General features: G+C 38.5%; 1 protein-coding gene across 2 annotated transcripts; it reads left to right on the forward strand.

The window, feature by feature from the left end:
* Positions 1-35,347: 35,347 nt before the first annotated feature.
* On the forward strand, positions 35,348-108,840 carry efnb1 (ephrin-B1). 2 transcript variants are annotated; one of them, XM_010895406.4, is made up of 5 exons: positions 35,348-36,502; positions 75,859-76,136; positions 93,025-93,117; positions 96,454-96,591; positions 104,928-108,840. In XM_010895406.4, the coding sequence occupies exons 1-5, from the start codon at positions 36,384-36,386 to the stop codon at positions 105,305-105,307; spliced, it is 1,008 nt and encodes a 335-aa protein (XP_010893708.1). In that variant the 5' UTR covers positions 35,348-36,383; the 3' UTR covers positions 105,308-108,840. The 2 variants fall into 2 exon arrangements, with proteins under 2 accessions (XP_010893708.1, XP_034149450.1); XM_034293559.1 differs by lacking the exon at positions 35,348-36,502 and adding an exon at positions 56,625-56,645.
* The last annotated feature ends 35,339 nt before the right edge of the window (positions 108,841-144,179 follow it).

Below are 144,179 nucleotides of genomic sequence, written 5' to 3' on the forward strand. Positions count from 1 at the left end.
TTCATTTACAGTAAAGGTAACATGGCAGTTGTATTTAAACCCAATCAGCCTGATTAACATATGTTCCTGGCCTTCGCATAATGTTACTGAAATTAGATACGCTTTAGGTTGCCTGCCTCCCAGGTTGGTCTATAGGCAGGCAAAGATATTCTTTACTCCTTTTCTAAATACCAGAAATCGTTGTATTCCCAGTGTTCCAGACTAAGTGGTTACTTCTAATTAGTCAAGCCATTAGTGAATGAAAATAATAATTATTCAGATATGTTGGTCAAATAAGATGACATGAAACCACACAGACAGATGCAGTCACATGGCTGAGCTGAAATGTCTTGGGGCCGGAAAACTAAAGTATCTTGATCCATCCGAACGTTCCTGCCATTATATTACCACTGTCAAGTCTTTGGCAGCCATGTAAAACCAGCCATTGTTGATCATTGCTTAAATGATTCTCTCATACAGTGCAATGACACTATGCCATACAGGGATGATTATATTACAGAGTATTTTACTGTGCAAAACACGATTAGCAAGCATTAATTTGATAGTTTGTGGGGAATACATTGTAATTTTATAGAAGGCTGTACTACTGTACATAAAAATAATTTACCTTTAAAATGTTTTACCTACACCCACACTGACTAAGCGCATATACACGCATGCCCTAAACCCACACAAAGAATGGATGCTTATATAATGTAGATGGCTATTAGGAAGTATAATCATTACAACTTTCAAAAAGGTATTTTACACACATCATATGTCTCCAAAATACAGTATGCAATATTGTGCATAAATGTATTAAAGGAATTAAAAGGGGCAGTAAACTAATTACTTTTATAAGTATGATAACTGCTACAAAAGTTTTTTTCACAGATGTGTATTGCTATTTTGATAAATTTATTCAAAGCATTTTGACCATTTTCAATTTCTGGGATTTTCTAGGCTGAATCAAAAACATTTACTATCTGCAATACTGTTCAAAGTTTTGGGGTGACTTCAAAATGTCCTGTTTCCATTTGACCATTAAAACAACATCAAATAATCTACTTAAGTGTACAGAGGCCCATTGTCTGAAACCACCCAATGACATGTGGTGTTTTCTAATCCAAGTTTATCATTTTAAAATGAGAAAACCCTTTTGCAATTATGTAAGCACAGCTGAAAACTGTTGTGCTGATTAAAGAAGCAATAAAACTGGCCTTCTTTAGACTAGTTGAGTATCTGAAACATCAGCAATTGTGGGTTCAATTACAGGCACAAAATTTGCCAGAAACAAATAACTTTCTTCTGAAACAGTCTATTCTTGTTCTGAGAAATGAAGGCTATTTCATGTGAGAAATTGCAAAACAAAATGAAGATCTTGTAAACTGGAGTATTCTGTCTCTAACCAGAATAGAATGAGGAGTGGGAGGCCCTGATGCACAACTGAGTAAGAGGACACATACAGAACATTAATGTCTATTTTGTGAAGCAGACGCCTCCAAGGTCCTCAACTGGCAGCTTAAACAGTACCCACAAAACACCAGTCTCAACGCCAACAGTGAAGGGGCGACTCCAGGATACAGGCCTTCTAGGCAGAGTGGCAAAGGAAAAGCCATATCTCAGACTGGCCAATAAAAAGAAAAGATGGGCAAAAGATCACAGACAGTGGACAGAGAAAGAGTGGAAAAAAAGGCTAGAGAAAATCCCAGTATTTAACATGGAATTCCTACTGTTGATAACATCTGTGGCAACATGTTTTTCACATTGGCCATCTGCAGTAGTCTGTGTGACATTGATGTATAATTTATATTAATGAGGATAAAGTGCATACCTGTGACATCAGCTTAAATGTCTGAAAAGGAAAAAAATATATATCAGAATTTTCCTATAGTTATTGGCTGTATTTGGTTTGTAACAAGGTAGGTAAGATGATACTTAACTACAATATCATGTGAACATAATTAAGACTGGATGTCAATTCTACAGGAACTTTGAAACTTGAATGAAAAAAAAATTGTCTCACTGCTTTCAAACTTCACTTCACAATGCTCAAAATAACTCTGGTTTTCATATTCAGATCATAAAATAATTTTAGTTTGCCCTAGCCTATAACAAGGGGATGACGCATCAACCCGAATGGATCCATTCATGGAACTATCCACATGCAAAGTTTCAGCCCCAGCCATTAACATAGGGCTCCATACTTTGCAGCAACATTTGTTGCTGGCTAAACTATTCTTTCCCGTACAGCAAATGATGGGTGCAATGAAATGCATTGAAACCCTTAATAGCAGCATATAAATATATTGTAATTCTGTACTGTTGTAAAAATAGCTCTTGCTGTAATAGACATTATGAATATATTCAGAACATATCCATCAAAAGACTGCATTTAAGGTAAAGAAAAATATATAACAATGAAACATTAAAAGATGGCAAACCCCCTGGAATTCCCCTGTAACTTTGAATAGTACTGCTTTAGAGTAAGCACAGTGTCCTATGATATAAGGCATTTAGAGTACTTTAGAGTAAGTTCATAATTCTGTAAGGCATTCATGTAGTCTTGAATGACCGAAAGGTCTGACTTTAAAGTGCCGTATCATGTGATACAGAGTCTGTTGTAAACTACAGAATTAGTCTCACTTATACTACTGGACAATGCTGACCATGTCAAATGCATTACCAATATTATGCTCGTTCATGATAGTTCACGATCAACTGGTTCATTTATTAGCATTCTTAATTCAAGGTTAATTCTTTTTACCTTTCACTTACTAAAGTAAAAATGCAGTGTGTTCAAAGATGTACATTTTCTTTTAGATTTAGTCACCTACATTTCCCAAAATAGATATTTTATAAAAAAATATGTATGAACAACTTTTGTTGTTCAGAACTACCCACAATGCACTATTGTCAATGTCATGAAGAGAACCCGTCAAGTAGAGAAACAAATATCTTGAGCAATTTAACATTATCCAATAGCCATGAACAACATTGCACGTTGTCAAAATGTTTTGTGTTATGATTGGCATCCTTTGAAATTCTTAGAAACCAAATATAATAGATTTACATTTCTTCCCACTGATATGATAAAAAATAAATAAATATCCTTTGGAGTCCTTTGGAACGCTTAAATAGGCCTCCATGACTGCCAGTTTTACTTTGGTTCAACTATGGGGTGACACAAATACCGAACTCTCAATCAGCTAGCACATACCTGAAAATACCCATCTCCACTATTAGAGCAATAATAAATATTTTGAACTTCATCTGGAGCTGTAATGAACCTGCATGGAAGGGGACCCAAGCATATTTTCCCCAACACACCATGAGTAGTATGGTTGGAACTCTGATCTCCATGGATCTCCATGGATCTCCATTTTAGAACTTCATAAACTCTTGGGGTCACCAAGTCTCTGAAACTACAATAATGGTTGATGTCACCTCTATGGAGTTTGGCTATGTTTTTGAGGTGATAAAATAGTCAAACCCCATCCCTCTTTTACTCAGTCGAATGCAGAGAAACTCGTCCATGCCTTTATCTCCTCAAGGCTGGTCTACTGCAATTCACTTTTCATTGCAATCCCTGGCAGAAGTTTCCAGAAATTCCAATATATCCAAAACAGCACTGCCTGGATCCAAAGAGTACAGAAACATAACCACATCACCCCCATCCTGGCATCTCTGCACTGGTTTCCCATCTCATTCCAGATAGGATTCAAAACCCTCCTACTGACCCACCAGTGTATCCACGGCAGTGCCCCTTTACAATTCAAGGAACTACTGTCCCTACATAACCCCACCCGCACCCTCAGGTCAAGTGATAGCCTGCTCCTCCCCGTCCCCAAGACTCTGCTCCTTGGGGGATTGGGCTTTTAGCTCGACCACTCCTAGCCTCTGGATTGCCCTCCTAAACCACTTGAAGTCAGCACAGACTCTGGGCTCATTTAAAACAGGCCTAAAGACATTTTTTATAGAAAGGCTTTTTTGTTGATAACCCTGCTTTTCTTGTCCTTATATGGTTCTTTTTTATTTTTATTTATTTAATGCACTTCGTGATTATTCTAAATAATGAATGGTGCTCTAAAATAATAACAAATAAATAAATAAATACATTCATTAATTATTCAGGCTGCTTTACTTTCTTCAATTTGATGTAATACAGACTTAATTCATAATTGATTATTATTATTCTTTTTGCCATCAATCTACACAATGCCCCATGATGACAAAGCAAAAACACTTTAAAAAACATGAAAACAAATGAATGCTTCCTACTGTAGACGTGCCTTTGGCAGCGATAACAGCAGTCCCAAATTGTACCCCATGATTTTTCCTCCACCACCACATTAAACTCTAGTTCCCAATTCCTTTAACATCCATTGTATTCAGATACAATATCTTGTAGCCTTATGCCTGGTACTGATTTGATTTAATTTTATTACCATTCAATACATTTACAAATTATTGCTCCACACTGACTGGTGTTCTTTTCTTGTCCTGACACTCTTTAAGTGTTGTTTATTAATTAATGTAATTAATTAGACTATTTGCAGGTGTCTAAACATGAAAGATCTGATACATTTCTTAACCGTCTAGTTGAGCCACTTTCCTTTACTGAATGCAGAAAGTTAAGACTGTATGTAATTCAAGGCATAGTCTGCATGTTTTAATGTTGATTTGCTGTGCATAGCTTTTACAGTATTGTTGCTACAAGTGGAAGCGTTAAATACATACAAGATTTCCAAATGTATAGCTGTTATGGCTACCGAAGTTGCTTCTACCAAGCATTACCTTGGGCATGTGAAGCAATCAACAGCCTTGTTTGTTGTATTTGGTATTAATTTAAACAAATTTCACTTGAATAATGCTGAGCACATTGTGTAGGTCTGTAGAAAACATTGTAATACAACAGCATTGTATTTATAGTGTTTATATTACCTTTGATACTTAACTGAAATAAATGTGTTTTTATAGTATGCGTAGAAATCATAGCTAGGATTGTCTGGAAAAATGAACCATACAATATTCAAGGTATATATTTTGAGCATTGTGAAACAGACTTTTTGTCTGTTTTTCATATACTGGATGGATTTTGCCAGCAATGTTTTATGTCAGCCTGGATCTGTGTTGTATATAATGTCATCATTCAAACCCCAAAAATGATATAATTCTTCTTCCTGAAAGGTAATTCAGCTTTGAGCCAGTGCTCAATATTTTGTTCAGTCCATTACATACACAATGTATATATCAACACTGTGCCTGTTCTGCTTTCATCAAAGTAAACTATAGAATAGAAGGATGCATCCTTCAAATGTGTAGTGGGATCAGATTATTGCAGATCTTTCAGCCTGAGTGCATTTTACCCCTCTCTAAAAGATGATAGCCCTTTTAAAAAGTGTCCTGTTACTCAGTGCAACATCTTTAAAAACTGTTGTTGTTTGCAGGTCAACATATGAATGATTGAGTCTGAGAGACAGGAAGGCTTTGCGTGCCTTGTGGCACAAACAAAGCATGCTGTAATGTAAACTTGTACTATTGGATTACACAGACTTTGCCTGTGGGGCTGTTTTTACCCTTGGCACGCTTGCCTTGGTTGAGCAGTGGTACATCAAGAGCACAGGCTAATAATACACTTAGCCTTTTCTGTGCAGGACCCACTGCACATATTTAGCTCCAACATGGCGAACATTCATGATAGGATACTGCAGCTGTATTCGGAGTTAGATCATAGGAACATTTTCCCTAGGTTTCTCACTTTTTTAAAGAGGATGGCTGTTTGATGTGACAGCTCAGATAACACTACTTTCCAAAAATACTATTATTTGGTCAGGTAATGAGCATAGGTGGAAATATTAGTTTCCTAATAGATTACTTCAGAGCAATCAGATTCCAACATCTGATGATTTTTATCTGCAGTACAGGAGCTGTTTTCATAACCAGAATGTGGGAGAAATAATGTGGCAATGGAAATATGTTCATTAGAAATGTAAACATCTGCAAGTTAGAGGACATTTAGAGTTCATATATTTGGTGTAAATTTGTATATTGTTTTATTATAATTATGTATAATAAATACTTTTTGGGTTCGTTTTTTATTAAATGTTTCCTGGCCCAATAAATATATAAAATGATAGAGTGAAAAATGTGTTATATAACTAAAAAGTAAACCAATTTAGATATAGGTATAAGTATTTTTTTATAATTAAATGCTATTAAAATATTAAGAAAGTGTATATTAAATAAATACATTCAAAGCATTATAAATGTTTACCTTTTTTGTTTATTTACATTATTTGTGTGTGTATATATTGATTTACATATATCACTTAATGTCACACTGAATGGTTTCAGATCTTCTTACAAAAAGTAATAAGACTAACAGAAGCTGTGTAAACAGAATTAAGTGTAAAATAAATTGAGGGAAAAAACGTATTCAACACCTGTGTGAAAAAGTAATTGCTCCCTTAGTTACTCAGTCCATCCATTAACCAAATTCAGTTGATCACTGGATTAAGTTACAGTAGACACACTAAGGCTTGAATACTGCCAGCCTTGTACCTTCTAAATTTGAGTTATACAGAACCTCACCATCACTATGAAGTAGGCTACAAGGTCTCAACAAGCAGCACACCATGTCTTGATCGGGGAAAAAAATGGGAAAAGGGTTACAAAGCCTGTTCTAAGACTCTGGGACATAAGCTAACCACAGTGAGTGCCATTATCTTTAAATAGAGAAAACTTGTGGTGAATCTTCCCACGAATGGCCAGCCTACCAAAATTGCTCTATGGGTGCTGTTTCAACTCATCATAGAAGTCACAAAAACACACAGGACAACATCTAAGGAACCTTTTGGAAGGCACCCATTCCATTATGTCAGGTTTAAAGAATTTCACAACATGAACATTTTCCCGAAAGTAAAACATGGAGGTGGTAGTGTGATGGTGTGGGGATGCTTTGCTGCCTCAGGGGCTGGAAGACTTGCAATCATTGAAGGAACCATGAATTCTGCTCTCTACCAGAAAATTCTGTTTGGAGAAAGTCTGGTAATCAGCCCATGATCTGAAGCTGTAGCATAAATTGTTTACACAGCAGGACAATTATCCTCAACACAATATTAATGTACCAATGTTGTTTTCTGGCCCAACCGCCAAACACAGTCCATTGTTATGAATAAGCTGTGCAAACTGCCCTTTTTCCTGGAATGCTGTGGATGCATGTACTGGCTTGCTCTCTGAACTGTGACGCAACTGTGTATTTTAAACTCACTAGCTTCAATTTTTCTTAAGGCGGTTTACTTAAGTCCAATAGGCTGCAGTTCTAAGAAAAATAACAAACAATATCCTAATCTGTATTATTTTCATACAGTATGCAGTGTCTTTTATACTGTGCATTTTAGGTGCACTAAAATACACTGTGAAGGAAGAATTTATATCGCTAGACACTCATAAAGTTGCTGCTGTTATGAAAAATGTAATAAGTACATGACTGCACGGCCTCTCCATTGGATATGAGACTTCTCAAATACCCTATAAAATACACATTCTCTACCCAATCTAGACTACTGTGTCATATAAAACAAACAGACCACAGGAGTTATGGTCCTGAGACCATTTATAAAGTAAGTAGGTATGTGCATGTAGTGACACGTTTTTCTATTTGGGAGAGCTTTGATTGACTAAATAAGCATTTCTAGAAAATACATTGATATTTTGATTTTAAAGCTGTGGCTGATCGATTTCAATTAGGTTTTTTGTTTAGAGGTACGTGTTTCTTTTTAGGTTCCATAGGAACCACTGTCAATAGAGGATTCTCAATTAAAATGGAAAAGTTTGTACCTGGAATTCAAAAGATTTATTGTATGAGTTCTGTAACACATACAGCCAAATAACCATTTTAGTTTCTAAGAGCCTAAATAAGTATGTTCCTAATAATATTTTGTTATCACATTAATGTTTCGACTCCAGAGCATCCTGTCATGGCATTATCAATGTGTTTTTTGGGATGCCAAATGGTGAATGTTAAGTGATTAATAGTTAAACACATCAGAGAAGCAATAGCAGGAATTGTACCTTCTTTTAGTCATACACAATCACTTTTGTTGACAAATATACACCACAGCAAGGAAGTAGGGATGCTTCTGCTCTATGCTCATCTTGAAGTTCTGATAGGTAGGCTGAATACACTTTCAAACAATATAGGAATGCTCATTACGAGGCCAAATAATCTACAGTTAGGTCCAGAAATATTTGGACACCAAATCTCTGTATGCCACCACAATGGATTTGAAATGAAACAACCGAGATGCAAGTGAAGTGCAGCCTTTCAGCTTTACTTCAAGAGGTTGAACAAATATATCCTATGAAACGGAAATGCAACCATTTTCATACCCAGTCCCCTTATTTTAGGGGCTCAAATGTAATTGGACAAATTAACCAAATCATAAATAAAATGTTCATTTTTAATACTTTGTCAAGAATCCTATGCAGGCAATGACTGCTTGAAGTCTGAAACGCATGCACATCAGCAAACCCTGGGTTTCCTCATTTGTGATGCTTTGCCAGGCCATTAATGCAGCTGTCTTCAGTTGTTTGTTCATGGGTCTTTCTGCCTAGGTTTTGCCTTCACCAAGTGAAATACATGCTCAATCAGGTTGAGATCAGGTGATTGACTTGACTATTGCTGCATTTTCCAGTTATTTGCCTGAAAAAACTCCTGGGTTGCTTTCGTAGTATGTTTCGTGTCATTGTCCATCTGTAAAGTGAAGCACCGTCCAATCAACTTAGCTGAATTTGGTTGAATCTGAGCCGACAATATATCCCTATACACTTAAGTATTCATCTTGCTGTTTCTGTCTTCTGTCACTTCATCAATAATCACTAATGACCAAGTGCCATTGGAAGCCATCCATGCCAATGCCATCACCCTGCCTCCAACGTGTTTTACAGATGTGGGAAGATGTGGTATGCTTGGGATCATGAGCCATTCCAAGCATTCTCCATCGTTTTTCTTTCCATCATTCTGGCACTGGTTGATCTTAGTTTCATCTGTCCAAAGAATGTTGTTCCAGAACTGGGCTGGCTTTTTTAGATGTTTTTTGTTTAGTCTAATCTAGCCTTTCTATTCTTGAGACTTTTGAATGGTTTGCACCTTGTGGTGAACCCTTTGTGTTCTCGTGAAGTCTTCTCTTTATAGTAGACTTGGATCAGGATATGCCTACATTGCAAACAATGTTTCCAATTGAACAAGACAATTTAACTATTTTTGAGGAGATATTTCCTTGAAATAAGTGAAATAATCTGCCAAAGGAAAAAGGCAAATTACACAATATTCAAGGCATATTTTCTAAAAACAAGCGGTATATTCAAGCTTGTTAAGAACAATGTACCTCATTTTAAGGATGGTTAGATTTATTACCTGAAAACACATTAAATATACTTGATAAGACAGATATCTTTGGCAGTGTACATCCTGGAGAGTATTCTTCACTTGGCTGGATGTTGTCAAACATTTTTTCTTTACCATGGGTTAACCCTAACCCTTCACTTGGCTGGATGTTGTGAAGGGGGTTTTCTTTACCATGGAAAGGATCCTACGATCATCCACCACTGTTGTCTTCCGTGGACATTACTTTTGGTCCCTTGAAAAAGAGGAGGCTACATATTAAAGAGTTGTAATTCCTAAACCCTTCCTCCAATTTGGATGTGAATACCCTCAAATTAAAGCTGAAAGACTGCACTTTTAAGCCCAAATTCAATGTGTCAATGTCCAATTATTTCCAGACCTAACTATTTAAAACAAATGACTCCTGAAGCTGTGATGTTGATTACTCATCACTCAAAGCTACACACATATAGTGTAAAACGTCCAAGTAATGCAGCCTTTTAATCAGAGCGGGAAGGTGAGAAATTAACAAAATATGAGCCCAGAGTCAATGTCTTTTGGTAAAGGAATAATACAAGTCGACATACGGAGGAACAAAAGAGGGAACAGGGAATTAACAACACAACCGGCCAACCGGCACTTTAACGGGAAAAAGTAAACTAACAAACTTCATCCCATCCTTATGCATTGGCAGGCACCACATCCTATAAAGTATGCACTCTAAACACCTCCTTGTTGTGTGTCTGGTCAGTAGAACCTCCACTATCTGTGTATTCTGCTGCCTCTCCCCCGGGATTGCCGACACCTGCTTTATAATGGAGAGGGAGAACGACCATTAACTCCCCAGGTGTTCCCAGTTGTGTCTGATTCCCCTGTACTCACACACTGGACAGGGCTGCTGCTGGGTCCCAAGTTTCGCCTTGAGGCAGAACTGTCACAACAAACCAAGTTTATGTCATTTTGCAAAATGTAGATGACAACAGGAAGCATTCATTCTATCGATTTATAACAATATTCAGATGATAAAGGAAATATTTATACCTCCAGAACTGCCACAGTGAAGCAGCCCAGAATGAAACAGCCTCTCCTTCCTAAGCAGTTCAGCAGTTAAAACATTGCCGAACGGGTAATCATATAATGGCAACAAGCGTGTGAACTTCAAATTTCTGGTTTTATTAAAAACTTAATAAAATAAGTATTTTCAAATCTTTCGAAGTAGTTTTAGGATTATTGCGTTTTTGTGTGAATTTATAGGCAATACAGTCACAGAGCCACTCACGGTTTTTGTATGACATTTCTGTGTTGAAATGAAATGTATGATACAATTTGAGTGTTGATCAAATTCCTTAACATTACTCCAACAAGTGATCTCAGCTTTCAATAGCAAAGCTCAGTCTGCCTCCACCACTCCTTCCCATCAAAGCCTCTGTGAACACTTTCCTGCCCTCCACTATGACATAAATCTCTGCTTATCTTAGCCCCTAAGACAGATTGATCTAAATATCTGCTGTATATTAAGTCACAGCCTCTAAAAGGAGAACAAAGACTGGTTGAGCATATAAATAAGGCCAAGGGTGAAGCCTTGAGCAGATTTACACTGCTAGACTGGGGAAAGGGATTACTGCTGCCACTACACAGCCAGGCCACAGCCAAGAACTGACTGAATCTCTCTGTCCAGTTAGATGGATATCCTAAGGCCATTTAGAGCCTGGCCTGGGTCTGGAATGCTTGAGTTCATAGGGTCATCACAGAAACTTCAACCCAAATAATTAGGGTCCTAGGATTAACATCTAAATTTCCCCTTTACCAATTTACAATGCCTAAAACTTAAAATATTTTAAACATATATTCTGTCTGTTCTCTATTAGGAAATGCAGTGATCCATTAGTTTATTGCACTATTTATTGCAGCAAAGGTATACGTTGATGAATGGGATTTATGATCGATAAACAATGATCAATAAACAATTTATGATCAATAAACAACAAATAAACCTAAATGTGAAATATAATGAATGTCCATGGTTTTCTGTTCAGTTGATACTGAACATGAAATTCCAAATGAAGCAATAATTTAATAATCAACATTTTGAATATTGAGATTACTTTTGCAGACATTTGTAATTACATGTTTGAAATGTTTATCCACATTCAAACAGCAAAAATAATTCAGTAACACTGGAGGTTTGGGGAGTTTGTGATTCAATTTGTGATTAAAGCCCAACTTCATGGCATCAACTCTCAGTGACTCTGGACAGTCCATGTCAAGATGTGAGTCGTCCAATGCACTACAATTGCCATTCATGTCCAACCCTTGTTGAGCAATGACACAGCAAAAATTCTATACAATTTTGGCCGGTTATACTGCATCGTACAGAACTCCAAAATTTCTGTTTGATTCCCTGAGCAATTGCAATATTCTAGAAAATATTAACAATAGTATTGGTGAAGAGATTAATAATTAACTTAATTTGTTGTATAAATGTACTCAATATGAAGGCTTTGGAATTGTCTTTAAAAAAGTACTGCAAGGTGTATTTGTATGTCAGCATTATCAATAATTGCTTTAACACACTAGATTCATATAATAATACTAGATCAATTATTGATTTATATTTTTATTTAAAAAAAAATAACTGTTTCCGTCATGTGTTTCCAAATAATTGTCACTTCAGTTCTAAAGTTTTAGTCAAGCCTCTGAGAGGACATTGTGAGATTGATAAAAAAAAGAAATCCCAACACTGCACTTGGCTGAAACCACAAAAAGAATGCTAGATCTAGACTTCAACTTAAGTAACAATATCCACCCCATTTCAACCTGCCAGCGGCGCCTCTAGGGTTGTCTAGAGCCCCAGCCGTTCCAGACCCTTTGCCCACGGAGACCCTGCTGCGCTTGTGAAAGATGGCCAACAGCCATCACAACTGAGTGTCCAATGCCAGCCCGAGTATGCTCTCTTTGAGGCGTGGTCAGACGCACCCTCTCCCATATCAATGTTGAGCTAATGCCCCTGTGAGAACAATCTGACCCAGAGCTGCAAAAAGAGGCTCTTGAAAGCAGCTGAGCTGCCACTCCCTGACGTGGAACACCTGCCTCCAATTAAGCATCGTCTGGGAAAAGATGAAAGGGCCAATGAAAAATAGAACTGGTCAGATAAAAGAGAAGGTTCAACTTTGAACCTCACTGCCCTTGTCACTGTGTCACAGGTATCCCAAAAGGCAACAGAAAAATTGTTGAGAGAAGAAGAGTCGCCAAAGTTTATCCTGCACCCATACCTCCCAGAATGAAGTAGCCACTCCTTCCTAAGTGGTTCGGCAGTTAAAACAGAGATCATAATTTACTGTCTTGCCGTATAACTCTGCTGTTACAACCATGTGTTAAAAAACCGAGGTAAAATATGTTCTTCTGTTCCTCACTCAAAACCTTCCTTTTTTGACTTCTTTGGAAAGGAAAGAAAAGGGTGCAGCGGTCTCTTAATCTTTTCCGGATATGCCCACAACTGTTGATAATGGAGAAGGTGAAATCGCCAGTAATAGTGAGGTATGTTAAAGTTAAAGTAATTAAAATTAACTGTAAATGGCAAACAATAAACAGGACTGAAAAGAATGTGATTACCTCAAAATATATATATATATATATATTTATATATATTTATTATAAATCCAACAAAAGGACAACCAGAGGTGTAGGCTTTTTCATAGTCGATGGGCAGGCAGAAGGTCGGTGCACAAGAGTCGGAATGAGCTGAGCAAGTTCCAAATGGATAATCCAAAAGACGATGGTCAAAAAAGGCAGGCGCAGCTCAGGACACAAGGAGGGTTCTCAGACTTTCTAGGAAAAGGAAAATACAGACGCACACAAGACAAACAATGATATTGGAAGCTGGTGTTTTGCTATAAAAATCAGTTGGAGCAAGTTTGCAACTTTCAAGTTTGTTTATAAGTCCTGTTAATGTTTATAAAAAAATTACTATTATTATTACCTGTTATATTTCTTTTCAGCAACCAGAAAGAGGTTGTTGTCAGCATCATGATATTTACAAATAATCTTGATTTAAAGACACAGTTTTGTTAAAGTAGGCCTACAGTGGGCATACATGATAAATACTTCTAAACAAAAGACCTGACACAAAAACGGAATGTTCTATCACTTCAAAAAAATGTAAACCTTTAATGGTCAGGTGTATTTCAATGTGGTTTCTCAAGTTAAACCTTGTATGCTTGAACATGCTTGACTATTCTGGTGAATGCATTTGGCAGGACAAAAAAACACACCATCATTGAGCAGTTGGGAAGGTATGCTTATAGAAAATTGCACAAAACCATTTCTGAACACAAGGTAAAAAAACACTTCACTTTGTTCAGTGGCTATTGGTTGGACTTTAATATCTCTACCACCATTGCCTGAAATTAGCACTTTAGTGCATATTTTAAATACAGTTTAAAATATGTGGGGGGTTGTCTGTGGGGGGTTGTCTGTAGTTTTTGCTGGATTTTAAATATAAAGATTGTTGCCATCCCTTCTACTTCAGTGTAATCAAGCTGATATAAAACATGTAAATTATGAATCCTCAAATCAAGGGTTGGAAAATATCTTGGTGATGGCTTTAACAAGTTTAATTTACTTGAGTATGTGCTTGACAGTTTCGCTAGCTTAACACAGAGCCCCCCAGGAAGAATATATGCTGCTTCTAAAAAAATTAATGGGGATAAAAGTAGACACCAGCCAAAAAGAACACCCTAAAAGTGTAACGCGTTCCCAGACATTCAAGTTGAAAGAAAGTACAACTTTAAAACAAATTGGTAACATCATCACCTGAACACAGATGACAGGTTAAGTTATTTAGAATTATGACTCCTAATTAGGGACACAACTACTGAGCCAGGTCTTCCTGGGCTGGTCGCAGTTAAATGGGGCTAACTGGAGGGCTGGCTGTGCTCCTTCTCTTCTCATTGAAAGGAATGCTCTCAGTTGCCATTGAAGGTCTTTCCATTCATGGCTCCCCTACTCTCGTGGCTACGCCCCCCTTTAAGAGTGTGAAGACATTCTCTTGCTCCTCACCCCGGTGATATGGTGCTCTTTGCACACAAAGGGCTGCTGCTCTTATGCACCGCTCTAGTTAGCATTCACACAAAGAGCAGCATGGTCATCAAGAGAGGATGTATTTGCATGGATGCTGTCAATCAGTCAGTAAACAAATGAACCTGTAATTAAACAGGATTAAGGACTGAATTTTTGTTCGGTTTTAATCCCACCCTTTCAGATGTGCCTTGTCCTGGCCTGAAAGAGAAGAGACATCCAGGTTGTAGTGAAAGAGTAGTGGCTAACTGCAAGTTTGACAGACAAGCTGACCGCATGTACTCATGCAAAACACAAGTTGTGTGGTCCATCATCCTGTCTACAAGTGGGGAGTCAGGTGATGGAAACTGATGAGAGACTAGTTACACACGCTGTGAATGGGTTAACGTGAATTTCACCGCAGAATACAGGCAGTCTGTGCCACACAGGTTGCATCTGAGCTCAATTTGGATTTTCCTGTCTAAGGGTCTAAATACTTATGTAAATTCTTTGTGTACATACGTATTTATGTGCATTTATTTTATGAACTGGCACAATTTTCAAAACATTTGTTTTCACTCATTTATTGTGGGGTATTCTGTTTAAATTAAAATCAATTAACATAAAATCAATTATAAATTAGGTTTATGACACAAAAATATTTGGATACATTCGAGGGTCTGAATACTTTCTGAAGGTGCTGTATGTGGCTTATGGTGTTACAGGCCAAATCAAATATGTAAGCCTTGTCAAACAAGCTTTTCAAAGTCTCATTAAATCTGGCTTTTATTGAACACCACTAACTGTAAGTAAAATATAGGCCATTGTAAGCTACTTTATAGAAAGCAAAAGCTAATGTCAATATGAAAATGGTATGCTATTTGCTTCACTGATTTTTTTGATAGAACACTACTAAGCCTAAGTTTTGCCCAGATAGCCATGATATCATATTCACTACTTGCTAAATATATAGAGTGCATTTTGGAATATATTTAGACCACTTATTATTATTCTAAAATTGATTACATTTATTTTTTAATCATTAATCTACACACAATACACCACAATGACTAAGCAATAACACTTTTTTTTAAATATATTTTCAGACTCCTTTACTTAGTACTTTGTTGAAGCACCTTTGGAAGCAATTACGGCCTTGAGTCTTATGTATGATGCATTGACTTGGCTGTGTGCTTAGGGTCGTTGTCCTGGTGGAAGGTGGCCTGAGATCCTGAGCACTGTGGAGCAGCTTTTCTTTAAGGATCTTTCTGTACTTTGCTATGTTCATCTTTCTCTCAATCCTGACTAGTCTCCAGGCACCACGGTTTTATGGTGCCACCACCATACTTCCCCGCAGGCTTGGTATTGGCCAGGTGATGATGATGACTGGCTTCATTAGGACTTAACGCCTGGTATTCAGTCAATTGTAGGTCAATATCTAACCTCCATTTCCTCTCAAAAATCTTTAAAAAATTTGTTTCCCAACAACTGAATGCCTTCCTGAAGACAAATAACATTTATGAAATGCTCCACTCCGGTTTCAGACCACATCATAGTACAGAGACTGCATTTTTGAAGGTAACAAATTACCTTCTAATGGCCTCAGACAAAGGCTCCGCATCCGTCCTGTTGCTTCTTAATATTAGTGCTGCTTTTGACACTATTGATCACTCCCTTCTCTTAGAGATTGGAAACCCATATTGGGCTACATGGACATGTTCTAGCCTGGTTTTAAGTCTTATTTATCTGAAAGATATCAGTTCGTATGTGTGAATGGCATATCCTCTGAGAAATCAAAGGTATGTTTTGGTGTTCCTCAAGGCTTGGTTCTGGGCCCATTATTGTTCTCACTATATATGTTGCCTCTGGGTGATGTAATCAGGAATCACAATGTCAATTTTCACTGATGACACAGTTATATATTTTAATGAAGCCCCAAAATTAGCTACTTTGGAAGCATGCGTTTCAGATATTAGGAAGTTGATGACAGAGAACGTCTTGCTTTTAAACTCAAGAAAACCAGAAATGCTTGTTTTAGGACCCAATAAACAAAAAGCTTTGTTAGCAGATCTCACTGTGAATGTCGACGGCTACATGGTCGTATCCCAAAAAACTGTAAGAAACCTCGGCGTTACCCTTCATCCTGACCTCTCCTTTGATGAACATATAAAATGTATCTCAAGAGTTGCTTATTTTCATCTTTGAAACATTGCAAGAATCTGAAACTTTCTATCAAAAACTGATGCAGAAAAACTAATCCATGCTTTTGTTATTTCTAGATTAGATTACTGCAATGCTCTTCTTTCCGTTTACCCTGATAAATCAATAAATAAACTTCAATTAGTGCTGCACATGGCTGCTAGAATCCAACTAGAACAAAACAATTTGAACACATTCTTGTCTCTCTGTTGTGCACTTGTGCAATTGGGCTGTACTCTGCTGGCAATACTCTGCCCTCATTCAGGGTGGTTGCGGTTGGTGGGTGTCCCTTTGGTTGATGCTTGGCAATGTGGGTGGATTGATTTCCTACCTGTTGGGCCCTGTCCGGGGCCTCCCCCGGATAGGGCCACAGTGTCACTGGACCCCCTATCTCAGCCCCAAGGTCTTACGCTGCTATATTATTTTGCTGGGTGAGTAGGGTCAGTTCTCCTTCTCCACAATAAATCCTTGTAGATCTTAGCAATGCATTTTCAAAATGTTCCTAGTCTACTGCCGTTTTAAACTTAGGAGGACATGAGGTCTTGGCCCACACCTGAGGAGTACCAGGCTTGAAAGACTTGTTGCTGTCCCTGTCCAAAGTCCTCCTGGTTGTGCTGCAGATCAAGGTGATACCTGATGATTTCAGCTGCCACTCTGCTGACCCATTGTTGCTTGCTCCTTGAGGTTTAAGGCCGGGTGTGATTGATTGATGGTTGTCCTTCTGGAAGGTTCTCCTATCATAATACAGTTACACTGGAGCTTTGTTAGAGTGCCCATTGGGTTCTTTGGTACATGCCTGACCAGGGCCCTTCTCCCCTGATAACTCAATTTGGCCAGACGGCCAGCTATGGAAAACCCCTTATGGCTTTTCTATCTACCTATCTATCTATCTAAAGTAAGGGCGGAGGGTCTACATTATGGTTAACTCTCGTTGGGGAATGGATGTTGCAGTGCACTCAACACACTGCTCACAAGACCTGGAGCTACTGAGTGTAAAGGTTCAGCCCTTCTACCTTCACTGCAGTCTATATAACCCCGCTGGCGGATAAAATGCACACACTGGAAGTCCTATTATTTACCCCTTTGCCTATTTTGTATCCAAAAGATGGAATTTATTAATTGTTTGCAAAACATTGTCATCATCTTCTTCTTCTTCTTCCGCTTCATCCGGGGCCGGGTCGCGGGGGCAGCAGTCTAAGCAGGGATGCCCAGACTTCCCTCTCCCCAGACACTTCCTCCAGCTCTTCCGGGGGGACACCGAGGCGTTCCCAGGCCAGCCGGGAGACATAGTCCCTCCAGCGTGTCCTAGGTCTTCCCCGGGGTCTCCTCCCGGTGGGACGGGACCGGAACACCTTCCCTGGAAGGCGTTCCGGAGGCATCCGAAACAGATGCCCAAGCCACCTCAGCTGACCCCTCTCGATGTGGAGGAGCAGCGGCTCTACTCTGAGCTCCTCCCGGGTGACCGAGCTTCTCACCCTATCTCTAAGGGAACGCCCAGCCACCCTGCGGAGAAAGCTCATTTCGGCCGCCTGTATCCGGGATCTTGTCCTTTCGGTCATGACCCAAAGCTCATGACCATAGGTGAGAGTAGGAACGTAGATTGACCGGTAAATCGAGAGCTTCGCCTTGCGGCTCAGCTCTTTCTTCACCACGACAGACCGATACATCGACCGCATTACTGCAGAAGCTGCACCGATCCGTCTGTCAATCTCCCGTTCCATCCTTCCCTCACTCGTGAACAAGACCCCTAGATACTTAAACTCCTCCACTTGAGGCAGGCACTCTCCACCAACCTGTAGTGAGCAAGCCACCCTTTTCCGACTGAGGACCATGGCCTCAGATTTGGAGGTACTGATTCTCATCCCCACCGCTTCACACTCGGCTGCAAACCGTCCCAGCGCATGCTGAAGGTCCTGGTTTGAAGAGGCCAACACGACAACATCATCCGCAAAGAGCAGAGACGAAATCGTGTGGTCCCCAAACCTGACACCCTCCGGCCCCTGGCTGCGCCTAGAAATTCTGTCCATAAAAATTATGAACAGAACCGGTGACAAAGGGCAGCCCTGCCGGAGTCCAACATGCACTGGAAACAAGTCTGACTTACTGCCGGCAATGCGGACCAAGCTCCTGCTTCGGTCGTACAGGGACCTGACAGCCCTTAGCAAAGGACCCAGGACCCCATATTCCCGAAGCACTCTCCACAGGATGCCGCGAGGGACACAGTCGAATGCCTTCTCCAAATCCACAAAACACATGTGGATTGGTTGGGCAAACTCCCATGAACCCTCCAACACCCCGTAGAGGGTATAGAGCTGGTCCAGTGTTCCACGGCCCGGACGAAAACCACACTGTTCCTCCTGAATCCGAGGTTCTACTATGCTGAACCTCGGATTCAAAACATTGTCCATTTTCCCAAAGTGTATTATTGGTCCTAGACCAAAACCCAAACCACATTATAAAGAATTGTTATAAAGAATCTACTGAATATAGAAAATCATTTGATAATTTTTTAGCTTCAACTGATCATTTATAAGGAATGTATTTGTAAGTGCACCTGATGATGGTGATTTTGTACTGACTCCTTAGCTTTGCTTTTGGTTGCTAACATTCATGAGTTTTAGCTGCAACCATTTGGTCATGGCGATTGTCCATGTGACAAGACAGTCGCCTCTGATGGATTCAGCTATATGTAAGGCTTGATTGTTGAATACCACATGTTTATGTCACAAACCATTCGATATTTACAGATGTCTTAGTGACATCTGTCTCCTTAGGGCACCCCACCTCCAGTTTTCTGGTAATCCAGTTACCATAATGGCTTATATCGTATGGTTTGCAAGATTCTGCTGAACACACTAAACAAAAAATTGAGCTAGCAAAAACTTTATGGAATCAACCAACACATGATGACATGACCAAAATCAATCATACCTGCGGGAAAATAGACTCGGATGGGTTAAACTGCCAGTGGAAGAAATTGATATTCTTTCACTATTGATATTTGCAAAATTGTATCATAAAGTTAGTCATGAGAAATAACAAACAAGGGGGAAAATCTGGTGATTGAATGTTATGGGAAAAATAGATGGTAGGTCACAAACTGTTCTTTGCATGAAATTACTGAATTTCTACAGAGAAGCCATTAACCTCTGCAATATTTTCTGCAACTCCACCCTACCTTACTTAGTCATCCCCTCTCTGCATAATTTCCCCCCCAAAATAATCCTGCCAACTGTGTGCATTACAATGTCCATGACCCAAAGATACAATGTCTCTGTTTCAAAATTAAAGCTCTGTTCACTTCCCATTAACCAGAAATATTCCAAGAAAATCATCCTATTGGTTGGATATAAATATTGTATGGAGAATTATCAGACCTCTACTATGAGTTGTATACGCTCATAGTTCCCAAGCAGCACCTGGCTAACTGGATTAGTGGAGAAGACAGATAGAAAGCAAGGATGAGAGAGTGAAATGGACTTTAAACATTGGTCGTTCACAGGTCCCAAGAGCAAAAGCTAAAGAAGGTTGGGAATAAGGGCTACTTGAACATACAGATCACTTATTCTGTCATTGGCCATATGCTGCTGAACTCAAGTGTAGGGGAGGCCTTGGAAACAACTGTCTGGGGGCTAGGATAATAAAGGCCTAGTAATTACACTGTCCTTCTGTCATCCCGGAACATACACAAAAGACTGTTAATCTCTGCCCCAAGGAGCATGGTGATTCTCTGACTGCTTTTTTTGTACCTTTTTCTGAAGCTGCTTTATCCCATCCACTTAGAATGAATAGAGTATACACAATTCTAGATTATATACATAAGCTGTTCTCTCAAACATTTGACAAAGACCTTGTTAAGCAACTAAAAGTCCATTAAGATAAATAAATCTACAGCATTAACCTGGAATATATGGAGAAAGTATGTAAAGAATTGAGCAGGTATATGAAATGTTAGTCCCCATACTAATTAATGCATTTGACTTATAATTTTTTTGCAAGGTAAAAATCATGTCTCAGCCTCCTTTTACCAACTTCTGGACCAGAGTTTTTGCAAGGAAATATGGGGGGCCTGATAATGTGACAAGCAGTATTTTAATTTACTGGACTTTTGAGACATTTACTGGAAAGTTATATTATCTACAGTATCATAAACAAATGTATACTCTATCTGTTTAGTTTTTAACTTTTGTGATGTTGGCTAAGACAGGAATAAAACAAAATAATGTAGAACACAATGTTGTAACATAACAGGTTGTAATAAATATATTTTTTCCCAACAAGTCATTATGCCCAGTTGATAATCAATCCAATAATGGCTGCAAACCTAAATTATGCTTAAACTATACCAAAATAATTTCACAACACATGGGTGACTGGGTTAAATGGGGAATAAAATCCAACTGATGCCTAAAAACACACAACATAAGCATGTTAAATTGTGGTGGTTTCATCAACAAGATGCAATTCTGTTATTTGAAAAATTTGTTCACATTACAATGTTACCAAAAACCCTGATGGATGTTACCAATTTAGAATTAAATATTAATTACATTGTTTAATGTTGGCAGTTTTTTTGCTTGTTAATGTTGCCTACATGCGTTTTGTGGCGTGTCTTGGCCTGCCCAAAGTGAGCTGATACTGTGCACTCCTTGGAGCAGCTTGCAAAGTGCATAAGCCTTGTTACTTTTCCTTTCAGATTGCATGATATTGAGGACTTCTTTATTCTGTTTTGGAGAAAAAAATCCCCTCTTCACAGGAACTCGGGAATCTGGGAAAATCAACACATTATTTTCTAGTTTTGCCCAGTTGGGTACACTTTATTCAAGTTCTATGAGGACTTTGCAAGCTGTGTGGAAGTTTATTTCACTGTATGCCTTGAATTGGCTTTAGCGGGCTAATCATTACCCTGTTCAGAACATGCCAGAGAAGATAACATTTCTTATTATGCACAATGGTCTTAATAACACATGTTCTCTTATTGATATTAAACATGCAGAAAATGGTGGCCCTTCCCTCTGTTCTTGCTCCACTCCCGTCAGAATGATTGATCAATGCTGAACTCCACCACTCCATTCCCTGGGCTTGGATGGCAGGTCCCGGGTAGGTCCCGGGTAGGTCCCGGGTGGAGGTCGGCTAAATCTGAAGTCTAAGGGACATCTGCCCTGCAGTTATTTAGGTAAACAACATGTCAAATAAATATCTTTATATTCCATCACTACTCAAGCGCTCTCAAGCACCATGAGAATGGTTTGCGCTTTCTGTTCGTACTGAAAATTCTGTTGTGTGTTTGCTTGTGTTTTGTAAGTGTCTACTTGCCAGCACATTTGTGTTTTTCTAGCCAACCTATTATCTAACGTAATCTTTACAAACAGATCTCGGAGCCTGGCCTAGTGCCTCAATCATTATTTACTCATATCACCATCACTTTGAAGTGAGTCAACACATGCCCAAACATCTCAAAAAGTTGGTAAATTATTAAATAAGGCAACAGGAGTTGTGGTATGTTAGCAATACACCAACAAACCCAGAGATGCCTTATTGCTTTTTAAGACCTTTTAGCAATGCAATCAGAAATGTAAAAAGTTTATGATGTCATACTTGTACCCATGGTACCGGGTTTCATAATACTATGGCTTTCAGTTAATTAGCATTCAGGATTCATATCCCGCTGTTTATAATGAAGATTAGAAAACTGGTTGTTTGGATCCTGAATGATGAGCAATGTTTCAAGCTGTGCAGCATTGGCTGTAGCAAACAGCCATGTCTGCTAACAGAGTTTTGTCATGTTCATGTTGTTGTCCAATCCATCTAATCCATCCACTCGCACACTGTTTTTCAATTTTTTCTAGCCTAGCATTATCATTTTGTTAGTTACTGTGGGTGTTCAGTTAAGCAATTATGCCTATCTGAACTCACAATATTAGTTCCACTGTTGATATGCAAACTCCTCTGGCTGTAGGTAATGAGTGTGAATTGTGCACACAGTGCTGACATACTGAACACTGCAGTGTTTTTACAAGCTATGTTAATTCTATGCAGTTAATTGTACATCAGTTGTAACGGTTTGCAGGGCTGACAACCAACTTCTATTTTGTGACAGCTGCTGAACATCTAGTATTGCAAGTCAAACAAGTGGCACAGGAGAGGCATGTCAGAAGCACCTACTCTGGTCAGTGATGGTTAGAAATTGCTGCACCTTGCATTTTCCAATAAGAAACAGACACAAGAAATATGAACTATACATAGACTACACGTATTATAGTGAAATATATAAAAAGGGACACCAAAATTAGTATGTTACATTTGGTATAGTTGCAAAAGATATAGTATAATGCAGGAGACAGATAATAATGCTGATATTTCTCAACACCATGTTGCATGTTCAAATTTCGTCACCAAAAACATTACCAGTAACTACTTTTTAGGTACTTAACATGTCAGATAACCATGAAATGAAACTTTGGGAAAATGAGAAAAAGTTGTTAACAGTCTACAGTTGAATAACTGTTGAAACAAAAAACATAAATACATTTTTGTCTACCATGCGCCTTCATTGGCAAAACACATTTTATGGAGATATTAAAAATGGAACTTAATTCAAATATTTGTAAGTCTTGAGTCTCGGCTGGAATAGCACTGCATTCATATATACAATGCTTTCCAGAAATGTTGGCAACTTACATTCGGCAAATATGAATAGAAAAATGAATTAACTAAAAAATGACCTCAATGCCAACCCCTAGATGCCAGCTCCATGCCCAAGTTATTTGGAAGGGTTGACAAAAGAAAGCCTCTGCTGTTTCCAACCAATAATAACCAAAATGTAAAACAAAGCATTGTTGACAGAATATGATAAGAACGTCTTTTCATTGCTTATTACACGTTGCACCAATGGTCAGACTCATTAATATTTGGCAATGTCAGGAACAGCCAGTCACATTTCTGTCAGGAGCAGCCAGTCACATTTCTGTCAGGAGCAGCCTGTCACATTTCTGTCAGGAGCAGCCAGTCACATTTCTGTCAGGAGCAGCCTGTCACATTTCTGTCAGGAGCAGCCAGTCACATTTCTGTCAGGAGCAGCCTGTCACATTTCTGTCAGGAGCAGCCAGTCACATTTCTGTCAGGAGCAGCCTGTCACATTTCTGTCAGGAGCAGCCAGTCACATTTCTGTCAGGAACAACCAGTCACATTTCTGACACAAAAGGGATGCTGTAAACTAGCGCATCTAAAAAAAAAAGGATTAATGTCATTTACCAAAACTAGATTCTGTTCATTTAACAAAGCCAGCAGCCTCCTGTCTTGTTATGGGGCCTGCCATCTCCAGTCGTCTGTTGCTGTGCACAGTTGGTCATCAGTAGCATCACACAGAATCATTTTGACAGCATGTTTTTTGAAATAGTCAAGTGAAATTTAGGGGTGGCATTTGTACAATGTACTTGATTTAACAAGCTACAGTAAACAATATACTTGCAAGAACCTAAGTAGCTACAGTTAACGTGACAGTACAACTTTCACAATCCCCATTAATGCACGGACCATGAGCAATGCAGTATTCCCTAACCTTTAGTGTTGACATAAGGTAGCTAGGTTTTTTTTATAGGAAAAAAATGAAAATAAAGTAATTATTGTCAAAGAAGGGTTAAAATTAAGATATAATTTTTTTCCAGAGCTATATATCAGCATTTGCAGTAAAAGTGGATTGAGAGTGTTTCACAAAATTTAAACATCAGAAATACAGTGGCTCTCAAAATTATTCATTCCCCTTTCACTTTTCCACATTTTATTGTGTTACAACATGAAATTAAAATAGATGTTTCTTCCACTGATAACACAAAAACTGTCCATGATGACAAAGTAAAAAATTAATAAAAAAAAAGTGGTAAATGAATTACAAATACAAAGCAGAAAATCTTTGATTGCATAAGATTTCACCCCCTTTAGTCAGTATTTGGTAGAGGAACCTCTGTCAGAAATTACAGCTAGAAGTCCATTTGAATACATTTATCAGCTTAGAACATTTGGACACAGCAATTATTCCAGAATCTTCTTTGAAATTTGCCCTAGTGGCTGAGGACCTTTGGTTAACACCATTTTTCAACTCTATCCACATTCTGGGCTTTAATTGGGCCACTCCAAAACCTTGACCCTATTTGTTTTGAAGCAATTCCACTGTTGCTTTGGCTGTATGTTTTTGGTCATTTTGTCATGCTGGAATATGAATCTAATCCAACACATTCTCCTAAACATGAACGTGAAGCTATGACGTGTTCTGGTTCACGTACACAAGATACGCATGGAGAGTCCATGTGACTTTAGGATGGACAAGATGCACATTATAAAATGCTTTATGCAGTATGTTCTCTGTGTTTTTCCTGAAAAAGAAGGGGGCAAATGACCTATTTGTAATCTATTTTTTAAACTGCTGTTATTATGAGAAGTTGTATGTATGTTTCCGAACACAGCTGGTAGCAACTAAGTAGGGATGATTGAAAGAAAGGGTCTACGCAACACTCATTTACGCAACACTCAACACATTTACAATATTGCATTAACATATTCCTGATCAACATAATCTTTAGTGAATACATTGCTTTCTTTCAGAGGCATCTGAAGCAACATTTTGTAAAGCATCAGGTTTGTGGAATTTTCTGTAGTTGTTCGAGAAAGGTAAGAGAGAAGGTCCAACACCCACTTGAGTATCTTACAGTGAATTATGGATAATGTATAAAAAAAAATTGTGCTTTCAGCTCTAAAAAATACAGACAATCCGCATCTCCAGGTCACAAACCTTCTCTTGTGATCCCAGACTGTACATCCCACGTGGAATACCTGCTCGCTGGCAGCATCTGGAACTGTTGATCTGTGATCGAAAGGCTGACTTCATCTCGGCCTACATTCCGCTTGAGGCCCTTGACTTCTGTCTCTAACAGAGAGCCTAGAAAATACTGCTAATTCCTGCTGTCTCTTCATCTGGCTATGTGTTTTCCCTGTGTCCGAGATTATCTGTTCATCATGGTGGCGATACGGGGCTACTTTAAAATGAAGATTTTACCTGTATGTTTAACCTTCTGAATTCCATGCTGTTAATGTGACCTGGCCATTCAAGCTCACTTATTACCTCCCGACGTCAGACGTCCATTGATTCATTTCCACTGCTTTTATTCTGCTCCTCTTTTGTTCTCACCTATTCCCAGTGCATTTATTAAATGTTGCCTTTCAACTAATCTCATTGCAACCCCTCTGCAGGTCTCTAAACATACTTTGTAAAGATGGTTATGTGCCATCACAATACCTTTTGTTTTCCACTTTGCTCTGTTCTCTAGCCTATCATCTCTACCAGTTGCTAGATCATTTGGCTGTCTCCTTAGCCTGCCTCTTCTACCAAACTTTTCTCCATTTCCAGATCCAATTTCGCCCACTTCTGCATTTCCTCTTGACCAGCTCAACCCTCCCGTCCTACTCCAAGGCTAAATCCAAGCTCACTAAAAAGGGCTTCGGGCAGCTGAGCAAAAATGTATTCATCCTTTCACTCCAGTTTTCCTGCCTTCTCTTCCTCTTTATCTGCTGTTAATGCCACTTTCTATCACATCAAATTTTAAGCTCTCTAACCCCAGGAAACTCTTTTCCAACTTCCTCCTAACTCTTCAATCTTCTACTTCTTTGCCCTCCGCCTTTCTTCTCTGAACACAGGTTTGTTAACCACTTCACAAAGTCTCACCCAACTGTCACCTGATTGTCTACCACTTGAAAAGAAGTGGTTGACAATTTGTCGCTCACACACTAAACTTGTCCATGATGCAGACAACACCCTGGCTTTTTCTGCAAACATCAAGTTCAGACAGAAAAGTTTAACTCTTTATTGGAGACATGCACAACAGGTCTTGGTGTTAGGTTCTGCTCCTCTGGGGTAACTCACATGATTGTGCATACAATACTACTGATTATGACATCAACCCCGTAATATCATTCATCCCCACAAGGGCGGTGACCAGCACTCATCAGACTGAGTGAGTAACCTGACGGTTAAATAGACATTATGAAATGTGATATTGTGATAGGAGTAAACCATCTGATCATCTCTCAATGCTGACCAATGACCATTCAGGTTTCCTGTCTGAACTGGCTATGCTAATGTGGTGACTCGCTCCTGCTTGTTCATGTTCTACAACATTCCTTAAGGACAACCTTACTTGACACAAGGAAGTGCTAATCCAGGCTCTTGTAATCTCATGCCTGGAATACTGGTTTTGACTGTTGCCATGTACCACTAAATCTCTGGTATTTACCTCCAAACCCCTGCAACTTATGCAGATTGCTGCCTCTGGTTTTGAATTTGCCCAAGTTCACCAATGGCACACCGCTCATATACTCACTCCACTTTCTTCCAGTTGAAGCTTACATCTACTTCAATGCTATTGTCCTTGTTTACAGGGCAGCTAGAGGAGCTCCCCCCCACCTTCAGGCAATGCTCAAACACAATCTGGGCTCTTCGTTCTGCCACCTCTGGGCATTATGGCCCCAATGCCCATTCAAAACTATTCTCTGTCCTTGCTCTCGAATGGTGTAATCCACTTCCCATGAGGCAAGGTCCATGCCCATGCCCATTTTCAGAAAACAGCAAACACTGTAACTTTTCAAACACTATTTAAAATAATTTTAAAGCCAGCCCCGCCATTGCCTTTGTTAACTGATTCTTGCAATAATAGGAATGTATATTGTCTTCCTTCTAGCACATCATTTTCTGATAGCTACTTCACTGAGTAGGATGTACTACTGAGCTATGTACTGCACTGTGTGTTCTGACACCTTTCTATCAGTACCAGCATTAACCTTTTCAGCAATTTGAGCTATAGTAGCTCGTCTGTTGGATCAGCTCACACGGGCCAGCCTTCGCTCCTCACATGCATCAACGAGCCTTGGCTGCCCATGACCCTGTTGGCGGTTCAGCGCTTTTCCTTCCTTGGACCACTTTTGATAGGTACTGACCATTGCAGACTGGGAACCCCTCACAAAGGCTGCAGTTTTGGAGATGCTCTGAACCAGATGTCTAGCAATCACATTTTGGCCCTTGTCAAAGTCGCTCAGATCCTTACGCTTGCCCATTTTTCTTGCTTCTAACACATCAACTTTGAGGACAGAATGTTCCCTTGCTGCCTAATATATTCCACCCACTGACAGGTGTCATGATAATGAGATTATCAGTGTTATTCACTTCACCTGTCAGTGGTGATAACGTTAAGACTGATCAATGTATCTTTCAACTCTTTATCAGCTTAGAACATTTGAAATTACACAAATCTATCTAGAGCCTTCCCTGTACAGTAAACAAATTGACAACCTTTTTTTTCCTTTATGAAAACAATGTGTTGATATTTTGTGAACAAAATACTTTACAGTGAAATGTTAAAATTGTTTTTAAAGTTTTTGCAAAAGTGGATTTGAGATATACAAACTATGCACAAATAGTCACAATGTGGGTTTTGATTTCAGTTTACAGTGAATGTTACCAGTCATTTAAATGGACCATAACAACTGTTCTAGGGGACTCCACATTAGCAAGCAAGCAAGTTTATTTACAAAGCCAATTCAGACATAGAAGCAATTCCATGTGCTTTTCAAAGAAAAAGAAAATAATTTAATAATACAGTTGGATAAAAACAAATTGTCAAATGAAAACATCAAAACAACATCATAATAATAAAAACGGGATAAAAACATAAAAGCTGTAAGGCTAAACAGTGTGGTTTAGTTTAAGTGCTCAGTCATAGACATGTGAAAAGAGAAGTTTTTTTAACCTGGATTTAAAAAGCGATACGTTTGGGGCATGTCTAAGACCTTCTGGTAGTTTATTCCAGTTGTGTGCAGCATAACTGCTTGGTTTGGACTCTAGGCTCTACAAGCTGACCTGTGTCCATGGATCTAAGAGCCCTACTCAGTTTATATTCTTCAAACATATCAAAAATGCATTTGGGGCCTAAACCATTCAGTGATTTATAAACTAAAAGCACCACTTTATAATCTATTCTTTAACTGACAGGGAGCCAGGGCAAAGATTTAAGAACTGGAGTGATGTGCTCCGTTCTCTTGGTCCTGGTTAACATTCTAGCAGCAGCATTCTGAATGAGCTGCAGCTGTTTTACAGTCTTTTTGGGGAGTCCAGTTAAGAGTCCATTACACTAGTCAACCCTACTAGATATAAGCATGAATGAGCTTCTCTGGGTCTTTTTGGGACACCAAGCCCTTGATTCTGGCTGTATTTTTATGATGATATAATGCTGTTTTGGTAACTGCTTTGATATGAATGTTAAATGTGAGGTCTGAGTCTATCAGCACACCAAGATTATGCACATGGTCCCTGGTTTTTAGGGCCCAAGAATCCAGCTCTTTACTAATACTAGTTCTTTTATTTTTGTTGCCAAACAAAATAATATGTTTTATCTTGTTTTAATTGTAGACAATTTTGGTTCATCCAGGTATTTATGATGTGCTCTATATCTGTTTTTATGAGCCATATATATTTGAGTATTGTCGGCATAGCTATGGTAGTTCATGTTGTTGTTCTGTAGAATTTGGCCCAGAGGTGGCATATAGAGATAGAACAGAAGCGGTCCAAGAACTAATCCCTGGGGAACTCTGCATGTCATTAGTGCAGCATTTAACCTAATTGCTGTTGTAACATCCGTGATAAAAGACTTATCAACTGAAATACTTTTCATGTATTTAGTTAAGCAAGCAATCAGCATCCAGCCTTATTTTAGTTTATGCTGTAATGGACAGCAATTGCTATATATTTGTAATGATTTGTAAGAAAGTGTGAGAAAGTGTGGGACAGATTCAAGAGAGAAAGAGGACAGCTAAGTAGCTCAGCAAAACTCCCCTCAATTAGGTATTTCAAGGCATTCCCAGCTAGGGCTTTGGGGATTCGTATTCATGTTTGCCACAAAATAGAACTCTCAAGAGAATGGGGCTAAGCTCTAAATGTGTCTTAGTGGTAAAGGTGTGAAATATGTTGATTAACCATGAACAGTCCTGTGTCCCACTGTCCCAAAGTTGTCATCCTCACAGCCCACTGAGATGTCCTAAGAAAGGAAGGTGATTGTCAGGTTTTTCAAGAAAGCCATCCAATCACAGAATTCGTAATATGACCTGCTGTTATACTCCATAATTTGAAGTTCTGAGATCTAACATTTAAGAAATACTTTTCACCAGACAACCCACATTGTAATGTGCATGCATTTATATATACTTATGAAAGCAACATATTTATTTTGACAAACCACTCTCCTGGGATGGCTGCGTCATGCCTGGGGCTTAGATGGCCCCTCCACCCTTTCCCCTCCATTGTATTCTGCATTGCTCAGACAGAGTGTCATGAAGGGCAGCTGGGAGCAGTGGAGTCACTGACGTACCTTATGGCTGCTCCATATTGTGCTTCTGCTTTAGACATGTCTTAGTCTCCTTTGGCCCCAAGATGCTATGCAGGGGCCTGAAAAAGACATCCCCAGACAAGATTCCGTTGGGAGGCAGCTGAGCAGTGGTGGTGCCGGCCCTGATGGCTGGCTCCGGAAGGTTCCGGATTGTGCTTATTTTCTCACATAGGAGCATTGGTGCGACGCTGATGCATCAGGAGGAGATGCATTTGTTCCACAACATATGTCTATATAAAACATGAAAAAAGAGAGCACTACAATGGAAGACAAAAAGGAGGCACTGTAATGAAAGACAAAGTCATGATTGAGTCAAAAACAATAAAACTCACATGCTTTGATACTTTTCCACTTCTCAGACTATGAATCAATCACTCTTCATTTCATCCATTGCCTTTACAATGGTCTCAATGGATTGTAAATCGCCTGGAATAATTACTAGGCAGCAGATTAAATAAACAAATCATAGAGTGTAAAGATGTTAATTAAAAAGGATATGACTAAGGTATCTTCTTGCTTAGTGGTTCAGCCATTCCCAAAGTTTTTTTTACATCTAGGCCTATACTTTCTGCAATAGATTCCCACAACTTGCTATGTCAGTTTTGAATTGTAGCATGACTTTTGCCAGTGTTGGACTATGCCCAACCTGAATACTTTGATCTAACTTTATTAAACTCACCACTTGTTCTCTATAAGTAGAGAGACTATAGAGAATAAACACATAAGCAAAATGTGATCTGCACGTGCACAAAGCTTCAGAAAACTCCAGTTCTTCTCTGACAGACAAAAGGAGGTTTTCAGATATACGTCGGTTCCTTCAAAACCAGAGATATTTGGTCTACAGCCACAATGAGTAAAATATGTGACTAAATTGTGACTGACTCTGAATCGGAGAGCAATACAAATGCAAGCAATACAGAGCATTTTAGGTATTTTAATGATTGGGATTTGGGTTAGTGTATTTAAATCTTTACAGCATTACTTTCCCTGGACATCTTCTTAGGTTTTGAAAACAATCCAAGAAATTCACAACACATTTTGGAAGTGTGAATTATCCTTTAGGAATAGCAATTCAGGTTAATTTGGCACTTTAAGAGCATTAAGGTAAAAAAAACAATTGGCCATACTATATATATACTATATATATTTTTTATCTAAACTAGGATAAACTAGGGCATCCAGACATGCCATTTTTCTGGGAATATACCTGATTAGCGCTCAGACAAATTGCAGGTGATATTTGAATAATCAAACATTTTAGTCTAATCAGAATTGCTTACAAAAATGTTGTTCATCCCTGTGCCAACAGTGTATAAAGAACAAACCCCTTGGCCAGAAAGTGTTGCATGCATCAAGATCATTGGTAACCACAATTACTAGATAAGGTTATTGTAAATTAATTTCTATTAAATAAAAATAACACTGTAATAGTGGAAGTGTAAAATTAAATGTCATTTTTAATGCCATGTACACTCAAATCTAAAAAAGTATTTAGACAGTAACAGTCTGTACTTAAACCAGGTAATTGTATCATTTTAAATTCAATTCCTGGAATACAGAGACAAAAAAACATGTGTTACTGTCCAAATACTTTGGGAGTTCACTGCATAGTTTAATTTGCACAGTTATGATTCAACCACACAGCCAACCTTTTAGCCAACCTTTTAGAGTTTTATGATAAAATGACTTTGCTCAGCACTATTCTATAGCGATGTCTAGGCCTACATGCCCTTGTGATTGTCTAATCATCCATCAACTTCATATTGTACTCTAGCCTACGTATGAAGGTTCATGATCACATATTCCTCATTCAGCAGCCACATTTAAAAAACGGGAAAGCGTATGTTTTACATAGTACCCAAGACCAGTCTCTGACTTAGTTTGACCATTAGAAAAAGAGCAACAGCATAAACTGCAATGTGGGTTTGATTGAATTGAGTCCTTATTCTGTCCCATGAGTCAATAGCCTTTTCTGTTATATATCATAGATGATTTATGATTTATGATATTCCTAAGCAGTTTCTAGAGAGAAGTTAAAATAAAAAAACATTAAGTTAGTTTTATATTCTTACAGGCCTAAGAGTCCTCTCTTCCTCTCTCCTATTGTGGTTTATGCATATTCAGCAATAAGCTTGCCTTGCTCCTTGAGAGTGCTTGCTTCTATACTCATAGCAGATAAACACAAAAGTAACCATAATTGTGCCTGTAGTTCCATAAAAATCGAATTAAAACCTCCCATCATTGATTATATAATGTGTTGACATGGTATTGTTAAAGCGTTCCTTGAAAATCAAACATTAGGGGGACACAATGTCTCCCTTTCAAGGAACATTATAAATATCGGACGACAAGCAAATTGCTCATTCTTACAGTTTTATAAATAATTGATGACACATTTTAGACCCCTATAATTACACAGACCCCAGGCTGGAACTACACAATGCAGCAAGCCTTTAGTTTTACCCACTTAAAATCTTATCCACATCTGCAACACTTTGTTCTAGCTAGCACATGCTGAACTGTTCTCTTTTCAAATTATGTGCTTCTTACTTGCTCTTTGGAATCGTATCTTTCCAGATATAACCTTTTTTGGGGGTTGGACAAAACCACTGTTTTGAAAATCAGAAATTTAGACATATGGTATATTTGCATTCTGTGGTGTATGCTATAGATTGTAGATTTTATCATCAATGATTCATCAGAGTTGAGTGCACCAAATGCTACATTCCATTAGTAGAGTCCTCAAGTGACATCTGAGGCACATTAATGGTTTCAGTGTCTCTAAAGCTGAGCCATAGAGTAAGTCACCTGTGTGGTGTCCTACTCTCACAGTGCGTTCTCTGTATGTATTGATGATTGTGAATTCCAAATATGGTTCCCTTTTCAATATGTTTCAGTATCTTCCAGGCAGTGACCATGAAAAGAATATCACAGTAAAAAACAACATATTAAAAAAATAACATGTACTAGTAGCATAGGTCTGGACTACAAAAATCGTCAGAGAGTTTAACATTTTGGGTGTTCAGAAGTGCTCTGAATTATACCATACCTAAGGCAAAATACTGCTGAAACTATTTTATTCTTGACAATTTTTATGGACCACTAAGGCCTTAGCCCATTGTGTAGCACTTGCAAATAAGAACAGTGACTAACTGCACCAACAAGGCAATACATTCAAAACTGACCATTTTAAGTATGCCACAGACTAGTGAAGTATATAATGATGACAGACAATAATATGAGTATTAAGATAGAACACTGGCATGTTATTGGGCTTAAGTCAGACACAATTCACATCAATGTACAAAATGAATACAATAACTTTATCTCAACAGTTTAATATCTTTGTTTCAATCATTCGGATGTCTTACAATCAGAGGACTCACAATTTCAGTGGTCACGCCCAACATAAATCAGTGGTAGTGACTGTGGTCCTATCCCAACAGAGTGTAGCATAGATCCACATGAATGAGTCCATTAAAAACCTCTACAAATATTATATACTGTATACTAGTCAGTGGAATCAGCCAGCTGTAATATTGGACTGTCTATTCACACCATTAAGTACCTGAATTTAGTCTGATATGACCGCATACAGTGATGTCTGCAGTAAAAAAAAATATTTAAAAATAATAATAATAAATAATCATAATAATAATAATAATAATATATATATATATATATATATATATATATATATATATATATATATATATATATATATATAAAACCTGAAATAACTCTACAAACCGTGGCTGATAGCTACTTCATTGACTTAGGTGTACTTTACTACTACTGGTTTGTGTGGTTACTGTAAATTAAATCACTAAAATGTAAACATTTGAAATGGCTTCAATTGAAATGCATACAAAAAAGAATAACAACTATAATATACATCTGATTAAATTCAGTGCAGCCATGCTTTTCTTCAAGGGCAAAACCACAGGATGCACACCTGGGAATTAACCTTTTGATGGCATTTGGCAACATGACAGTTCCCTATTAGGCTACATCTTAATACCCCTTCACTACATGTATGAATGGTATTTTCCATGAGTTTAATATTCAAATGCAGACCATTTTGTGTTTTTGTCCTTTATTCTAATTGTTGACATGCATACCTTAAGGGAATAAACAAAGATTCTACACAATTTACTATAATGCCGTGATTTCAGGTTAACCATTAAGCTAACCAATATGCTATGTATTATAACTGTTTGTGTAGAGAGGTTAGTTCTTATCATAAAGATGCAGTCTGCGTCTTATCTTTGGCCACTGGTTATAAAAATGGCAACGGCAAGCCAAAAATGATCCCCACAAAAACGTAATGTATGCGCGTATTTGTGCCTCATGTCATCAAAACCACTCATTTTCAAACTTTCATAGGTAACAGAAAACCAACAATGATAATGATTCTCCTTATAGACATGGTGCTTGTAAACAAAATATTACATATTCAGCTCAAAGTGGGGGTTTTATTTTGTTAATTGCAAATGTCCTAGATCTTACTTGGATTAAAGAGATCTTACTTGGACTAAACTACAGAAAGGTGTTTATTACTTTGTAGAGATCCACTGAGTGCTAAACATGGCATAAAACAAATGATGAAAACAGCCATGGGCCCAAGCATCAGTGCATTGTTGACTGATTATCTCCATTTAATAGCATTCATTTCTAGTTATTTTATTAGTTATGACTTTGCAATAATCTGCCATTACTTTGATGAATTCCATAATTTAATTTAGAATGCAATATATTACCCACAAGGAAAGGTTTTAGGATGTAATGGAACAGAATAGAACATGAATAGACTGACGATCCCCTCTGAAATAGCTTAAGTTTCAGCCCCTTCCGATAGAGGGCAACCCAGTCAACGGTGTAATACGAACCATAATAGACCTACAACAGTCAGCACATTATCACATTATACTATCAAAACACATTATAGCCAATGTAGTGAGTAACATCTCAGAGTAAATGTACCATGCACTGCTAAATTAAACCTTACACAGGCAATACCTTATTAGGCTATATCTGTTGATTGCAGAGACAAGTTTATAGCCAGGCCACCATATTACCAATTTCCGATCAACGAATATGTATTTATAAATAGTCCATGCATATTAAGGGATAAACATAATAACCTTTTCATTACCATTTATCCACTATAAAGACTCAGACTTCGTCCGAGTCTCTTCCGTAGAGGGAATGATGAACAACATAATAATGAGAGGACTCTGCCAAGCCTTGATTGGTTGGGAGGCAAGGGCTATTCAAGCGTTGCATAATGTTCGGAGAAGTGTGTGCGAGAAGGGATCCTATCGTTTTGTCGGTTGGGTGTGCGCTGTGCGCTGGAACTATTACTGGAAAATGAATTGCGAGTTCTAGTTAAAAAGGCACAAAATTTAACTTTTTGAACAGCTATACCATTATTTTATATACTCTAAACTGGATTACTCACTCTCAAAGGCATAATGTTTAAGAGACAAGTCATGCCCTTAGGAAGCGGCAATTCAGCACGGACCTAGAACATGAGTTGGTGTTCACAATATACAGGCAGACTGTAAAAACGTTCAAGTGGATGGAATTTTAATGCAAAGGAGACTCTAACTCCCAGCGTAAACACGGATTTTGCGCATTTTATCGCGGCTATTTTGGAAACTGCTACTAAACGAATGGAGTAGCCTACTTCGAAGATAAACAGTTTTTTATGTCAAAGCGTGTTTAGTCGATCAAATCAAATGGATTTATATTCAGACAGCGGCTTCAATACACAACGATTAGTATAACACAGTTATACTGTGTCAACTGTACCAATTATATATTTGATGAAGCAAGGACAAAAGGGTCACATTAACTGTAGTCGGCATGTTAAATGTGCATCTACAACGGCAAAACGTACTCCAGCGAAAGGGTTCGCGGGCAAAGATTCCACTTGTTACCCAGTCTAGTATTATTTTTCCGACCAGTGTCAGTTTAGAAATGTGTTGTGTCAGTTAGTTTGAACGTGATCATAGTCTACCTTAAACCTCTATTCGACGTTGACTGGTAAGGTGATGAAATAAAGAGCCTGACGATTATCACACCTCCAATATTGTCTTGTACAGGCTATGCAGAACTAAAAGATAAAAAAAAATATATATATATACGTATTTTCAGTGATGGAATAGGCTAGTCATTTCATAGTAATTTGCATTCGTTACCGTATCCCTTCGCATAATATATATGCGACACTTGGGATCGCACCTTTTGCGAGATACAAACTATAGCTTTTTTCGAATGATTTCAACGTGTAGTTGATTAATTTTGACTCACTGACTAGGCTTAACGTGGAAATGGCCGGCTCCGGTACGAATTGGAAGTACTACCTTTGGATTTTAATAGTATTGTGCAGGTCGCTGTTACCCGTTGCCAAATCGTTGGAATCAGTTATTTGGAGCTCGCGAAACCCCAAGTAAGTGTCTTTGTTCTAATTTATATTAGACTTCTATCTGTATTAACATGTATTGAACAGAACACTGAACATCCATGCGATTCGATTCAAATGCATAAAGTTTACTAATAATCAGTATGCATTGGCGCCTGGACATGTTCCCAACTTTAGGGCTCTGTGATGTGCTGTATATTAATACTGTTACACAGTGTTGAATGGAAGATCATGCTGTAAAACAATATCAAAGAAGATGCATCGTAGGAAAATGGAAACATGATTTGTTAGTGGAATAAGATAGTGTGAGTCATTGTTGTGAGTCATTGTTGTGTTTCTAAATTGTATTGCAAATGTCTTTCATGGTAAGCTATTAAGTTATTTAGATACAACAAGTGTCTGCATTAATCAACTTCCAACCAAAATCTATGACAGGAAAAAAATCACCTATAATCAGTCTGTTAAGGTATTCGGCATTTGTATTGCAGTAGTCTCTACAATCAAGTGAAAGGCCACTGCTGCTTCATTTGTGTGTGATCTCATGTTGGTTTTCAGGTGCTCTCTTCTGGATGTGTTGACACCTTTCTAACCCTTTTTCTGGCTTTGAGGGCAGATACATTGCCAAGTCATAATCCTCAACACACTTCAAACCTTAGACCATACCAGGGATTTTGCTTTCAGAATGTGTTGGTCTTTTGTGTTATTTTGTTATGTGATCTAGATTAATATATATATCAAACGTCCATATGTTTTGTATGTATTTTAAACCGACTTAGCCCTGTAAGTACTTATAATCGTACAATACATAGTCTTCAATGGAATATGAATAGTTTCAGGTAGTTTATGTCTGTCTTTAATAATGCTACAGTTTACCAAGTAACAAAATAACTTTTGGGATAAATCACTTCAATAAAAACATGAAATTATATAAGTAAACGTTTAAATAACATGGTACAATAAGGTCATTCTGTTCCTTGCATTAAATATGTTTACCTGTTATTCATTTGTTCACTGTCCAATTGTGCAAATGAGGTGAATCACACTTATCAACTCTTCAAAATGTGAAATGTTGAGAACAAACATTATGGAGGAGCTTCATTGTTCCTGATGTAATACATGCAGTCAAATGATGTGGCCTAGTCCTTGCCTTGTTCACTCTTCAGTACACTATTCAAAAATGTCAAGACGCTAACTTTGTGTAAGTCTTGACAGAGACAAATCTCTAATTAACGGTTGTTAAAATAAGGGTTGTGTTGATTTACAATAGGTTTGTTGCTGCTTTCTCAAGTAAGTTAATGTTTGATTCCTGCCTAGTGGCTTTGCTTTGCTTTGCCTAATGTTGGTAGTTGGGTCACCCAGAATGTAGACTGGCACTTAAAAAGCTGATTTTATATCATGTTGGTCACATTCATACAGGCGTGATAACACTGATTTGTTGTACATTTAATTTAAACAAAAATATATATTGTACATCCATAGCTTTTTACTTAAACCTTAAACATATGATTTACTTTACAATATATGAAAAAAAAAATTATGCATACATGTAATTCATTTTGCGGAATTGGATCAAACTAAGAAGCTGTAGTTTCTGAATTGGTATGCAGCAGCCATTTTGTATTTTATGTCAACAAAGATGCCAGTAGTTTTGCTGTCTGATGATATGTAAACCTAATAATGTATGTGGAAGATGTTTTCTCAGTGATTTTATATTGCCTAATAATGAAACAGGCCCAAGCATTTTTTTTAGGGAAGTTGAATGAACTTTGTGTGAGTTGTTGTTAGCTGTTATGATTTTATGACTCAAAGTGATAGCCTAGAGGCTTATAGATGTCGAAGTCGGAAACAAACATATGGAATAACACTACTCCTATGCTAGTGCTGGTAAATCACTCTGTAAAGCAGCTAACAGGGCTTTCCACTGTAATTCCCTGGCAGATCGGCTCTTACATTTTTTAAGATACATTTATGCAAAGGGTCATAGTATACAATATTATCTGTTTTGTGAATGTTCAACAGAACAAATTCTCTTTTTTAATTAAATGATTTCCACATTTTTCTTGATGGGATACTTCCCTTCTTTGTCAGTGTTCAGTATTTGGCTGACTATGCATATAGCTAAACTGTATATAATATTGATGAATCAACTGCTACTTTGCTGATACTTATGTCTGACCTTTTTTGGTATTATTTAATATTTAGATTAAAATACTCTTCAAGTGAGGAAAGCTACTGGGTTTTCACAACTTTTGGACTTCTTAAAATTATGCTTTATGGCACGTCACCATTATTTGTACTTTTAGAATGATCAGGCCAATCACATTGAGTCTTATGAACTTCAACCACACTAACTGCTGATTTCTCACCAGTACCAGACCTCAGGCTTGGATAGTCCTTTTTCATGTTAATGTAATAACATGAATCAAGAGTCACACTGAAATGCAAGGAAAGGGCTACTGAGATACAGAGAACAAACATACAGCATAGAAAAGCATAGAAAAGCAAAGATACCTATTGGGGACATGAGGAATAGCTTTTGGTAAAGTAAGGAACTTTATAAAATGCTTAGCACTGTAAACACTAGACACGATGCAAATGTGCTAGGGAGCAGTTAACTAAATGAAGTCCAACTAGAAATGTAATTTCAGAACTAAATTTGTAGTGTTAGTTAAATTAAAATACAGGTAGTAGTTAATTACTTAGTTGCCATGTAGTGGTGTAGATAACTACTAGAACCAACTTCTTTTTAAGGTACATTCGAATTGCTTGCACTTATTTAACATATTTTATTATCCAGAGCAACTTCCAGGAACAATTAAACAATTGGTCAAGGGCACAACAAGAGATTTATGTTTTTCTTGACAAAATTGTAGTATAATTTTGTTGTTCTAGTTGGTTCTATCTGCAACAAAACTCCAGTATTTTAGCTTCATAACCTGTACTCCATATTAAATAAAAAAGAGTAATATTCTTTTAATACTTTTATTGATAAAAAAAAAGAATTCTCATTGAACACTCCCTATCACAGTGGTATTGTGGTGCCAATATAGAAAATAGAGTGAGTATATACCAAAAGTGAAAATAAAAAGAAATCTCTCTGAAGAGAGCTGCACGTAAATCTCCAAATTCAAGGTTATATATATATCCTTCTGCTGGTTGGGTACACCGATTAAAATAATAAAATAATCATTGCTTTGTGGAGAAACACGTTTTGTTACAGGAAATAATCACTGCCATCTGGTGATTTTAGCAAAGAGCTATAATGAGCCAAGTTATCATGTAGCCTTTCCATTGGCTAAATCTTAAACATTAACTTTTTCCATTGTATGGCCCACACAGTGTAAAATATTTTCAGCATTGAATTATAAATATGATTCTGGTACAGCATAGCTATATTATAGAATTGTAAGATTTAAAATACATATTGGATAGGCATCTAAGTATTGTGATAGTATATTGTGAGAAACCTGGCAATTCCCAGCCTTAATGAAAAGTAATTAAATCTCAGTCCAATGCAATGCCTTGCAAAAGTATTCAGACCTTTGAACAATTCTCTGATATTACTGAAATAATGGTAGTTAATGTTAATTACATGATACTGCAAAATGTCATGCTTTTTGGTATTTTATTTGAAATGCTGAAAAATTGTTAAAAAAACTGCTTAATTGCTTGCATAAGTATTCACCCCAACACATATTTTGGGGTCCTTGCCCCAAAGGGGCTCAGGAGCCCTATTACTTATAATATATATATAGTGGAGCTACCTTTCATTGCAATAACAGTTAAGTATTTGGGGGTATATACATGCTTTGCACACAGAGTCGGGGTGATGTTGGCCCATTCTCCTTGAAACAATTGCTCTAGGTTGTTCAGGTTGGTTGGATGAAACTTGTGGACTATATTTTTCAAATAGTACCACATATTCTAAATAGGATAGAGATCAGAACGGATTAGGCTTCTGTAGCACATTCACTTTTGTTTCAAAGCCACTCCAAAGCCACTTTTTTACAGACTGAAGCAGGCTATTTTGCAGTATTACATATGTTTTGCTCCATGCATTCTTTTAACAAGACTCCCAGTCTCAGCTGATGAGAAGCATCCCCACAACATGATGCTGCCACCACCGTCCTGCACTGTAATGATAAGGCATTTACCTTTTTTGGCCTAAAAGGTCTCATCTGACCACAAAATATTTTCCCACATTGCAGCTGGGTCATGATCATGCCTTCTGGCAAAATCCAGATGTACTTTTTGAGTAATGAGCATGAAGTTTTGAGGGACATTCTTTTCATTCCATTTCCTGATTATTGATCCAGCAGTGCTTACTAGGATATCAAAACATTTGGATCTTATTTTGTACCTTTTTCCTAATCTATGCAGTTGTATTTTTCCATCTTTAACTTCTGTAGAATGTTTTTGGTCTTCATTTGACATAAGATTCACAGCCTGACCAATTATCCTTCAACAGTGAGGCAGAAACTTTAATGGTTCACAGGTTGAGATGAATGGTGAGGTAATTGTGTCCTTTTTTGGGCCAATTCTTTTCATCTGTGTAAACTGGGATCTTCCACAGTACAGAGGTTAAATACCTATGTGAGTAACATATTTTTTCCCTTACATTTTTGTCAAACAATTATTTCCCAACATGAAACTAAAGTTACCTTACTAGAGCTGATCCAATTCAGGCAACTAGACGATTGCTTAGTGGATAGTCTGTTGCTCAACTAAGATTTTTGTCTTTAAGCATTCGTATAATATTGTTTTATAATGCATACTTTCCAAATTGGTATTACAATTAGGCCCAACCTAATACCAGAAATCCCCTTTCTTGTATCTGCTTTTTAGTTTTGCAGGAGGCACATGAGTTTGCTTTTGTTTACTTAAAAATGTAGCTGTACATTATTACCCTTGTTTTACCTACTTCAGACTATATGTGTAAGAAATCTATAATAAAATGTATAAATTAAAGGTTCTAGTATGAAATAATCAAATCAAAGTCCACTGGCATTCTCTCACCTGTAGATAGTCTGTAAAGCATCTACAGATTGACTTTCCAAGTAAACTGTTACAATGATTTTTAGTTTATTTTTTTCATGGAGCACCTTTTTTGCCTTACAAAATATACCTAATATCAACATTTTCACCCAAAAACTTAGTGTGGTGTCAAAATTCTCATGTTATGCTGGCAGTTGTTTTGCACAAACATCGAGAAAATACTGTTTTTAACCAATAGATTTACTGTGCACAGTAGCATGCTTTTTCTACTTTTGAGACCCATCACTTCTAAATCTTATTAATTCAATCTTATGAATTCAACTGCTACCTCTCTCCCATGCAAGAGCAATAGCATTGTAATTCTGCTCTATATTTCACAAGATTATGAGTTACTGTATGTATCAGACAGACCCAAGCAGGTGGTGTCCAGTCAACGCTGTTTTTAAACTGTTGGCACATGAGAAATACAATAGATTGTTTGCTCATACTAACAGTGATAGTTTTGTGTGTTGGTTTTGTAATGTTTTTTTTTTATGGAAACATACTCATCCTCACTTCACCAATTAACTGGATTTTAATTGTAGATATATTGTTGATATATTGAATGAGTAACCATCATATCAATGTGCATATGAATCATATGATGAGGTTCTTGGGTCTTCCTCTTCCATGACTCAGGAAAGCATTAGAAAAAATGTAATTATATATTATTATCTTATTACGTTAGTAAGCCTGTTTGATGGAAACACACAACAAACAATGTGCACAATTTCCATATACATATTTTAAAATGTCTTAAAATGCTAATCTGTCGCCAACTGGATGAGGGATTACTGAATTACCTTTGCCAGTTAAGGTAATCAGACCCTAATCAGACTCTTTACCTGTACTATCTTGAAATCAGACTCTATAGCCTTAGGTAATTCAACAAATCCCTTATTAATTCCTCAAGGAAAAGCAAGTGGGGCCCCAAAAAAGAAGGGAGAGACAGAAGGTTGATGTTTTAACCACCCAGTTATAGTATTATTAAAGTTCAAAATTAGTCAAACCTCATAATCTCTGTGAAAAGACCTACGACCTTCCACGATGGATAGCTGTCTGCAGGGACTGTATGTGGTTATGTCTATCATAGAAGAGAACATTGCTATTGATTTATGTTTTAATTATTTCCACAAAATCACATGGCCTTCCAAATAGACATTTGCTGGACCGCATGATAAATCGAACAGATATTGAGTGTCCTGGGTGTTTAATACATTAAAGCCAAGTGGAGTAGCTCAAGCTGTGCCTGACTGTGCCATCATGATCAATGCTCCAGTGAATAAAAGTGACAGTCTAGAGATTAACTCTGTCATTGTTTAAATAGGCTGTGCCAACCCCCAAGCCTTTAATAAACCCACCCATGCCCTTGCTCTCTAGGTTTCAGACGTAGTTTACACAAGAAAGGGATTCCTTTGAGAAGTGTCACAGGAGTGGTTTTGTTCTCCTCCAGCACTCATCCCTTCACGCTGTTTCTGATAAAACAGAAACCCAGAACACATCAGAAAAGAAGAGAAACCTCAGGATGGCTTAGTTCAAGAAAAAAAGTAAAAGCATTATGTCATTAGGCACTCCAATATTCCACTTTTAGAAAGCAGTGAATGGAGCTACAATATTGATGCTGGTTGCTGTTTGCAGACATCGCAGCCATTTTTTAAAAGTATATATGTATATGCCATTGTTAAACACAAGGCATGGCTGTAGACATTTTGAAATGAAGACTGGAGCATTTATTTTGGGTTGTTTCTAATTTTTCATGTAGGCCATTTATTCCTATCTTCTTGTTACTTGTTTAAATCAATACATAAAAGGGAATATTCAAGGAAATGTTATACAGTATTTTTGTATGGGACAAACTCTTTAATTTTATTAATTAACGTCCACTGGTTGCACATTTTATTAGATTGGATCCCAAAGCAACATTATGTGCCCATATTTAGAGAATAGACAATGAGAAACAAAATTCTGGACATAATTAAATGCACAGTACGTCAGTGGTTTTCATCAAATCAAATAGCCAGTTGTGTGTGATTTCGGTTATAAATTTAAGATAAGTGAGTTGCATGAGAAAATGGATACATGTGTTTTTCGATGTCTCAATGCAGCTGCTACATACAATACAGTTGACTGAAAGACATTGAGTTCATATTTATGGCCGAGTAGTCATTGTTAAATCCCACAAGAATGACACTGTTTGGCACACTCAATCCATGACCATACAAGTCAACTACAACATTCATTGAACTCAGCAATCAAGAGCTTGGGATTGGGATGATTGAGGGTGTCTGCTCTACATGCCTAGTTCATGCTTGTACCAACATTGCAAAGATGTTCCAGTACAGAATGGGAATTGTGGAGCACAAGGAGAGGAACAGATGTTAGATATCAGAGGCATAGTTCACACATGGTTATTCCACCAGACACTTTTGCCTTGGAACTCCGCACACACATTGCCCTAACAACCAACTGTGAGATTTAGATATTTCCACATACTGTATGCTTGTGGTTAGCCAAGCAATGAGCCTCTTTATAATGGTTTTATTCAGATAAACAAGACTTGTTGTGAGGTTTGCATTGGCTATACATTGTTAAAAAATAATTTAAATGGGAAAAAAGTTTTTGAGATAACATGCAACACTTTCCACATAGACACCCCCTGCAGCTAGTGCAGTGTAAATACAAAATCTCGCTCAATCTTTATTTTAGACTCTTGCCAACTGCATGACAATAGTTATTAAAATACTGCCTAAAATGTATGAAAAATATGTCTGCCTGCCTGTTAACATGTTTCCTAATCAGTGGCTCATTTTGGTCAGCTGCGCACATTGCAGCATGCAGAGGAGGTAATACAGTAGCTAATTTGTAACAGCAGCTAGTTTGCTGTCTATTGGTGTAACATATTCAACATTCTGTGAAGTGCATTGATTAGAACCATCTCTAATCGTATTACGCTTTGTTTAATATGAGGTTTGACTGCCTGGCTCAACTACATTGTTAGTTAGCATGCATGTTGTTGTTACATGATAGTCAACAAACTTGCAGTTAATTTTTGTTACAGATAGGTCTTCCAAAATGAACATTTTAACATGTGCAATCAATTTATAATGCTTAACTGTGTGTATTTTGTTGTTGTTTTGAGACTCAGGACTATCTAGAGTCATTGCTTGACCGCTGCCAGGCACTTATTATTTTCTGCAACACTGTACCGGTAACTTATGGTAAACAGTATAATTGGCAGTGCAGCAAGGTTTTCTATGAATGGAAAAATGTTTCAGTGAATTTCTGTTGGAACTTCATCACTGCTCTTTTGCTATGCAGCACTAGAATGCCACATCACATTTCCTCTGTGTGCTCTTTGTAAATAAATATAATGTGACTGTATTAAAATATTGTAACAACTTTGAATATTATTAGTATTACTCTGTATATAAAAATACAGCAGTAAAAAATACATATGGTAATCGATCTGCAACCCTATTTACAAAAACTGTGTCAAGGTAAAACACAATTTCCAAAAAAAGCTGGGACGCTATGTAAAGATAACCAGAATGCAATGATGTGCAAATCACATAGAAAATAGTACAAAGACAACATATCAAATGTTGAAACTGAGAAATGTTATGGTTTCTTGAAAAATATGTGCCCAATTTGAATTTGATGCCAGCAATACTTTTCAAAAAAGGTGGGACAGGGGTAACAAAAGTCTGGAAAAGTGGTGTAATGCATGCAAATAGTGCAACAATTTAAGAATAACGTTTCTCAACATTAATTGCAAGGGGTTTGGGGATTTCATTATCTACGGTACATAATATCATTAAAGGGTTCAGAGAATCCAGAGAAATCTCTGTATGCAAGGGACAAGGCCGAAAACCAATATTAGATGGTCGTGATCTTCGGGCCCACAGGTGGCACTGCATTAAAAACAGACACGATTCTGTAGTCTAAATCACTGCTTGGGCTCAGGAACCATTGTGTGTGTACACAGTATTTCGCTGCATACACAAATGCAAGTTAAAACTCTACCATGAAAAGAAGAAACCATACATAAACAAGATCCAGAACCTCCGCCGCCTTCTCTGGGCCCAAGCTCATTTAAGATGGACTGAGGCAAAGTGGAAAACTGTCCTGTGGTCTGACAAAGACATTTTTTAAATTATTTTGGGGATACATGGACGCTGCATCCTTCAGACTAAAGAGGTGAGTGACCATCCAGCTTGTTATCAGCACACAGTTCAAAAGCCAACATCTGTGATGGTATGGGGGTGCATTAGTGCACATTGCATGGGTGACTTGCACATCTGTGAAGGCACCATTAATGCTGAACAATGCCAAGACAATGCCAAACCACATTCTGCACTTATTACAACAGCATGGATCCGTTGTAAAAGAGTCTGGGGCTATACTGGCCTGCCTGCAGTCCAGACCTGTCACCCACTGAAAACATTTGGCACATTATGAACCTAAAAATACGACAAAGCAGACCCCGAAATGGGGGAGCAGCAGAAACCTTATATTAAGCAAGAATGGCAATACATTTCACTTTCAAATCTCCAGCAATTGCTCTCCTCAGTTCCCAAAAACTAATGGAGTGTTGTTAAAAGAAGAGGTGATGCAACACAGTGGTAAACATGCCCCGTCCCACCTTTTTTAAAACGCGTTACAGGCATCTAATTCAAAATGGGCGTGTATTTTTCCAAAAACAATAACATTTCTCATTTTCAACATGTTGTATGCTGTCTTTGTATTATTTTCAAATAAACATAGGGATAAATGATTTGCACATCATTGCATTCTGTTTTTATTAGCATTTTATACAGAATGCCAACTTTTTGGTAATCAGGGTTGTAATACCCACTACTTCAAAGACGGTGCATGCAAACACACAAACACACAAACATTTACATAGGCAGACATTATACACAGACTGTGATTGGATCAGACTTCTTTTTACACCTATCCCGTTGAACAAGATCCCTAACAGGGAAGGCAGTTTGATCTTCTTCATGGAGAGGAAAAAAGTAGGAAAACCCTTTATGTCTTCCTGCATTCCAGATCTAGTCCCTGGCTCTGGAACAGATGGGTGTGACAGCCATTCCAAAGCCCATTAGAACCGGCATTTCAGAGCAGATTTGACTATGTGGTTGATGCTGTGGTCCTGCTGGGCCTAGTCCTCCGTAAGTGTGTCATTGCGCCAGATGGACTGTTTGCAAGAATACATTTAGTTTTAATTATGAAACAGACCCTTTAATCTTCACTGTGTGTAATGAGAAATTGTTTAAAAAGTAAATGGCATTAAACAGACTGATTATAATCATAGGCCCTGACAATGACAAATAGACAACAGCCACTTAATTCAAAATACGTAATCATGATTTTTCTCGATATCTGAGGGTACTTGTCAAATGAGAGCTGCCTTGAGCTTTGCTAAAGTTGTCCTCACTTCTTTGTCAGGCAGTCATTGTACAAAGGCTAGGGATCCAATGCGTCTGCAATCCAGAGCTTTCTCCAAGCCACCTTTAACCCTTTCCACTGGGGCCCTTCGAAGGCCCTCTTGAGGCTTTGCTATGTGAATAACCAGCATGAAAGGATTCCCTAGTCCACTACAATTTGGGGGGGTGGATTAAAAGTCACGCTGTTAACGCAACAGCTCCCTAGGATTGGCGGACCCTCAAACCGCCGAGTGCCCTGGCAGCTGGAGAGGCCAGCTCAATAGCCCCACGCCGGGAAGCATTCTCTCCCACTTTTTACAGGAGGCTGCTAAGGAATCTGTGCAACACAGAAGGAGAAAAGACAACCCCCTATTCTCACATTTCTGACAGTTTATTACTATAGACAGCCCATACAAAATGATTTATAGTACTACATTTTCACTCTGTGGACTTTACTAAAGTCCACAGAGTGATATATATATGGTTGTACTGTGATTTCGAGCTAAATGCTTCTTCTATTATGCTGCAGTAAATCAAAAGCAGCTTAAAGCAAAAGGGGATTTAATGTCCATTTAATAAGCATTTTGATTGCTGAGTTACAGACAAATATACAAATATCATATTTTTATCACCCACAATTTTTTTTTTTTATCTGACCTTCAGAGACAATGGAGATTATTGAAAACTTTTAGGCATAACAACAGAGGTGTGAAAAGTACAAAGTAAATGTAATCAACTGGGTTCAACTGTGTTCACCACATTAAGTATCTAATTAAGATCTAAGTAACCAGGTAAAGTGAGTTCAAAAGTAACCAATGATCAATAAAAAAAGGAAGAGTGTAAATTATCACTTACATTGGTTAGGTATGAACTCTGCTAGCCTGCTCATTTAGCTCTTCCTTAGGAACTTCCCAAAACCGGTGAACACAGCCGAGTACTATTACTTTGTACTTTTTACTCCTCTGCATAACAATGTAGGATTAAGACTATGAAGACAATTATTTAGAGAGTAAGCTGTCAGGTTAAAGTTTCAACAAGAAAAGAGGACAATAAAGTCAATACAAAGCCATATTGAAATTTTTCCCAGTGTGTCCTTTCACATTAAAATTATTGGCATTGTCTTTAAAACAGGTACTCCACTGGGCGAAAGTACCATTGTCTGCCTATAGTGAGGTTACAGTGTGGCTGCAGGTCACCACAACAAGGATGTGACTGATGACGAGGCTGTGTCACACGCCACAGCTTCATCCCAACAAAATAGCCTTTATGGTAGCTTAAACATTATTTATTTGATACACGGAAGAACGTCCAAGCATAGAACTCTCTGCCATTTTAGGCAAGCTGTGATGATCAATGCCAGTGTTCTCAAATTAAGTCTAACTGAATAATCTGCGGAAAGAAGTAGGAGGAAGCACTGAAAACCTTAGCCCTCATTGTCCTGGTATTAGGGGTGCCAGCTTCAGGACTAGTGCTAGTGCTATTACTATGTGTCAGCATTTATCTCCTTAGAGCAATGTTTGAATAAAGGCTGGTTTAGCTCCCAAAAAGTATGTTTCAGGGTATATATATATATATATATATATATATATATACACACACACACGTACACACGTACACACACACACACACACATATATACACTTATACATATACACACACATTTATATAAAAATATATTTCAACATGTCGTTTTCTGTGTGTAGAAATCAGACCCAGAGCTGAATGCAATGCAAACAATAAAAATTGAAGAAAAAAAATCACATGGTTAGAATATAATTTAATTTCTAAACCTCAATAAAAAGGATCAAGTAGTCATACACAATGTACCATCGAGACTTTTGCTGGGAAGAAAGTTGCCAAAGAGGAAACTTGCTGTGTGATCAGACATTGTGTCTGTGTAAACACAGTTACCACTTTGTATCCATGTTCTGGAGGAACAGTGCATGTACACAGTCACATTGCAAGGCAAGGTTGCAGCTGTCTCTACAAAAGGGAAGACTTGGTGGGTATAAGAGGCTCCGGTGTCAGTATGGCCGATCTTTGTGAGATTAAGGGCAAGTATCTATTGCAGATGGTACTAATGGTGATAATATAGCTTCTCTAATAGCATGTCTTTTCTCCTGGTGTCTTAAGCTATTAGTCATCTGTTTTCAGAAACCAAAACAAATGGTGTCTTGAGAACACTATGATTAAAAAGGGAGCAACCCTGCTTAAAAAATGAAAACTTGACTGTCAACTTTCAGTCTGTTAGACTTGAGCGGTATTACACCCCTCTGGCACTAAAGAAGACCTGTTCCAACCCTATCACAACATCTTTGTTTGAACAGCTCCAGCTCCTGTTAACTGTTGTTGAAACTCTGGTTTCACAAGAGAAAGATCTGCCTTTTTTAATCAGCAATTTAAATGTAATGATGTGTGTAGTATGTCCCATACAAATAGACATCTGTATTTGTAGTTTTCTGACTGAACGTTCCATTGAGTGTGTTTTTAATATTGAGATTACATTGTGTTAATAAGGTATTTACCATTGTTCTCTGTTTGTCTGTCTCTGAAATCCTTGAAATCCTTCTTTGATACAGTAAATAGCTTCTACAGTAATATGCAGATGGCAAGTGTTTTTCATTGAAGGAAGACGTTTTGATCAAGGGGCAGTGATAATAGTTGATTGCGTGGTGGAACTGAACAGATTGAACATGTGAGACATGTGTCAACCTTGATCACAGATAACACTTGGGTGGATATTTTATTTGCGTTTATATACATGGTGCACTAGACCAACAGTGTTATACAAAGTGGGTCCATTTTAGTTATTTATATGATGACAGGCTACGCCCTCAATTTAGAAATACATATGTAAATTCACTATGACGGCAGTGTAGTAGCAATGTAATGGTAAAAGTTGTGTTACTCTCAAGTCACAGAGTTGTCTTTCTAAATAATAGGCCGTCATTGAGTTATTTTTGTCCCTTGTCTGCTATCACCTCATTTTTTTTCTCATGCGTGGATTGAAAGCAATTTCTTTGGTGAGATAATTTATTAAGAGAAGAATGCAAATGTGGTCAGACCTAGAAATGACATGTACACGTGTGTATGTTTGGTAAGTTTTGGTTAAAACCTTTAGATTTTACTTTTTAATTGTTAAGTTGTGTAATGCTACTCTAGAAAATAAACAGTTTTAATGCAGTCATTCACAAGACAAGTCTTGACAATTACCTGGCTGTTGTGTCATAGATGTTTCAACTTGCTCTAGACCAGGAGCTTGTGAGCCTGTGGGGCTTTTTCCCTAAGAGATGTGTTTGCTAGGCTCCACACATTCTTACTTGTCTACATTTTTGCAAGGAGACGGCAGCTTTGATATCAGCTCTTACTGACAGATTAATACATTCCATCTTCACTAATGGTAAATGAGTGCTACAGATTACTCTCACAGGGTAGAGGTTGTGATTCATGCCAATGTAGCCTATTGATCAAATCAACTAATCACACATCCCATCTTGAATCCAAAGGTGAAGGACTTAATGAGTCCCCTACAACAAACATTGACATGTGACTCAGAGACAACTAAAGTCATGTAAATCGACAAAAAAATCCTGTTCATTTGCTAGTTGTTGGGCAGAGGTTAATCAGTTCTCAACGTGTTACCTGTCCAGTGACTCTGAGATGGTCCTCATGAAAACACACTGGTAAACAATGCAGTGCAGGAATTCCACCTACATTCTGAGGAGTCTTAATTAAGTCAATTGCTGTCTGACACTGTTTGCCAATGGTTGTCTGACTTGTTTCTCAGATAGGTGATGTAGAGTAAGATTTTGAAATCCTATGAATCATATTAGTTATTGATAATGCAGCCTAAAGCTGTGAATCTTGCCAATGTAATTGGAGTATGTTCTTATGAGTCTGAAGGTTAAATTATTCTTTAATTGAATGTACTAGTTGACTGCTCATAGTGAGATTGAATGATTGAGATACTTTTCCCCCAATCAAAAACGTAATTAAAGTTACCCATCACATACTGTATTCATTGACAAAACTAAAGGGGAAGGAGCCAGGCTCATCTTCCCATTCCTCTGACCTGTGGCATTGTTTCTTTACCACGGTGATGTGAACATGGGCAGAATTCATGGACGTATCTGGGGAACCTGCCCCAGGAATGTTTTGCTTGTCAAATTGAGGCTTGAACAATAGTTGTAATGGTTCATTTCTTAACAAAGAAAGACAAATATTGAGCACAGATACAAAGGGGTACAGAATAAATTAAAACCTTAATACCGCTCACAGTTTCTTCAATTTGATCATATATCTTATCTAGCTGGCAGGTTTCATCCTGAGCTACTGTTGCCATGCTTTTCCATATGGGAACCACCCTAGGGCCATATGTGTTATTCAGACTTATTACTAGCACTGACTTGTTTCTGTGCTGCAGGGCTTGAACTAGTCAAATTGTGCAGAACTTTTTGGACAAAAGTGGGAAAAAAGCTGTGCGTCCCATTTTCGCCATTGATTTGTATGGGAGAGTGAGCCAAAGGGTTAGTTTGAACCATTCCCTTGTTTTAGAAAATCACAACATTAATAATTTCCAAGTATTTAGGAAAAAGTCATTATTTAATTGAGTCTGTGAAGGAATTACCACAAAGGTGAAGTAATTTACTAAGACAATTTTGTTAGCTATTTCATAATACTTATCTAAACAAAAGTGAATAATTGTAAGTTTGTTCTATACATAAGTTTGGGTAACTGAACCTGCCCTGTATGTCCATTTGGTTATTAAGCCAATGATTAAGCAAATGACAAGCAGTAACCATCTGGCTCAAACAGGGTCAGAAACTAAGTGACCCGTAAAACGTGTTTCGGCAAGTGGATCTTTCATTGGCCGATAACTTTTTCATCATATTTTAATTTCAAGATTTCTCTGTACATGGGCCATAGAAAACGGATAAATTAATTTAGATATAAAGTTCAAGTATATCGCTATAAAAAAACACGATAAAGCCTTGCAATCCTACTTTTCCCACACTTCTCGCACTGTTCCCGGTTGGTGCCTGTGCAGCGGGTAGCCGTGTTATTCATGTCTGAAGATGCCGTATCCACATACGATCACATTCCTCGCGTGTAGTCAGGGGCGTTGGACTGGGGGGAAAAGGGGTACTAAGTATATAGGGCCCTAATGTGTAGAGGGGCCCTCGAAAATGTTTGAATCTTGAATAAAGTGGGGAGGGGCCCTCAGAGACCGCCTATGTACAGGGCCCAGAATTTTATGCTACATCCATGCGTGTAGTTAATACTTTGAGATCCTAAAAATAGAGAGAAACTGTCAACAAATACAGCAAAGATCTAATCTTTTTATGAGTGATTTCATCTTTAGTTATTTAGGACTATTCAGCAATGTCAACACCTTTACATACACCATGAAATGCAGGGCTCGACAATAACGATGGCCTCATTGACCTGGGTCAAGTCGGGACTAATAAAACTAGCAAGCTCTTTGCGCGCACTGTTGGCCAGTCAATGAGTTGATCAGTTACGTGACGCGTGGCTCTCTGGTTATTTTTCTATGTTCGATGCCTTGTTCTAGTTTCTTGGTTTCTATGTTCCGATCGGTTCCCCTTGGTTTATTGGTTTCACCTGTCTTGTTTAGTCTGATCCCCTGTTCCCTGTTAACGCCTAGTTTAGTCCCTATTTAAGTTCCTCCTGCCCCTGTGTTTCTAGGTGGTAATTGTTGCTGTTGCTTGATCTTGTTGCTGGTATTGCTGCCGTTTTGAGTCTTGTGTTTTTGTCGAGTCTGTATTTGAAAGCCCTTTTGTTCAAGCAACCTCTGCATCTTGATGTGTCCTGCACCCTAATGATCGTGACACTGGTATCAATAAAACATAAAAAATATTTACCTGTTTCGACTTGGAACTCAGATGCTCTCTGTCGTTCGTCCTAAGTTCCCGGCTAGAGCGGACAAATGTGCACTGAAAACAGTCCCTGACCGACCATGCCAGCAAACAGCACCTAGTCTGCATGACAGCCAACCAGCACTGTTGTAATATTGTCAATAGGCTTGATTATTTAATAACAGTGGCGTGCGTGTTATTTAATCAGTTACTTTAGTTTCTCTGTTTATGGCAGTCGTAATTTGCGCTACAACCAGCATAGCAGACGGTGTGAGTCCCCCAAGTAGTATATATCCACTAGAGGGTTTAGCGTGGGTTCCAGTGTAACTTCAACAAAGTAAACAAAATGTGCAAATTAACATGGGAAATTGTAGGCTAATTTATATAGAAGTGCAGTAACCAGCTCGATGAGGAGTAGCAGTCTTCACTGACAATGCTACTTTGTTTATATTTTCCAAAAAACACTCAATGCTGCCCCTCCAACATTTGCATGGTACACTGGTAAAAATGTGTAGTGTCTGCGTAGGAGAAAACGCCAGTATTACATAGAATGTGGTTCATTATTTTGGTCAGTCTCAAGGATGGGATGGAGTGTTTAGGTATGGTTAGAGGCTGCTCTCTGCTAAGTGACCCAATACAGGTAACATCAGTCCAGTAAAATATAACTCAGCTGTGCCTCACAAGTAATACAACAGACTGTCTATAACCAATGTTTTATGTACCTCAAGTAAAAAAAATTTTTTATTCATTTTACATATATTCTTTCATTTATCTGGACAGTTGAATCACAGCCTACATTTACTTTATTTACTCAGAAAGGGATCTAGTCTCAAATGTTTAATAAAAAAGTGTCACGTCCAAGCAAGCTTGTTTTGAACACGGACACCTGTGTTTTGTTTTTGCCCTCACCTGAGTTCCCGATCACTGTCTCTATTTGGGTCCCTCTTTTTCTAGTGTATCTTATGGGTTTTTGTGATTGGATTCTGTTCCGTTTGTAGCATTGTTCTGTTCTGTTTTATTCTTGTTTTACGCCACCTACCGCGTCAATTCTCATACGTTTGTTCATCATCGGGTTGGTGAGCAATACAAGTTTAAAAAACGTCAGTGTCTGGGTTGACATTCTCTTTGGACCAGTAGTGTTTTGGCCAACTGTCCCATCTAGGCCAGTAAGAAAAAGACATTTACGTTAATCTCTGTTCATATAAAATTATGCCACCCACTTCCAATGCCAGTTACATCTACTACATTGTTGTAACGAAGGAATGCTTGGCGTTGGCTAGCTGAGCTGTTTTGTTTTTGTTTCTTTATTGCATAAATTATGCACATCCTGTAGCTAGCTACCAAGGCAATCTATGCAACATTGTTTTTATAGCAAGGGTGTACCAAATATTGCGTGTGCAAGATTATACATTGCATAGATCTTAACTCGCTAGCAGATAAAACAGTGCTTTCTGAAAAATGTACTGCACATGGCAAAGATTTTCAGGTTGCTTAATGCCAGACTTCCAAGCTATCATGTGTAATTTCCACAGAGAACCAGAGATACAGACTACTAATTTTCACAGTTGTCACTGGTGTCACTCATTCAATTGTCTTATATCCTCTTTTTAAAGCTCTTAAAAAAGTACTGTTAGGTCCAGAAATAATTGGACACTGGTTATAGGGTAGGGTATAACAGAAGGTTCATTAACCAAGGACAAAACTTAGGTTACTTCAATTTGCTTCTGATAGGTGCCCAATTTTTCTGCAAACAGTTTGGAAAACTGGGCCATATGTAGGTCAATGTAAGTGAAACAGGCCATCCTTTGGCTGCAAAAAAAAAATAAATCAATAAGAGAGAAAGCATTAACATTAGAAGTGGCCAAATCAACAGTTTGTTTCATTCTGAGAAAAAAAGAGTACACTGGTGAGCTCTGCAACACAGAAGACAGCAGTGGTGGATGATCGTAGGTTCCCTTCCATGGTAAAGAAAAACCCCTTCACGACATCCAGCCAAGTGAACAACACTGTCCAGGAGGTAGGCATATCAGTATCCAAGTCTACCGTAAAGAGAAGACTTCAGGAGAGCAAATACAGAGGGTTCACCACAAGGTGCAAACCATTCATAAGCCTCAAGAATAGAAAGGCCAGATTTGACTAAACGAAAAACATCTATAAAAGCCAGCCCAGTTCTGGAACAGCATTCTTTGGAAAGATGAAACTAAGATCAACCTGTACCAGAATGATGGGAAGAAAAAGTATGGAGAAGGCTTGGAATGGCTCATGATCCAAAGCATACCACATCATCGGTAAAACACGGGAGAGGCATGGTGATGGCATGGCCATGCAGGGCTTCTAATGGGCCTGGGTCACTAGAGTTTATTGATGATGTGACAGAAGACAGAAGCAGCTGGATGAATTCTGAAATGTATAAAAGTTTTTAAAAAGTTTTAAAAAATTCCATTTTATTTAGGATTGTGTTAATTTGTCCAACTACATTTGAGCCCATTAAATAAGGGGACTGCGTATATGAAAATGGTTGCAATTCCTAAACGTTTCATAGGATATTTTTGTTCAACCCTTTGAATTAAAGCTGAAAGTCTGCACTTCACTTGCATATCAGTTGTTTAATTTCAAATCCAATGCAATGAAAATTGTGTCCGTGTCCAAATATTTCCAGACCTAACTGTATTTATTACGTTCTGTTAGCATTGTGAAGAGGTAATGCAAAAATGTATGTGTGGTTTGTGAACGCATTTTAGCTCTGGTCGCATACAGAGGAACCACAATTTCATTCAGAATGTTAGATGTAAGCAAGACACTCGTGACGGTTGCCTGCTTTTTCCCAACATTGTTGCTTGTAAGGTACTGTAACTAGCTAGTAGCACGCTATATAATTTAGCTAGCTTTATAGAAGAGACTGGCTGTTACAGTAGAGCCTGGCTGTTAAGCAAATTCAACCAGAAATGGTTGGACAACAGCAAATATGCTGTGTGGTTTAAATCTTTTGAAGGGAAAGAAAAACAAAGCCCACTGTATTTTTTTGCAAGAAGCCTTTCAAACTTGGTAAAATATTTCAAGTTTCAAGTTTTATTTATCAAATGCACTAAACAACACAGCGTCATCCTGCACAATGAACATTTTGTGACATCGCACTTGACAACTACGTAGTGAGAGTTAAGAAGAAGAATATATAAGCAAAAATATAGTCAGACAAAAAAGTAAAGCAACATTTTACATTACAATATACACTTGCTGCAGTAATATTGGTAGTGGTTTTGAAGTTATAGATATGGCAAGTCTGGCAATAATATACATAATGTAAACTAGCAGCAGTTTTGGAAAAAGTAGGATGAGGAGTATTATCAATATGGTAGAAGTACAGTATTGAAAATTATAGATACATATGAGTGTAATGTGCTTATGAATTGTACTGTACATGCAAAGGAATATTCTATTGCTCATTAAATGTACCCTATAGGTGTGATCTGTATGATCATGGATCAGTGTTGCTGGTTGAGGTGCCTTATGGCCTGAGAGAAAACTTTTGTGAGTCAGGAAGTGCGTGCCCTGATGCTCTGGTAGTGTCTACCAGATGGCAGCAGTGTGAACAGACCATAGCCTGCGTGGTTGGCGATCTTTGATGATGTTCCATACTTTTCTCAGGCATTGTGTACTTTTCACAGAGACAGTGTGTCTATTCATCAATTCCTTGCACGGAGGGGAAATGGCAGCCGTTGACGCGTTCCGCAGACGTTACCACCCTCTGTAAGGACTTGCGGTCTGCAGCAGAGCAACTGCCGTACCAGGCAACCTAAGAGGATGCTATGAATGGAGCACCTGTAGAAGTTGGTGAGATTTTTTAGTCGTTCAGTCAGGTGTTTCTTCGGTACAGGGACGATGGTGGTCTGTTTGAAGCAAGAGGGGACTACTGACAGAGACAGGGAGAGGTTATATATAGACGTGAAAACCTCCGCTATTTGGTAAGCGCCTCCCCTGAGGACACGGCCTAGAATGCCATCTGGCCCTGGTGACTTCAGAGGGTTCACTTTTTTAAAAACTCTCCTCACGTCACCGTGGTACAGAGTGTAGTCATCCTGGTCTTCAGCAAGCCACACTAGAGGAATTGTGTTGGTCACCTCAGTCCATGCGTAGGAGGTGTTGAGCTTGTCAGGGAGCAAGTTGATGTCACAGTCCACCCCACATGTGTCTGGGGTCAGAGCTGTGGTAGTTATCCAACTTATGTATTCTCTATTCCCATCCCTCATAGCCTTCTATTGGTCATATCTGGATCCCCTCAAAGCCTCCGCGTCTCCAGAGCTAAAGGCAGAGGGGTGTGCTCTGAGCTTAGCACGGACGTTACCATTTACCCAGGGCTTTTGGTTGGGGAAAGTCCTGACATTGACCCTCTGGACGACATCATCGATCCATCTGGAGAATATCTGTTGAGACAGTGGGTGTATTCATCAATGTCCCCATCAGCTGCAGCACAGGGCATCTGCCAGTCCATTGTTTCAAAGGAGTCCTGGAGAGCAGTAATGGATCCATCATTCCAGCGTTGAACTTTCTGAAAACTGGTTTGCCCTGTTATAGGCGTCTATAGGATGGGAGGAGCAAAACTGATGTGTGATCCGCCTTACCGAATGCAGGGCAGGGGAGGGGTTTGTAACCATTTCGTATTTGTGAATAACAATGGTCAAGAGTCTGATCACACCGGGTAGAAGAGTAAATGTGCTGGGGGTATTTTGGTAAATGGTACACTTTTATTACTCCATATAGGACTTCCAGTGTGTGCATTTTATCCACCTGCGGGGTTATATAGACTGCTGTGAAGGTAGAAGGGCTGAACCTTTACGCTCAGTAGCTCCAGGTCTTGTGAGCAGTGTGTTGAGTGCACTTCAACATCCATTCCCCAACGAGAGTTAACCATAATGTAGACCCCTCCGCCCTTACTTTTACCTGACTCTGACCTTCTGTCCTGCCAGTAGATAGAAAAGCCAGCAGGGGTGACACACGAGTCTGGCACCAAGGGATCCAGACAGGTTTCCAGGAACGCTAGCACACAGCAGTTCGCAATGTCCTGCTGAAGTTAATCTGTGTGTGTAGTTTGTCCATTTTATTGTCCAAGGATTGAACATTTGCGTGTTAAATGGGGGATTGCAGTATCTCGTCTGAGATCTGCATAGGACACCGGCACGTTTGCCCCTCTTCTTTCTCCTCCGTCTGCGTGTTGGTAAACAGGTCGGCGGCAGAACAAAGGAATTGCATCAGTCGCTCCGGGGAGTTGTGTAAAGGTCCGTGTTCAATGATGAACGAATATCCAAAAGTACTTGTCGATCATACGGTGTGAGCGACAGTGCAGCATGAACAGAAATAAAAACAGTAATAAGCAAGGAAGTACATGGTGAATGCGGAGCCATTATCAGTGCGACCTTTCTCTCTGGCACACCAGAAGCAGGGAATTTAATGGGAATTAAATCTGTGGAATCCCATACAGTATGAAGTGTGAGAAACACAAGAACAACAACAATGCTGTGAAAAGCAGTCCATGCAACACACAAATCGCTCTGCAACTGCCTCTGCAACACAATGCTGCAACTGCAGTGTTCTACAGAAATCTAGGAACATCCGGTGTATCAGAGAGTGTTGAAATTATGTGCGATTATAGCTTTAGATTTAAGTCTTTTTCATGACGGCTGCGAGGGTGATGATCACATAGTTCGAGCTGCAGAGCATTTTATAAGTTAACTGCCCATCTGCAATGCCCCCACTTTTCAGCTAGTCAGGAGCCACCATTGCCTTGTATGGTTATAACAGTAGAGACAATATCATAATTAGCTTTATGGTGGTTTTAGGTGGGTGTATCTTAGGAGTGGCAGCCACTCAGCTGTGTAGGATGATATTTAAATACGGTTTCTTGGGTTGAATTTACTTGCTTTGTTGTCACAGACAGATATGGTTTCTTGGGTTGATTTTTCTTGCTTTGTTGTCACAGACAGATACTATACTTAAATCCAAACACAGAATAGTGTGTTTGACAGTTTCTTATGTATGTCCATGTAGCTAGTGCTTGTATAGTAGTTAACTGTGGCAAATTGGTGATTTATTTCCATGTTCCACACAGCCATATATATTCCACTTTACAGAAAAAATTTTCCCACTCTTATCAAGTAACCGGGTATGAATGTCAGATATATTTAGCATTAATCTACCCCATTCACATCTACAATCTTAGGTAATAGCCTGTTTTCACCTGCACCTTATAACACTACATCTCATCATGGCATCCTCGTCTCCACAAGCCCATGCTGATACATCCTCATTAAAAGGACATATCCCAGAGGAAGATGCCCAAAGGAAACCACATAAGGAGCATTTTCCCCTAAGGACATATCAGTATGGAACGCTTTTCTGTCAGTCTATGTGTTTAGTAGAAAATAGACGACATATCAAATATTGAAACTGAGAAATTTTAAGTATATATACTTTGAATTTGATGCCAGCAACACATTTCAAAAAAGCTGGGACAGGGGAAACAAAAGACTGGAAAAAACAGCTGGTGGAACATCTCACAACTAATTAGGTTAACTGGCACCAGGTCAGTAACTTGATTGGGTGTAAAAAGAGCATCAGAGAGAGGAAGAGTCTTTCTAAAAAGAAGGGGAGGGGTTCACCACTCTGTAAAAGACTGCACAGGCAAATTGTGCAACAATTTAAGAATAACGTTTCTCAACATTAATTGCAAAGAGTTTGGGGATCTCATCATCTACAGTACATAATATCATTAAAGATTTCAGAGAATCTGGTGAAATCTCTGTATGCAAGGGACAAAGCCAGAAAACCAATATTGGATGGACGTGATCTTCGGGCCCTCAGGCTGCACTACATTAAAATCAGACATGATTATGTACTGGAAATCACTGCATGGACTCAGGAACACTTTTGAAAACCATTGTATGTTGAACACAGTACGTTGCTGCATCCACAAATGCAAGTTAAAACTCTACTATGCAAAGAAGAAACCATTTATAAACAAGATCCAAAAACACTGCCGCCTTCTCTGGGCCCGAGCAACTTTAAGATGGAATGAGGTGAAGAGGAAAACTGTCCTGTGGTCTGAAATCTAAATTTAAAAAAATTATTGGAATCATGGACGCCGCGTCCTCCGGACTAAAGAAGAGAGGGACCGTCCGGCTTATCGATGCCCGGTTCAAAGTCCAGCATCTGTGATGGTGTGTGGGTACATGAGTGCACATGGCATGGGTGACTTGCACATCTGTGAAGGCACCATTAATGCTGAACAATATATACAGGTTTTGGAGCAACATATGCTGCCATGACATCTTTTTCAGAGAAGGCCTTGCTTATTTCAGCAAGACAATGCCAAACCACATTCTGCACATATTACAGCATGGGTCCGTAGTAAAAGAGTTTTCTCAGTTTCAACATTTGATATGATGTCTTTGTATTATTTTCTGTTAAATACAGGGTTACATTATTTGCACATCATTGCATTTTTTTTAAATAGTATTTTACGCAGCATCACAATTTTTGGGGAAACAGGGTTGCAGATCAGGGTCTGTGGTTGGGCTTTTTCCATTGACTCTGGCATGATTATCTCTCTAGACTCTTTAAAAGAAATTTACTACGGTTATGTTTGTACCTAGATTTGAATTCATTGTAGATAGGTGAGTGTTAGTCAGAATTGTTACTTTTTTACAATGTTGACACCACTTAGACATATGCCCCATTGATATTTTGATTGATTGTATTTCACCAGTAAAAATTTGCAAAAAGTTAAAACATAGCAAAACAATAAACTTTCCAAAAATTGAATTCCATTAGGCCAATAGATTGGATTGTTGATCATGAAAGGTGAGAGTAAAAAGAAAATGTATTTCCAATTAGACCTTTTTTGCTGCTTTGTGCTCTCCTCTCTCAATCCTTTCTACAACCTTGTTTTGTTGCGTTAGGTTAATAGTCTTACTACTCACTTGGTGGGTTTGTAATATGCACTGTATATAGTAATGACATGTACAGTACAGGAACGGGAAGATACAGACGCCAAACTAAATCTATGGAAAGACAGTTCTAGAGCAGGTTTCTGTCTAAAATATATAGCATTACAATACATTAAAATTGGAATGTTTACCATCTACAGAATGGACTATTGGCACTTGAAGCTTTAGGGCTCAAGGAGTAGCAGGACCATTGATTGGACCCAGGGCTTCTGAAAAGCATAAGACCTTTGAAAGTATAAGTATGCTCCTATAATTTCAAATATGTAGGCGTTGGCCTTCCATGAATTTATATATGACAAGTTAACAAGAGTATGAGAATGAGCACTGAGCAATATTTTGCTGTAGTTTCCTAACTTTTGGACAGGGAAGCAATATCTATATCTAAATAATTGTTTTAACAGACATGTCATTTAAAAAAAAAAAGATTTGATGCAATGTTTAGTGTATATAGGTATACAAAATATACAATGTTATACTATGCCGTATATATATATATTGGTACGGTTAAGGTAAGGGTTAGGGTTAAAATGTAGTTTTTCAGAAAACAAATTATAGAAATTGGCAGGGTTTATGACTTTGTGGCTACAGAAGCTAATGACGACTCTTAAATCCTCCGGCAGAGAGGCATTGTGAGTTGGAGAGGTCTGCTCTGCCAAGTCATGTACTTCAATTCCTCCTTGGAATGTGAGAAGGGGAGGTAGGGCGAGTGTGGCAGTGCCACTTATGAGAGCTCGTTTTTCCCCGTGGCTGTGAGAAAAACTCAGTGGCATTGTTAGAGCATGTGAACAAATAAACTTCATTTACATGGCTTACGAATTGCTGATTTTTAATTGGTTGCATTCAAGTCATTAAGTCTGTGTTCAATTATTGTAAAATGTAAGTGAATGTGAGGGAGAAAGTTTAAGCCATGTGCTTCATGTTAAAATTAGAAAAGCAGAACACTGTGATAATTATGCGCTGTGAAGTTTGCCATTGTCTGAATGTGCCTTTGAGAGGGGGTATTCTGAGCTCAGTCTGTGTAGGGTTGGGTGACTAATGAGAACAATTGTGTGATTTAAATGCAACTTAAAACCAACCTATATTAAATTACTTCCCAAGCTTGGAATACGTTGACTTTTAAACACAATAAATTACACTTTATATATTATTTTATTATAAATGTGGTGAAGGTAGGAGACTGGAAATATAGTGTAAGCGAAATGGACTGCAGAAATCATAATGTTTCCATGGCAACTTGTTCATGCCTGACTGGTGCATCTTGTAAGTCTGATTGTCAAGAGAATGAGGCCTTGTTTCCTCTAAAGCCTGAATGGAACTGAGGTTCAAAGTGTGTTGGAGACCCAAATGAGGGAAGAACAAAAGAATGCAATTTTTTCATTCTTTGACACTTTGATAATGAACAGAGCCGACAGTGGATATGAGCTTGCTTCTTTAAGTTTGCCCAAATGGCTTGATTTTGTCCTCATACACATGAAATATTTGACACTTTTGGTTAAGTGTTCCTCCAAGCAGTGGGAAAGATAATGGGACTTTATGACTGCTTGTTTTTTAAGCAGAAGCATCTGTAAGTGATGGTTAACAATTGTTGATGTCTTCAATGACTAGGTGTCTATGATTTAGTGTTTGACAATGAGGGTTTTACACTACGATAGTTTACTGAACAATTTAATTTATTTACCATTAATATAAAATGTTAAAATGTACACAAGCAACTAGTTACTTTTACTGTGCCATAAGTTGAAAAACATGCGCCCCTCGAAAACGTATACTTTTGCTGACAATTAGGGATGCACAGACACTGTCTATAAGTACAGGATTTGGTATCAGCCACAGCGAGTCTATATAATTTGACGATGCCACAAAACAGACTGTGCCGTAAACATGCAGGTCTACATTGTTGATGAAGTTGAAATTGCCAGTTCACATGGAAAAATATGATTTTAACCAAATACTGATAAGATTGAATTATTTGTCTAAAACATATCCCAATATAATGTCCACAATGCCTTGAAATTATTTTAAATTTGATGTTGTTAAAAGGGTGTAAATTCCACAATATTAAAAAGCTGGAGCATTCTACAATGTTGTTTTATTAATTCCATCACTTACCATTGTAGAGCTAGCTTTTCCTCCTCGATGTTAGCTCACAAAACAGTTGGAAAGGCACCAACAATTATTATAATTTAGATTTTGTTTACACAGAAGAGCCTTGCATATTTTTTTCAGCTCAATCTGATTTATTGAAGATGCATTCAACACAGTGTAGCTAACTATTTGACATTTTAAAATGTATTAATTTGGGTTCACTTGCAAACCGTATAAAGCCTTGTGTACCATGCAGTACGGTTACAAATACATTTACAGTTAAAGACCTGTTAGGGACTCAGACAGTCCAATAAAAACAAAAGATTAAGATGGGCAAAAGAACATAGACTCTGGACACAGGAAGATTGGTAACAAGTGTTATGGACAGACAAATCTAAGTTTGAGGTGTTCAGTTCACAAAGAAGAACACTCATCACATGCAGACCTAATGAAAAGATGTTGGACTGTTTGATGCCATCTGTCAAGCATGGTGGTGGCAATGTGATGGTCTGGGGTGCTTTGGTGGTGGTAATGTGGGAGATTTGTACCAGGTAAAAGTGATCTTGAAGAAGGAATGTTATCACTCCATTTTGCAACGACTTGCCATACCCTGTGGACAGCACTTAATTGATTTCCTGAGGAACAGCTCCAAACTATGCAAAAACGAGCTGTCACTTTGACTAGCTAGCCAAGATTGGAGCCATTAATGTTAGGCTTTCCTGACGACGTCCATTGATGATGTCCTTCGAGGTTACATGGATCTGGTGTCAAATTAAATATGATGTGCTAAAAGTAAACTTGTATTTTTTATTTGTTCTTAAATATGTGCTATATCTATTTGAAATGTGTTTATACTGAGAATTCTCAGTAATCTACAGCAGCATTCTAAAATTCTGTTTGATTATTTAGCTCCGACAGATCATCGCCTCACAAGCGAAACACATTTGCAGCCAGACAACTTTTATATAGACTGACATACGAACTGAAGCGGACAATTAGCGGTCTAGTTAGCTATTGCAGTTTGCATATATGAATGAAATCGGAAGAAACGCGATAAAATATTCAACTAGTTAGCCGACTACACATCAAAATACTGCAAGGTTTTCAATTCCAAGACTGAGCAAGTAACCATCCGAGCTCGCCTGATGCGCTCTCCTATGGAGTTATCACGACATGGTTACTATTAATTATCAACATTTCACAGCATCAAATGTAGACAACAGCAAACATATATCCGCAGTATATTTTTTACTCCCCACAACACCATTATCGCTTTCAAAGAGCAACTTATCACCAAACAACATAGAAACAGCCTCTTCTAACGTAAAACATTGTGGCCGCTTTGCCGCTAGCATTTGGAGTAGAGAAATTATAAAAATGAAATAAGTCAAAAGACATTGTACCGTTTTTTCTGGTTTCTTATTAATGACAACATCCACAGGAATACATTAACGTTTTTATCAGATAGATTTTGTGATATTTACACATATAGTATTGTTAAAGAAACACAGCCATCTGAGGCCGCTACGGGAATCTAAATGGTTCTTTAATCACTATGTCATACTTCAGCTGTGCTAACATAATTGCAAAGGGGTTTTGTAATGATCAATTCACTTTTTAAAATAATTTACTTAGCAAACACAACATGCAATTGGAGCACAGGAGTGATGGTTGCTGATATTGGCCCCCTGTATGCCTATATAGATATTCCAATAAAAATCTTCTATTTCCAGCTGTAATAGTCATATCCAAATATAACAATGTTTTTGTTATTTAAAGGCCCCAAAATTGTTTTTCTTTTGAAAACAAGGACATTTCTAAGTGACCCCAAACTTTTGAACAGTACTGTAAAGCACATACAGTACCAGTCAAAAGTTTGGGCACACTTACCCATTCACATTGGGGAATAACAGAGGGTTCATTAACCAAGGACAAAACTTAGGTTACTTTGGTTTGCTTCTGATAGGAGCCCTATTTTTCTGCAAACAGTTTTGGGAACTGGGCCATATACAGTTAGGCCCGGAAATAATTGGACACAGACACAAATTTTATTATTTTGGCTGCCAAAATATATTCAAGTTACAGTTAAATAATGAATATGGGCTTAAAGTGCATTCTCTCAGCTTTAATTTGGGGGTATTCCCATCCAATTGGGAGGACAGGTTTAGGAATTACAGCTCTTTAATATTCAGCCCCCTCTTTTTCAAAGGACCAAAAGAAATTGGACAGTTTACTCAAAATCTGTTTCATGGACAGGTGTGGGCTATTCCTTTGTTATTTATTCGTCAAATAAGCAGGTAAAGGTCTGGGGTTGATTCCAGGTGTGGCATACACATTTGGAAGCTTTTGCTGTGAACCCACAACATGCGGTCTAAGGAGCTCTCAGTGCAAGTGAAACAGGCCATCCTTAGGCTGCAAGAAAAATCCATAAGAGAGCTAGCAGGAACATTAGGAGTGACCAAATCAACCGTTTGGTACATTCTGAGAAAAGAAAAAAACGCGCTGGTGAGCTCTGCAACACAAAAAGGGATGGATGTCCACGGAAGACAATAGTGGTGGATGATCGTAGGATCCTTTCCATAGTAAAGAAAAAACCCTTCACAACATCCAGCCAAGTGAAGAACACTCTCCAGGAGGTAGGCGTATCATTATCCAAGTCTACCATAAAGAGAAGTCTTCACAAGAGCAAATACAGAGGGTTCACCACAAGATCCAAACCATTCATATGCCTCAAGAATAGAAAAGCCAGATAAGACTATGCCAAAAACCAAGAACAGAAAAGCCAGCCCAGTTCTGGAAAAGTATTTATTTTTGACAGATAAAACTAAAATCAACCTGTATCAGAATGATGGGAATATTTTTTTTTGGAGAAGGCTTGGAACGGCTCATGATCCAAACATAAATCATCTGTAAAACACGGTGGCAGTGTGATGGCATGGCCATGCATGGCTTCCAATGGCACTGGGTCACTAGTGTTTATTGATGATTTAACAGAAGACAGAAGCAGCCGGATGAATTCTGAATTGTATAGGGATATATTGTCTGCTCAGATTCAGCCAAATCCAGCGAAAATGATTGGATGGCGCTTCACTTTACTGATGGACAATGACCCAAAACACTGCGAAAGCAACCCGGGAGTTTTTTAAAGCAAAGAAGTGAAATATTCTGCAATGGCCGAGTAAATCACCTGATCTCAACCCGATCAAGCATGTATTTTTTACTTGCTGAAGACAAAACTTAAGGCTGAAAGACCCATGAACAAACAACAACTGAGAACAGCTGCAGTAAAGGCCTGGCAAAGCGTCACAAAGGAGGAAACCCAATGTTTGGTGATGTCCATGCATTTGCCTGCAAAGGATACTAGACAAAGTATTAAAAATGAAAATTTTATTTATGATTGTGTTAATTTGTCCAATTACATTTAAGCCCCTGAAATAAGGGGACTGTGTGTGAAAATGGTTGCAATTCCTAAACGTTTCATAGGATATTTTTGTTCAACCCCATGAATTAAAGCTGAAAGTCTGCACTTCAATTGCATCTTGGTTGTTTAATTTCAGTTCCATTGTGGTAGCGTACAGAGCTAAAATTATTAAACTTGTCAGTGTAAGTGTCCAAATATTTCTGGACCTAACTGTATATAATTATATGTGCCTTGCAAAATTATTAAAACCCCTGACTCCACTAGCAGACATCACTTTAATATACCAATTTGGGAATGTAGGCATAAATCTTCATGTCTAGGAATATCTCCACTCGGCACTGGCAGTATAAAGCTTTTTCTGTCAATTTTTGTGTTACTTTTATACAGACATACATACATCCATGACTTTCAACAGAAAATGTATGGAGTGAATTTGGAGCTGCAGATGCTGGAAAGGCATGGAGAGGTGGGCAACAACTCCTCTCGGAGTGATGAGTGGGATTTCTGACTCATCTCTTCTCACATAATCAGGTTCAACTTAATACCCCGTCACATAAATGAATGCAATGTAAAAAAATAAAATAAAGGGAATGAGACAGGACAGACTGAACCTATTCATACGATAGACTGAGACAGTGGAGTGTCCAAAGACAATGTAGCCACATCCAAACATAACCCTGGGCAGGGCTGACCAGGCTGGAAATAGCTCCACCCACATTGCCAAGCACCAGACTACCAAAGAGACATCAACCGACCGCAAACCACACTGAGACAAGGTCCACAGAATTCTCTTCCATTGTAGAAGTGTTAAGGACAGCATGGGAAAACATGAGTAAGCTAGTGACTCAGCTTCCATGGTAGGATTGGAGAAAGGATATCTCAGTGGAAAGAGAGGAGCCTGCCATGCAAAGACGGCAAAGATGGTTTGTTAATCCAGTGCCTTGCCATTCAACTTCACTTCCCCTGACTGATTATGGATTTTTATTGTGCCATTTATTCATTGAACTATTCAATATCATGACAGTCATACATCGAAACAACATAACAGTAATTGGTGAAAGATGTAAGTGAAGATGGCATACAGCTGTGGCCAAAGATATTCACATGCTTTGTCTAGATTTCAATAATAAAAATAAGTTGAAAGGGGAGAAAGGTTACAACTACACATGGCTTATGAAAAACTGTATGCATACAGTCAGGGGCTGCCCGGATTTGCAGAGGCCTCCCCGCAATGTCTGAGCTCGAGGCCCCTCCGCCGAACCCCTCAAAATGTATCTCCATCTATTAGCTTATACCAGTGCCTCCTACATCAATAGACTGATGGCTGTCTACCTCTATCTATACATATTCAGTAATGGAAAATATAGAAATAAAAAAGCGCAATTGCATCAGCACAATTAACGGACAGCACTATATAGCTATTTATCAACACCATGGACAGCCTGGACCCAGGCAGTGATGTCGCGCACTGTTAATTTTGGCACTCGTTTTTAACAGACTACTTAAGCGGAGCCGACCAAGAAGAAAACATTTCTCTTACTGACCGACCGACCCTTGTTAAATAGCGTAGTGGTTAGCGACACAGACCTACAACCAATAGATCCCGCGTTCTAGTCACAGTCAAAACAGATTATGCATTAGGATTTGTTCCAGATAGATAAAAACTTTGCTGTCTACAACCTTCAGTAGCTGTGTTATAGTAAGCCTAAAATAAATCAGTTCACGCTTATGTAGTGAATATTTCTCATGGATTTTCGAAGGACGCATCTATGCATGCCTTTTGGGTCAGGATAGACAAAAACCTAGCTGGCTTCAACCTTCAGTAGCTACATTATAGTGAGCCTAAAAAAAAAGTTTATATTGCAGCTATTTCTGGTGGATTTCAAAGTACGCATCTGTGCATGATTTATGGGGTAATATTGGCTAGATAAAAAACCCTTGGGCAGTAAGAGTAGGGGTTTCCATGATTCTCGTATTTTCACTTAGTCAGTTATCGTCACCTATATTGATAGTTATTGTATCAATGTCATTCACGAATGAAAGAAAAACCAAAATGTTGTGCCATGAAATAGATTTAGCTGTGTTAAGTAGTAAGTTGTAAGCTAGATACTAGTAAGCCTATTACTGGCTAATAATCTGTTAAAACGGGCAGTGGCAAAAGCCATACATTTCATAGATGCTATTTGTGGAGGAGGTAAACTTAATAAGAAACGTTAGTAAGTTTAACACAATGCTTAATGGTGTCTAGCGAAAAATTCAAACTTGGCATGATGTTTATCACAATTATGGCCTCATTAACCTATAGTAGCATAAACATATTACCATATCAAATAAGGCCAGTGGAACTTATCATAATGCTACAATGTTGATATTGCCTACAATTAGGCATATTTAGGCTAATTTTAGCACAGCATTGTGCACAATATGGAAGTGTGAAATTCCCAAAATGTAATTCGCCAGTGGAAAATGCATATTGCATTTGCACACAAATGCATATTGCATATTGCACACCCGTTATTTTTTGAGCAGTTTAATTGATTAATTGACATGGATGGAAATATTAGTATGAAATGTAAGAACATGGGGAGAACAGAAGATTAAAAAACATTTTGATAATTAACAATTTAGGGTATACCCACATCTCAAAACACCAAAACACAGTATTTGCCTGTGCGTATATATACTAGGATGATGCACTTTCAGATCTCAAAGCGCATCATGAAAAAAAAAACACTGAGAACCTCTTTTTCCAAAATCCTTCTATCCCACTATGGTAGTTATATTTGACTATTCTCACAAAGATAATTTTGTCTAGTCTTGTTTGTCAACCAAAAATGAAAAGTATTTTTTGTTTAGTTTTTTCCGTTTCTATTTAGTCAATTATCATCTCTTTCAACTGCCACTGACAAATGGGTATTTAACAAATATTTTCCTCACTATTTTTGTTGACTAAATTAACACTGATGTCGCATTGGGAAGGCTGGTGGCTGGTGAAGACCTGCGGATGCTAGCTACAGGAGGTGGCAGTTTTTCTTCTGTGGAGGTGCTGATGATAGCTTAATCGCTGGTTTGTCTAAATTAGGATGGAATCTTTGTGTGTTCTACGCGTGCTTGTTCAGACAATACTATTGCTGGGCTTTTGAGCACCACTTGCCCATTTGTTTTTACTAATATCTACCATCATCTATCAAAACATAATGATTAGCAATTTTGAAAGCAGCATAATACACGTAAGATACTGAAGGCCATTGTTGCCAGATTCAGGGATCTTTTTAGCCCAATTTTTTCATCTGGAAGGGGGAGGAAAACTGGTTATGTAGCCTACTTCACAGGCTTCCTTTACTTGGGAGCCAAAACTTAGGGGCTCTCAATGAGCAGAGTTTTCTTGCCCTTAAAGGTTTTTGCCTTTTCTTTTTTATATAGGCCAGCCTTCTTTTTTGCTATGCAGTGCGGGCCCTTGGGGTGTGAGGGCCCCCCTGCCTTGTGGTGGCTGCAAGGGTTTCTCAGCCACCTGTGTATGCACTGTAATTCATAATTCAATCTAGTGCTTATTGCTCCTAACCCAAACAGGCTTGGGGACTACACAACAAGCCGTTCCACAATTAATATATATGTGTGCAAGTGTGTAGAGTTGGATTTTTGGAGCACCAAACAATTTAGTAGTATGATATCTTCACTAGACTTCCATGCACAAGCAAGCAATGGCAGAGTGGTAAAATCAAGGTTCTTCCATGGTGAGAAGAAGTAACTGTTTTTTCTAATAAACATTGCAAGGCCACTTCCCCCATCTTGAGAAGTTCTTATTTATTATGGACAAAATAATACATACCAAATATAAATGTACTTGCTTGTTTAATGTACAACATTATCCAAATGTTATATGCTGATTCAGTCATTTCACACCCATCATTTGTCATGTTTGGTCATTAATGAAAAGGCAAATTGCTGGTATATAGAAGGTGCTACCATTTCACAATAGCCTGGACTTGTTTTAAAGTGCTTATAAACAAAATACATTTTTGGAAAGGATTCTAATAAGGGATTGGTTTATATTTTGGAATCTAGCATAACATTCTGGCATGAGGTATAAAGCATTTTTAGCAGGCAAAGCGTGGGAGGAAAAAGAGGCAATGAGGGGGCATGGAAAAAGATATGTTAACAAGTGTGTTGAACAACCAGCCAGGACAGATCACGTAGTGCATCCCTGCTAAACTGCGTTAAATGTACAACACATTTTGTTTTTTGTTCCATCAAAAAAGGAGGAAAAATGTAATGGACCCACATACGGTGGTGTTTTCATCACTGGTACCAGGTGCCAATGACGATTAGTCTCAAGATGTGATGTTGGATAGGTGTTGTAGACAGACTGACAATAACCTGCACTAACATCTATATACAGTATAGCCACATTTTACTTCTCAAAATATGATTATAAGAGCAAAATTATTTGATTGGTCTGACAATATTTACAATATGGACTAGAAATAAAATGTGCTAATTAATATTTTTATGGCTTAACATCATGAGAAATTTCCATTTAGATGAGACACTAGCACACAGAATAAAATGACAATGGTTATTTATTTATGTCAACTTATATAGAAGTATGCAGTATGTCACCGACAGATTGTGGTATTTATAATGGGATATAAAGTAACTTCTCAAGGCAGATAGAGGATTTAAACACAATCAATAAAATAGGTTTGACAGTTCACACACTCAATCTTGACCGATTGAGATGTTTTCTTATAAGAATACTATGTTGTTTTGTCTTAAGGAGATTATATTGAGTGATGAATGCAGAATAGACTACTTCATGAATAGTTCAGACTATAGATCAAGACTTGAACAACACCACCACCCTGGCAGCTTCAATGCATTAAAACACGAGTTAAACAACACTTCAACAATCTGTCGGCTCCATTTGTGTTAACTTTAATAAGTGAGTTTGTCTTTAAGGGGCCATGTTTTAAGGTTAAGTGCAGCAGTTTGCAATTATGTATCTGGGACTATTTCTTCTCTGCAGCCAAGTAAATTGTATATATTATTTTGCATGTGAAGCTGAGATAGTGTTGGTGTGGCACCTAATTATGTTTAACAAGATCCCTGGGGCCCGTTAGGCCTTTCAGGCCCAGGATGGAAACGCAAGGCAAGAGATGAGAGGCAACCTGGTTATGGAGGATTAGCTCAGTATTGAAATCAAATCCAATCTTCTTTTTGCCGGACCGCGTAAGCGGAGCCGGGCAAGTAGAGTGAATGTCTCTGAGTGAGTGAGTGACTGACTGACTACCCATTGTTAAATAGCATAGTGTTTAGAGACGCAGACTGCCACCCAGTAGACCGGGTATTGAGTGTGGCTGGGGAAAATAAAGATTAGTTGAGGATAAGCTGGCTACAAGCATCAATAGCAACATACAGTAAACCAAGCAAACAAGCCAAAGGGAAAATGCAGCCGCATCGGAATTCAACATTCACCACAAATATGGTCCAATTTACCAGCTTTTGAAATACAAGGCTAAAATCCACTGGTATGAAACGTCGTTGGGGTCTTAGCGTTTCAAAGATAACATGTTAAATAATACAAACTCATGGAATAAGCCAATCAGCACTTGAATATTAACCATCTTGACTTACTCTTTTCGTATACATTGTTTTACACGTAGGGATTACAATGTCATTCAACATGCATATGTCACAGTAATTGACGTATGTAATGATGCCGCGAAAATTGCGCTGTAGCTACACCCGTTGTTGCAGGAAAGGCAGACAACTGTACTTCGTGACTAGAAGAAAAGAATAAAACTCCCAATTCCCTTCCTTAATGTAACTAGGACTGCTGGTCATAAAAATGTAAAAAACGGCTAGCTGATGTGATGGATGCATACAATGTACTCCCTAACAAACACACTGTTTTAACTGGGAAAGTCGGTCAGAAAAAAGCTAGTTGATGATGGATGGCAACCATGTTCTCTCCAACAACAAAAAAAGCGTATCGAAAAAACATGTTTCATTTAAATAGCGAAGTAGCAAGATCTTATAATTTCAATACTTATATTTTGTTTGGACCCGGTCCATTCAACTAACTCAAAGCCATCTGCCATCGACGTTAGCTAGTGAGTTTGGGGCAACAGGGTTAGCTTGTTTGCAATGTTATATATTTTATATACTACGCTGTTACACTATTTAATTCATTTCTGCTTTATAGGCATTGTAGGAAGAAGTACATCTTCCATTTTGTCCCCCACTGACAAAAGCTAGCTAACATGGGTTAGCTTCCGTTTTTAATCCTTGGACATTTGTATATTTTTCCCACTTAGCTAGCAGGGTTCACGGGCACGACCGACGTCTGCGCCTACATAGAATTCTGCTCACAGCCGAGGCTCCATTGAAAATGAATGAGCCGTTCCTTCCACCACGTGCTGTCTGCGACCACCTACAGCAGTAAACCAAGACAAAACTAATACAGCATGCAAACACAATTTAATTGAATAAATAGACGCTCTTCAAGCACCCTCCCTGGCTCACTACATTCACTTCTACCCGTGGCCCAGCTGAGCTAGGTTTGCTGAGTTTTTATTTCTTCCTGTTTTCGTAAATGCCCTTGGTTCAATATTGACCTTTTCCTTGCCCCGGAATACCCTGACAATTGAATTTAAAGACAATAGTGTGCTCATCATTGTATCACTGTCCAGTATGAGATTGACCGCTATTTTCTCTGATTGTTTTTATTTAAATGTCAGGTAATTGTTTATTCAGCCTGTGATAAAACCATGACAATACAATCTCTTATGTAACAATAAGTTATGTTGAAAAAAACATGCTCAAAACTCATAATAATGCTTTTTCGAGGATCGTCCTAAAGTGAAATTGTATACATATCGTTAAATATGCCAGTGTACTAGCTGCATTTGGAGATAACCGCACGGTATTACACCACTGTCTATAGTAAATATGTAATTCCTTAATTACCCAGCAGAAAAATGTCAACTGAAAATTCATTGAAGGGCTTTAAAATGCCAAACTGAATGAAATGGAAATCCTTGAGCACCCCTGATTAATATGCTAATCAATGTCATTAATATTCATTATGCTTTTAAATACACTACATAGCGTTTCTGTTGATATCTCTCCCTAACAATGATGACGATAACTAAAAATAATCTCTCCTGCCATGTTAAATTGTCACTCTATAACACATTTCTTATGTGATGGATTAATCAGAGCTCCATTTCCTAATCGTGAAGATAACCTGTCATTTCTAGTGTTCAGTCTGGAATCTGAACTCAGTTTTTGTTTAGCATCTTAGCACTTCGGAAAAGTAATACAGCTTTGTCAGTGAAATTGGCAGATTGCATTTTTTGTTTGTGAACTATTCTCTATTTTGGTTGGCCGGTGGATTGGTAACCATTAATCAAAGTTGCTTTGACATCATTTATAGTGTAAAGGATAGCTAATGTTCCTTTTCTCTCACTTTGAGGTGTTTGTGTCAGACCAACAGTGAACTGATGAGGGAGCTACTGCTTAGAAACGACAGAGTTAATAAGTCTGTCAGTTTTTCAGACAGCGATGGGTTATGTTGTTTACTTTAATTATAAATACAATTGGTTCTGGTTTCATTGCTGTAGTTGGCGGCTACCTCAAATACAGTGAACGGCATTACATTGTACCGTGCTTGTACTTTACCTTTTCCTCCCAGGGTCCCTTGACTGTAAATAGAGAGAATTAGAACATTGCTGCTTTAGAAGTAGAAGTATTGCTGCTTTATGGAGGTTTGAGTGTTAGTCTGAGACAGTATGCTAACAGGGCTGCATTATCTACACGCTTTGAAGAATTTCTTTCCATTGGCTCCGAAACACTTTGGAGGCAATATGGAAAGTAATGCCTGACATCTGATCAGTCCCTGAAGAATCCTGATGATAAGAGAAACTCAAACAGGTTTTAAAGTCAAACAGAGGCCCCAGTGTCTGAGAAACAAAGACAACACACAGCTGTGCTGGCTACAGATTTTTCTTTATATACAGTACAGTGAAAGTATGCTATAGTACAGTATAGTACGTCACCTTAGCTAAGCTGTTAGTGGACCTGAGGAGCTCATGAGTTCCATCATGCATGGCAAAAAGCTATAATCACACATAATACAATCGAACAAGAGATTCAGAAAGGGAACGATTCAATTACAGCATGCAGAGAAACAGGGTAAATGAAGGCTGACTTTACACAGGCAGTCAAATTGTGATCTTTTTTCAGTCATTTTAATTTTTTACTCATCATTTCTTTTTACATCAAATCTTTTTCAGAGCTAATCTAAATGGTCGAACAACAAATAAGTGATTAAAAAAAATATCTAAATGAGGCTGCCTGTGTAAACATAGCCATAGTGGAACCAGGGCAAATAGGTATGGTTTGCTTTTATATTTGGACAACCAAGGATTCACAGACAGAAATAGACAACAGGCTATGTTTAGGCTAACTGTTGAACCGTTTAATATGCAAGGAAAGTTAACCAACCTCCTTTTGCCCACCAGAGCCTTAAGAGGGCTTGAAAGATGTTTTCTTGTCAATTAAACAATGTTAAAATTAATCCAAAACAGAGTGTATACAATTCAAACAAAAGGGTAACTCTCAGATTGTACTTGACCTTCTTCACCATAACCTTTTTCATCATCAGTGAGCAACATCTCCTTGTTAATTCAAGCATGGTTGTTTAGAGTTTAAGTAAACAGGTCTTATAAAATGAATGCATTCAACACAACCCATTTTTTTAACTTTTGAAATACCAGATTACACTTGCCTACATTACTTCTTATCGCACATTGGATTTAGCCTGGTTAAACATGACACAAAGTAGACTTAAGGGTCCTTATCACGAAGAGAAAATGGGAAAATAACCCATTCAAGAGGTATGATGCAACAAAGGCAATCAGTGGGTCTACATCCTCAAATAGAATTCAGCAGGGCCTGTTGCTTTGAGGTTGAGAGGGAAGATATCAACATTAATTTGTGAAAGATAAAGAGTTGATCATCTAGAAAGAGATATATATCTGTTCATCAGAGCATGTTCCATAGCTGTACTTTCTCCTCACAAATTTGGCTCAATCAACACCAAGACAGGTCTCTGTCCAAATTAATTCCTATCAGCATTATGTTTTTTGCAAAGATTTAAATAAACGATATCTGTTTTGTTTACAGTGTTTTAAATAAAAGGGAAATAATGTAAATTAATGCACATGTTTTAACGTATAACAGCCTGTGCTCATGAATATTTTCTGTGTGTTTGATGTTATCTACCCCAGATTTAAACTATCATGTCCCATAGCTGCCCTTAAATATTGGCTGTGTTTATGTAGAATTGTAAACACCAATACTTGCTTCCCTTAACCTTCTCACAATTAAGTAACTCATGATTTGTTTTATAACAGTTTTCAGTGAAGTGAAAGAACAAAAATTTTACTCTATATTAGTCACTGTTCAGGATGCTACAGATACAACAATCTAGGTATGACTATAATCTTTCTCTGTCATTTTTTGTCTTTTTCAGATTTCAGTATGGGAAGGGCTTGGTGATCTACCCAGAGATCGGGGACAAGCTGGACATTATCTGCCCAAAGGCAGACATGGGGCGACCATATGAGTTTTACAAACTGTACCTGGTAAGAAAGGAACAGGCAGAACAGTGCAGTACAGTCATGGACCCGAATGTCTTGGTCAGCTGCAACAAACCTGAGAAGGACATCAAATTCACCATCAAGTTTCAGGAGTTCAGTCCAAACTACATGGGCCTGGAGTTCAAAAGGAACATCAACTACTACATCACATGTGAGTGTCAGGCATTTTACCTGACAGATCTTTTTTTTTTACATCTTACTTTTATAAAAATGTTTGTGCTACAGTTACCAATCAGTTGTTTAAAGATTTTATCTTTTGCGAAAGATTCACAGGGCAGCTTTGTGAATCTTTCTGAATATACTTTCTGAATATACTTTTTAATAATCTCTAGGAGGATTTGTGGAAGTGTGCAAATGTCTATTATTTTTAATTATTAAGACAAAAATTCTGAAAAAAATACTTGGATTTGAATTACAGATAGGATTGTTTAAACTCAATACTCTTGTACATCAGAGCGAATACCACCTGTATGACAAAAAAATTACTTTTCACCCTTTTAATTGATATTTCATAATAGCAGAAAGGCACCTTGAAGGTTTGTGTTGTATGGCCAATATATCACAGCTAAGGTCTGTATCCAGGCTGTATGCGTTATGATGTTCTGAAGAACAGCCCATAGTTGTTGTATATTGGCCACACAGCCAAACATCCTTTGGGTATTATTGCTTATATATACAGTAGTAAGTTAACAGAAACAGCTGCAATTCATTTATTTCAAATATAAAAAAGTATTTAGATTGATACTGTAACTATGAAATATAATGAAATTATAATCTTAAAATGTCCATGTGCCATGTCTGGACAACAAACTTAATGCAGTTAAACCAAACAGATTTTTAGTTTGTTTTGATATTGTACTAAATATAATATAAGGACATGGTCCTTGGCAGGAATGCCTGAGAGGCCAAGAGTATAATTTGACCCGGTGTGTTTAAGAGCAGCCGCTACTTGCCAAGCTCTTCCTGCTCACAGTGACTCCAAACACAGAGGCAACTCCGAAGTCTGAGGCAATATTGTTTGTGTAAGATCCGGTCAATTGCAATAACACATGCAGTAAAAATTTGTTAGATGGGTCACCCCTGGGCAAATTGGCCTGATTTGTTCTGTTACATCTTGTTGAACTGGACCCACTGGTACTAACAAATTAACACCAGCATATATTCAACTTCACACGAATCCATAGGTTCACAGGCTCAAGTGTGCTTTTCCTGAACCCTCTAATCCACATGGTATGTCATTTGATTATCATCACTGTTGGCTGGCTGGGAAAGAAGCTCTGCTATTGTCCTATCCGCCCAGAGATCTAACATTGGAACATCAATGACACCATGAAGACCAGTCTCACTGATGTCTTTCAACCCAAAGTGAATGGTTCATTAAAACACTTTGAATGATTAAAAAAAGAATAATTAAAAGTTCACCACTTTTGGAACTCTACTATGGAAGGAATAAGAGTTTAAGAACTAATGTATGTCGCAACCAAAACATAAGAAAGCCTAATAGTAAATAGTAAAAGTAATAAAACATTAAAAGAAAAAAATCTCAAATGATTGGTTTGTTGTTGTTTGCACCTATGAAGCCTTTAAATTTATCAAATTGTCCCACATGTGAAATTTAGGGCTAGGACTGACAAGAGAAGAATGTTGCCAGCCTACTGTTATCGATTTATAGGCTTAAAAGGAACACACAACATAAGCAACCATTTACTAGTAGAAATCATGTGTTGGTTCATGCTAACTGATAAACAGCATTTATGGGGACGTTTATCCCGATTAAACAACAGTTGCCAACAAACAATTTATCAAACATCTACTAGGTGAAATTGTCTTTGTTTATTTAATAGAAGTTGATTTACACTTTTTCCATGTTTTGGTTTCTACAGACATTAAGTCTTTTTGATTTAAATACAGCTCCGGAAAAAATTAAGAGACCACTGCACCTTTTTCTTTCCTTTCCAAAAAAGTTGAAAAGGAAGGTTTTGAGTGAAGGAACAGAAGGGTTAAAATTAAGAGACCACTGCAAATTCAACGCTTCTGTTCCTCACTCAACTTTCCTTTTCAATTTTTTTGGAAAGGAAAGAAAAAGGTGCAGTGGTCTCAAATTTATTTCCGGAGCTGTATATACATATAGAATTAATCAAATGATCTGTATCAACCAAACAAATAAAAAGTGTAGATTCATGACTACAACATGTCAACATAAACAAAAACATGTAATTTCTGTGATGTTACCATATGTTGATGTTTATGGGCAACTGTTGCTGGAGCAGGATAAACATCTCCCTAACTGTTGATCACTTTTGGATTGTACTGGGTTTGTAGTCTTTTCAAATCATAATTAGGTGTTAGGTATATCTGACCAGAAGACATCCAACTGTCCTGTATATCAGAAATCGTTGTGCATACTTTAACTCTAATTATGATGATATAATCATTAGCGGTAAAAATCTACATGTTCTGCTGAGTTTATATGTACATTGTCTGTTCTGTACTTGTTTTTACAAGTGTAGAATCCACCTCACACCCAAAGTTAAAAGGTGAATGTGCTGGAAACTGAAAAGATATAACAATGCTGCAAACATTTCAGTAAGATGATCATTTTAGGTGTGCTGACAGGTTTTTATACTTTACAGTACTTTTTAAAAGACAGGGGAAATGTATTTATGTAAATACACGTGCATGTTCGCAACCCACTGGGAATGTATTCTGTTATGTCGATTTTAAAATATAATTTGTATTAATAGTTTACTTGTCAGTTTATTGACATCTCATTTTCTTTCTCCAGACAATATCCTGGGGTTTACATTTAGACTGCAGAAAGGGCACATAAAGCTGTTTTATGTGCCTAAGTTATTCTTATGACGTAAAGGAAATATAGTGCCTTGAAGAGTTTCCCCATTGAGGTCAGGTCGTTTTTTTCTGTTAACTTTAAACAGCTGACTGTGAAAAATCCCTGGACAGCACATTTTGTCATACACTTTATTTAATTGGGATGCCTAAATGTCTCAATCAATGGGATAAACATTTTTCTATTTGTATCAGTCTACTGATAAGATTAATCCTTTTATGTAAATGTTTTAAGGTAATGGGACCCAGTTGTTCCAGCTTTAGCTCTCTGTCTTTCAGAATTAAGTGTTGTTACATGACATACTGTACTTTTTTTTTACTGTTTAGTGGGGTGGAGAGTAGCCATAATTCATTATCAGAGGTGTATACTGCTCTCATAACATAATCAGACACAAGCTAATGCTTCTAATTTTCTCTAGTGATCAGGAAAGAATACAATACGCAGATGAGGCTAGCATTAACATTTTATCTTCCTTTCTTCCTAAAATGAAAAAGAAATGCCCTTTTGCACAGTTTACTCACATTGTTTATGCCGACGTGGAAAGGGTTTTTGACTGTATGCATACTTGCATACTTTCTCTTTCTCACATAGTGAGTCAATTCTCTCACTGGCTGCACCACATAGTTCAGACCCACAAAACACAGAGTGACTCACATAGCCCTGATTTGGTCACCTATGCCCTCCCCCTACTGTGGTGTGGGTCTTTTCCAATGTGCCCCTGTGCAGAACGTCAGAGAATGTCAGCGGGAGGGGCGTCAGTGATAACCCCCTGAAGTCAACTCCAGCCTGATCACCGATTGGCAGCAGGGCCAGTCAGCCAGACCACTGAGCTGCAGGAGAAAGAAACACACTGGAGTGATTATACTCCCAGAGAAAAAAACTATACCCCGAACAAAAATCCTTCTTAGCATGGAGTACTTGAGGTTTGCACCTACGTGAGTGCGCATGTTGGGTTTTTGGAAGGAAAGGATATAATCCATGTGTCTGTAGAAACTAGGCACCACAGTCTGAAATTCCATCCAGTGCAATGCAGTGGCAAAGTATGATGTTTGCAAAAAAAATCTGAGTGGGTGATGATACAGTGGTATAAAATACCTTTTGAAATGTAGCACACACTTATTATACATTTTACTTTTATTTGTAGTCAGTCATTAAGCAGACACTCTTGAGTGACTTTTAGTTTGTTCATCTGACAATTAGTTTGTTCATCTTAAGATAGTTAAGGAAGACAAAACCACATCACCATCACCTCACATTAGTAGCTTGATAAAGTTAGCCCTAGTATGAATAGACAACATTGAATGTTAGTTAAAAACTGTTGAAGAAATCCTTCAAGATTTTCAGAGAACCAACAGTTTGAAAATTAAATATATTTTAGTATGATCTTAAGCAAACAATCCATTTGAATGTTCTTTATCAATTAAATGTGACTACTGACTATACAGTCATGTGTTCCAAGCCATTTGATATGGCCCATGCTGTTGTGCAAAGCTTTAAACATCTTCAATCCTGGGCCTGATTACAATTACTCATTCATCCTGTTCTTACATAGCATGCTCTCCAGCTGACATAACTTCTCCAAAGTTTAGAATGGGAACCTTGATTATAGGAACATTGGAACCCATTAGACAGAAAAAATATTGCAGAAAAATGCTATTCAAGCAGAACATCACAGATGCGTCATTAGTTCCACAGGATGACTAGTCACTTGTTAATTTGACTCTGTGGCTTGCCACTTGCCAAACTGGTTTTTACCTTGTAAATCCAGTTAACCTGTCTTTGTTACTGGTCCAGCTCACTAACTGAGCTTGACTAAAATGCCTTTCTCTAGTAATTCAAACTGATGTGAAAAACAAACCAAGCCAAACAGCTGTGAAGGTATTACTACATTTTAATGACGGACTGCATCAGTCTGTCAGATCCTATATTTGTTTTTATTGTCCTTATTCCTATTTTTTTCTCTGTCATTTCCAATGCCAAGCGTTATCCCCTCTGGAGGTCCCCTTCTTATCAGGTTAATCAGAAATCAGGCAGAGAGCTGCAGGAGCCTTGTCACTGAGGAGGGAATCACAGTGTAATTGGGCCAGATATAGCACCATTCCCCCCAGCACAATGGATGCAGTAAAGGAAGGCAAAGATTTGTCATGGAGGCTTCCTCATACAGCTGACTCTAATCTTTAGCACAGCCCCAGGAATGATGTCATCTGCCTTTCTTTATCTTGCCTTTGACACACCATGACATCTCCACAATAAAACTTGGTTTTAAGACCTTTCAATTATAATCTCTCATTGCAAAAACGTGGGTCGAGATGGGCAGAAAGAGAAACAACTGGACCATTATTCTTCATATGCATACTGTGCAGGCCATGTAGGAATATGTCAGAATGTCTCTGTTGGAATATATCCCTTTGTGAAACTTTTGATTGTGAGTCATGTCACATAGAGTGTTATATACAGCAACCTTGATGGCAACAAAAAAGCTATAGCATGACGTTTGCAATGAACTGAGATTTTATTTTTTATAGATATGATTTTTTGCCATCAATCTAAACGTGATACCCGATAAGACAAAACTAAAACCCTTTGTTTTTGCACATTTATTGGACATATCTCATGTTCATACGTATTCAAACCTTTCCCCATGCAATCCAAATGCTCGGATGCATCCTGTGTCCTTTCATCATCTTTGAGATGTTACTAGAACTTGATTGGAGTCTACCTAAGGCAAATTCAATTGATTGGACTATATTTAGAGAGGCACAACTGTCTATATGATCTGGGGAAGATTATAAAAAAATATATATGAATTGAAAGTTTCCAGGAGCACAGTGGGCTCTATCATAGGGATATGGAAGAGGTTTGACAGCACCAAGACTCTTTCTAGAGTAATCAGGATCTAATGGCCTTGGTCAGTGTTGAAATTAGTGATCTGGCCTCTATGTATTGTTCAACCTAGGTCTCTGTATGAACTACTTGGTATGAGCACAGAAGGTGCTAAAGAGCAAGTTGTAATTGACTTCTGATTAAATAATAGTCAGTGTCATTATGTCAGATAAAGCAAATTGAAAGGATGAACAGGACATCTGCATCAAAGCAAGCTGCAGCATCAGATGACAGAGGGAATTAATATACAGTACTGGGATTTTTTTATGGCTTTGGTATAAAATAGATCAGAGCTGTGTGGCTACAATATTACTTCTGTTAGCAAAACTAACTTAAAAATGCAGCTAGACAAAGGCTAGCATGTATTCATAAACCCAACCGGGGCTGGAAGTTGACAGGTATCGAAACATCAAAACGAATTCACTGTGGCTACCTGCATGGCATCTTTATCTGTTTCATCCTATTGCTTTTTGATGGGAGATATATACAGCTCCGGAAAAAATTAAGAGACCACTGCACCTTTTTCTTTCCTTTCCAAAAATGTTGAAAAGGAAAGTTTTGAATGAAGAACAGAAGCATTCAATTTGCAGTGGTCTCTTTATTTTAACCTGTTCCACACTCAAAACCTTCCTTTTCGACTTTTTTGGAAAGGAAAGAAAAAGGTGTAGTGGTCTCTTAATTTTTTTCCTGAGCTGTAAATGACCCTGTCTATTTTAGAATTTTTCTTTTACCTTACTGTTTCTTTTACCTTACTTCCATACCGTATGATTGTAAGGTTGTAATTGAGGAAACATAAAAAATAAAATAATACCTGGGAAAGCTGAATGGAAAAGATTTAAAGTTAATGTTAAGTGAAGCTTGGAACCCTTGCCTCACTGTGTCCTTCATTCTTATTAAGATTTACGTTTATTTAGTGTCTTATGGGGGTAACCGAAGGGAAGCGCATTGCAATAGTCTAATGTTCAAGTAAGGAAAGCATAGATTTCTGCCAAAAAAAAAAAGTGCAATTTGCAATGTTTCCGAAGATGGAAAATAGTCATTCAAGAAATATATTTCTGTTCATAGAATTTCATACTCTATTTGCCATGCCATGCCATCTTCTTCCGCTTCATCCGGGGCCGGGTCGCGGGGGCAGCAGTCTAAGCAGGGATGCCCAGACTTCCCTCTCCCCAGACACTTCCTCCAGCTCTTCCGGGGGGACACCGAGGCGTTCCCAGGCCAGCCGGGAGACATAGTCCCTCCAGCGTGTCCTAGGTCTTCCCCGGGGTCTCTTCCCGGTGGGACGGGACCGGAACACCTTCCCAGGAAGGCGTTCCGGAGGCATCCGAAACAGATGCCCAAGCCACCTCAGCTGACCCCTCTCGATGTGGAGGAGCAGCGGCTCTACTCTGAGCTCCTCCCGGGTGACCGAGCTTCTCACCCTATCTCTAAGGGAACGCCCAGCCACCCTGCGGAGAAAGCTCATTTCGGCCGCCTGTATCCGGGATCTTGTCACCCAAAGCTCATGACCATAGGTGAGAGTAGGAACGTAGATTGACCGGTAAATCGAGAGCTTCGCCTTGCGGCTCAGCTCTTTCTTCACCACGACAGACCGATACATCGACCGCATTACTGCAGAAGCTGCACCGATCCGTCTATTTGAGTTAGGCTAAATGGTGAGCAAATGTATGTATTTGTTGCTCAGCTTAGAGTCTGTTGGGGATGAATGTGTTTGGTCGTTCAATCAGTTGTTATCTGATTAAAATGTCATTTTCTGTGAAAATCAAAACATTAAATACACTTTAGCTGTCATTCTGACCCTTTAATGGATACTTCCCTCTACTAACTGCTAGCACCCAAGCATCAACATATTGGGCCAGTGTTGTTGTATTGTCAATTTGCAGTGTTAACTCACCTGTAGACAGCAATATGGTGACATCCAGATGGATTGTAATGATAGCAACATGCTGCAATCCTACTCAAATATAATCAAGTGGGATGGGGGGGGTGTAACATTAGCTACTGTACTGTGAGCTAGCTGATATGTCTCTTTCCTTTAAAGAGGCTCCTCCTTTGGTTAACATTCTGTAGCGTTTTATTCAAAACTACTTTTAAAAACATCTGAAAAACATTGCCAATCTTCAGTGTAAATCCACAAGAGTCAGGTTATTAAACAAACATTGAAACAGTTAAGATAGGTGAAGTTTTTTCCATTATTAAAAAAATACAATGGCTTGGAAAAGTATTTTTTACAGTGCAGAATTTGGTACCAATGTAATTGGTTAATTAATTACCAATGTAATTCATTTTAAAATCTCTGCAGATATAAGTGGTTTTCACTTTCACTTCGTTAAGAAAAATGAGAGCAAACCAGAAAAGTGTTACTGCTAATAGGATTTGTAGCTGGATGTGAAATTCCTCTTAATTGCAGATCTGGCCAACTGATTGACTATTATGGAAATAATTTCATGTTGTACAGGGTTTCTGTAGTCACAGTTGATTTAAGTCAGAAGGGCACTATGAAAAAGGTCAGTGTTGGTACTGTCAGATTCATCATAGGCAGGGAAGCAATATCTTAAAAACAGTACACGTCTCAATCTACTGAGACTTCAAAGACCATTGAAAAGGTCATTTGGGAACTGGCAAAATGATTGTCTTCCAGGTTCTGTTGTTCTGCATGAACCAGCTCTCTATGTTTGGTATTTTATGTCTAATTCCTCTCCACATCCCTTTACAAAATTTTCTTTGCTCCTTTTTTCATTACATCTGTGACAAAGCTGTAAGCAAACACCCAGTGAGTATTCTGTCATTTATCCTGTGAAGCTCTGAGTTGCTGAAATATGAAATATGTCATGCTGCCATTTGTTTAGTATGTCACTGATATGAGTCAAAGAAAATGACTTAAATTGGACTTTCTGCTGATGTTATCATTATATACTGCATTCCCTCATGGTAAAATAGTTGAAAATGTTTGATATCCCTGTGGATTAGATGCTAGGTTGTCCTTGGAGAAAAACAGTTGAGATAAATTTACTCAGGTAAGAGTCAAATGCATAAGATAATAGGCATGGTGGCTAGGGATTTCTACTTACAAAACATTCATCAAAGGAGTTCTGTAGTACATACACAGCATGTAAGTTGTTTGTTAATTCTACTATTAGAATATGTATAGGTGGAAACGCGACTGGCAACAGCATTAATGCTTAGCTTAGACCATCAAAAAAATTATGATATCTTACCATGCCAAAATAATTGCTTTAATTATTGCTTAAATGCTTCTACATTCTTTACAAATACATAGCAAAAATGAAATGATTGTGTAAGTACTCGCCTCCAATACTTGGTGGAGACACCTTTTGCACTAATTACAGCCATGCATCTAATTGGATTAGTCTCTACTTGTTTTGCACATCTGGACGCAGCAATTTTTGCCCGTTGTTCTTTGCACAATTGTTCAAGCTCTGTCAAGTTGAATGGGGAACTTTGGTGAACAGCAATTTTCAATTCGTTCCACATATTCTCAATTGGATTGAGGTCCGGACTTCGACTTTGGCCACAAGAAGACACTAAACTTTTTGTTTTCAAGCCACTACAGTGTGGCTTTGGCTGTATGTTTAGAGTCATCTCTCTGGAATATGTTTTCTCCCAAGTCCCAGGTCTCTTGCAGACTTCAGACTCCATGATTTCTCTGTACTTTGCTTCACCCATCTTAATAACTTTCCAGGATCTCCTTCCAGGCTCTACAACCACCATTCTTTATGGTAGAAACGTTCTTTTCAGGATGATGCGAGGTGTTAGGCTTGTGCCAAAAAGGTCTTAGACTAAAAGCTTTTAGTGACATCAGACCATAAGGTCCTCTGCCCTTCTCACCCGGATACTCAGTTTTGAGCACAGCCTGTTATAGACCGATTCAAAGTTTTGGCATATTTGCTATATTTCTTAATAATGGACTTTACTGTAATCGGAGGGATATTCAGTGCCTTGGACATGCTTTTATATCCTATCCCCGATTGGTGCTTTTGAAGACCCTTATTCCGGATCAACTTTGGATGTCCCTCAGTCTTTCATGATGTAGATTTTAAAATTGTACTAACCAACTGTGGGACCTCCCAGAGACAGGAGTATTTAACCAGAAAGAATGTAAAACACTTTGATTGCACACAGGTGGATTCCATTCAAGTAATTGGTTACACCACAGCTCATTAAGGTGTGTCATAGTAAATGGGGTGAATGGATATGAAATAATAAATTTTTCGTTTTGTGGACTTTTATGGACTCATGATTAAAACATTTTGATTTCATGTTCTAATACAACAAAATGTGGACAAATCCAAGTGGGTGAACATTTGTGATATCTCGGTCTCTCTCTTTGAGCAACAACACTTACAACACTGAGGAGGGATTTCAAATTAAATAAAGAAAAATATGCTTACTGAGTGCACAGCAAATGTTTTTAAATGTTTCTTTTTTTGTTTTTTTGCACCAATTCGGTACAAACACATTTTTGATGGGGGTTTAAGATTTGAATCGACATGGAAAAAGAGTTCAGAGAGTAAAAAATCCAGCTGGCAATATACTAAATATCACATCTGCCTATGGGAGGGGGACTGAAGGAACACTAAAGCATGCGTTGGAATGCTGGAAAGCTTTTCTCTTCTGGAAGAAAAGCGATTTGTGAGGCTACACCATTCTCATAACATGCAATTTCCATCCCTGCACACGCCAAGATTTCTACAGGAAAAGAAAAGAACAAAAGAAACTTTCCCCCTGTGGGTTCTTGCGCCTAAATTCTGTCCACTTAAACAACAATATGTTGTTTTATGAAGTCATTTAGGATTTCATCATGGAAGTATGAAGCATACAGAAAATAATAGGTTTAATTAATCATATCACCATTAAGTCCTCTTTCTCTCAAAGCTTTCGGTTTAAATTGTTTTATGACTCTTGTTGATCCCGTTCAGTTTGATACCACTTTACGTTAATCAACTTGAATAAGAATGAAAATGTAATTCCCTCTCAACCATTGTATTCCTCATTAATCCTTCTTTTAGTAAGACCTTGAAAATAAATCATCTTTAAAAGCGGCATTCAGTATTATAAAATATTTGTTTCCAAAGTTCAGTCGTTTTCCAATTAAATCCTTCTGGTTTCCCTTGAAGGCTTGCATAATATGTCATTATTTTCCTTTGAGTAAACTACAATACTTCAAGCTTGCAGGAAGATCCCAACGGAGCCTTCAAGGCATTGTCTCTATCACTCTGTGGCACAGGAGTTTTGTTTTTACTGAACAGTAATAGAGAAAATGACCCAAAATGAGTCTAGTGGGGTCTCCATCTCACTATTTCAGTCAGAATGCTGCCTCCCTAAAGGCAAACAATTAATATGCTTGTGAATCATCTTAAAGCAATTGATGTGCCGATTTCGAAGGCACAGATTAAGCCTTGTCTTTGTCCTGACTGTTATGTGCTTAGTGCATAATTACAGTTATGCCTGTTGAAGTGGATATTTGGGCAAAATTCATTGGTCTCTGACTAGCTCAGACAAACACAACACAAATTAAGTCAAATGGAACTGAAATAGATGTTGACTTTTCAATTTACACTTGACTGCTGTTAAAATGTAAAAACACACCTGAGGGTTTTTCCATTATTGCTAACATGCTGGAGTGTTTATTGCCAGGCTGAACCCTTTTGTGGAAAATGTTCCGGATGTGCTTTAAAGATAACACACATAACCCACATTTAATCGTCTGGACAACCACAAGCACACTCTACGTACCCAGAGCAATCCTAGCATCCACAGTGGGACCTTCACAAAGCCTGCTGACAGCTTCAGCGGGAGAAATTAAAAAAGTGTCTCCCTTTATTTCCGTCAAAGCACTGCTTTGGTTTTGATGTTGAGTATTGAGCATGTGGTCTTATTCTGATGGGAGGCGGGAGATGGTGGCGGCGGCTGGGCTCGGCCACATTCCCCCTCCTTTTGGTCTGGGACTCCCTTAGCTCCCATGGTGCAGCTGGTCCCCGGGATTTAAAGGTCATCCTTAATATCATTGGCGGGGCTGACTGTGCCTTAATCTCGCACCAGTGCTGAAATCTCCGCTCCAGACTTTCAGCTTAATTCTGGCAGGAAGCTTGTCAACTGTGCCTGATCTAATGGGGCAGTCTCAGCCGCTCTCCCTTGAAGCCCTAAAATTATGCTCGCATTCCTTTCCCATAATCGATGCATCTTACAGTATATTTTACTGACCGCAAAGACAGCCCATACCCAACTTCTCTTTGACAACGGTTAGTCCAAAATGTTGAAAATATATATATATTTATAATAAACCTGGCATAAAATACCATAATTTTCAGCTTTTTAGTTCATTTTGTATTTGGACATAGTAGCTGAGAATGTTTTGACTGTCCCCCGTGTGTCTGTGTGATGTGGGTCAGGGAGTAGCTGTGTCCTTGTCTTAGAAGGCTGAATCCCACTTCTGTTTATCTGATGGGGGCTGCTTGGCGTAGTCCTTGGAACGTAGTTGTCAGTGCTCATCTGGGGGGTGAGTTTACAATGACCTTTACAATCCCTTAAGCCCATCACTCATCAAGGTCTTTTTATGGTGGACTGTTTGCATTGGTTTGTTTTCCCTGCACCTTTTTTTTACCTTTTGACCCATGTTTTTAAAGAGGTGGGTGAGGGAAAATCCTATCACCAAGGAAGCAGATTACTAATTTTTCCATCAGACAGGGCAGAGTAGGGACTTGTCAGATGGTGTTTGGGACAAATGTATTTATAATAGTTATAAAAAAAGTTAGAGACTGCCAATGCTGTGGCCAGAGTTAATACTGGGAAGTTCTGTAATACTGCTAAATTAAGGTTGTATAAAGTTCCAGTCAGAAGCCTGGATACCAACTCATTCAAGGGAATTTCTTTATTTTTATGATTTTCATATTGTAGAATAATATTGACAAGTTCAAAACTATGAAGTAACTTATATGGAATCATATAGTAACCAAAGAAGTGTTAAACAAATCAAAATACATATATACTTTAGATTGTACAAAGTAGCCACCCTTGATGACAGCTTTACACACTTTTTGACATTCGGTCAACTGGAATTATTTTCCAACAGTCTTAAAAGAGTTCCCACATATGCTGATCACTTGTTGGCTACTTTTCCTTCATTCTGCCATACAACTAATTCCAAACCATCTCAATTGGCTTGAGATTGGATGGATGATTGTGGAGGCAAGGCTGTCTGGTGCAGCACCAACACTCTCCCAGGTCAAATAGCCCATAGACAACCTGGAGGTGCATTTTGGGTCATTGTCCTGTTGAAAAAAATTGTAGTAGCAATAACGCAAACCAGATGGGATGGCAAATCACTGCAGAATGCTGTGGTATCCATGCCGGTTAAGTGTGCCTTGAATTCTAAATAAATCACAGGCAGTGTTACCAGCAAAGCACCCCTACACCATCACACCTCCTCATCTGTGCTTCAAGCCAATTTCTTTGGCTGATCCAAGGTCCAGTTAATGGCTAATTTCTGAAGCTGGGAACTCCTAATTATCTTATCCTCTGTAGCAGAGGTAACTCTGAGTCTTCCTTTCTTGTGGCGGTCCTCATGAAAGCCAGTTAAAATCACAGCGCTTGATGGTTTTCTGTGTCTTTAAAATAGGTGTTATTTATTCTCTCTTTTTGGTATTGATAAGAACATGTGAAGCTGCATTTTGAATTAATTGCAGTTTGCCAATATGTTTTTGATGTCTTCACCATCATTTTATAAAATAGAAAATAGCCCAAATAAAGAAATACCCTTGAATGAGTGTGTGTCTAAAATTTTGACTGGTACTTTTTTATTCCCGAATAATAATACACAATAACTACAGTAGAAACAGTCTTTGTACTGTATGTCACATGGTGGTTCACGAGTACATGTTATTCTTCAGCAAACAATTGTCTGTCCCCACATTGTATAGACATATGCAGTGCACAGAAATGTAACATGGATGCGCATCGTTCGCAACACATTTTGTCATTTGATCTAACTACATAGACACGTTTTGGGTCAAATACGGTTTCCTTCTAAACAGCATGTATTGGAGTCTATGTGGGGATGTTATATTGGCTGCAGTCAGAGGAAAATCCCATAGTGTATTACAAACCCAAAAGACAGTTATGTTTGGAGATGCTGCCTACATTCTATTATCCACTAAAGTAGGACAAACCACAGAGAACGTCAACTCTTAAAACACTCTTCATCCACAATGCCATGCAGTGAGTAAATAAGTCTCCCTTCAGATTGTCTTACGTTTAAGTAAGCAGTACAGTATATGTCCTGTTGCAGTTGCATGCAAGTATGTATTGGAACTATCGGGGGCCTGACCTTTACTAAGGAGAGCCAGAGAGATGACAGACAGACGTGGGTTGGTTACTTGGCTTCATGAGAAAGCGATACCAATGACCATCCCATGCAATAAAGGTGTTAGAGATGCACTCAGGTCAAATCTTCAAATAATCTTCAAATATTCACCTCATCTTAAATCATGTTCTAAAATCAACTTGAGATTGACCAGAGACGCCAGCACAGAAAACCCCACTTTTTGGTATTCCATCTGGTCAGCCACACTTTCAAACCACCAAAAAAACTTAAACAGTTATTATGGAATTGTAACTTGGTGATCATGCAGACTGGAGTGGAGCTGACATGTATCTGAAGAGTTCAGATTATCAGACAATTAAACTTAAGAAGTTCTGTCTACGTTATATTGCTCATAACTTGTTTTTATTTTCCCGATGAAGAGCAGCAAAAACAATTTTTTATCAATAATATTTCCCGAATAATTATAACCTGTTAGGTAATGCACGTTTGTCTGGGAATTGCTGTCATGACAGAAACCAAAGTTCCAATTTTGCAGCGTTGTAATTATTACAGCAAATCCCGATAAGCTCGGAATCAGGACCTGCACACTCCCAGACATGGCTTACCTATTTCACTAATCAAGTGCTTAATAATTAACCGACAAGTCAAATCAGGTGTGCTAGCTCTTGAGTTGATCAGATACATGGAACGGCTGGGGGTATCTGATGAGAGGGTTTAATACCTCTGAGTTGGTGCAAAGAAGGAAATTATCCACTGACAAGTGTTCTCAGTTTAGCTTGTAGTCGCCCGATCTGCCTGAGGGGGATACTGAAGCGTGATGAGAAAAGAAAGCTTTGGCTCCCTTAGCCCATGACAATCTCAGGCCAATTTTTTTCCCGATTATCATGTTATTGAACTTGGAGTGTATTTCCTTTCCCACAAGTTTTTTTTTTTTTATGGGCAACAGCTTTGCCTATATTTGGTGTTGTTGGATAGAATTGACTGTCAGTCTCTCTGCCCTGCTTCTGGCGAGCACTGTGGCATGCTCACATTGTGCGTGGCCATATAGTCAGAGCCTAAAACCTTTCCCAGACACATGCAACCAAATAGTTGTGACATAATTTAGGGCAGCAGGGCTCTCCCTACTCAGTGCCTCAACTTTCCACTGATAGAGCATTAAGGATCCATTTGAAAATGTAAAACAAGGTTTTTTTGTGTTGAGGGCTGTAATTTTTCTCACATCCATATTCAAATAATATTCCTATTATTTCATATAGTATATTCCTCAAAACATAAAAAAGCCCACATATTCAATCACAAAAATTATCCTTTGAACTAAATGTGTTAATATCTATCAAATGTGGACTTGTGGACTACAGGACAGCTGTGCAAGTGGTTTAATGCAATACAAATTATTACAGAGTGTTGAGGGTTGCCTCTCTTGCTTCATCAAATCATTCTAGGTTAACTTTTCAGAAGGTTGGCGTGTTCTCAATTGGTAGTACATACTTACAGAATGTAACCTGCATGATAGTGCAATTAAAGGTGAAGTAGATATTCTGATAAAATTATCAATTTTGATCAAGGCTTGTTGGTGGACAATGCTAGATTCAATGTTTAATCCTGGCCAACAGCCACCTGAACACTCAGTATTTCTCAAGCTCCTTACCTACATTAATCATTTTCCATTTTAATGTCTCTTGGTTGGCTATACTGGACAGCCTCCAATATGTTCAGGGTTACATTAATACATTGTCATCAATGTGAGGTCCCTTGACTCAAATTCTCCCGGGCTAGAGCACTGCCACATGTCCCACTCTTCCCGGGCCACTGCCATTGTGCCTGGCCTCCAAAGAGAGCGGCTTTGATTATCCTGGAGAGGGACCTTATTAGTCAAACACTCTCCTAAATGGCACCTCATTCATGACTCATAAAGAGGGGGAATCCAGACCAGTTAATAAGGTGACCGTCCCAATAGTGCCATGTAAAGGGGGACAATAGAGCAGAGAGAGAAAAAAAATAGGTTTCTGGAGGTTAGAATACCCATGGTGCAGGTCTGTAAAGAATCAAATGTGGCAAAGCTGTGCACTAGCTTTGACTGGCATGCAAACCACCCCCTTGTATCTGGGTTGAAAGCATTATTGAGAACCTGATCCATATTCACACTCTTTTGTATTTTCTGTCCCAACAGTGCCAATTGCACTCCGTTTCTGTGACTTATTAAATCCTTGGGAAGCAGAGCTGACAGGAGCAACAGAAAGAGAGACCCCATTGGCCTCCCCTGTGCTCTGGCCTCCTCGGCTCCCCTCAGTGGATATTGATATGAAAGAAAGCCGCTCAGAGATAAGGGCTGCAGGCCACTGTGCCACCCAGTCTCTAATTACAGGGCATGCCGAAAGAGAAAGCTAAGCCCCTGGCATTTGTAGCTCCCCGTAATTGCTTCTGGCATAACTTGCTGTGCCAAATGTTTGGTACATTTCTTCAGCAAAATGAACAGAACAAAAACCTCTTTAAGCTTTGAGGAGGAGGGGGAGGTGGGTAAAAATGTGGTACCACACACAAATGTTGGACTATGTAGTGTGTACACCTCCCTCTCTTCACATTTATGATTTCAGCAGTGTTTTGAAAGCCACATTCCCTTGGGATCAGATTACATCCATGTCTTAGTAAGAAGAGAGTCCACTCAAGGGTTTTTCATCATCCATTTCCTTCTCCCTGTGTACAGATGTAAGAATCACACATGAAGAACATATAGAGCTGTGTATTTATTTCGTGCCCAAGCAACAGTCGCCGTACACATTGCCAGTGTGCAGTTTAGACATTTTAAAACCTGTTGTCAGCAACAGGTATACAATTTTGATATGCTCAGTGTGGAGCCTTCACCACAAAATCTGTATTCTCTTAATTATTTAATCAAGCTGTACATATATTCTGAGCGGATGAAGTTATGTATGTTTCAATGCTGTTTCCTGTCTCTCATCACAGCCACATCCAATGGGACCCTGGAGGGCCTAGAGAACAGGGAAGGAGGGGTCTGTAATACCCTTTCCATGAAGATCGTCATGAAAGTCGGCCAGGGTAAGTAAGCACCTTGATGTGGGCTGGCTGGAATACCAGCAAAGCAGTAAAAGGTTGTCACAATAGAGCCAGGCAGGATATAACTATGGATGAGTGATAATGAAAGCTTTGTATGGGACTGTAATGACTGCAGTGCTTGAAGAGCGTTTCATGAGCTATTATTTGCAAAGCCAGACACCCCAGGAGAAGGCTTTTACAGTGGGATAACCCACTCCTCTGCTCACAGTGGGTGGAGAGTTGCCCAGTGACTTCATCCCATAAAATACGGGCCTCAGACGTTTCACTAATTTTTTTTACTTTACTTTTTTATTGGAAAGATGAAAACAATAAAATCTCTTGTTCAAATAATAGACAGCGGCACTGTGAAACACGTTCTCACACATACCAAATGAACTCCCTCAGACAAGTAGAAAATAAAAGCTGTGGAAAATGTTTTGGACATTCCAGAGAACATTTCCCAGGTATACCTGTTGCCCTATTACTTAGACTGTCTATCAGTAGCATTAATGACATTGCTTTGTTTGTAGAGTCCAGGTTCATCACATACAGCTCCGGAAAAAATTAAGAGACCACTGCACCAAAAAAGTCGAAAAGGAAAGTTTTGAGTGAGGAACAGAAGTGTTCAATTTGCAGTGGTCTCTTAAGTTTAACCCCTCTGTTCCTCACTCAAAACCTTCATTTCCAACTTTTTTTGAAATAAAAGAAAAAGGTGCAGTGGTCTCTTAATTCTTTCCAGAGCTGTATTTCAGCCTGTTAAACAAATGGAAACACTGTCTCTCACCGTGTCACAAACTAAAATAAGCATTGACAGTGCTAATAAATCTTATCTAATAAAGCAACAAACAAATGGATCAAGAGTTCCTAGACATTTTACACTTATCCGCCATGCACATCCCCACCAGCGATAAATAATTATAAAAATGTGCAGGGTGGGCTGCGCCGATAAGAACATGATTGGCAGATAGAGGTGGCCAATATTGAAATAGCATAATAGTCCAAAACAGATGCTATGTCATTTCTGTACCTGTGTACCCTGACTTAAATTAAAATGTTTATATATTTCAGTAATCTTTCTCTATATCTTATTATCAAAAGACTAAAAAAAAGAAATATGATAGTGGAATTATAAACAAATGTAAAATAGAAATTATATTAAAATAAATACAGAATCACTTTCTGTAATTGTACATTATACCATGCCTGGATACCATGCCTGGAGACTTCATCGACAAAACTAGAACAGAGAAATAATAATAGCAATAAAACAATAAGGCACATGACTTTAAAATTACTGGAGTATATTGGACAATGTTGAAAGCACACTGGTCTAAAATAATCAGCCAAATTTGAAGCGGTATCAGACGATTATTAGCGTTTTGCCTATAATCGACCAATACAGCTTGCTGGCCCATATATCAGTGCAATCATTATTTCAACACATAAAAATGGTTTACAACAAGTGAAGTAAAGGGGTAACAGTAGTCACTCTAGCTTTTATTACAGTGTCATTGTACACATAATGACTTAAAAGCAATATAAGCATAAAGCAGTAGAAAGAAAACTATATTATTAGAGAATAGCTACTTACAGTTGGTTATACAGCCCTTTATATATAAATAATATTTCATTGATATATTATTTTATTTAGCAAAGTAATTTTATTAAAGGTGCATCTGTTTTTTTTCCATTGTGAGGAGAAAATTTCCACAATATACAGCCCTTTTTTTTTTTTTCCAAAAAAGTTTTGAGTGAGGAACAGAAGCGTTCAATTTGCAGTGGTCACTTAATTTTTTCCAGAGCTGTATCGGCGCTAGCTTCTGTTGTCTAATAGAAAAGCTCCTCCTCCCTATTTTCCATCAACATCGCTAGGACCCAAGATAATCTGACCTCAAACAAGCAAAGACATATGGGACAAACAAAATCCATCTGTCCTGTCCTGGTTGCTAAATTCTTCACAGATTTCAGTTAATGTGAGAAAACAATAATTGGATAGTCTAGGGAACCATTGTGCCATCTATTTTTTTAATATTCTGGGGCGCCTTAAAGGGAAAGTAACACTTGCACAAGTAGAGGGAAGAGTTTGTTTGAATTAACTGTTGCTGTAGTTCAGCTAATTTTGACAAGGTGGGAACAAATTAGGCATATCGCCATAATAAATATGTCACTAATTGGAGATGATATGACTACTGTCTGGATGCGTAACAACAGACATGTTGAAATCAGCTGATCCATCCCCTCATGCTGAACCACTCTGGTATTACTTATTGGACACTAAGTGCTTTAATTTGTGCGTTAACATATTATTTGACTGTTCACCCATGAAACGAGATGCTGTGGTGGTGGTAGTTTACACAGATCATGGCTTTGATGGCCTCTCTCATTTCTTGCCAAAGCTTCCAAAATGTTAGTATTATGAGCTAGTGCAAAGCCTGTCAATGTTGGAAAATCAGCTGAATTGACCATGTTTATATTAATATGGGTTTAAAATGGCTTTTTAAAATACGCGGTCATGTTAAAATGTGTGATTGTGTTTGGGTGGAGAATATTTGGTGGTTGTTGACAGCTCCATGTGTTGCTGCACATTCAAGCACTCAGCAGTAGCAGCAAGCACACCACCAACTGGTCTGGCACAACCGTTATCTCAGCTGTAATCGAGGGGGCTGTTTAGGTTATGCAAATTGTAGCACACTGTAGAAGCAACATTATTAAAATAAGAAGATAACAATTAATATGAGTAGATATCCCTCGATAAATACTGTCGTAGCCAAAATGCACGCACAACAGACCTCCATTAATGCCTTAGAAAGTGTCATTCTAACAACAGAGCAATTGGACATTTTAAACTTTCCATAAATAATGAAGTAAAATAATTCCAAGAGCTCAAAGTAATTTTGGGAGGAGCTGTCAAATGTAATATGAACACTTGAAAGATATTCCAGTCTGTGAAATTTCACTTAATGTCAGTGTATTTAGATTAGTCCCCTTAGATTTCTGTATGACATTGCTGGGACACAGGGGAACCATTGAAAAGTGAATAATGCATTTTTGGCAGGAGACAAGTTATAGTATTTCTAACTTTCTATTATTTCTAGATAATTTGGCAAGGAACACCAGATACCGTCATGCATGCCTCAAAATGTGGACTAAATTACAACATCTTGACAATTTTTTATTCATTTGAAATGTATGCCATCGACTACATTGATCAAACTGTGGTCAACGTAATTACTGTGGCTTTCGTTACAATCCCCATTTCAAATCTGTAGTGAAAAATGACAAATGACACTGACAAGACCAGTTTTTTAGTATTGTTAACTTTCTTGGTATAAATTGCAGACCCAAACACGTTTGTACCGGACCCAGTTGTAACGGAGAAGCCAAGCCTGGAGCATGACAACACTGTGAAGGATACAACCACCAGTTCAAATAAGAAGAAGGGTGGCAGTGGTGGTGCCGTAGAGCCAGCCAACAAAGGTGAGCATTGTCAGACTTTGGGGAAAATAAGTTATATTCCTAATTATCAGTGTTCTAGATTATACACTGCGCCTCTAATGGCAAAAGGTCTTTAGTTTGCTTCTTATATTGTATTGCACACTTTAAAACCACTGTTATTGCATGTCTCCATGTTACACAGTGAGAGTAGGGCGGGCACACACACACACACACAAAGGCATTGTGTTTTTCACTTCTGGTTTGAGAAAGCTACATTGATCTCTGATCTACTCTTTAGTTATTATCAAGAGTAGTAATGTAGATGGACACAGTGTTTAAGGATGGTAAGGTAAAATGTAAAACTTTGCTTCTCAGCTAAGATCTAGCCACAGATAAAATTATCAGAGACCATTGAAACTGTCAGCGGGGTTTTAGGACTATAGATATATGCATTTGTATATGTTTTGCTGGGATTTAAGTCACCAGAACATTTTCACAGAGACTTAGAGTTCTGGCTGTAATGTTGGAAAAAACTAAATCAGATGTTCTGGGAAGAATGTCCTTCCCTCTCATTCTGAAATGCTGCCAAATTTCCCACAGTGGGGTTTTCAATGTGATGGTTCGGCAGTAATTTTCTTCTTATATTTTCATTTAAACTTTTTGTTTGTGCCCTATTCCTTTAACTGCATATAAACGAAGGCGAGCTCGGCCAATAAAACCTGTTTGGTCTTATTTACCTGATTTTTCATACCTCAGATAAAGAGGAATGTAATAAACTTCTACAGTTTATCATGCCTGTCTACACTGCACAGCTCCACAGCTAAATGGCTGCTACACAAAAGCAACTGGTCTAAAGCCAATCGAGAAAGCAGAGAAAAACATGCAAAAGAATATTGTCAGAGCCGCCAGCAGGACCAAAATGAGATGTTTTAACATATATATATTTAAATATTCAGGGATACTGTAGGAAGGTTTAACTCTATGCTATTAAGTCAGAAGAAATGGCGAAATATTAAATACAATGCTTGGTTTGTGTTGTGTTAAAGCATTGCCATATTTTCACACATGAGCACAGATACCTTCTGCATCTGCTCAATATAGCAGACATGCTTCTACTTCCTTCTGCCAATCATTCAACTGATAGAAAGATAAAATGTTATTTTGCCTCTGTAATACAAAGAGGTATTACCTCTTTTCAATTTGCATGCATATTCTTTAAGGTCTTTGTGAGCACAAAAAGTCTAAGCACAATGTTAGGAAAACACATTACACATACAGTAATTTGTGCTTAGCATCTACGTTTAACTAGGTAGAGAGATAGCCAGCAAAGAGTTTGATTAAAAACATTCTAAGATGTTGGCATGGGTTTACAGTTCGGTGCTAATGTTCAAATCAGTCCACCCAAAATAATAATTTTAGTTTCAGAATTATTCAGACGATCTAGAGGAAAGCTAATGTTCTGTGTTACGATAACATCCTTTCTCTCATTAACTGGCAGGTGGTCTTTGCTTCATTAATGTGACCAAGAACAAACTAGCTTTGTTCAGTCTACATATTTTTGTAGTGGGAAAATCTAAGCAGTGGTGACAGCCAGAGACTGTTGAGCTTCATTGCATTCAATACACATTTGACTCTGGTCTCATGTTAGACCAAGAGTCGACTGTCAGCTTTGAAATGGTTCATCCCTGTCATCAGGGTCTGTATACTGTAGATTGGGCTAAATAACCCACAGATGTTGCTGGGTTAATGCAGATCTGCACTGAAGAGTGAGACTCTTTCTGCACAACAATGTTTAGTTTAAGTAATTACAGCTAAAAGTGGCAAAAACATGTACCATTGCAGATTTAGGTAGGACACAGGAGCAGAACGAAGGACTTCAATAATTAAATGTAGAAGAACCTGAAAACAGAACAGCGCACAAAGGAACAGAATCCAAACACTGACTGACAAAACACGTAGGGACGTATGGAACACAGGTGAGGGCCAGGCGGTGACAAACCAGTTAATTTATTTACTTATATTTATACAGAGAAATCAACAGAGACCACGGTCTCTTTTACAGCTGAGCCCTGTATCACAACAATAATACAGGGTAGTAATTTTACCTTCATGAAAAGCTACCTTCTGTGACCTAGAAAATGGCATACTTCGTATTTTTTTGCATTTGGTACCAACCTACCTAAGTGATGTTTGTAACAGTTGGAAATCAGCCTGCAGGTGTGCATAAGCTTGTTCAACAGAGGGAGCTGTAGTGTATAGTGCTGTAGTGTATAGTGCTGTAGTGTACAGTGCTGTAGTGTACGATGCTGTAGTGTATAGTGCTGTAGTGTACAGTGCTGTAGTGTACGATGCTGTAGTGTATAGTGCTGTAGTGTATAGTGCTGTAGTGTACAGTGCTGTAGTGTATAGTGCTGTAGTGTATAGTGCTGTAGTGTATAGTGCTGTAGTGTACAGTGCTGTAGTGTATAGTGCTGTAGTGTATAGTGCTGTAGTGTACAGTGCTGTAGTGTACAGTGCTGTAGTGTATAGTGCTGTAGTGTATAGTGCTGTAGTGTACAGTGCTGTAGTGTATAGTGCTGTAGTGTATAGTGCTGTAGTGTATAGTGCTGTAGTGTACAGTGCTGTAGTGTACAGTGCTGTAGTGTACAGTGCTGTAGTGTATAGTGCTGTAGTGTATAGCACTGTAGTGTACAGTGCTGTAGTATATGATGCTGTAGTGTATAGTGCTGTAGTGTACAGTGCTGTAATGTACAGTGTTGTAGTGTACAGTGCTGTAGTGTATAGTGCTGTAGTGTATAGTGCTGTAATGTACAGTGCTGTAGTGTACAGTGCTGTAGTGTATAGTGCTGTAGTGTATAGTGCTGTAGTGTATAGTGCTGTAGTGTACAGTGTTGTAGTGTACGGTGCTGTAGTGTACAGTGTTGTAGTGTACAGTGTTGTAGTGTACGGTGCTGTAGTGTATAGTGCTGTAGTGTACAGTGTTGTAGTGTACGGTGCTGTAGTGTACAATGCTGTAGTGTATGGTGCTGTAGTGTACGGTGCTGTAGTGTACGGTGCTGTAGTGTACGGTGCTGTAGTGTACAGTGCTGTAGTGTACAGTGCTGTAGTGTACGATGCTGTAGTGTACGATGCTGTAGTGTATAGTGTTGTAGTGTACGATGCTGTAGTGTATAGTGTTGTAGTGTATAGTGCTGTAGTGTACAGTGCTGTAGAGTACAGTGTTGTAGTGTACGGTGCTGTAATGTATAGTGCTGTAGTGTACAGTGCTGTAGTGTATAGTGCTGTAGTGTATAGCACTGTAGTGTATAGTGCTGTAGTGTACGATGCTGTAGTGTATAGTGCTGTAGTGTATAGTGCTGTAATGTACAGTGCTGTAGTGTACAGTGCTGTAGTGTATAGTGCTGTAGTGTATAGTGCTGTAGTGTACAGTGCTGTAGTGTACAGTGTTGTAGTGTACGGTGCTGTAGTGTACAGTGCTGTAGTGTATAGTGCTGTAGTGTACGGTGCTGTAGTGTACGATGCTGTAGTGTACAGTGTTGTAGTGTACGGTGCTGTAGTGTATAGTGTTGTAGTGTACGGTGCTGTAGTGTACGATGCTGTAGTGTATAGTGCTGTAGTGTACTGTAGTGTACAGTGCTGTAGTGTATAGTGCTGTAGTGTATAGTGCTGTAGTGTACAGTGTTGTAGTGTACGGTGCTGTAGTGTACGATGCTGTAGTGTATAGTGTTGTAGTGTACGGTGCTGTAGTGTATAATGTTGTAGTGTACGGTGCTGTACTGTACGATGCTGTAATGTATAGTGCTGTAGTGTACGGTGCTGTAGTGTACAGTGCTGTAGTGTACAGTGTTGTAGTGTACAGTGCTGTAGTGTACGATGCTGTAGTGTACGATGCTGTAGTGTATAGTGTTGTAGTGTACGGTGCTGTAGTGTACAGTGTTGTAGTGTACGGTGCTGTAGTGTACGATGCTGTTGTGTATAGTGCTGTAGTGTACAGTGTTGTAGTGTACGGTGCTGTAATGTATAGTGCTGTAGTGTACAGTGCTGTAGTGTATAGTGCTGTACTGTATAGCGCTGTAGTGTACAGTGCTGTAGTGTACAGTGCTGTAGTGTACAGTGTTGTAGTGTATGGTGCTGTAGTGTACAGTGTTGTAGTGTACGATGCTGTAGTGTATAGTGTTGCAGTGTACGGTGCTGTAGTGTACAGTGTTGTAGTGTATAGTGTTGTAGTGTACGGTGCTGTAATGTATAGTGCTGTGTTGTCAGCATAAAAGTGAAATTACTTTCTTGCAGAGTTACAGATTTTATTAATATACAGAGTGAACAATATAGGGCCCAAAATTTAACCCTGTGGAACTGTTTTTTGGACTGCCAGAAATGTATATTTAATTCCTTTAGTTACAATAGCCGGTGTTTTATTACTAAGGGGATTTTTAAACTAAAGGAAAGTATACTTGGCCAAGCCCTATAAAGACAGATTTTTCTAAAACATTGAATGATCTATTGTACAAATGTCTTTGATTGTTCAACAAACAGCTTTGTTTCTCGTCCAAGACTTAACAGTATAATTTACAACCAGAGTAGTTACTAGTATGGACTGCTGAGTACTTGTTCCGGTTCACATAGGTTCTGTATGAACAGTCTGCCTGTGTTGGTAACATTGACACCCAAATGTGGTGGGAAGCACTGCTAATACTCCAGTGTGGTTTAGGTTAGGATTAAGGCTACAGTAGCGGTAAGATTCGACAACAAAAGCGGTTCAGGTTAGATAACCCATGCAGTGTGATTGAGGTTAAGATTAAGGTTCCAGGTTGGTTAGACAACAAAAACAGTTTAGGTTAGATTATGCTTACAGAAAATAAATATCACACGTCTCTCATGATTTTAACTTGCAAACATTGGGGTCCAGGTAGGTGGTGTTTACGCCCAGCCACCAATCCCCGACCGTAACTCCCTAGCACAACTAGCCTTAATTTAACGCTACATCATGTCAGAACTTTTTCCACTTTTAATGTGACCTATAATGTGAACCAAATATCGATTTCTCTTCCTAAGTTAAAACATTAGTTGCTGAAAAATTTATTTGTTTCTTTGCATTATTTGAGGTCTGAAAACAATGCATCTTTTTTTGGTTATTTTGACCAGTTGTTATTTTCTACAAATAAATATTCTAAATGATAGTTTATAGAATAAAACAAAACTGTTCATTTTACTCAAACACCTACCTATGAATAGTAAAACCAGAGAAACTGATAATTTTGCAGTTGTCTCTTAATTTTTTCCAGAGCTGTATAAATTGTCAATCTGAGTCATTAGGAATTAAGTGGTCATTCATAACTATAATTTGATAATTAATCTCCATGCCAAAAGTATTTTTGAGATATCAAGATAATCACATAATCAAGCTTCTACAATGGTCATCAGCTGTTGGCAAAGGGATAGCATAAAACACTAATGCAGGGGTGTTAATAATCATGACACCAATTAACCAAATAATAAATGTATTTCTTGACCAAGGTTTTATATTTCTATAAATAACTTAATTATTGTTTTTGATTCATCAATAATATCTGGCATTTTTTAACTTTAAGATCCAGCTGATAAACTCGTGACTGTTTTTCATAGGCTTTTTTTTGTTGTCATCTTTACAAATATTTGCCTATAGTTCTGGTCTGATTATGGCTTGGCTACTTTGAAGCAAACCGAAATGTCTAGCTTATTAAAGGAATAGAAAGAAGGTATTTGTCCGTGGGCTTTGATAAATGTAGCATATTGCTGTTGCTATTATAAACAAATAACAAATGGATCCAAATTATATTCTAACTCTGTTTACATTTTCAATGCAGCAGATATAATTCTTTCACTGAGGTAGGCTAATATTTACAGATTGCACACAGGAAAGCTCAGTAGCTCCAATCAGGTGATGATAAAACACTTACAACAGACAGTGCAAGAGTAACATGCAGAACATTTTTGACAACCATTGTGTTAGTTTTAGCTTTCAAGACAATAGTGGCTAAATGCGGTGGGATTATTTAAATGATCCGTTGATTAGATAGTATTTGGGAGTGCAGTGTCTGATACGTGTGAGATTTGTTTGTGAGATTTTCGAACATTTGAAAACAGCATTTACTCCATTATTGGCCACTTTGAATTTGATGCCAGCAACACATTTCAAAAAGGTTGTGGCAGAGGCAACAAAAGACTGGAAAAGTTGTTTAGTACTAAAATATTTACCTTGTGGAATATCACACAATTAATTAGGTCATTTGGCAACAGGTCGGTAACATGATTGGGTATTAAAAGATCATTCCAGAGAGGATGGGTCTGCCAGAAGTAAGGATGGGGAGAGGGTCACCACTCTGTGAAAGACAGAGTGGGCAATTATTGCAACAATTTAAGAATAACGTTTATCAATGTAAAATTGTAGGGGTTTGTGGATCTCATCATCCACGGTACATAATATCATTAAAAGATTCAGAGAATCCTGAGAAATATCTGTATGCAAGGGACAAAGCCGAAAACCAATATTGGATGGCCGTGATCTTCGGGCCCTCAGGCTGCACTGCATTAAAACCAGACATAATTCTGTAATGACAGTCACTGCATGGGCTCAGGAATACTCAGAAAAACCATTGTCTATGAACACAGTATGTTGCTGCATCCACAAATGCAAGTTAAAACTCTACCATGCAAAGAAGACACCATATATAAACAAGATCCAGAACCGCCACCACCTTCTCTGGGCCCAAGCTCATTTAAGATGGACTGAGGCAAAGTGGAAAACTGTCCTGTGGACTGAATAATCAAAATTTGAAATTATTTTTGGGAATCATGGATGCCTCTTCCTCCAGACTAAAGAGGGACCATCCGGCTTCCTATCAGCACACAGTTTTTCAGGGAAGGCCTTGCTTATTTCAGCAAGACAATACCAAACCACATTCTGCACATATTACAACAAAATGGCTCCGTAGTAAAAGAGTCTGGGTGCTAAACTGGCCTGCCTGCAGTCCGGACCTGTCACCCATCGAGAACATTTGGCGCGTTATGAAACAAAAAACACAAAGGAGACCTAAAACGGTTGGGCAGATTAAAATCCTGTATCAAACAAGAATAAGAAAACATTTCACTTTCAAATCTACAGCAAATGATCTCCTCAGTTTCCAAACGGTTACTGAGTATTGTTAAAAGAGGTGAACCAACATAATGGTAAACATGCCCCATCTCTATCTTTATGTTCCTGTCTTTAAACTCAACATAGACATGTATTTTTCCAAAAACAATAATATTTCTCAGTTTCAACATTTAATAAGATTAATTATTTGCATTGCATTCTGTTTTTATTTGCATTTTGTACAGTGTCCCAACTTTTTTGGCAATGAGTCTACTACACATAAATCAAGGTATAGTTAAATTGTTGGCATTTGGGCTTTGTGTGGATAGGATATTATTGACAGTATTGTTCCAGCTTGATCCATTGTAGGATAATTTATAGAATTGCAGGAAATTCACTTACAAATGTAAATGTTTCTGTTTGCCATCAAGAAACAGGCACAGAAATATTTTACTTTATTGTGGTAGGCCCTCCAATCCAATCTGATTTAGGTCCGCCAAATGGCTTGGGCAGGCCCTGGTTTGACAGCACTGGGCAGGCATACACAGTGGTGGAAGCCAGGGTTTGGGTCATACCATTTTCAATACATTCAAATTAAAATTCCAGTAGTCTTCAATCATTTTGAATGAGGAACATTTTTAATTTAGTTTTGTTTACTTTCCTAATTGACCGGAATTAAAATGGAATTGACCCTAGTGGAAACTGTGTTGCCAGGCAGACAGCACTGGTTTTCATTGGAGTATAAATAGTGGAGGGAGGGCTACGGAGGGAGGCTTCAGGACCACACAGGAAATAGGCATGCCACTCTAATTGGACTCAGTCCTTATTCACTGTGTCTAATGAGAGACTGGTGTTTTCTTTTCCCTCTTAGCTTGTAACATACATTGAAATAGTCTCTCTTCCTTTAGCCACTTTTAACAAAATGACTAAACACACAAATGACTAAACACACAAACTTTAATTCTCTCCTCATTCTCCATATATATGCCAAGAATAAAAGAGCTATTAGCTGAGGAAAACTGACACTGCACATGCTTTCAGGTGTCACACAGTCAGGAAGGCCATAGCTACTTCAAAGATATAATTGTAAAAGCCTGTATCTCACTGAGAACCCATTTGCACTCTCACAGAGTTCTACCTCTATCGTGTGAAAATATGTATTTATTTCTGAGATCATCAGCAGTTTAGCTTTGTCTGACAGGATGCCAAGTAGGTCACTCCTCATTCTCTACTGCTAGCTGATTCCTTTATTTTCTTCTATTCGCAGACACCATGAATCAGGACAAGTCCAACTCAGTAGAGGGTATCTTTGGTTCCAAGCCAGCACTGTTTGCAGCCATCGGGGCTGGATGTGTAATCTTCCTCCTGATCATCATCATCCTCATTGTCCTACTGATTAAGCTGAGGAAGAGGAACCGTAAACACACACAGCAGCGGACCACTGCTCTGTCACTCAGCACGCTGGCCAGCCCCAAGTGCTCTGGGAATGCCGGCTCAGAACCCAGTGACATCATCATCCCTCTTCGGACTACAGAAAACAACTACTGCCCCCATTATGAGAAGGTGAGCGGGGACTACGGCCATCCAGTTTATATAGTCCAGGAGATGCCCCCCCAAAGTCCAGCTAACATCTACTACAAGGTCTGAAGCAAAGACTATTTTTAGTGTGTTTGCTTGTAGGTGAGAATTCTGGTCTACCTTTTACTACCATCTGATGCTAAAAAAGTCTTTTTGTTATAAATGGTGAAACAACAACAGAAAGAAAATGTTTGCCATGGACACAGTAATTGAAACATTGTATTTATGTTTCAAGATAGGCCAAAGGCAGGTTTTGGGGCAGGTTTGCTTCCTGATTAGAGTTTAAATTCATCCAAGGTTTTATACTGTGTGTCTAAGAAGACTAAGAAGATAGCTGATCCTATAGGGAATTGAGATGCCTTTGCTCTGACAGTGGAGACAAGTTGTAATCAGGGTATATACAACACAAACGAAGTAACCTGTGTTAGGGTTGTCACTCATGGACTTCATTCCTGTATGGTTTGCCCAGAGACAGAAAAGGGCACTGTGTGATAACATAGGGTAACTTCTCTTTCACAACAATGTGCTTTACATGCACTGTTTTTGTCACCTACAGTAGCTACCTGTTTAACAGTGTGCTCTTTCAGCGTTGGGTTTCTTTTTTACTGCCTTTCTAGTTAATACATTCAATATTATATTAAATATGAATATTTTTTCATGTTTTCTCTACTGATGCATGTAGGGGGATCTGTTTTGTCCATGGTGATTTCGTTTTTCTATTTTCTTTTTTCTAAAGCAAACACAACAGTTTAGGTCACAGTTGTGTTAAGTAGGTGTCCTCTGTTCTACTTCTGGAAGCATGTCTGAACAGTCAGGTATGCAATTGTGAGGGTAGCAACAAATGTGCCTCATTCTGTATATGAAAAAGATCAGAAAATCTGAAGGAACATTTATATCCTGGATATAAAATAAAACAAAGGATATGTTTCAAAATGACAGGTCACTTCTTTGTCTGAACTGCCTTGAGGGTCTTAAATTAGACCACAGTTTTCCTCTCTGTGGAAAAGAATAACAAGATCAAATTTGTTTGAGGAGAAAAAAGTGTGGAAGCAATTAAGATGTTATCAGAGGGGCAGAGTTTTTCACTCCCACCTAAAGTCTGTTCTTTAGAAGAATTGGATGGGTTTGGAGTGAATTGTGTGTGTTCATTGAATGATATGGAATTACATTTTGTAGTGATAGTTTTGCAATGCTAGAGCATGAAATGAACAGGGATGTAGGTAAGGATAGTTCTATTTTTGGACATGTTTTAATTCCTAAAGAGCTTAAACATTGTTACCACAGTATGAAATGAATAGGGATGTAGCTAAGGATAGTTTTATTTTTGGACACATTTGTTTGCTCCTAAAGAGCTTAACCATTGGTACCACCATAACAGAATGGCACTAAAACATCTCTGGTGTCTTCACCATTCCAACATCAAAGCCCAGGGAAGATTACAGTGTTACCAAATAGTTTTCATCATGAATCATTAAACGTTTCTGTTTCGATGTCTTGTACTGAAGTGGGTCCCATTGTCTAATTGTGTGTTTTCATGCATATTTTCTATGCTGATAACATTGAGATTATTTTAAGTTATTAAGATGCTTCACAGAAAGAGTAAGAGTAGTATGTGCTGTCAGTTTTTTTGGCTTTGTTTCAGAATTACTCTAGAGCAGATTCCCTGTCTTTTGGACAGAATTTATTGTAGACAGGGACTTTTGAAACAAAAAAAGATTTTCTCCTAATTGGGGTTTATATGAATACATTCACTTTTGTTTGGCTTTAAAGGCCATAGAAAAATAAATGTTTGCCTTCCCAGAGTCTTGTACAATGTCACCTACATTACAAAATACTTTGTTTATAAAATATGCAAACCTTAAATGATAATGATGTCTAGGAATTCATTTTTATTTCTTTTTAAACACAATTATATTGTAACTATCTTTCATAGAGGGCACAACTGAAAACATTTTAAGGAAAAAAAACCTAAACGTAATTCACTGATAAATGGTGATGAACAGAATCACAATTATTTTGATATTTAACAAGCATTGTGTTATTGTTATGTGTGGTTTGTCATTGGGTAAAGGTATAGTTGAATAAAATGATAATATCACCATGTTTAAAGATGATGTGTACGCCACACTATAATCTTTAATTGACACCAGCACAACACCCTGTGGTGCTATAAGTAACCTGTGACAGCTAGTATATTACTGTTTTGTGTTTATTTTATGGTAGTTCAGTAGCATAAAATAATGTAAATGTGAAAATGTTCAACTTCAATTTTACATTTACTAGAGCCCCATTTATGAACTTATAATTCATTTTTTTTGGTATGCAGAATGTTGTAAATATGTGTCTTTTTGAAAATACTTTTTTTTTATAAATCTAGATTTTTTTAACAGACAACAATATGTTGAACAAATCTCTTTGGGCCTTGTTCAGAACTGAGATAAGTTGACATAATGTTGACTTAAATCCATGTTTTTTTGACTTACTGTTAATTCCATATTAATTACCCCAACCCCCCCCCCCCCCCCACACTCCTTTGTTTTTTCTGCTCAGTCAGAGACTGTTTGGTTTTGGGTGATAAGGATGCTGGATTAGGTGCCTAGAGAAGGGCTAGACATTCTGCTATGGATTTAATAAATTTTCTCTGTGACAGTCACGCCTAGAGATTAATGCAACTGTTATTGAACGTAAAACAGGGTAGGGTGAGCAACCAGTTAAATGCCTAACCTCATTCCTTCATGTTTTGATCAGCTCACATCTGAAAATCTAAAAATGCTCTATAGTAATCTATAAAAAAAAAAAAACATGGTGATTTAAATAGGAAGATTTAAGTATATTATTCCAGGCAATATTTTTTAAACTATCTGTATGGTCTCACAGATCAAGTAACTCCATCTGTAGTCGTGAGTATCCAAGGGGAAGGATGAACAGCATGATTGGAGATCTGCTGAGCTTGCGACTTGTGGAAATAAATAAGGCCAACATACATTGCTCTATCTCAGTCCTTCGTCAGCCCTGAAGTTGAAATGGAGACGCTGACTTGACCTCTGCAGATTAACACAATATTATCTATGGCTCTCTCTAATGAGAAAGCAGCTCAAACCCCAGACATTTCCTCAGCTATCAACCACATGGCCAAGTCCAGCCAACCTCTCCTGGGCCAGGCCACTCACAATGGAAAAATATCACAGCCGTGATTAGCACAATGATAGCAGAAGTATGTGAACTTAAACTCCATGTTACTTTTATTGGAGTAAGGAGAAAAATATGTACATTAGTAATGAAGTGGTTTGATTTTCCTACTCACAGTTTAAGCAGTAGTGGCAAGCTTAGTGTAAGCGGTTGCTCACTTTATCAACTCTGTCATTATTTTCAGAATTGTATTTCTGTTCATTATATCACATTACTTTCAATGTATATGTAAGCAATCCAAGTGCATTTGTGTTTTTTTGTATCTGCTCCATGTTCATATATTTCGCCTTTCATTCACATGCAGCTTCAACCTGTGTTCAACATTACCAGTTAAAATGGAATGGAAATTCTATGAGCCAAGTTTGAAAACCTGATATTGCATATTAATAAATACATTTTTCCTATGGAAATAATCAGGTGTTGTCTTTTATTTAAATATGCATAGCAGAAGAATGTAAACCTCACGCAAGTTGCCCCTGTTTGTTTTTTTCAGGAATGCACTCAGTTACCATTTTATTAGGTACACCTATCTAGTATCAGGTAGGAACACCTTTTGCCTCCAGAACAGTCTGAATTCATCCTGGGATTGATTCAACCAAGTGCTGGATAAAATCCATATACATTCACACATTCATGTTGTGAACCTCATGTAATTTGTTGAATTGAGACTTGGGTATTATTCTGGTCATTGGAGTTAAATGAAAGTCAATGTCATGTTTGGGGAACAAGCTTGAGATGACGCATGCTTTCTGCTGCAAGTTTCCATTTGACAACGGGTAAACTGAGGTCTTAAAAGGATGAAATTCGTGGTTATGCTGGAGTATTCAAGTGATGCTCAATTGGTATTATGGGGCCTGATGTATGTCAAAAATTCCTTCCCCACCCCAAAACACTACCAATACCAGCTGGTATTTTTGACACCAAAAAGGATGGATTCATTTTGAACCATCCTTTTTGGTGCTCATTTTGAACCATCCACTCTGAGTGGAACCCAGAGTGGTCTTCTGCTGCTGTAGCCCACTTAAATCATGTGTTGACCAGATGCATATTCAGTAATTCTCTTCTGTAAACCATTGTTGTAAAGAGTGGTTATTTTATTATTTGTGGCCATCCTGTGAGGTTGAACGAATTTGGCAATTCTCTGACTTTTCTCATTATCTAGGTGTTTTCGCTGACAGAATTGCTGCTCACTGTATGTTTGTTTATTGTACCATTTTCCGTTAACTCTGTTAACGTAATATGCGTGAAGATTTCAGTAGATGATGGAATGCAATGATGGAACCACCACATCTAGCACCAACAACCATACTTGCTCTCTCAGCAGGCGCAGTGATTCAGGAAAGTGCATTGAAAAATCTGCCATCTCTATTAATGGGTCAGCTATTCCTTAACCTCAAAGCTAAGAATAGAGTTGTATAAAATCTAATTCAGTTGTTTGATTTTTACATTGACATTTTCTTTGCAATAGGGTACTTTTTCCAAATGTAGATCTTAGTCCTCTGTATTAGTTGATTTAAAGTGTTGCCTTAATCATAATAATGAAAGATGGACAACACTGATAATGTTGAACCATTGAGTAACTAATTGTAAAAAAAAAAGATTCAAAATCATATTTACATAGCAAATGCAGTGCTAGAGTTAACAGAATATGGTTCGCTATGCTCAGAATGAAGAGTGGAAAGGCAAAGTCTCACTTCCTTGTTATCTAAACCTGACTGCAAGATCTCAACCTTTCGGGCGCCCATATTTAGAATGTGGGTTGGGCGCTGCCAAGTTTAAATAGAAGGCCTAGTTTACTGGAGCATAAACATGTAATTATGTACAGTGAACTCAAGAAGTATTTGGACACTGACACAATTTAGTTTTTTTGGCTCTGTATTCTAGCACTTTGGATATTAAATTATATAATGACTATGGGGTTAACATGCAGACTGACAGGTTTAATTTGAGGGTATTATCCATATGAACCAAATGTACAGTGGTTGTGCAGATTAACATTATGTAGAATAAAGTAGTCACGTTTAGTACTTGGTCCCATCCTGCGAAATTATAGATTAATAGATTGGGGATATTTATTCATTATTCTTTTTTTGATAAATTTGAGATCCGGGGCCATACATAAAATATTTGGGTCAATAATACAGGATGCCCAGGCCTAACGGCGCCACTGTGGGTATCATTCCCTGCTGATGCTTTGTCTAGCCTGTACTACAGTTTCATGGCTTTTATGCTTTATTCTTGTCTTCAGCATGTGAGAAATATGCTACATTGAACTGAGTCGGGTGAATTACTTAGCATCAATTCACTGAATTCAAAAGAAATTGAATGCTAGTAATGCTGAATTTGGTAACTTCCATCTCTTGTCTGAAACATTTATATTTCAGAAGAGACCCAACCCCTGACTTTGATGTAAGATTTATAATACAAACATCTAAACAACCCAAAAACCTTTACAGGAAGACCAATGATGTATTCCAATCGGAAGATAGTATGGAAAAAAGTACTGTAATCAATGTTTTAAAACCAACTAGAACCATGGAGATTGTACTAGTAATTTAATATTCAAATGTCAGAGCTTTCTAGAAATTTAAACACGATTATTTTGATACACAGTATATTTTTCACTTTTGTCCTTACAAGCCTTATTTATGTCGATAAGATATAGCCTGGTGTAGATGACAATTCTCTCTTAATCTTTGATGAAAGCATCAAATCATAGTAGACACAGATATCTGGTCAGTGAGGTGGGAGAAACACTTTCAGGAATAACCGTAAGCAACAAATGTATTATCACTGAACGTTTTCAGCAGTAAATTTCCTGACACGGCCTGCAGAGATAACACAAAGTCTGGTTATCTGGCTGGTGCTGTCAGAATGGTGCTCAAATTCAAAGTGAAATTACTTTTCTGGGCCAAGTTTATGTTGCAGACACTCTGCAGTGCATCATAATGTCATAAGGAAAAGTAGTTGCCCCCTCTATCCAGCACAACAGAGTGTTTGATCTGCCTATCACTGTGAATTCTCATGCATATCATGAACGTTTGTGCTGCGACTGCAACAAAAATAAACCACTTTCTGTGACATAAAAAGGGCAGCGTCTCGACCTTCAGCACCTCATGATATCAATCAGTGATCTGTATGCTAGGAGTGATCTTAATGTACTCCTACACAGAGAGTGGAGGAGTCTTTAAAATAAAGGGGTGCAGTCATGATGAATAAATGCTAGTCATAAATTATTGGAGGCAATGTTGCTACGAAAAAAGTCTCCTTTACCCGCATTACACTTTACTAAAACATGAATTCTATACACTGCTCAAAAAATGAAGGGGAACACTTAAATCCTACATCAGGTCTTGATGAACAAAGTATATTAAAGATCAACATCTTTACTGTACACTGTGTAATTTTTGGAGAACAAAATGACGTAACAGCGGTCAATGGAAACCAAAATCACCAACCAATTGAGGATTCAAACTCACACCAAAAATAAAGTAAACAACTGAAATCCCAGGCTGTTTCCATCCCGTCAACTCATAATGTAACTCAGTAGTGTGTATGACCCCCACATGCCTGTATGAACTCCCGACAACGTCTGGGCCTGCTCCTGATGAGACAGCGGATGGTGTCCTGGGGGATCTCCTCCCAGACATGGATCAGGGCATCAGTGACCTCCTGGACAGTCTGTGGCGCTACTTTGCAGCGTCAGATGCACCAATACATAACGTCCCAGAGGTTCACAATTGGATTCATCAATGTCTTCGTCATCCAGGAACTGCCTACACACTGGCCACATGAGGTCAAGCATTGTCCTGCACCAGGAGGAACCCAGGGCCCACTGCACCACCGTAAGGTCTGATGATGGGTCTGAGGATTTCATTCTGGTACGTAACAGCAGTCTGAGTACTGTTAGCATGTGGAGGTCTGTGCAACCCACCAAGTATACAGTGGGGAGAACAAGTATTTGATACACTGCCGATTTTGCAGGTTTTCCTACTTACAAAGCATGTAGAGGTCTTATCATAGGTACTCTGCAACTGTGAGTGACGGAATCTAAAACAAAAATCCAGAAAATCACATTGTATGATTTTTTTATAATTAATTTGTATTTTATTGCATGACATACGTATTTGATCACCTACCAACCAGTAAGGTTCTCACAGACCAGTTTTTCTTTAAGAAGCCCTCCTGTTCTCCATTCATTACCTGTATTAACTGCACCTGTTTGAACTGGTTACCTGTATAAAAGACACCTGTCCACACACACAATCAAACAGACTCCAACCTCTCCACATTGGCCAAGACCAGAGAGCTGTGTAAGGACATCAGGGATAAAATTGTAGACCTGCACAAGGCTGGAATAGGCTACAGGACAATAGGATAGCAGCTTGGTGAGAAGGTAAAAACTGTTGGCGCAATTATTAAAAAATGGAAGAGGTTCAAGATGATGGTCAATCTCCCTCAGTCTGGGGCTCCATGCAAGATCTCACATCGTGGGGCATCAATGATCATGAGGAAGGTGAGGGATCAGCCCAGAACTACATGGCAGGACCTGGTCAATGACCTGAAGAGAGCTGGGACCACAGTCTCAAAGAAAACCATTAGTAACACGTTACGCCATCATGGATTAAAATCCTGCAGCGCACGCAAGATCCCCCTGCTCAAGCCAGCGCATGTCCAGGCCCGTCTGAAGTTTGCCAATGACCATCTGGATGATCCGGAGGAGGAATGGGAGAAGGTCATGTGGTCTGATGAGAGAAAATTCAAGCTTTTTGGTCTAAACTCCACTCGCCGTGTTTGCAGGATGAGTACAACCCCAAGAACACCATCCCAACCGTGAAGCATGGAGGTGGAAACATCATTCTTTAAGGATGCTTTTCTGCAAAGGGGACAGGACGACTGCACAGTATTGAGGGGAGGATGGATGGGGCCATGTATCGCGAGATCTTGGCCAACAACCTCCTTCCCTCAGTAAGAGCATTGAAGATGGGTCCTAGCTGGGTCTTCTAGTATGACAACGACCCAGAAACACACAGCCAGGGCAACTGGCATCTCAAGGTCCTGGAGTGGCCTAGCCAGTCTCCAGACCTGAACACAATAGAAAATCTTTGGAGGGAGCTGAAAGTCCGTATTGCCCAGCGACAGCCCCGAAACCTGAAGGATCTGGAGAAGGTCTGTATGGAGGAGTGGGCCAAAATCTCTGCTTCAGTGTGTGCAAACCTGGTCAAGAACTCCATGAAACATATGATCTCTGTAATTGCAAACAAAGGTTTCTGTACCAAATATTAAGTTCTGCTTTTCTGATGTCTCAAATACTTATGTCATGCAATAAAATGTTAATTAAATACTTAAAAATCCCACAATGTGATTTTCTGGATTTTTGTTTTAGGTTCCACCACTCACAGTTGAATAGTACCTATGATAAAAATTACAGACTTCTACGTGCTTTGTAAGTGGGAAAACCCACTGTATGCCTTCCTTGACCATCACTGACCCACTGCTTGATGATGTTGCGGGCAGCATAATGTTCACCACAGCGTCTCCAGACTCTTTCACGTCTTTCACATGCTTAGTGTGAACCTGCTCTCATTTGTGAAGAGAACGAGGCACCAATGACGGACCTGCCAATTCTGGTGTTCTCTGGTGAAAGCCAATCAATGACAATCGGTGGTGGGCTGTGAGCATAGGTCTGACAAGAGGACGTTGGGCCCTCATACCGCTCTCACGGAGTGGCATGAGTGCCCGACATGCACACCAGTAGCCCTCTAGAGATCATTTTGTAGAGCTCTGGCACAAAGGAGCAGATAGCGGTCCAGCTGCTGGGTTGATGCCCTTCTACGGCCCTGTCCAGCTCTCCTCGTGTAACAGCCCATGTCCTGGTATCTCCTCCATGCTCTTGAGACTGTACTGAGAGACTCAGCAAATCGTCTTGCGACGGCACATATGGATGTGCCATCCTGGAGGAGCTGGACTACCTGTGCGACCTGAATGGGCTGCAGGTACCGCCCCATGCTACCAGTAGTGACAAGGACACTAGCAAAATGCTAAACTAATGAAGAATCAGTCAGGAAGGATAAGGAAAGAGCAATTGTCTATGGCCACCACCTGCAAAATCATTCCCTTTTTGGGGGGTGTCATGCTGTTGCCTTTCCAGTGCACCTGCTGTCAATTTCATTTGGACCAAAACAGTTGACATTGATTCATAATCGAATATGCTTCCTTACTGGCCAGAATGATATCTGTGAAGTTTAACTGACTGGTGTTATACTGTGATGATTACGTATACCTAATGACTTTCAGAGCCATTCCAGATGCCCTGAATGCTAATTATCTATCACGTCCAAATTGACAACCTGATGTTGACAGCTGAACACTAGCTTTAGTTTGAGTAGCCTAACATTGTTCTGGACACTCCAACTAGAGTAGAGTATTGTTGTGCTGAGAACATGGAACGCTAGGTCTGTGAGTGTTCGGCAGCGCGATCAGACTGATGTGAGAGAGGATGCTGGGAAAATCTAAAAAAAAGTTTCTCGAGCCAGACAGCTCAAGTTCATATTAAGTTACAAATCACATATGCTCAAGTGGATGTCGATTTGCAAGTGTTTTCTCTTTTTACCAAGCTAGGTCTCAAGTTGCAAAATATGTGACTCGGGTTGGACTCAAGTCATGTGACTCGAGTCCACATTTCTGACTTTTAATAATGATGCTCTTCAAGACTCCCTCCACCTACCCAAGGTTGACAGAGTAAATAAATCTGTTAACAATCTAAACAAATCCAAACCCTACATCACACCACTATAAAACAAAACAAACACGTTTCAATAATGACACTCTTTGAAATGGATTTAAAAGGGGACAGTTTGTGTGTGTATTTTCACATGCTGTATTTTGATTGCAATTATCACTCTAATTTGATTGTAAGTTGATTTCAAAGTGTTGTGTTCTGTGCAGTGGGTTTGTCATTGTATCCATGGACAATTTCCACCTAACCCTTCCAAGACAATAAAAGACAATTGGACCTTGAGTAGGGTGAAAAGACAAACACAATGCATGACAGCTGCCGAGTTCAGAACTGATCTGGTTTATGGTGGAACAGCCCAAGTAGGACGCAAAGAAACAACAGGATGAAAGCAAACTGTGAAAGAGTTGGATACAACACTCTTTATCATGCTTCTAAAGGAATGCACCATTAACTGTAGAGTGAGTACATCTATACTGGTGATCAATAATACCGGTGGTCAATATTTGGAAATTATCTGGAAAATATCTGGAAATGTCCTGCCTGTTGGACATGAGGTCTTGGCTGAGGAATACCAGGCTTGAAAGACCCATTGCTGTCCCTGTCCAAAGTCCTCCTGGTTGTGTTGCAGATCAAGAAGATAACTGACCCTGTTCATCTGGTCATGCTTCCGACCTGGAATAGGTTAAAATAGACTCTGGACTCAGCCCACATGCATTTATTAATTATTATAATTTGTACTCTTAATATGTTCACCCGGCACAGCCAGAAGAGGACTGGTCACCCCTCTGTGCCTGGTTCCTCTCTAGGGTTCTTCGTAAATTTTGGCCTTATTAGGGAGTTTTTCCTAGCCACTGAAATTCAACACTACTGTTGTTTACTCCTTGGAGTTTAAGGCCAGGTGTTTTGTAAAAGCACTTTGTGACAACTGCTGATGTAAAAAGGGCTTCATAAATCAATTTGATTGACTGATTGTACTACTCCTTTCACATAACAGGCAGACTGGCTCTAACCAGAATGGAAAGAGGTGGGAGAGGCCCTGGTGCAAAACTGAGGACAAACAAACTAATGTGTCTAGTTTGAGAAACAAAGCCTCACAGGTCCTCAACTGGCAGCTTTATTAAACAGTACCCGCAAAACACCAGTCTCAATGTCAGCAGTGAAAAGGTGACACTGGGATGCTGGCTTTCTAGGCAGAATTGCACAGAAAAAGACGTATCTCAGACCATATCTCTGCCCATCTTAAAAGAAAAGATTAAGATGGGCAGAAGAACACAGACGCTGGACAGAGGAAGATTAGACTAAAGTGTTGTGGACATGCAGTTTATGTTCACTGATAAGGGCCTCTTCTTAATAGAGGAGTTAGTTCAGATCCTTCAATTTCCTCCTACAACAAGACAATGACCCAAAGCACAGCTCCAAATTATGCAGGAGATCTTTTGGGCAGAATAACTGGTATTCTGTCTATAATGCAGTAGCCAGAATAGTCACCAGATCTCAACCCTATAGAGCTGTTGTGGGAGCAGGTTGACCATATAGTACATAAGTACCCATCAAGCCAATCCAACTTGCGGCAGGTGCTTTAGGAAGCATGGGGTAAAATATTTTCGGATTACTTAAACAAATTGACAAATACAATGCCAAAGGTCTGCAGGGCTATAATTTCTGTAAACAGAGGATTCTCTGATGAAAGCAAAGTTTGAAGGACACAATTATTATTTAAATTAAAAATCATTATTTCTAACCTTGTTAACCTTGTTTTCATGGAAAACAAACTTTGGAATAGTAGTGTTATACAGTTAAATCATGGTGAAAATTAATAATTTGATGCACTGAGAGAACATTGGCTTTCACCAAACTGATAGGCACTTCAGTAATTGGTTACTGGGGTTTGACTACCCATTTTAGCTTGACTAAGCCTAAATGTATTCGAGAGTCCATCAGCACAAATAAGAAATAAAAAGGACACAACCAATTTCGTATTTTGTCATATGTAAATAATTGGTTACATAGCAGTTGTAAGGTACTTTGAGATTCTGGCTGTACATGCTAATATCTTAACACAATTCACTTGGTAAGAAAGGACAAAGACATTCTTCTTTCTAGTTTTTGGATGTCTTATTTCAAACCTCCCTTTTACATCCCCACTTTGATGATTACCTTGGTATATTTTTCTTCATCGCATAAACAGCAAAATAAAACAGTTTAAATGAATGCTAGGATTGTTCGTTAATTTTAGGGTGTCACATGCCAGTTCATGTTCACTGTTAAGGGACTCTTCTTAATAGTGGAGTTAGTTCAGATCCACGTTGTTTGGCACAGCTAGTACATGATGTAGTAGGGCATAATGTCAGTTAAACTTCTGACACCCATTTTATCACAATGTTTTTGTGAGTGAGCCAGGTATAGAGAGAATTTCAAATCACGGATAGCTTGGTGGCAGATTTCCTAGACAGGTTTGGCTATCAAATCTGCCTACATGCGTAGGTGGGTCAATTGAGCATACAGAAATTAAAGTTTTGGTTCAATTACATTTAAATGCCTCAGTCTGTGCAACACTGCATTTTAAATGTGAGTGTGGCTGTTGATTGCATGGAAACAATTTGCCATGATAAAATTATTTCCATTCAGGGAAAAAAGGGGCTTATTGCATTTCTTCTAAATTGAAACAACACAGAAAACAATGACTTATTATTAATAATGCACATTGCACAAGAGAGAATATTTGCACTTATTAAATATACAGGGCCTGTGCTGAAACTGGATACAGGTCAGAGTATGTGATGCAGAACGGACGTGGTTGGCTCTCACAAACGTACAAAAAGTTTGCTATAGAGCAAAGGGGCATGTGCTCTACATAGGATGAGCCTTACCTGTACAGTGGCCTGTTAAATATCTGCACCAGAGTGTAGACAATATTACAAAGCTCTACATCTATCTATATGAAGGCATTAAATCTATATGAAGGCAAGCACATCTGTATTTATGGGGGAAATTTGCCTGGATATAGAAGATGGAACTCTTTCTGGCTGCCAGAATCCGTGTCCCTGGTATCATTGAATGAATATCTTCTCCATAGATTTTGGGCAACATTACAGTCGACTGTGTGGTTCAGTTTGTAGAGTGATGTGCTCCTGCTTCTAAAGATTCATGGTTCAAATCCCACAGTGGGAGGTTGGTAACTTTAAGAAAAATCAGTTATGAATTATTGTAGGGCACAGATTTTGTCGGTGGCTGACAGAAAGTGGCCTTTTTTAATAAATTAAACTCTACTTTAGAATGAAATAAAACTCTTGAATGTGTTGGGGCAGGAAAGACACATAACTGTAGATGTTGAGTAATTTCTGTAGGTTCTGTTTTGTTCAGTTTGAATGTTGCTTTTGTTCTTGAATGTAGCCTATTCTGTTCATTTTTTCCCTTTGTTCTTAAATGCAGCCTGTCCTTGTCCTTATTGCTTTCACCTGTGTCTTGTTTTCCCCCTCATTATGTTTCTATTTAAGTTCCTCCTGCCCTACTGTGTTTTGTCAGTCATTGTTGCATGTTATGGTCGTCATGTTGCGGCAAGCATTTTTAGAAACAAATACCTGTTTGTTCCACCGCCTGTGTCCTGCAACCTCCTGAATTTGTTACCACAGTAACAGTAAATTAATATCTTCTACATTCATTTTGGGTACTGTTACTGTTGACTGTGTGGCTCAGTTTGAGGAGTGGTGTGCTCCTATGTGGTTCAAATCCCACAGTGGGAGAACTTTCAGAGAAATCTGTTATGATTTTTATTGCAGGGCACAGATTTTGCCGGTGGCTGACAAAGGGTGTACATGTTTTTATAAATTAAACTCTTATCTAGAATGAAATGAAATGCTTGAAGGTTTTAGTTATGTAATGTCACAAACAGTTTGAGTAATTTCTTGATAAATCACTGTTCATTAAAAATACTTTATTTTCCACTCAGTTAATTTGTGGATAAATCAAACTGTCTGGATAAATCACTGTTGATTAAAAGGGACACGGATTTCAGCAGCTGGCTGCCAGAATCCGTGTCTCCAGTATCATTGCATGGCTATGTTCTCCAGAGATTTTGGGTACCATTGCTGTTGACTGTGTGGCTCAGTTTGTAGTGTTCTTCTGCGGGTTAAGTGTTCAAATCCCCCACTGGAAGGTTGGTTACTTCTGCAATATATTGTAGTGCACAGATTTTGCCAGTGGCTGACAGAATGGGTGTCCCTTTTAATAGATTAAAATCTACTTTAGAATGTAATTAAACTTTTGATTTGTTTAGGAGAGACACAAAACAGTAAAAATCGTCATTAAAAATACCTTGTTTTCCACTCAACTGTTGTTGAACTATTTTTATATTCAAATTGACCCCATTGTTATTAGACAGCCATGAAGATGCTGAATACCTGCCATAATCAGTTATCGCCACAATAATATTCAAGTTTAATCATGATTTTCAGGTAAGGGGAATAACAGAAAATATCAGTCATGTAGTCGTGTAAGTTCAGAAATTGATCTCTAAACGTGCATCTCATTCAGGGAAAGCTGGATTGACCTAGACTGAGAGCAGTATCAGAGGGTTGTATTTCTCTCTATCCAATAAAGCTCTTAAAAGAAATTGGTGAAATAATTATCTATGTGAAAAATGAACATTCTGTCACAGTGAGAAAACAAAGTTGGGGAGCAACAATCAGTTGTGGTACAAGACATACACATTTATTTGAAGAATGTCAGTTGAGGGTTTTCAAGCTTACCTTTTCTGACATCTCCGCCAAATTTGGCACCTCTTGTTTTCACAACTATTTTACTTGTGGACTGTTTGTGTTGGTTATTTTAGATTTACCTGTTCTTTTTTGGGAGTGAACCACTGTAGGTGCACACATGAATGGATTATATTTTGTTGAAAACTAAGCAAAGAAAAGACTTAAAGAAACAGCAACTGTACTCATTGTTGGCTGGTTTTATTTTATTACTCAACCTCCCCAAATCTTTTTTATTTTTACACTTTTCCCCCAATCGTTCACATTGTGAATGCAGTAGTAGTACACAAAATCTGTACACAAAAATCCCAGCAAAAAACTATTTGTGCCAAAAGTCCAAACTTTCTCCTTGTTTAGGACCCTCCTTGTTGAGGATTTGACTACCAAGAAATGTGAAATAAAAAACAGCTGTAATTTTCTTGAATGCTTTCGTTATTAAAATGTACTGTAACTACGTTTAATTCTGTCTCTGAAAGTCGCTATCCTACACATTTTTTAAATAATGCTAATGGATTGAAACATCAACATTTTGCCAAAATAATTTCTAGTATGTGGGGGAACTTGAAACTAACTTCAAATAATTCCTGCGGCCCTCTGGGTTACGCCGTGCAGTCAAGATCAGAGGGCTTGAAGTCCATACCTCTCTGGAGAACTGCACTGCTGAATTCCAGATGGGTTATGGTTTCCGGTCTGGTGGGATTGTTGATGTTGCTCCTATTCCTTGGTGTTTTTGAGCGACAGCCTCATCTTGTTAAAGCGACATATCGCTCAGGGGTTCATCTTGTTCCTCTTCCAGTAATCATGTTCTGCGGGGGGGGGGGGGGGGGGGGGGGGGGGTTGGGTTTAGCTCAGGCCACAGGAAAATTAAGACAAACCAGCGTTGTGTCATTTGTAAGTATCCACATCGGCTTTGCCAAAGCTCTCCCAAATCTGACAGACCACTGAGGTGTGATACCTATATTCTAAAGAATGGGTCTGTCCCATGGAGAATGTCTATCCTCTGGCCATGATGCCTCAAAAATCATTGTACGCCCAACGGCAACCATGGCTTTTGTGCCCCTGCTACTGTCAAAATCTTGCGGTCAGCAGTCAGATTGTTTGTTTGTACGTTTGGGTGTAAAAGTCACATTGTAGTTTGCACAGAACAACGATTTCACCATGGACAACCAATCAATACCACTATCTGATGATTTTAGAAGCAGCATCACGCATCGCATCAATCAAAGCCACTAGCAGGAGCGCCACTGAGAACAACCACAAGAATGGGCTACATGCAGGTAAGCAAGCGAATAAAAATTGCCTATCATTTGTTGCATCACTGGCATCTGTTGCATCCAAACAGCCTTTGGCAGCAACATCAGCACAATAACTGTGTATTGGGAGCTTCACAAAAAGGTTTTCCATGGCCAAGCATCAACATGCGCAATGCCAAGCATCGGCTGGAGTGGTGTAAAGCACGACACCACTAGACTCTGGAGCAGTGGAAACATGTTCTCTGTAGTGATGAATCATGCTTCATTATCTTGCAGTTTGATGGACGAAACTGGGTGTGGTGGATGCCAGGACAACGCTACCAATCGGAATGCATTGTGCCTACTGTAAAGTTTAGTGGAGGAGGGATAATGGTCTGGGGCAGCATTTCAGGGTTTGGGCTAGGCCCCTTAGTTCCAGTTTAGGGTTATCTTAATGCTACTGAATAGAAAGACAATTTTAGACAATTGGATTCTTCCAATTTGTGGCAACAGTTTGGGGAAGGCTGTCTCCAGCAAGACTGTGCCTCTGTGCACAAAGCAGGGTCCATGAAGATAAGGTTTGACGAGGCTGGTGTGGAGGAACTTGAGTGGCCTGCACAAAACCCTGACCTCAGCCCTATTGAACATCTTTGGAATAAATTAGTAAGGCAATTGCAAGCCAGGCCATCTAGTCCAATATCAGTGCCTGACCTCACTCTTTTGGCTGAATGGGCACAAGTTCCCACAGAGACAACAAGCTCATGGGTGTGATGGTCAGATACTTTTGGCCATATAATGTAATTGGGTCCATTAGCACAGTAATGTAGTAATTATGGTGTTTGTTCCGGTTCATAATTATTATTATTCCGGAAAAAGGGGGTATTTTTAGCAAATTCCCATGAGTTAAAATGGTGCAAAGGGGCCCAAATGTATACGGTAGTAAAGGGCCTAGGGCCACAACTTATGGTACAGTGCCATGTAAATCGGCCTCATGGTGTCGCTGTCGCAAGCCTGCAAATGTACATGTTTTGAAAGCACACCACACACACCCCGTTTACTAGAGTCTTTAAAATTGTTACATAGGTCCTCACTATGAACATTCTAAATGTTTGCCAAAGGGACCCATAAAGTCCGCCTCTGATGGATTTACTTCCATTTAAAATGTTCTCTAAAAAAACGTAAAAGTCAACTCCTATGGCAGCAAACGACCAAACTTCACATACTTTGAAATGTAGCATCTATGGACCAAGGTCTTCTAAAATTATAACAGTAAGGCCATTATGTAAAAAACATGGCCACTTTTGACCATTGAACAGGTGCAGTGTCATGGTTTTGCACATCTCCTACCAGGATAATTTTATAATAATCTTACTTGGTATATGTTGACAAAGATGTTTTGACAAAAATTACTGCGAGGATTCTTTAATCAACCTTTTTTTATCAGCACTACTGAGGTTTCCCACATTTGCAAGCTCGCCATGATGCCTCTGTTTGAGCAATGAAAAGAGGTAGATAAGTTCATACACTTACAAGGAACATATTTGCATTTGGGATTCATTACCTCTGCCTTAATGGATTTTTTGCCATTTTGAATTTGTGAAAAACACTTGACAACCAACTGACAGATGTTCATGTATCTTCATATATGGCATCTATGGATGATGGTCTTCAAAAGTTATATAAACCAGGCTGGTATGTTGAAAAACATAGCCACTGTTGTCCAATGAATATGTGTGTGGGCATGGTTTTGCATATGTATGCACAAAATAATAGAATTATATCTTACACACGTAATGGTATTATAATTCTACATAGTATATGCACCGATCAGCCATAAAATTATGACCACTGACAGGTGAAGTGAATAACACTGATAATCTTGTTGTCATGGCACCTGTCAGTGGGTGGGATATATTAGGCAGCAAGTGAACATTCTGTCCTCAAAATTGATGTGTTAGAAGCAGGAAAAAAAGGGCATAAGGATCTGAGGAACTTTTGGCCAAATTGTGATGGCTAGACAACAAACAGGTCCAATCCATGGAGGCCCCACCTCGCAACTTACAGGACTTAAAGGATCTGTTGCTAACGTCTTGATGCCAGATACCACAGCACACATTCAGAGGTCTAGTGGAGTCCATGCCTTGACAAGTCAGGGCTGTTTTGGTGGCAAAAGGGGGATCTAAACAATATTAGGCAGGTCGTCATAATGTTATGGCTGATCGGTATGTGTTGACAACCATGAGACGACAAGTGCAAGCACCTTTTGGTCAATCACAAGGTGACGCCAATGAGTCTTCCACATTTGTAAACTCATGACATTCACCCCATTTGAGATGAAATCTTGCAAAAGTGTCCCATCTAAAAATCTGAACTACAAATCTTCCATCTGAGCGTCCAATATCCCCTATTAGATTTCCCATCATCCCATTGACTGAAATTTAGATTTATTATTTTCAAAAAAGAATTGACAAGGTCAAACGAAGTACCTTCACCTGTTAAGAAATGTTGCAGAAATTCACAATGGGAACATAATTTAAAGCACACAATAAATATGTGTTTTCCACATTATCTAAGATAAGTTTGACAAGCAGATCCCTTATTACCCCACAGAGTGTGAATGTTAGAACATTTTGAAGAAATGCATCAATCTCCTTCATGGTATTTCACAAAGATCTGTGTGTATGCACAATTGATGTAAAGTCAAGTTCTCCATTAAGGTTAAAAGTTTGCCTCTTATTTGGAGTTATTATACTTTTTAATTGAGAAAACTCCAATGCTATCCTTCTAGTAAGATGGTTCATATAATTTCTTAACAAAATTGATTTGGTAACCAAGTTTGTGATTTTGTTATATTGTTAAAGTAAACTGAAGTGTAGGCCACACTGAAGTTCCATATACAGTAGGGAGAACAAGTATTTCATACACTGCTGATTTTGCAGGTTTTCCCACTTACAAAACATGTAGAAGTCTGTATTTTATCATAGGTATTCTTCAACTGTGAGTGACAGAATCTAAAACAAAAATCCAGAAAGTCACATTGTAGGATTTTTAAGTAATTACTTTGCATTTTATTGCATGACATAAGTATTTGATACATCAGAAAAGCAGAACTTAATGTTTGGTACAGAAACCTTTGTTTGCAATTACAGAGATCATACGTTTCCTGTAGTTCTTTTTTGGCCCACTCCTCCATACAGACCTTCTCCAGATCTTTCAGGTTTCGGGGCTGTCGCTGGGCAATACAGACTTCCAGCTCCCTCCAAAGATTTTCTATTGGGTTCAGGTCTGGAGACTGGGTAGGCCACTCCAGGACCTTGAGATGCTTCTTACTCCTTAGTTGCCCTGGCTGTGTGTTTCAGGTCTTTGTCATGCTGGAAGACCCAGCCAGCCAGGACCCATCTTCAATGTTCTTACTGAGGGAAGGAGGTTGTTGGCCAAGATCTCGCGATACATGGCTCCATCCATCCTCCTCTCAATACGGTGCAGTCGTCCTGTCCCCTTTGCAGAAAAGCATCCCCAAAGAATGATGTTTCCACCTCCATGCTTCACAGTTGGGATGGTGTTCTTGGGGTTGTACTCATCCTTCTTCTTCCTCCAAACACAGTGAGTGAAGCTCTATTTTTGTCTCATCAGACCACATGACCTTATCCCATTCCTCCTCTGGATCATCCAGATGGTCACTGGAAAACTTCAGATGGGCCTGGACATGCGCTGGCTGGAGCAGGGGTCCTTGCAGGATTCTGAAGGATTTCAGTCCTTCACGGCATAGTGTGTTACCAATTGTTTTCTTGGTGACTATGGTCCCAGCTGCCTTGATATTATTGACAAGATCCACCTGTGTAGTTCTGGGCTGATTCCTCACCGTTCTCATGATCATTGCAACGCCACAAGATCTTGCATGGAGCCCCAGACCGAGGGAGATTGACAGTTCTTTTGTGTTTCTTCCATTTGCGAATAATAGCACCAACTGTTGTCACCTTCTCACCAAGCTGCTTGGCGATGGTCTTGCAGCCCATTCCAGCCTTGTGTAGGTCTACAATCTTGTCCCTGACATCCTTGGACAGCTCTTTGATCTTGAGGTTGGATTCTGATTGATTGCTTCGGTGGACAGGTGTCTCTTTAATCTCAGCTCGTTACCTGTATAAAAGACACCTGTATAAATGTATAACATTTTTGATATGCGGTTTTCTGGATTTTTTTGTTGTTATTCTGTCTCTTACTGTTCAAATAGACCTACCATTAAAATTATAGACTGATCATTTATTCGTCAGTGGGCAATTGTACAAAATCAGCAGCGGATCAAATACTTTTTTCCCTCACTGTAGATCCAGAAATGATTGGACAAACACAAGTTTTGTTATTTTGTCTGTTTACCAAATAATGCCAGGCCCTTTTCTGGAACAGCAGTCTTTGGACAGATGAAACTAAGATTGACCTGTATCAGAATGATGGGAAGAAAAAGTAAGGAGAAGGCTTGGAACGGCTCATGATACGAAGGAAACAACACCATCTGTAAAACATGGTGGAGGCAGTGTGATGGCATGGGCGTATACAGCTCTGGAAAAAATTAAGAGACCACTGCAACTTTTTCTTTCCTTTCCAAAAAAGTTGAAAAGGAAGGTTTTGAGTGAGGAACAGAAGGGTTAGAATTTAGAGACCACTGCAAATTGAACACTTCTGTTTCTCACTCAAAACTTTCCTTTTCAACCTTTTTGGAAAGGAAAGAAAAAGGTGCAGTAGTCTCTTAATTTTTTTCTGATGCTGTATTGTCTGCTTAGATTCAGCCACATTCAGCTAAGTTGATTGGACAGCGCTTCAATTTACAGATGGACAATGACCCAAAACACTCTGCGAAAGCAACCCAGGAGTTATTTAAGACAAAGAAGTTGAATATTCTTCAATGGCCATGTCAATCGCCTGATCTCAACCCGATCGAGCATGCATTTCAATTGCGGAAGACAAAACTTAAGGCAGAAAACCTATGAACAACAACAACAACTGAAGACAGCTACAGTAAAGACCTGGCAAAGCATCACAAAGGAGGAAACACAGCATTTGGTGATGTATTAAAGTTTTAAAAAAGACATTTTATGATTGTGTTAATTTGTCTCTGAAATAAAGGGATTGTGTATGAAAATGGTTGCAATTCCTAAACGTTTCATATAATATTTTTGTTGAACCCCTTGAAATGAAGCTGGAAGTCTGCACTTCAAATGTATCTCTGTTGTTTCATTGTAAATCTATTGTGGTGGTGTACAGAGAAAGAAATATGAACATTGTGTCAGTGTCCAAATATTTCTGGTCCTAACTGTTACTATCAGGAACAAACAATATCTAGAAATGTTGCAGATCATCAAAAAATTTAGTTGCAAACTCCTGCTCATTAACATATTTGATCATGTGAGATTTTGGTTAGTATGAGCAGTATAGTGCATCACAGAACCACTCTGACACCAGCCTTCAGATTCTCACATTTTCATAAGAGCATTAGGCAGATACCCCAATGTTTAAAGTATCGGGGCAGTAAATTAAAGGTTACTGGTTGAAACCCTTGCCAACATGGTGAAAAATGGGTACAGTTTCCTGTGAGTACAGCCAGTGCTGGCTTTAGCCTTTTGGGGGCCCTAAGCAAAATTGGGAGGGGAGGCCCCAAGTGGTCAGGGGCGCTAAGTGACCACTTATGTCGCTTAAACCTAGAGCTGGCCCTGAGTACGGCACTTAACCCTAACTGCCCCTGTAAGTCCCTCTGGATAAATGTTTGCCAAATGACTAAAAGGGAGAAGAAAATAAATCAATAAATCAAAAATGCACTCCATGTGAGAAAGTCTCTCTGTGAAGCCATGGCTCATATATGGCACTTTCTACTAGCTGGGAAGGCAAGAGCCACAAGACCAACTGTGCTATGTGATTAAAAATATCTCCCTTGTCCTGGAAAGAGACATTTTGAATGCACAGTCATGATTTTGGAAGAATGGTCTCAACTTCTTTTTGGGACAATGGCACTTTAATAATGAAATGCCTGGTGTACTGAATATGGCCAGCCTAAGGCACACCTGTGCAATAATCATGCTGTCTAATCAGCATCTTGATTTGCAACACCTGTGAGGTGCATGTATTATCTCAGCAAAGGAGAAGTGCTCACTAACACAGATTGAGACAGATTTGTGAACAATATTTGAGTGAAATAGGCCTTTTGTGTACATAGAGAAAGTCTTAGATCTTTGAGTTCAGCTCATGATGAATGGGGGCAAAAACAGAAGTGTTGCATTTATAATTTTGTTCAGTGTAGGTATAGTGTACGTTACAAGTGGGATAATAGTGGTAAGGGTACAAATGGCAGGTCTAAGTGGCATTCTAGATGTGCAAACAAGGCAATTAGAAGGAGTAAGGTAACATGTGTAACCGGGATGCAGAGATAGCAGCAATGAGATCCCTGAGGTAAACATGCTTATGTAACAACTGTAAAAATGCAAGTACGATGGCAATTCTAAATGTGCAAAGAGGCAAATTGTATGTGCAAGTTGCATATGCAAATGAAATGTAGGGATAACATTAGTGAGGTAGACACGCACCTGTAACACCTGAAAACTCTCATTATCAGACTTTGCAAGGTAGTGTCAGAGTAGTACAAAGGGAGTAGTGCAACAAGGTCCCTGAGAGGAGGGGGTATGGTTAGTGATGGGTCTCAGAGTCCACAGAGTCCTCTGGGTCACAGAGTTCAGCTGGGTTACAGTAGATGGAAATAAACTGTTCCTTAGCCTGCTGGTGAGGGAATGAAGAGACCAAAAAACAAACAGTTTGTGGTATGGATGTAAAGGGTCCCTGATGATCCAGTGCACCCTGCACAGGCACCACTTGCGCTGTAGGTCTACGATTGCTGGAAGCTGGGCACCAGTGATGTACTGGGCAGTTTTCCCTACCTGTTTTAGGACCCTCCAGTCGGCTATGGAGCAACTGGTAAACCACACTGAGATGCAAATAGTCACAATGCTCTTGATTATGCAGCGGTAAAAGTTCACAAGGATCTTGGAGGTCATTCTTCAGCCTCCTCAAAAATACAAGTGCTGCTGCGCCTTTGTGACCAGGGCTGAGATAATCCTGTAAACCACAATGAGCTCCTTGGTTTTCTTTGCATTGAGGGCCAGGTTGTTGTCAGCATACCACGCTGCCAGGCTCTTGACCTCCTCTCTGTAGGCTGACTCATCTTGTCACTGATCAGGCCCACCACCGTGGTGTCATCTGCAAACTTGACGATGGTGTTGGAACTGTGTACAAGAACACTGTCGTGGGTGAAGAGGAAGTACAGGTGGGGCTTAGCACACAGTCTTGTGGCACACCAGTGTTCAGGATCAAGGTGGAGAAGGTGGAGTTATCTTACAGACTAGGGTCTGTTGGTCAGGAAATCCAAAGTCCAGTTGCAGAGAGAGGGGCTGATCCCCAGGTCATGGAGTTTATTGACCAGACTATCTTGACTAAAACCCAAATGTCTGATTACATAATCCAGTACCAGCATTTCTACACTGGCTGTGACATACTTACATTTTCATACATTTTCTTATGTACCAAACAGTTGATTTTGGCACAGCTAATGTTTTGGCTACGTCTCTGATTGATTTATTCTGATTTGATTTTGAACACTTTTTTCCTCTTAAATTTATTTAGGCTGGCTAAAACCTCTTATGGTAAGGCAAAACTAGTTGGTGGTTACAAGGGGCCTGATTCCTGAGAAATCATCCTAGTTAGTTTATTAGCTATGTTTTCCATTGTGACCTCTGACTGTTTTATCATAACGTTGGTGTCAATGTGGCTAACAATATGTCTATACTAGACAATTTTATATTTACATCACCAAACTGTCTTCATCAGTGGCCTGGTTCCCAGGTGAACAATGTATGATCACTGATTCATTCTTCAGTCTATTATGTTGGGTAATGGAGTAGCCAATGACTAGTAATGGAGTAGCCAATGACTAGGACTTTCGGTTAAACTTCCAGTAACGGTGAGGAGGTTAACACTACTACTGCCATTACAATGTTTCATCCTTTTGTTTGCTTGTAACTCTTACCTGGTAAGTGTGTGTGAAGTTTCGGATATATATGGTAATAGTTCATATCACAACAACAATGAGAAGGCATAATGATACTTAGTTTTAACTAGACAAGGTTGAACAACTAGACAGGTTACCATTTACAGGTAATATCCTAGAATGAAAACATTGACTTGAAAAAGGGGTCCTATTAAAATAAAACATTTGAAGCGTCAGTTTTAATTTTCCTAGGGTTATTCTCTAGCTAGAAAGTTTATTCTCTAGCTAGCAAGTTTATTCTCTAGCTAACATTTGTCATTTTACCAATTTTACTATATAATGTACTTGATCCAAGCCACATTCCCTAATCTGTTTGCATGCACCTACTCTCTGAGGTTGTTTTGGCACTTACTTGATGCACATTACACTTTTCTCTATGCTTACCATACCACAGGTATACTACAAATTCAATACAGCAACACTGTTAATCAAGTTTGTGACAAATACAGTTTGCTTTTGACAGGCCAACAGAGTCCTGCTTTCTTTTCGCATAGTAACAACTAATGCTAAATAGATGTGGAATAGTTAACCTACTGTAGAAATGATGCACACAACATTTAGTTTTTTTTATGAAACCACAAGAATAAAGAAACATGAACCTGGAAGTTGATGTGCAGCAGAGAGTCTAGAAGCATGAAGATATGAGACATGCAGCTCAAAAGGCTCCCTTATTGAGGTTGTTTAGGGACAATATTTTCCATAGCTAGACTAGCCAACAACACTAAAATGCAATGAATAAATGTATTCTAATTAAAAAAATAGACTTTATGTGTGAACTGCATTTTGAGTGGCACTTGAATTTTGGCACAGTAAGCCCTGTTATTGCAATCCATTTATTTCATTTGGATCTATTATGGGTCAGTAGATTATATCTAGAAAGGCGTAGTAGCATGCTGCTTTTATAAATCTGATATCCTGTGTGATGTGGATCATCATTCCCCAAGTCCCCACATACGCCTATGCTCCTAGTAGGCCTAGTTATATAGGAAAGTTTAACTTGCATTCTTCCTCTTTTCCAATCTGATTTACCCCTGGCTGATCATTGTCGGCAGCCGGCTCTGAACGTAGTGTACTGAGACAGGCAGGGAGAGTGAGTTCATGGTGGTTCTTGAATCCTCTACCTTCTGTCAAATAGCCCTTGCCCAGTATTTACTGTGCAACAAAACCACACTGAAGTAATAAAGTTAATATCCATATATACTAACACAGGGTTGCTCTATTATTGATATTCAATATTAATATTTTTATTGAACATACAAACTGGAAAAAAAATGAACTAGGTGTGTGTAACATTATTTTTGAGTTTATTATATAAGTAGGGAGTGTGTGCAATTATATTTACAGTATAAAACATAAATTGATGACACCTTGAGTTGGACTGTTATTTCCCACTTATAGATTCATGAAGATTTAGGTAGAACAAATGGAGGAAGATTTATGATTTAGAAAAAATGGAGGAGATCCTATGTGGCTGTGACAGGAGACACCCACATACTATAAGGTGTATACATTGTACATTTAAAAATGCAGATTATACTGAATCAGAATTTTGTTGCTACCTTAAATGCTTTGTAAAAGACAGTTATTGGCAGAGGATTAATACTAGTGAAGATTTGCTAGCTCAATGACAGGACCATATCTACCCCTTGTGGCATGAACTATACACAACAGGACAAAAACAAACAAGTAACTCTAAATAGAGAAAATCACAAAAATGTGAAATATTAATTATTTCTGAAAAGCTTTGATATTGTGACCTCATTTGTAGAACAAATGGAGCACATAGGTAAATCTGTGGATTAATTACGCAAAGACGTATTTGCTTATATTTCCCTTGTCCTAATCAAATGTGGTTAATTCTTAACCCACCCATAGCTATGTTATTGATCTCAAACAGTCAATATGTATGTCCTAAAATGATTGACTGTGGTATTAGATTGGCTGAGTAAGAGTAAAAGTATATGTGGGAATTGGGCTTATCTGGATTGTACTCATGACCTATCTTTTTGTTGACACAATAGGCTCAAGCCCTCAGAAATTTCCTAATTCCAATGGAAAGTTTATTAGACAAGCTTTAGCATTTATTTTGTATTGCTTAAAAGTTAAAAGATGGCATATAAATTCCACAGCCCTATGTCATGTGATGGTGAATGAAACACTAAAGAGATAAGAATATACATTATAGTAAACTCCAAAGATACATTTTTAATTCAAACATAAGAGTACAACTTAAAAACATTATTTTCAGAACCAGAATATAGTACATTCTGCTGGAGTAAAGCTCATAAAATCCAGAGAGATTTAGAGGGAGGAATGGGACAGCTAAAACAAACCACTAAATATGCTCTGAACTTAATAGGCAGGGAAAAACCCATTCGCTGTGGTCATTACACGCATGCCATGATTTCCAGTGGAGATCACAATCCTGAGATGACTGCCACGCCTTGACATGCTCCTCGGACAGATATGGTCAGATGCACAAAAAACTATTTTTAAAGTGCAAATGCAAATTCATGGCAATATAGTATGCCTTACTTACTATTTTACATGCCCCTAAGAGATGTTAAAATAAATTTGCAGATTGTTTTGTGAAGCCCGTCATAAAACTGTGTAGCATGATCTGAGACCATGAACCCTCAGATGCAATGAAATCTGGAAGTAATTTCCATCACATTTTGAGTTTTAGGATGCCATGCCTGCTATATTTCCTTTGAGGAAATACAACCCGCAGGTATAATTATAGCGTTACTGCATATACAATCCCAAATTGTTTATTCAGTACAAATTAAAGCACAGCTCTCAAAGTTATATTACCAAGCCAATAAAAAGGCCAGACGGAATACATTAGGTTGTACATAACGCATTCTCTCTAAACAGCTTTTCCTTCAGACGTCAGAAACTGTGAAGAAACTAAAATTAGCTGAAGGCAAATAGGAAATATATATATATATATTATTTATACAGTAGCAATCAAAAATGTGGACACACCTACTCATTCAAGGGTATTTCTTTAGTTAAACTATGAGACAAAAGGCTTTGGGCCTACCAAGTGTCCTGAGCAGATGTGGTTCATGCAATAACATCATGCACAACACTACTATCTGTTCAGTGAAAAAGGCATTTGAAAAGAAAAGGGTACATGAAAAATTATGGAACATTTACTGCAGCTCTGAGGGTGAGACCAAAAACACATTTATTTCTAAATGCCTACAAGTGACCTGCATTCTTTACCTCTTTCATCTGTCAGGATGGTGGCTGCCAGTTGGTTTGCCTAGTTAACAATCATTACATATTGGCAATGACATTTTAACATTTTAGTATTTTAGCAGTTGCTGTTATCCAGAGTTCCTTACAGGAACAATTATGGTTTACGGTCTTGGCCCAGGGACAGCACTACATAATATTTCCTTTGTCAGCTCCAAGACTGAATCTACCAACCCTTTGGTCACTGGTCAGATGCTGTAATCTGATTGTTTTGTACATGCCTTTTCTAACTGGTCTTAGGAGGTGGTCTTTGATTGCACTCCAGATGCCATAAAATCAACAAATCCCGTAAACACTACCCTCTGATCAATCAGTTTTATAATTTCTTCCAAGTGCCAGCGCAAACTGTCCACAGAATTTGACAGCCAATTATCTTTAAATAAGATGTGCCGATCCCTATCAACTTCCAGGTTGTGTTTACGAATACTAGCTTAGTAGCTTTTGTCTAGCTGAATTACCCAAAAAAAATACAAACAGACAAGATCCTCTCTGACTCCTCTCACCCCAGTCACAACATGTTCGAAAGACTCCTCTGGCATCCAAAGGGCAGCAGGGCAGTACAGGTCAATAAGGACCAACAACTACCACCACCTGAACAGTTTTTGCTCACATGGAGGCAACTGCAGCCTTCAGTTGTACACCATTAGCAGGGAAGAGAATATAGGGTAAAATGTATGCAGACATCCAGCTTATCAGCTTCCATCTACTTAATTTCTAGATCATGATGACAGTGACAGATGTAAATTAGTAACATGCCCTTTACATTACAACATGCGCTTTATCATAAAACCTGATATAGAGACCCGACATTTCAAATATTCAGAGGCTTTTTAAATTTTTTGGGGTTTGGTATTTTTTTCCTAAATCAAAGAATAACTATTGATAATAGATTTTTTCATTAAATTGCATTAATTTACACTCAATACTCCATAATGACAAAGTGAAAACACCTCTATAGAAATTTGTGCCAATTTATTGAAAATGTAAAACTTAAATATCTCGTACATAGAGTGGATATAAAAAGTCTACACACTCCTGTGAAAATGCCAAGTTTTTGTGATGTACCATACCATACCATCTTCTTCCGCTTATCCGGGGCCGGGTCGCGGGGGCAGCAGTCTAAGCAGGGACTGCTCACCACCCACAGGAGGGACCATAAGGGGCCGGTGCGAAGAGGATCGGGCGGCAGTTTTTGTGATGTAAAAAAGATAAATCATGTCAGAACTTTTTCCACCTTTAATGAGACCTATAACGTGAATTATTCAAATAAAAAACTCACAAAAACCTGGTTGCATAAATGTGCAAACCCTTAAAATAATACTTTGTTGAAGCACCTTTTGATTTTATTACAGCACTCAGTTTTTTTGGGTAGGAGTCTATTAGCATGGCACATCTTGACGTGGCAATATTTGCCCACTCTTCTTTGCAAAAGCGCTCCAAATCTGTCAGATTGCGAGGCATCTCCTGTGCACAGCCCTCTTCAGATCACCCCACAGATGTGCAATTGGATTTAGCTCTGGGCTCTGGCTGGGCCATTCCAAAATGTTAATCTTCTTCTGGTGAAGCCCTGCTTTTGTGGATTTGGATGTGTGCTTTGGGTCATTGTCGTGCTGAAAGGTGAACTTCATCTTCAGCTTTCTAACGGATGCCTGAAGGTTTTATGCCAAAATTGCCTGGTATTTGGAACTGTTCATAATTCCCTCCACCCTGACTAAGGCCCAGGTTCCAGCTGAAGAAAAACAGCCCCAACACATTGATGCTGCCACCACCATGCTTCACTGTGGTTGTGGTGTTCTTTGGGTGATGTGCAGTGTTGATTTTGCGCCAAACGTACCTTTTGGAATTATGGCCAAAAAGTGAAACCTTGGTTTCCTCAGACCATAACATATTTTCCCATGTGCTTTTGGGGGACTTGATGTTTGTTTTTGCAAACTTCAGCCGGGCTTGGACGTTTTTCTTTGTAAGAAAAGCTTCCGTCTTGCCACCCTACCCCATAGCCCATTCATATGAAGCTTACGGGAGATTCCTGCAGTTCCTTTATTGTTGCTGAAGGCCTCTTGGAAGCCTCCCTGACAAGTTTTCTTCTCGTCTTTTCATAAATTTTGGAGGGACGTCCAGTTCTTGGTAATGTCGCTGTTGTGCCATCTTTTCTCCACTTGATGATGACTGTCTTCACTGTGTTCCATGGTATATCTAACGCTTTGGAAATTCTCCACTGTTTGTATTCAGACACTTTGCCGTAATATTCCAGATGCATCCTAAATCCTTGAACATCCTTGAGATGTCTCTAGAAATTGATTGGAGTCCACCTAGAATTGGACTTAGAAAGGCACACACCTATGTAAATAAGTTCCCACATTTTACAGAGCATACCAGGGCAAACACCAAGCCATGAAGTCCAAGGAACATTCCATATACTGCTGTGATAGATAGGCATAGCTCTCTGGAAGATTATACAGAATTTGATGATTTTGATCAACAATTTCCCTTCCCTGCATTTCAAGCAGAGTCATTGTAAGTTACTCTTCCATAGTCCAGAGAATATTTTTTTATTCTAAATGTTCATGCTCGTCAAGTTGGACGAGGACCTTTGGTGAACAGCAATTTACAACTCTTTCAACATATTCTTAATTGGATTGAGATCGGGGCCTTAACTGGGACACTCCAGGACATTGATCGTTTTGTTTTCAGGCCACCTGTATATTTGGGGTAATTGGGAAATGAATCATCTCCCCCAAGTCCCAGGTCTCATGGCAGACTTCAGCAGGTTTTCATCCTTGATTTCTCTGTACTTTTGTTGCATCCATTTTGCCTTGTATATTCACAAGCTTTTCAGTTCATGGTGCAGAAAAGCATCTCCATAACATTATGCTGCCACCACCTTGCTTCACGGTAGGAATGGAATTCTCAAAATGATATGTGGTGTTATGCTTGCCCCAAACATAGCACTTAGTAATGAGGCTGATCAAACCATTGGTCTCATCAGACCATTGAATCTCAGAGTCTCCTACATGCCTTAAGGCAAACTCTAGCACAGATTTGATGTGAGTTGTTTTGTTTTTGCTACTCTCCCATGAAGGACATTTTTGCAAAGCACCCAGGGTCATGTTACAGTATGCACAGTCTCCCAACTCAGCCATTGAAGACTGTGACTCATTTAGAGCCGCCATAGGCTTTTTTGTGGCCTCTCTGACTAGTGTCATTCTCGCCTGGATACTCAGTTGTTGTGGACAGCCTGTTCTATATAGATTCACAGTTTTTCCATATTCTTTCCATGTCTTAATATAATGGCCTTTACTGTGCTCAAGGTGATATTCCATGACTTAGATTCTTATATCCAAGTCTTGATTGTTGGTTTTGAAGAACCTTATTCCGAATTTGCTGTCATCATAATGATGTAGTTTTTGCAAGGACACTGTGGCTAGTAATAAAACCAACATTTTATTTTATTGATCACGGGCAAAAATACCTTATTAAATCCATTTTGATTTCCTTTTGAATACTTTTGAGAGCAGCTTTATATGCCATTGTAAAACAGATTATTGGTATATCATTGCAATCTCAATCACAGTGGATGTCAGCGTGTAGAGACCCATCTCATTTTCCTGTATTACCTGTGTAATAAGGAGATCCCTGTGGGTTGCTGAAAGCTTGATTGTTCAGGCACATTGTTCCACATCAATTCAAATATTGAATTCTGTACAGAAATCAGGTAGAAACCAGGCTTTTACAGAAAACTACTACACCAAAGCTAATTCACACATCAATTTTATTTTATTCAGACCTCTGAGATATTCATATCCAAAATGTGATACAAAAATATGATTTTGCGGTCTTTGGTATATGAATAATGTTTCCATTAATGTATTTATTTTTAATGCCATTTGGGCAAGACTGTTGCTAGATATATATTCTGGTACCAGTTAATTGAAATCTAGATATGTCCTGTATATAATTATAGTAGGGATGCATTAACATACAGCTCTGGAAAAAATTAAGAGACCACTGCACCTTTTTCTTTCCTTTCCAAAAAAGTCAAAAAGGAAGGTTTTGAGTGAAGAACAGAAGGGTTAAAATTAAGGGACCATTGCAAATTGTAAATCTGCCAGCAATTGGTGTTCAGCCAATTGCTTTAAATTTCGTAATTTATTTCAGAGTGTTTTTTCTTTCCTCTGACTAGGCATCTAATATGTTCTAGTAATTTTTATAATATACAGCTCCGGAAAAAATTAGGAGACCACTGCACCTTTTTCCTTCCTTTCCATAAAAGTATTTTCTCAAGTTGTGCCCTATTTTGAATTATATTATTATTATATTATTGTTTATATTTATTTGTTTCTGTTCCAGTTTTGTTGATGAAGTCTTGTACCTTATTTATTGCATTTGCTTCCAGGCATTGTAAGAGAATGCATATTTATTATAATTTCTACATTTTCCATTGATTATCAGTCGGTTGTAATTAAAATATCTAGAAAACTAGACATTTTTGATTGGATTTGCTTTTTTATTTGAAGTGTACATCTTTATTTAATTTAGGCCACAGTACACAGGTGACAAGAAATTGGAAGCGGTAATGTTTAATAATTTCTTAAAATGGGGCATTATTTCCACTTTCAACTAATAGACTAAAGAGAGGTTTGGAAATTCTTCTTTAGTTTTTTTTTAGATATCTAACGCAACCCCCTTTTTTTTGTGTGCAATTTAACAAAGTCTGACATAAGGTCAGTCTGGTATGGAATGCTATTATTTGCTGAAATTTCAAGACCTCAAGAGAAAGCAGGTAATGTCATGTAACAACAAAGGCTGCAGGTCAGTATAGCCAAGTTGATAAATGTCAGTTCCAATCTGAGATTTCACTAACACGTTGTCAGAAAGAATGGAATAATTGTGGCATTCCTTGTGGGAGTCTGTGGACAGCGCTGTCCCTTCTAAAGGTTTCCACACAAGGGCAGAACAGCCTAAATGCCAAACATTTTGTTTTCCAGCAGGGCACTGAAGAAATAGCTGTGTCGTCACTCTGCAACATTTCTTTTGATGCTTTATAAAATTTGAAGCAGTGGATCTTTACTAATACGGCATTGTACATTTACTAGTACTGCTTTATACACGCAATGTATGGTTAGAGGTATACATCTGCTATAACATGTCTACACACTCTGAATGTTAATCAGAGCATGATGTCAACATTTCCAAACTGAGCATTAAAAAGGACTGACAGTGGCTAAAGTATTCACCGCCTTGGACTTTTCCACAATTTATTGTGTAACAATGTGAAATACAAATGTATATAATTAAGGATGTTTGCCACTGATCAGTAAAAAATGCATAATGTCAAAGTGAAAAATAAACTCACCAAATTCATGGTTGGATTAACATTCAGAGCAAGTAGAGCTGTTATAGTGCATGTCTACACCTAACCATACAGTGCATGTATAAAGCTAAGAAGGTTTGTATGCAGTATTAATAAAGATTCAATTCTATCAATGGCAAAATGTCCTAAAAAAAATCTATTTTGATTTAATTTGGTAACACAATACAATGTGGAAAACTCAGTAGGGCCACTCTTTCTCCAAATGAAACCGTGCCTAATTAATATTAATGCATATTTGCATGTATGTATGAAAGATATTAAAAAAAAAAAAATAAACAATCAACCAGTGTATGTAGAAAACTGCATGCATTTTGGCCAATGTAAGTAGATGACCAAGTCCCAAATAAAAAGGTTCATATTTCATGGCTTTTAGAATGGGCTTGCAATGCTTGTTTTCCCACTCACAGCTGTCCCACTTATATTCCAAAGCATTTTGAGATGCACAACCTCACAAACTTTATAAGCTTAAGAACAGACATTTCTCATGTTATGACAGTTTTTTTGTGTGATTTTAAATGTTGCTTTACACTGTGCCTTCTGCATTATTCAGTCTTGATGTCTGCAAGAATGAAAGAAAATGTATCACATCCAATATAAATTAATTATAAAACCAGCCAAGCCTTTTCTTAAAATTAATTGTTTTAATTTTAGACATGCTAATCTGTCCAGTCCCCCCAAAAAGCTTGTCCATTTCATGTAGGCTAATATTAACAATGCTCCTACCTAGTTAAAATTCTCCTACATGGCTTTGAAGTCCACTTTTTTGCATATACAATGGTTTCTATAGACCCACACATCAAAACTTGAATTAATCTTTTGTTTGTCCATTCTGTGAGACAGCAAAACTGTGATTCTGCAAGCAAAATGTCCATAACGCTGAAATGTCCTCGAAACAAAATGTGCCTTTGTCTCTTTAAAAGCCCAACTAGGTCAATAGCAGAGCTCACATTCCCACTGTCTGAGAGGAGTTGATATGATTGGTGCTGATGAGGTCCATTTCACATAACATAGTTCATGTGGGCACAATGTCAGGAAGTATCACTTCCACGTGGATGCCCTTCAATGGAGAGCATAAAAGGCCTGACACTTGAACTTCTAATCCAAAACATACATGTCTATTTACTTCAAAATAAACAACTTTTCTTATGTAATGGGTTAGAACAAGGTTTCCCTTTATACTTTTGTTCCATTGGCAGTTTAAGTTGAAAACATTTACATTTAAGTAATGTAGCAGATGCTCTTATTCATAGCAACACAGTAATGAGTGGATGCATGATCATTCTTAATTAATACCTTTTGGAATCAAACTGACAACTCCGGTGTTGTTCTGTGCTCAACCAACTGAGCTACATGGGATCTGGAGCTGTGCTGAGAAATCTAATCAAATGTTAATCAAAGTGTTTGTAAATAAATACAAATAAGGATAATTTGAATCAGTTGATTTCATTAACTTGTAAGCCTAGTCTGACATTATTATTTTTTCAGTGTACTTTTCAAAGAGCATTCATTTTATTAACGTATCTGTTCTCTCCGGACTGAACAAATGAAGATGCAACAAATATTTAAATGAATTTCAAAGTTATTTCATGGCATAAAGTATCTACTGCTGGCTACAAGTTGGATTGGCTTGATAGGCACTTCTTACATACCATATGGTCAAGTTGCTCCCACAACAGCTCAATAGGATTGAGATCTGGTGACTGGGCTGGCCACTCCATTATAAACAGAATACCAGCTCATTGCTTCTTCCCTAAATAGTTCTTGCATAGTTTGGAACTGTGCTTTGGGTCATTGTCCTATTGTTGGAGGAAATTGGCACCAATCAAGCGCTGTCCATAGGGTATAGCACGGCATTGCAGAATGGAGTGATAGCCTTCCTTCTTCAAGATCCCTTTTACCCTGTACAAATCTCCCACATGACCACAACCAAAGCACCCCCAAACCACCACATTGCCTCCACCATGCTTGACAAACATCAAGCACTCCTCCAGCATCTTTTCATTTGGTCTGCATCTCACAAATGTTCTTCTTTGTGATCTGAACACCTCAAACTTAGACTTGTCTGTCCATAACACTTTTTTCCAATCTTCCTCTGTCCAGTGTCTGTGTTCATTTACCCATCTAAAAACATTTATTTTTATTGGCCAGTCAGAGATATGGCCTTTTCTTTGCCTAGAAGGCCAGCATCCCGGAGTCGCCTCTTCACTGTTGACGTTGAGACTGATATTTTGTGGGTATAATTTAATGAAGCTGCCAGTTGATTGGCATGTAATAGCCTTGATTTCTCAGAACAAGAATAGACTGATGAGTTTCAGGAGAGAGTTATTTGTTTCTGGACATTTTGAGCCTTTAATCGAATCCACAATTGCTAATGCTCCAGATACTCAACTAGTCTAAAGGACAGTTTTCAGCAAGGCTAAGATATGGTTCTAATTATCAATTAGCCTTTTAAAATTATAAACTTGGATTTGCAAATACAAAGTGCCATTGGAACACAGGACAGATGGTTGCTAATAAAGGGCCTCTGTACACCTGAGTAGATATTTCATTAGAAATCAGCCGTTTCCAGCTACAATAGTCATATGCAACATTAACAATGTCTACACTGTATTTCTGATACATTTAATTTAATTTAAATGGACAAATAATTTGCTTATCTTTCGAAAACAAGAACATTTTTAAGTGACCACACACATTTGAACAATAGTGTATATACCTACAACGTTCATCATGAAATGCAGAGTAAAAAAACATAACGACAGATAAACTAATATTATGAAAAGATTGTAATGCATGTGGAATGAAAGCTGTTAGTATTCCTTTGATTTAGGTATAGCCACACTAATACATAATACAATTTAGCCTATCATGTAGGCCTACAACACATACATTTTACATTAATAAACCTATATTGAAGCAGAAAACCTCAGCAACCTCAGCAGTACATTAATTTGTACCACTTGACAGATCACACATATGCATGTTTCCAAAACCTCACTGTTAACATATATAGTGTGTGATAGTAATACCCAGGGACTCACCATCCCAGTAAAAAAAGGAGAATATGAATCCTCTTCCAATTCCTGCTCTTTAGATCATAATGTGTGGACCCTCGGTGGGCCTGATCACTCAAGTATTATAAGGATTGTGTGTAAAAACCAGGTGTCCTTCCCACTTGATTGAGATGAGCACAGACCCTGATAGCATCCCCATCTAAAATGGACATTTGTCACAGATGCTGAAGACCAGTGCGTGTACGTATTAACCACATCAGTGAACAATTCTTTCCACCGGGCTGCATGAGAGAACTCTACTGTTCCTGTCCTTTCAATCACCAGCCAATGGCAAGTACAGCAAAACCTTATGTATCTCTTTCTTAGACAGTCAAGCAGAGATACACACACATTATGGTGGCTTAAAGACTGATCATCCCATCTGCTCTTATTTCAGAGGAAAACTGAATGCACAAGTAAAATGCGCAAACATTGTTAATCATTAAATGTTTAATACATTTTATTATAACAATTTAGTGTAGCATGGGTTAGGGTCTTGCCCACTGTTCAGGTTTGACCCACTGTCTGGCCCACTGTTCAGGTTTGACCCACTGTCTGGCCCACTGTTCAGGTTTGACCCACTGTCTGGCCCACTGTTCAAACCCACTGTCTGGCCCACTGTTCAGGTTTGACCCACTGTCTGGCCCACTGTTCAGACCCACTGTCTGGCCCACTGTTCAGGTTTGACCCACTGTCTGGCCCACTGTTCAGGTTTGACCCACTGTCTGGCCCACTGTTCAAACCCACTGTCTGGCCCACTGTTCTTTCAACGGATGTCTCCTCCTTTCATGTCTCTGTAAAAAAGTGAAGTCTTAAAATGCTTCTAAAATTTGGCATTTAAACCAAATTAAAATGTCACTTCAGGTCAACAATGGCTTAAAAAGTATTCATACTATGTTAAGGGGAAGACAATTAGAATAAACAATTATCAGCTGGTAGTATTAGGAGGTGTGAAAAACTATTGTAGGGTGGTCCTTAGGGTTAAATATATGCTCAGTGTCTTTGCGTAGGGGTAAAATGCAGAAAACAACTGACTGCATGTGAAATCATTTTCCAGACACTGCAATAAGTTGGTTTGTGCCAGCCAGGAAAGCTATTATACGCCCCCTACCAGATGGAAGCTATAAATGCAAAGGCAGTGCACAATGCAACAATATGACACTAACACTGGATATTTCTGTCATCTGCATACACAGAAAAATATACATTCTAATACCATCCTCTTCCACATGCCCTTCCACATGATTTCAAGTGTTGTCTATGATATAGATAAAAAACGTCCCATTGTCTGAAGCATAGAACAAACCTTAAAAATTATATCAGGGTAAACAAATGTGTACCCTGTAGCAGTCTATTTCAACATCCAAATACCTGAAATGTCCACCTTTAAATAAAAGAACAACAGTGATGTAGGCAAGAACAGTGTGCTGGTATCTCTTTTCTTAAATGTTATGGTTCTTAAACACTTACAATCTTGTTTGATTACTGTTTAAACTATCACTAACATTCAATTTAGTTTTCATCTCCACAAAATACCTAGTTACATCCAAAAAGATTGACACCCTTTAAAGATAAGCAAATAATGAACACTGATAATGAGATATTTTATGCCAAAAAAACAGCAAAAAAGAACTATTTTAACTAATAATATAATATAAGTATAATTTCTTAAAGGATAGGTGCCAAAATTGATGCTCCTTAACACTGACAAAAGGATTAAATGTCAGTGTTAAGGAACCGTAATTGTGGCCTTCCTGTTTCACTGGGTTATAAGAATGAGGCAGCACACACAAAATCTATTTGTTATCTATCAGCATATATAACAGCGCCTGTCCTCTTCCTAAGGGCCTATTTAATTTACAACATTTACCTGGATTACATATTATTTTCAATATAAAAAGCATTTACATAATATGAAAACAGTTTTCTATTGACGACAAAAATGCAAAACGTGTCTGCAGCACCTTGGCCTTTCAAAATATCTTTGGGCAACAGGACATGATAGTTGGCTATCATAATCATGTATGTGAATAATCTTTAAGTACAATTACAATCATACCCTCAGTTAGTCATTAAAAATTAAAAAGGGATAGTTCTGATTATATGGGGCTAAATTCACCACATACATGACTACCCCAAAAGCAAAGTTTGTGGGGAATAATAGCCATTTTCAACACTTTTTAGGCATTAGCAAATTCTTTTTGTAAAGTACCAACTACAAAAAAAGTGTAAGACATGACATTTTCGATATAAAAAAATTGCTGATATCCTAAACTCAAAATTAATATACATGTTAAAACTGCCATGAACTCTTAACATCTGGAAATACTGCACAGCTCACATAGCAATACATGATAAAACATTTGGGGATTACATGGTTACATCAGCCTTTGTTAATGGTCCAAAAGACGGCAGAACAGTACTGGATTACGTCACTGAATAAACTGACGTAAACCTCTCAGAATGTGCATGTCGCCTTGAATGGGTTAAACATTTATCTGTGTAAAAGTGGATCATATAAATATTACCATATATTTTCTTAGAAAGATACTGTGCATTCTACAACCCTGTTATTGTTAAATCCTATTAAGACCATAAACACAATTTTTTCCTGTTGTGATTTACATAGAGCATTGAGTGCAACCGTGCTTTTAATATCTCTATACTGTACTTATAATGAGGGGGAAAAGTATTTGATCCCCTGCTGATTTTGTACGTTTGCACACTGACAAAGAAATGATCAGTCTATAATTTCATTGGTTGGATTATTTGAACAGTAAAACAGAATAACAACAAAGAAATCCAGAAAAACGCATGTCAAATGTTATGAATTGATTTGCATTTTAATGAGGGAAATAAGTATATGACCCCTCAGCAAAACATTACTTAGTACTAAGAAAACAGAATGCCATGATATGCAAATCATTTAAATGCTATATTCAATAGAAAATAGGACAAAGGCAACATATGAAATGTTGAATCTGAGAATGTTGTTGTTTCTTGAAAAATATATGCCCACTTTGAATCATTCAGATGTTGCGGGCGCTGCAGGATATCAGACCTTCACAGCATAGTGTGATACCAATTGTTTTCTTGGTTACTATGGTCCCAGCTTCCTTGATATCATTTTATCAGATCCTCCCATGTAGTTCTGGGCTGATTCCTCACCGTTCTCATGATCATTGCAACTCCAGATGAGATCTTGCATGGAGCTCCAGACCGAGGGAGATTGACAGTTCTTTTGTGTTTCTTC

The sequence above is a fragment of the Esox lucius genome, chromosome 7 (assembly GCF_011004845.1).
Source record: "Esox lucius isolate fEsoLuc1 chromosome 7, fEsoLuc1.pri, whole genome shotgun sequence".
Classification (NCBI taxonomy): domain Eukaryota; kingdom Metazoa; phylum Chordata; class Actinopteri; order Esociformes; family Esocidae; genus Esox; species Esox lucius.

What these genes read in the sequence shown, in the direction of transcription:
- efnb1 (XM_010895406.4), top strand. Translation starts at nt 36,384, where the DNA reads ATGGCCGGCTCCGGTACGAATTGGAAGTACTACCTTTGGATTTTAATA. An exon ending in CATCAACTACTACATCACAT is followed by an intron (nt 76,137 to 93,024) that starts GTGAGTGTCAGG and finishes CTCTCATCACAG; the next exon opens with CCACATCCAATGGGACCCTG. An exon ending in CGTAGAGCCAGCCAACAAAG is followed by an intron (nt 96,592 to 104,927) that starts GTGAGCATTGTC and finishes TTCTATTCGCAG; the next exon opens with ACACCATGAATCAGGACAAG.